The sequence below is a fragment of the Andrographis paniculata genome, unplaced genomic scaffold, assembly GCF_009805555.1.
Source record: "Andrographis paniculata isolate CXL003 unplaced genomic scaffold, ASM980555v1 Contig49END, whole genome shotgun sequence".
Taxonomy (NCBI): domain Eukaryota; kingdom Viridiplantae; phylum Streptophyta; class Magnoliopsida; order Lamiales; family Acanthaceae; genus Andrographis; species Andrographis paniculata.
The window spans coordinates 1,278,368-1,413,414 of record NW_026137583.1 but is presented as its reverse complement, the minus strand read 5'-3'; the positions used below and the strand labels follow the sequence as shown (position 1 = coordinate 1,413,414).

Here is a 135,047-nt window from a genome sequence, read left to right as displayed (position 1 = left end):
TTTATATATTTTTATTATATAAATTTACATTAAAATTTAATAAACAATAATTACCATAATAAATATATATATATACACGAAAGATTTATTATTTTATATTTTACACAATTTCAATAAAAATTTATTATTTTTTTATAATAAAAATATTTTTCTCAAATCTAAAATATAAGAAAAATATTTTTTTATAATTTTTAATAATGAATAACAAAAATTCTAAATTTTAAATGAAAATGAACAAAAATTAAACATTTAAAAAAGTAACATATCAATATCCTTAATTGGTATAAACAGTTAATGTCAAACAGTTATTTTACCAAATATTTTAATACAAACAACTAATTAAATCAGCTAGTCAAACTAGTTAATTGAATCAACTAACAGTTCAGTTAACACTAAAAGCTAATCGCTAATTGTCAAACGCACTCTAAGAATTTTTCTTATAATTTGAGGATATGTACTCCTTATTGAAGTATATGTACAATTGTTTGTATGCGAATACAATGGTAAAATTCAAAAATCTAGACTTGATATTAAAGGTGTAAGAGTAGTTAGAGCCAAGTGCAACTTATTTTTATCTAATACAACCTTGAACTTTTGTAGGTACAATTGTTTCATTTGCAGATACAACTGTCTTTGAAATTTACTACTTTTCGCGTGTTTTCGCAACTTTCCAGAAATATACTATATTTTCGCAAGAAAGTCCATCTCAAATAAAAATGTTTATTTTCAAAAACCTTTATATAATTTATCCTAAAAATAATAATAAAATAGAGGCAAATGACAACTGATGCTATTATAATAGATAAGGAGAAGGAGAATAATAAGGCTATTTTTGGATTGGCTTCTGACTTCGTTTGTATCTGTTTGCATTAGCTTCTGACTTCGTTTGTATCTGTTTGCATTGGCTTCTGTCCAAAAGTACAAACAGCTTTCGAGGAGTATTTTTTTCGAAAGCACGTTAAATGTAGCTTAAGCAAAAATATTTTTCAACTATAATAACTGTTTTATCCTTAATAATAATAATAATAATAATAATACAATAATACAATATACTCCCTCCGGTGATTGTCTTTTTGTTATGAATTGAAAAATTTCTCCTTAATTGTATGGTAGACATTAAAAGTAATAAATGAATGAAAGATAAAAATGTAAAATTTATGTTTAAAAAAAGAAATAAGACAATAGTTGTTGAAATACCGAATAGGAAAATAGGACATTAGTGTGTGGACGGAGGGAGTATTATAAAATAATTGTTTATAGATTATATTTTTTTTAAAAAAATATTATTATATTATTATTTTTAATTTATATACTATATTTGAATTAAAATTTAAAATTATAATTAAAATACTAAATTTAAATGAAAATATATAATTTTTTTAATTATGTTAAAATTATTAAATATAAGTTATAAAATTTTAAAATAAATTAAAAAATATAAATAATTTAATACTCCTATTATATTATAATTTTATTTTTAATTTATATATGTTTTTTAAATTAAAATTTTAAATATAAATAATTTTAAAGTAAAAATATATTTTTTATACTTCTTTTAAAATATTTAAATATAATTAAAAAATCATATGTATAATTTTTATAAAAAAATACAATTATATTAACCGATTTAAAAAGTAATTTTAACTTTATTTATTGTTCTTATAATAATGTTCGTTTAAACACAAAATCCAAACACAAAATGGAACCCCGCGCTTCTGCTTTTCCTACTTCTGGCTCTACTTCTGCGCTAATCCAAACGGCCCTAAGAGATAATGGAGTAATAGGCTATAAAGTATATTGCAGCAAATTTGAGAAAACTCTCTAGTCGCTGTAGAGGCGACGTGCGGCGTGGCTCGGATGAGAGCCATGATGGTGGAATGTGCGGCCTCAATACCTAGTTCGGTATGTATTTACATATTTGCGCGATTTTAAACTGTCGTTCCTGACATCGTATCAAAATGGATTGTTCATAACGTTTTTGTTGATTGTTTGGAGCAGTCTTTAGACAATATATAAAATTCCAGTTCAGATCAATAGGGTCATTGGTGAATTATTTCAGTACTTGTAACCAGTGTTTTGTCAATCAGAAATTAGGGGGAAGATTTACTAAATTGATCAAAATTAAATCTTGTCTTTTTTGCTGAATTTGATGACAACAAATTGCTCGCTAACAAGCAAGTTCCAAGTCCAACGAGTTCCTATCAAGCAAATCCTAGTCAATTGAGTTTAAGACACAGTTCGAGATTTTATTTCAATCGCTTCCTACACACATGGTGATCAAACTGCGAGTCACTTATTTTGTCAAGCTTCAGCTAGTTAATTGTAGTAGTTCTATGGCGACCTGTGTTTACCTAATGATCAAGTCATTGATTCCATCTACCATTTATGCTACCAACCCACAGGGGATCCTTCTGATGGCAGTTTCCTGGCAAACTCCTACTTGCTTCTAATTTTGATAGGTGTCTAGATTTTGTTCAGGTTCATCCAAGATATATTCTCCATTTCAATGCATATACGCTTCTTAATTTCTAGGGTATTCCTATCTTTATCCAATCTGTAAGTATATTTCTTGATATTAATCAAATCAATGAGGAATCTACTCCTATATATACGGGGATGGACAGATAGATAGAGCTTAAGTTTTTTATTTCAAGTTTTTCAGCTCCCTAAAGTTCTCATTTTGATTTCTTTTAGATCATATTGTAAGAGAACTGCATTTGTGTTTTATATTTCTTCATCTTATGCACTCTCCTGGCTTGATCTTGCTTAAAAATCGGTGTTTTACAAACGAACCAAACACATTGAAGTTGACTCTTGACTGTCACTTTGTGTGTATTGAGAGACATCGTTGTGTTATTCTTCTTGCTTATTTGTCAATTACTCATCAACTCACCGATATCTTCACTAAGGCAATGGACTCTCAAACTTTTGCTTACTTACGTGGCAAGTTGGGCATCTTGACTCTCCCTGCTCCAACTTGAGGGGGGTATTGGGTGTATCCACACATAATCCATACATAATTAGATAGATATGTGTATATATTTTATTTATTAGACAGGTATGTATATATAGTTTATGTATTGGATATATATTAACATTTGATTCTCTATGTTAAGATTGTTTTTGTTTAATGCCATATAGTGCTATCATAATATTTTTGTCTATTCTAACGGTATTTGTTTATATGTATGTTTGCAAGGAGATCATAAGCATTATTCCAAACCTCTTGTTTTCTTCAAGTACTTACATCAAGTTTTACTTTCTTATTAGTTTAGAGATATAGCTTTAAGTTGTTGGATATTGTGATTGATTAAGTGCAACTCTATCAGATTAGCTATGATATGTCCCTTTTTGAAGATTGGCACTTTCAAGTTCTTGTCTCTATTCCCCGAAAAGTGGCAAAAGTTTTAAAATTTTCCCCTATTGATAACTTCTTATGATGGAAAATATTTTATAAAACAAGAAATAGGGTGGAGAAACCAACAAGATTCAAATGAATGTACCAAATTGGAATTGAAAATTTCCCCTATATTACAAGTGAAATTTTCCCCTATATTGAAATTTTGCTTGCATATATATTTCAGTGAATGGTACAAATTGTTAATACTGCAAAAGGTATGAAGGTCTTTGAGGGTTGCAATGGAAGAGAACTGTAAAAATGGGAAAGAGCGGAAGAAAGGAACAAGAAACAACACACTGGGGAACAAAGAAAACTGAGAAAACGGATGAAGAAAGAGCAAAACAGAAATAGGAAAAGGATGACAACACAGAAAATTGGAGTTAACTGCCTGGTTTTCTTTGTATTATGTTGTTTCACCCATTATTTTCCTTATACTTCATGTGTTGTTCAATGAGCATCATGTTATCGGAGCTTGAATGGTAAATGACTACTTTACAGTTTCTTGTTAACTTCATGTGAACAACCACCAATGTGGTATAATCCTGTTATTTTTTATTTTTTATTATTTTGTACTTGTAATTTATTTAATTCTTTTTTGTATGGTGATGTAGCCATATGGTCATTAGTCCATTTAGGGTGTGTTTGTTTGGGGGTTTGGATTTTGAGTTGGGATTTGAATAGTAAAAATTTTGAATTTGAATAGTTGTATGATGTGATATAAATAGGTGTTGATGTGATGTTTTGAATGTAAAATTGATTTTTAGTATAATATAAAAAATGAAAAATAGGTGTTTGATTTGATGTTTTTGGGGGGAAAAAATTGGATGAATAGTAGAAATCTTATTAAATCCCCCAAACAAACACACCCTTAGTGTTGCACGCTGTTAATAGGTCAAGCATCTTACAGGTTAATAGTATATAATGTATAAGTAGCTGGTATGATATTTTATTATTCATCCATATATTTAGTTTCTTACTTTTTTTTTTTGTCCCTAAAAATATTACCCTTACAACAAAGACTTACACAGCTACTCATCTCAGTGCTATGCATTCGTGTTCATTTATATGCTTGTATGTGCCTGACAATGGTAACATGTTGTGCATAAGAGCATTTGTATTCTGAAGTTTGAAGTGCTTCCCATCAGAAAGCTCTTATCTTCCACGGAGTACTTCTACCTATTTTCAAGTAAGGTTTCTAATTAAATGCACTAAGAGATTATTCTGGCTATTCAACTCCTTTTCTCTTGCTTCTCTCTTTTCTCTAATTTCTGTTGCAGGTGAATGGAATTTCCATCATCATGCCCTGATACTCAGAAACACATATTTAGATGCAATTGTGGGCTTCGAATTCACTTACTGAGCAAAGATTTATATTCGCCATATAATGAGGTAAATTGATAATCTGTCTTCCCAGTCATGTATGCATTTTATGTGAATATTTTTCTTATTTGGGTGCAGAAAAGTCTCAACTGTACTAATATTTTTTGTTCGAACAATATATATCTTTTAAGTTGACCAATGTTATTAATTTGATTGGCAGAGTACGTGCAGTAACATTTTTATTACCTATGGCATCATTAATCTATTATTTTTTTTAACCCTTGTATGTATTTTATTGTTTTCCTCTCTGGATTTTGGCTTACAAATTTTATACAACTAGATTGTAGATGTTTTCTTAAATGGCCTAACTTTTTTTTGTCATAATCCACGGCTTTTTTTTTGTTGGCACATTCATTACTCTTGCTACATCCTTACAATGTTGGGTAAGCTCTCTTTTCGTTTCATTTTTCCATGGTTAATATCTTGACAGGCTGTTATGGATCAACTGCAACTGCAAGCACCGGCAACAATGGCCCCGGTACCGCTGCGTGTCTATACACGATGCGGGAAAGGGCATTTTGGTCTAATCGTTGCATTAATTATTATGTTAGAATTGCAAATTAGTACTTAATCTTATTTACAATTAGATTTATGAGTTGATATAAATAAATGGTATTTAGGGTTAGAGGGGGTTATCAAAGAATTAGTGTAAGGCGGCTACTGCTGACAAAAGAGATCAGTTCTTCTTCTATATAATAAAATTGGTTCTTATTGTTCTTGTTTCTATTACTGGCACAAGCACAAGTCGATACAGGTTTTTATTCATTGATTGCAATAGATTAACATTTTCTTATTTGAGTTAAATGTATCAGAAAAATTTACCGGTAGCGTACGAGCATGTAGTAGGGTCAATAACTTTGAACTTAATCCCAAACTGTCATAGGAGCTATACTAACATTTTTTTTCAAATGACTAAAATCGTATGTAAGTTGTATAAGATAACATTTTGAATTTTCCATCAGTCAAATGGTTAATTCTTTATGTCTTATCAGTTTCTTGAAATATTATTAGTTAATGATAATATATAAATGATTATTATGCTCAATGTGTACTTTTATATTGACTTAAATTATTTTTATTGTTTTTGATTTCATAATTAGTTCATTTCTTTTTTACAACTATCTATAAGAACGATATGAATCTAGAGTTGCTGTTATTTTAGTAAGTCAATATCAATGATGTAAACTTTGTATATGTGATAGCTGGAACCACAGATGATTTTGACAGATAGCCACAAACATTTTGAAAGTAAGTGGTCAGTTTTCAGCGGATACATCTATGCAGCTGAATTTTTTTTAAATAAATTACTTTGACAACATTTGGTGATTCAATAAAGTTGCCTGGAAGCAGAAAGTATAGAACATGCTAATCAATATGTATGAATCAAGATCTGAATTTTATCAAAGCCCATAAGCATCAAACACTGATGTCGAAATCTGGACTATGAACTAAGTTTGAGAACTACCCCTACTAATTTAGTCATCCAACAAAGACTTTGGTTTCTTGGTGATATCGCCTTCTGCATCCCTACCTAACGGCGGTTAAAGTTATTGAGAGAAATAATTATATCTGACAATATCACGTGAAAGTAACTTATTTTGTCGCATGTCTCTCGTTTTTCTTGCCAGCAGCTTTGTTGTGCGTGCATTGTTTAATCACCAAATTTAAGTCATTAGCAGAAACTCAGTAATCATTTCATGAGCTGCAATTGATATATTGAGTGATATAGGAATAACCTTTTATGGAGCTTTGATAATTAATAGACATTCACTTATGCAATATGTTTATTATTGCATTATGCATAGAGTGTACATAACTGATTTTAATGTTCAGAGAATAGATGGAATTAGACTATAAATGATGCATAAAATTTGAAATGTGTAAACGGTCGAATCAATCATGGCAGTACACGACAGTCTCTTATTCCTGTGCCTCAAGGAATCTTTCTTTTCTTTCTTTTTAAGAAACTGCATTTATTTCTTGCGGTTATACTTGAGTCAGACAGGAATTAACACGAGGTGTCGGTTGGTAATATGAGCTGTAGGGGCCCACCAAATGCCAGCCGGGTCTCATTTTCTTATATCATTATATAACATGCTATTGTGCTGCATCTTTCCTGCCACCCCATAGAACAGCCGGGATGGGAGATGAGAGTGGTGGTGCACTACATCAGCTATCACAGGTTTTTCCAGATGAAATCATTGTTGAAATTCTGGCAAGGCTACCAGTGGAGTCTCTCCTGAGATTCAAATCTGTTTCAAAGTCGTGGCTCTCTCTTATAGCTACGCCTGATTTTATGAAACAACATCACAAAACTGCAGCACACAATGGTGAGTACTCTTGCCTCCGATTGATTGGTATCTTTGAACATCCTCACAACCATTTCAGAGAGTATTCCCTCCATAGCATGTTGCATGAACCTGAAGTTGATCCATTAATTATGGATTATTCTGGGGATGATGATAATTTGCCTATGCGGATCGTGGGTTCCTGTCAAGGGATAATCTGCATTGCCTTTGGTATGGAGCATTTTGTTCTGTGGAATCCCTCAATTAAGAAATACAATTATGTGCCCTCCATAGCAGAAAGCTTGAGCGGGTATGGTTGCTATGTGAAAGATGGGTTTGGGTATGTGGAATCAACTGATGATTTTAAGATTGTGGCTATTTTCTACTGCATGTTTATTGATGGTCCGTATACAGTGCATATCTACTCTCTAAAGACTAATGAATGGAGGAACATTGAAGGTTTCAGTATTGGCACTCCATTGGACGATTCAGGTAAGTATGCCTGCGGTAAGATCCACTGGCTAGTGGATTGTGATGGTTCCTTGGATATTGTTTCCCTTGATTTAATTACCGAGAGCTATGCTAGGCTGGGGGCGCCCCCCAATGAAGCTACACAGCCGGCTGTTAGTCGAGGCTGTGATGGTACTTGTGTGACTCTGGGATTGTTTTCTGGGCTACTTTGTGTGCTGTATGATGATCACAGGTCGCGTATGGATCTCTGGGTTATGAACGAGTATGGAGTGACCAGCTCTTGGTCGAAACTATTTGTACTCCCTCATCTGGGTGCTCCTGGATATTTCCCTCACATGCTGCGCATCTGGAAATTGAACGATGGAAATATCTTCCTGTCGTATGGTACTGCCGTAGCTGTTTACAATCCCAGGATCAGAGGATGGGCTGCTCCTCAAATCAATGATGTTGGTTCTATTTATCAAGCGGATTTCTATGTTGAGAGCCTGGTTTCACCTTGCAATGATGATGATGACGACGACGACGATCCTGACGATGCAGAAATGTTTGAAGAGATGGGCCTCTAGAGAAAGGATTCATATGCTTATTTACTATAATAATTAGTATAATTGCTAGTATTCTCTGTACTAATCTGCTAGTGTTGCTCACTGCTTGTTTGTTAGACCTCTTGGTATTTCTATGCATTAAAACTATTGTACTTTGTGGTATTTCTATGCATTAAAACTATTGTACTTTGTTTTCCCTATGTATGTGAACTGTTTGTTGCGGTTATTTTGTGATGGCTATGCTACTGCGTGCTTTATATTTTTCCTTTGCAGGGATGCTTTGTTTTCTTTCTAGCTGCGGTTAAGTTCATATTCAAGAATTGTTTGTTATACACTATAAATACAACCAAACTTACACAACTTTGTGACAAAATTTTGATTAGTGTGACTTTTCCGTCGAGTCTCAGGTCACTTGCACTCACGTAATTTTAGAGTTTTATTTTAGTTTTAGAATAACAAATAATCTAACAAAATTGAGATAATAAATAACAAAAATATGGATAAAATTAAGATTTTGTACATCTATATATACTTATTTTTAAAAATTGCATTCTTTTTATTTATACTAATTTTTTTTATTATTATTATTATTTGATAAGTAATGATTATAAGAAGAATACCGTAAGATTAGAAAAAAAAAAAAAATATTGAAAAGCTCGCTTATCGTTCATGATTAGTTGTTTTTTTAATGCAACCGTGAGATTTACAATCAAATATTTGTAGTTCAACTATAATTTTATAGAACGTGACATTTCTTTGGTTCGGTTTTTTTATCTTAATTTTTTTTAAGTTTGTTATTTTTATTGGTTGATATAGTGGTGATATAATCGTATTTATATGCATTATTCAATAACCCTTATACACAATTTTATTATAGTAGATTTTGTTTTTTAATATCGTATTTTTTTTTCATATTTTAATTGCAAATATAATTTGTTATCGTCCCTCACGTTCTTATCAATAGATTGTGTTTTTGTATTTTTATAATAGTGAATTCTAATAATATTTTTTTGATTAATTTTAAAAATTTTAAATTTGATTATGCATAAATTAACCATCTTATTATATTGATTAGACTTTTATCGTTATGTATTTACTTTTAGTTTCTACTAATAAATTTTAATATTCATTTCATGATGTAACAAAAAATAATTAAAAAAAATCAAGAAGAAGCAAAAATGTTTATTGTAATTTTTTTTAAAATTTTATTATATACGTATTTTTTTGAAAAAATTGATTTGGTTTTTAGTATAATATTTTAGTAAATCTTTCAATTTTATAGATTATGTTTAAATTTTAATTTTTTAATTTGAAATAATATTTAAAAAATTCATATAAAAAATTATGATAAATTTTAATCTATAAAAATTTTATTTTTATTGTAATAATTATATTTTTATTGTATATATATTTTTTAATTATTTATTTCGTTATTCTTATATTTTTATTTTTATTGTGTATGTTATTTTTTAAATTAATGCGATTCTAGTAATATATGTTATATATATATATAAAACTATAAATATTATTTATTAAAAAATATTAAATTATAATATAATTTAATATAAAGGTTACAACTTATTATTATATTTTTCACAAAACAAACAAATACAGTATTTCTATTAAGTCTATGAATATAGATAATTTGAATTTGAAATTGAATTTGAATTACAATTAAATTAATTCAAAATTTACTTAATAAACTCCCTCGTCCGTTATAAATGTTACTATTTTCTATTTTCGTTTGTCTTAAAATAAGGTTACCAATTGTACTACGTACTTAACATAATAAATAGCCTTTTAATTTAAAATATATTACACAAATGCCATTAATTTTATATTACACCGTACTAATAGTATAGGAGTATTTTTGTCTTTTTTTACTATAATTTAATATAATACTAATATTAAAAATGTACAAAAAAATCAAATATAATCCTTCCAATGGGACGGAGGAACTATATAACTTTACAAAAATATTATTAATAAATAATGTATTTGCAAGTCAAAGTGAAATGCGGGAATAAATTAACAATTTTAAGAGAACGAACGATTCCCTTCATGTCCAAACGACATCGTATCGTATCCCCTTTCATCCTCCCATCCATCTTCTTCGCGTGCCATTATTTGCAGTCGCAGATCAATAGATTCACAACCCTGTTTCGTTCCGCCTCTGCAAAATGGAATCCCACCGAGCTTACATTCCAGCCTCTCTTCTAATCCTTTCTCTTATCTCTTTCCAATTCAAGGTATGTGTTTTCTCTCTTTCTCTGCGCTCGGGTTGATTAGTTTTTGCTTTGTTAGGATCTTTCAATAAAATATAAATTTCATTGATAAAAAAGAGATGCAATTTTGTTAATCTCAGGCGATTTATGGGGATTCTACGGTTGCTTTCGTTGACAGCCCCACGCGACAGTATTTTCGCCAGTCGTCGGCCAAGGTACTCATCTGGATCTTGGATGCTGGTTTAAGTATGCGATGATTATTAGCCATCACTTCTTGCGTTGTTATAAGGTTATCGAGGTTTTGCTTGAAAGATGGAGAGTTGTGGAGGGTGATTAAAATTCAGGGAAATCGTATTGCGATATTGGTGTAATTTATTGAAAAATAAACCTGCACAGAATATTTCAATTACCTGGATTTGTTAATGGATGCATTTTTGTTTTGGAATGGTGCCAAATTGAGTAACTTTTAGCTTGAAACAGTCGAAAAATCTTTACTATCAGTAAATTATAAGATTGATGATTGCTTTTCAGTTGTAAGGATTAGCCTTTTTAGGGTTCTCTCCGGAGAGGTTAGGGTGCCAGATTGCCAGTAATGAAAATTTCAGCACCTACTTAATCAAATGATGACCATAAATTTCGATGGTTTCTAAAAGCACAGTGCGAATTGTTGAGAGACACTCGAAGTCCTCTTTTCCTTCTGTTTGATGCCCCTTTCGATTTGTTGTTTGCTGTTGGAGTTCGTTATACAACAGCCTACCGTTTAAACTCAGAGATAGACATGTACATATTTCTATAGTATATGAAGAAAAGTTCATAATACATTCTGAAATTTTCATCAACATGAACTAGCTTGTGTAAGTGGTGGCATGAATATATGTGAATATAAGAATACACATGATTTGTAAACAATCACATGTATATATTCTAATAATTGAAAATTCATATGATCTATCTAAACAACTTACTATTACCTTGCAATAGAGATTCCTATATTGCATGAATATTTTATCCTTCTAAAAATCACGAACGATAACAGCAACAATAGAAAGCAGACCATCAATAAAACTCAGATAGAGCCAAAATCAGTAGAAATTTAACATCTCTTACGATAACATTCAACAATGTGAATCAGACCTTCAGCAAAATTCAATTAGAACACACACTTAAGTTCAAACCATATACAATGAAAAATTCATTATCATGTTCGGAAATATTCAAGAATGTGAATTAGTAATTTAGTATAAACTCTGAAAGTGGTATTGATATATATGAGTAAAAGAATATTACTATGAGTTGCAGGCTATTGTGTATATTGTAATAACTGGAATTCATGTAATCTATCAATAAAGCTTACCAGTGTTCTGCAATTTAAATTTCTTGTCTGCAATCTGCATTAGATTATCCACTTGTCAATAAAATTCTACTGGATTTAATCTTTTCCAGTGGTTTTATGTGAACGATATTTCAAACTCGAACCATGAACTGCTTAATCGTTTTTCTTCTCTGTTTATCTGCCTTCCTGTATGTAATACTATGGATTTAAGTAGATTAACTTACTGAATTACCCTCAATTTAGTCTTAACAAACACATGTATTCCATGTGTGTGAAGTTGTTGGTTAGATTTAGTTGTGCTAAGATCAGTAGATCAGAACCCTAACCCAACCAGGTTCCCTGTTTTTCCAATCTGATCAATTTTGCTCTTCTAAATGCTGGAAAGGTGCTGAAATATTGGTGTCAAATTCTTTTGAAATAAATAAATAACAGTAATACAATAATTATTATTATAATAATTGAAGTCTACTGCATTCTCTTTGGTTCAAAATATATTTACTTTATCACAAGTCTCTGTATTCTGATGGGTTATGAGATAATTGGTATATGCTTAGTTACCGGTGTTTGGTGCCATATGTTTTTGAAAATATCATCGCCGAGCATTTCTTTGTTTGGGGAAACTCAAGCGAATGAGGAATGTTATAATCCATCGTTGTGCCTTTTGTGGTTATATGGTGATTGTAGTGTTTTCATAGCACTCTTATTCTATGGCTACACTGTATATTATAGAATATATTGATCTGTCTACCTGCAACTGCAATGACTACTGATAGTAACTTCAATTATAATCACATAATTAAAAGCCCAGGTTTCCATTTTCTCCTGAAAAGACATTAGCTTTGAGCAGTACAAGTTTGATGCCAAAACAAATGCATAGAAAAAGTTCTGCATAGGACAAGGATTTCAAAGAATGGTACCTAGGGATCCTCTGTTGTAGTTAAGTAGGACACATTTCAAATATAAATACAACATGCTTCCATTGACATCTTTCTTGAGCGCACATGATACTTGCATATCTGGTTTCATTTTTGTCTTATTGATGTAGTTTGTTATAAATTTCTTGAAATCCATGGTTATTTCTGGAATTGTTTTTTATTTTTATTCGAAAATATTTTTTTTATAATATATACTAAGAAGATGTAGGAGGGACATATGCTGAAGACAGATAGAGGCTAGGGAATAAAATATTTGGGCAGACATTAGGACCTAAAGAGTGGACTAAAGTTACAAGTTACAGACAACCGGCAATTATTACCTCAGTATTTTCTACTGGCCAGCTTTAAGAAATGATTCATATGTTCTGGTGTTACATAACTATGATATCAGTTCTAATAGAAATGGGAAATGAGGTCCAAGCATACCCATTTGCTTATATTCTAGAAAAAAATTTCAGCACTATGCAGCACAATGCTCTTCTTTTTATTTTTTTTTACAAAATTATGATCTCTCGCATTTCTCAAAGTTGACCCACTTAAAATCTTATATCTTTATCTCTCTCCTAATAACTACCTAATTTATATTTATAAAATATTTTATTTTTACAAAATGGCCTACATATAAATATATTATTGAGGTGTATCACTCAACACATTTTAAATATATTTTCAATCAAATATATTACATCATATCTCAAAACTGATCCAAATATCAACTTATTCATCTCATTTAAAAAGATTTCAAAACCAAAAACTATCCAACATCCATACAAAGGGTATGCTTTTTTGGGTTTGTGCTTTGGTTCGTACGTTAAAAAGTTGTTTGATGTAACATTTTGTATGAAAAAAAAATAAGAATACATTTTTATAGGGAATTGTGAGGTTGCATGGTAAAGAAATTGAAAATTAGAAAAAACTCAAAGAGAACCATGCCAAACCCATTAGTCTTATTATTATTATAATTTAAATTTTCATTCATTTGAAACATTTTGCTGGTAAATGTGCTAAGTGTCTTATTTGTGCAGATTGATTCATTTTCTCCCAATGAAATAGGAGCTATTGCATCAGTATTGCTGGGCTTTGCACCCTCTTCTGAACTTTCTGATGCTAGCTCATCCAAGGTATTACACACCCCTCCACCCCCCCCCCCCTCTCCCCCTTTGAATCTTTTTCAGCTTTACTGTCCACGTTTACTGGCTGGCAATTTTTGTAGCTAAACAACCTGCTGATGCCTAATCCATTTGATAAACCTCGTGCATTGTTGATGCTTGAAGTTACAGGAGTTGAAGGTATGCTGCTTCAACTAAGGATCTGCATCTATAATAACTAGTGTGTTAATGGCGTCATGTACTTTTTTGTGTACAGATTCTCAACATCTTTCGGATTTGGCTCAATCACGATTTACTAGTGCTATGAGAATCAAGGTTCAAGGAAATCAAAGAGTGGAGATTCAGCTGCCAGGTTACCAACCTTGTGATTAGTAATATATTGCAAATTACCTTATTATCTGAAATACTCAATTGTCTACTATATCTTATGGATACAGATGAAGTGTCTCTGTTCTCATTGAATGGAGCATCAAGCCTTGCTGACTGTTCAGAGAAAGAAATAAGTGATTTTGTTAGTGATGATTCACTCTTAATCCATTCATCATCCAGCTTCATCTTATTCATGTCTTTTTGTTTATTTGTTTCTTTTTCTTCCCTTTGATGTATGTTTTGTTAAATTAGGCATTTTGGTTGGGTGGATCCTATGTAGAAGATGTGTCCAAACCATTGAATGGAGAGTTGGTCATTCCAACGGATGATGGTGCCTTCTTGAGACTTCATTTGTCAGAGGTTCTTATAATGATTGATTTCTGCTTTGCCATCGATTTATTTGTACTTGGAAATGAAGTGTTTCTGAGTTGTTTATTTCAAGAGTATGCTGGATAAGATTTGTTACTAAATTTGACAGGCAGCTGACAAGGAGTTTGCTACCAGTCTTGTGTCTCTGATAACTAATATAATAAGGGCCAAGGAGATGCATGCAGTCTTGGCAAAAGGTGAGAACCGTCCAGCTGAGATAATTGTTGGGAGATTCGATGGAGTCCAGGTATTGTTACACTTTTTTAGCTATAATCATTTCAAAATCCTCGTCTGTTACTCTTCTTAAACTTTATAGTTTGGCTACACATGATTGTGCAGCATTGCGTTCCCCTTCTCTAAATTTCAGCAGCTCTATTAGTCTCTTTGAATACCATTTGCACCTGTTCTTTGCAAAAGTTATGTTCAAAACTATTTATTTGTTTCAGGGAACTTTTTGGTTTATAAAAATTTCCACGTGATATGTAGCTGTAAGATAAATGAATGTGGTCTACAAATACTGAGGTTTTTAGAAATAGTTTTCATCGAGTCAATTGTGTATCTTCAGGGTATGGAAACTTCTTTGCTCTGATTTTGAGTTTGAGAAAACAGAAATTTCAGATACTGAGTTTTTTTGTTGTGCAATTATAACAGGCCTTAAAAGTTCGTTATGGAAAAGATGGTATTGCTCAAAGTGGCTTGGAAGTATTGCTTAAGTCCATCTCAAAGGCATTTGATTCCTTGCTGGAAGCATACCAAGGTTTTATATTCTTTTCTCTAATACTGATGCTCGTTTTTATGTTTGGTTCCATCTTGTATTGTTCTCTGTTGGCGTAGTTTAATGTTTCCGTGTATACACTCCACTCCACTGCGCCAATAGATCCTCCCATGTCCCGCATTTGAAGTGTGATAAATTACTTTGTATGTATTTTGCTTGAACTAGTCGAATGGTTTTCTGTCTGTTCAATTTTCCCTAGGATTGATAATTTGCAAAAGAATTGTTTTGTTTCTGTATAGTTCAATAAAATATTATCACTCTGAGTTTTTTTTTGTCTTCCCGGCCGCATTTTGTCTTAGAAATGAATATTTATAACTTTCTGCTTGGTAGGAGAAATTGTTGGAGTTATTGCCCAAGGTGGACCATCTGAATTAGAGCTGGAGAATAGGTTCCGCGTCACTATATCACCCCGATCATCGCCACGTTGGTTGCAGGAAACAACAGCCCCGATGGCTAATATAACTGAAATTGCAGAAATTGTTTTCGTGAGGAGGACATTAGCCTGGATAACAGGAATCATTCTCGTAATTGCGACTCTATTGGGGGTAACGTTTCTTTATATTGATGTCTGCTGCTTTTGCCCGAGAATCAACAACTGATTATGTCTGATGTGCTGCAGATCCACTTTCTGATGAACATGCCACTCACCAAGGACACACTTCTATATTCCAATGTCAAGCTCGACTGATCTCTTCGACCGAGACTCGTTCCGCCATTGAACTATATTCCACAGGGATGAAATGTTTTTTATTTCTGGATTGGTTTGTGTTTTCTTTGTGGAAATGCTTCTATCATATCAGATCATCATCATCGTTCAGGTTTTTGGTTGGTTAAATTTTTTATCGATTGAGTAGCTGCTGCAGTGAAATCTCGGATGGGCGGTGTAGAGGTGGTACTGCATATAATATTCATATTGATATATGTATTACCGTGTAATAAATTATCGATGGATCGATCTTAGAATCGATGTGATGATGATATTTCCTGTATTAGTAGAGGGAGTTTGGTTTGTTATACGAAGCTAGTCCTACTCATATACTCCCTTAGTCCTATCAAATGTTTATTTATTTATTTTTATATAAATAATGTGCTTATATAAGGCTAGTGGGGAGCCGGTCGAAGCAATAAATTAATTATTTTGTTAATTTTTATTTACAAAATATGGTATTAAATAGGTAAATTTGGATTAAAATCCCTGTCAATAATATACTTGCAATTCAGTCCCTATTAGAAATTAGTTAGTCTGCAGTCCTACTTTATGAATTAGGTTTGTTATAGCTCTTCAATGTATATTTTTCCCTCAATCACCGTTATGTACGTAACATGTACTCGAAATAAGTTGATCAATACTTCAAATTTTGTAATATGTACTTATATTACTTCCCGCTCTACTTCTATTGTAACCTTATATACTTCTAGTTAGGAATCGCGTACCTTTTCTTTTTGTGAATTTAAAAAAAAAAAACAATTAATTCACGATTTAATAAGTGTAAAGGCAGGAAACCTCTCATAACTCCCCTTACACCGATTTTAAACCGTTTTTCTTCAATCTCTAGGCAAACCAATGCTCTCGAACCTCCGACAATTAAGTAACAACCGATTCGGTGCAAAAATGTGAAGAAAACAGCTGATTGTTCCCATCCCCCAAGACAAGCTCGAAGAAGTAAGATCTATTGAGAAGTTTTGATTTGTTGACCTTGATATTATACCGTAGTTTGTTCGATTATTTGAGGTGTAAGTCTTGGTCCCGTGTTTGTATACATTGGTTTGGTGTTGAGAAGCCCTAGTGATCGATGTAGTTTTATTTGTTAATCGAATTTGAAATCGTTCTTATATTTGCCCAGATACACCGAGTTGAGTGTTTTATTTTGGCACCAATTTTGGATTATTTTATTTATTTAATTTGTGATTTTTGTTAATTTTGTAGATGTACATTTTGTTTAGTTACCTGAAGTTGCATATTTTAATTTTTTTTTTATTGTTCGAGTAATGTGAACTGGTGGTATTTATTTACAAACCGGGGAAAGAATACAAATAGGTTATCATCTGATTTGCAGTACCATGTTTTCATAACGAGGCGGAGAAAATGAAGAAATGTATATTGGATGAACATATTAGAGCCATCAAAATGACTCAATTCGGCCATTTTCTGGACTGCCCAAAGATAAGGTTGTAGTGGCACCGCCTGCTTGCCTTGGTTAATAACTTTAGCCCGGAGCCCACGTCATTCAACATCGGAGCGGACATTATTGAAACAACATGATATTATTTTTACCATTTGTTCCCACATGTTAGCATCACCAGATAGCTCATTCCATTACCAACATGCTTGCAGAATACATATATATATATACATGTAATATTAACGTATATAATTTTATAATAGCAATGTAGTTGTGTGGGATGTGGAAATTTGGTGTTTAGTTGTGCTATATAGGTAATGGTTGTACTTAGCAACAACAATGGGTTTTGATCAGCTATTAGAATTCCAAATGATTACCCAATAATAGAATTCAAATACCATGGAAATAACATGATATTATATTTATCATTCGTTCTTACAGAGTTGTATCATCAAATACCTCAGTACATTATTAATATACCTGCAGAATATATTTACAAACCTCTACTATTTCATTATATACTTGTGTAATAGAGTTACATACCACTTACTACAATAAAATATACCAGCAGATCCAACCGGTTATATCATATTGACGCATAAAGTAATTATATTACACCCATTGAATAACGTTACATGCTTTGTAATCACGCTATTGAAAAATATGACATAAGTTGTTGAATGTAAATGTATCATGCCCAAACCTTTCCACCAAGTATATATGCCCTGATAATTTGTGTTTTAGAAACCGACCGTTCTTTGTTTGAAACATTCAATTATTGTCGGCAATCAGGGATGAATGTATCATTATAGTATTCCCGTGAATCCCAGAAATCTACGTAATGAATAAACAATACATATTTACCGTAGATAACTGAACAAGTCATAAAGGACTTAGTTAAACTATGTTGGTTGTTACTTGTACATGCTTTATTGTCTTGCCATTGAAAAGTGTTGGCATGTGCTGTCGAATGTAAACGTACTATGCCCAAATTTTTCCATTGGGGTTGGGAGAAGAAGTACTCACACCGAGTTCGTGAATTGGCCCTTCCATAAGAGGATCAACTGAAATCAACTACATTCATGGATACTTGCTACTACACAGATAATACCTAAGCAACCATTATTTATACCTTAAATATCGGAGTTTGTATCCGGAGCACATACTAACATACCTGCATCAAATACCGATATGCCCCAGCGCAGATCTTACGTACCGATAAAGTTGGTATCACATGCTTCAATATCGGGTATATATACCCTGGTAACTTGTGCTTAGGTAACCAACCATTTTCGGTTCAAAATATTCACTTATTGTCGGTAATCGGGGATGAATTCATTGTAATAGTATTTCCATAACACTTTGAATTATATAAAGAGATAAACAACATATTTACTATAGATGACTAAACAAGTAAAAAATGACTTAATTATATTGTATGATATATGTAGAATTATACTCTAACCTTCACTTGTAGATGGCTAAACAAGTTATAAATGACTAAGTTAAATTATATTAGTTGTTAGAATACATAATTTCAGTCACAAATTGAAAATCTTTAGACTCATTACATAGTAATCTACATCGTAGCACACACAACAATATTCAAGTGAACACGCTAGTCGTAATCTACTAGTCATCAAATACCTCAGTACATCTTGTCTAAAATATTTTGACCCATGACATAATAATCCAAACTACTGCACACTTATAAACTCAATATCAATTAGCCAGAAACATTTCAAAGAAGTATAACTTGGTTGAGCTGGTAAGTACTTCAGCATGGCTCCGATGTACCCCCTATTGATTTTAATGTACCAATTATTATCAAATTATGTACCCGGGCTCTGCTTTCATATAAATAAAAAATATAACATTATGACATAGGTGCGTAATTGTGTACCTGCATACTTTAAATGAATGCCCGAAATGTATGAAACGGTAATCAACACATATTTACTATAGATTGTTAAACAAGTAATGAGTGACTAGGGTAAGTTATGTTGATTTTTACTCATATACCACTGTTCCCATGGATTGATTGATTATTTAAACCTATTACCCAGTAATACACACCGTAGCACACAAAACAATCTTTGGTCTACAAAGGTAGAGAGAGGAAGTACTCTCAACGAGTTCGCGCATTGGACCCTCCGCATGGGATTGACTAAAATAAACTACATTTGAAGATACCTGGTACTACAAATCTAATGCCTATGAAATCATTATTTATATCTCTTATATTGAGGTTTATACTCGGCTCACATGGTTACATACCAGAGTCATAAATGTAGATACCCTATATAAGATATTACGTACCTACAATAACAATCAAATATACTTCAGTTACGATTACATATGCTCTGGTAACCTATAGCGGGAGAACATGCATTTTTGCTTAAAATATTCACTAAATGACAGTAACTATGAATGAATTCAACCATGGTAGTATTTCTCGTAACACCCCAAAGTGTATAGAAAGATAAACAATACATATTTACTATTAATGGTTAAGCAAATCATAAATAATTAGTTAATATGTATGATAATATTTCAACCTTCACTTGTAAATGACTAAACAAGTCATGAGTAAGTAAATAAAATTATGTTGGTTGTTGGTATAAATGACTGATGTCATAAATTGAAATTCATTAGACTTATTACGATTAATCCATATTGTTTCATACACAACAACATTTGGTGAGGAGCATACTTGGATAGCGCATGACTCAACTAGATAGGCAAATGCTCCAAGCAGGTCTGCCATACCCCCACACTCGCATGGTGTACAAAATCCTAGTAAGTGTGTACCTTCTGTAATCTAACGTGTAACTGAACAACGTAATCTTATGGTAAGGTTTTCGAATTGTGTACCTTCATGGCTCCATTTAATGCATGTAAGGATTTAGCATATAACCTTCATAGATTCCGAAACAGATTAAGACTTAATCCTCATTTGTATGTTTCTAACGGATGTGACATGATCAACACAGTATGTTCGTATACTTTATGTCACTGCGATTATTAATTATCAAGACCACACTGATATTGTTGTGACAGTAATATGCTACCACCAGATGTGCTTCGATAGATCAACTAAATACTCCCCCAGATAATTCGTGTGTCTCTATTCATTTATTTGAAACCTGTGTCATTGAATTATCATACACAAAGGAGAACTGTCACATACCCGTTGTTCATGTTCATATACCATCAGAATATCCAAATTACAACAACAGTTCTATACAATTTGAATATTGCTATTGTATATTTACCTTCCACATTACATTTTTATCAATTATGCCAAATGTAATTACACACCAAAAAGGACGTTTTAAACAAAAACAAAAATTACACTTCAAAAGGCCTACAATACCGCAGCTTTACAATTTCTTTTGTCGTGCCCGAGACAACCACAACGTCCACATTTTCGTGACTATTTTATTTGCTGCGAGTCATAGCATCATTTCTTCGATTCACATTACAATACATCTTCTCCTTGGAAACAAAATCATGAATAACTCTGTCGAGCTACATCTCGATGTCTTCTCAACATTCTGCCAACTCATCGCCTTTCAAACCCTCTGCGCCTAACCGTGTCTCCCCACCGCTGCATAAACATTAGAAAGATAACACATACGTCTCATTATTCCGTTCCAATGTCACAACACCTGCTCCACCACATCCTCCTTGTCGCCACAACACCCGCTCATCAATGCCCTCAAACTCGCCGCCTCCTCTGACCTCAATGGCATCCTTTGAATCAATTTTTTTCCCTATCCGACAAGCCCCACCCGGCTTAAAAAAATTGACAATGCATTCAAAATGCTCGATCCTGGGCACGACGCCATACACATCTCGCAAAGTCCTCACCAAATCCAATCCTTTAATCTCCATATCCAAATATACACATGCCATGAGAGAAAAAGTAAACGTCACCCGATCGAGATGAGTTCCTGAGTCCTCCATCCTCGAAAAAAAATTGACATCCTTTTTTTCCTGCAACATTTGTTGCAAGCCTGGAGATCATAGCGTTCCGTGTTATTATATCTCGTTCAGGCAATTCGTCGAATATCTTCTCAGCAGAACAAATGCAGCCATATTTCTAGTATATATTGATCAACACATTGCCCAATTTAATATTCGATCGAATCTCCAATTTCTCAAAAAATTATGAACCCAGACACAATCCCAACAATCTGTGTCTTAGTTTTGAAAAAAAAAACTGAAAAAAAAGGTTAGGAATTGCGTTGAGTCTCATCTTATTTCAAAATTTGAGGATTGCATCCATAGCTCTTGTCTGATTTCCTGATTCTAACTCTATATCGGAAAAATCCATCACTACAACTATAAGGTTGTGCTTACTTGGACTTGGGTTCCGATGACATCGCTCAATTTTGACTTCCTGGCGGCTAGCCTCCATGGAAGAAAGAAGCGTACGTAGGATTTAAGTGGCTGCCGGTATTGATTGATACCATGGTAAACTATAAAAATATCAAGCGAGAGAAATCGAATAATCGTGTGAGGGTAATTGGGCGGAGGAAGAAGGGGATGAAGGTAAAAAAAAAAAGAAACAGGGAGTTAAAACAAATATTATATGTAAAGTATGGATTGCAGTTCAAACAAATTTATGTAGGGACTGAATCTAAAGTTCATTATGCATTTGGGAACTTTTATCCAATTATCCGTATTAAATATGTATATATATTTAAAAAGTATTTATACAATTATTAAATTGTTAAAATTGATTGTTGTTATTTAAAATAATGAATATATAAAATTTAGAAAAAAAATAGTTTAAATAATTTAATACATTAAAAAAAATTTAATTGAAAAATGAGTCTAATTGTGTCTAATAATTTATAAAGGTGGTAGTGTCCTTTTTGTGTGTTTTCATATTTTTGTTTCTATTATATTTTTTCATGTCAGTTTATTTTTTAGGCAAAACGGTCTAAAAAAGAACGAGTTTTGAGTTGCGGTACAAATGCCCGAAGTGCAAATGTGGTGTTCTAGCTGCCATATGTGTGGTTGGTCTATTAAAAGAGACCGAAGGTAGATTATTCTGCAACTGTCGGATGGGGGTTTGTGATTTTTTCCGTTGGCTAGAACCTCTCAACAGAAGCCACGAGGACCGCGATATGCACGTGGAGACTGAGGTTGATTCGTCCATGTGTTTAGTTGATGAAGTAAAGGAGATTAAAATGGTGAATGATCAGATCGTTTGCGAGTTGAAGGCGGTGTGACGCACTTTGAAAAAAATCATGACTGTTTTGGTTGTTTTCATAACAATTGTGTTGTTAAAAATAGCACTTTAGACGGTCCAGTGTTGCTCGTCAGGGTGTGTTTTTCAGAGGTCTAGTGTCGCTTATGTGGTCCTTGTAGTTTAGAAGGCGTAGTATTGGTCGTTCGTAGTACGGTGCTTTTAGGTAGTTTGTGCCTAGGATTCGTGTCACCTAATAGTCTTTTAGCAAGAGTAATGTTGATTGAGTCATAATTGAATGACAAATTTTCGGGTTGATGTAGATGATTCGTGTTTCTTTTGTAGTAGTAACCTCGACATCTGTTTTATTGTCAATCACTGTCTTAAATTCCTCAGAACACAAAAAATGGCACACCCTTTGCCATACACAGTAATTCTTGATCCCTCAATTTCATCACACACACAAATATCCCATATATATCAACAAACTTATTGCTGTTGATGATGATCATCTCATCTCATCTCTTCTTCTGCAAGTAATATTTACATATTTACATATCTACACTCACCCGACATAAGATTATTTGTTCCATGAGATTATCCATAGCATCATTTATCAAATAAGATGATGGTAATAAAAAGGATTGAACAATAAGATTATTCATCTATCAAACAATTCATCTATCTACTTCAATTAAGCTTATGCTTGATGCAAATAATTAGAGATGATCATGTTCAAGAATCAAAGGGATTATCTACTCTGTTCCTCAGATGATCATAAATTTAGCACACAGATAGATAGTAGTAGCTAGCCGACAGGAGCATGCTTTCCAAATAAAATCGAGCCCCACACAATGCTGAATTTCGGTTACAAACTCTTCTTAATACAATATTAATACCTCACTACCGTAATGTACAAAAACACATCAACCAATTCGCTAACACAAAAGCGACATAGGCAGTGGAATCCTAGCAGATGTAATACGAAAATTAAAGCTTAAAAATCCCAAGTCCAATACACAATTATGAATCACCACCCCGACGAGTGCGCGGTGTTTTTGAGAATCGAACAGATTTCAAGAGAGATGCGATGGACGCCCGCACGGATGATGTTGCTGGTCGTTTGCCTTTGTCGCCGGTATTTGTTCCTCCCTATTTGTGAATATGCAAAAAAATAAATTATTAGGCATGGTTGAGGTGTGACGAGAAAAATTGGAGTGGCACGAATTTGTACCTGTTGTGGCTATGAAGCAGTCCCTGCAGTGTCTTGGTCATTCCTCGAATCTCTATTCGACGTCGCATTCACCTATGATGAATCATCAACAGAGAGTTAATATCAGTACGTAGGCTAAAGTCAATGATATTCGTATGTCGTGAGTTAATATAGTACCTCACAAAGGTTTGGATCATCCTGAGTGTCACGGCAATCCGGCCCTGCTGCACTTGACTTCTGCGTAGTCACCTGCAATATATAACATGAATTACGACCCCATATTTATACGACTACTCCAAAGGTAATATGATCTAGGGACTACTACCTTCGGAAGAAATGGAATATTTTGGCATTGTCTTTTGTTATGCCTTTGTTGCAAACACTTTGAGCATGTGGTCGTCAACCCTTTCCGAGAGGCTTTCTCTGGGTTCTTCTCGTCATTTCCATCACGCTTCCTCATTTTCTTTGGTCTTCCCGTACGAATCTTTATTTTCGGGGGATCAACCGGTCCAAGGTGGCTTTCCTCATATTCATGCATGCCGGGGACGGGATTGATATGGTGACTGTAAACCCGTTCATACGTCTCCCTCCGGAAGCAGATGTCCACAAAATCGTCAACGTTAAGACGGTGGTGATCGATGGCTGCAATGGCGTGGCAGCATGGGTACCCACAAACTTGAAACATCCCACACGTGCAAGTCCTATGTCGAAGCTGAACCACATGATTTTGTTGGTAATGAAGTACCTCGAAGTTTTCTCCGCCCCCCTATGACGCAAAACAATTCCTGGACTCTACCTGTTGTTTGTCGATCTTCTTCACAATGTTGGGGCAGATGGCTCCAGTGAATTTTTCAATCCCCACACGCTTCGTCTGTATTCGAACCATAAGGTTGCGCCTTATCCACTCCCATATATCAACAATTGGGAGATCTATCGCTTCCATTATATATCGGTTGAAGGACTCGCACATGTTGTTTACAAGCACGTCACTTTTGGTCCTCGGCGAGAAGTAGGCGCGGCACCAATGGTGGGGGGAACTTCGCTCAACCACGCGTATGCCTCTTCTCCAATCCCGTGCACCGCATCGTACTTTCAGATATCTTTCATTATTTTCTCGTGCTCCTTTACACTATACGTCGAAGCGGCATACCATAAATACTTCTTTAGTGCAAGCCCTTTGAATCAAGCTTTGAAATTGTTGTACATGTGTCGGACGCAGAACATGTGCTCTGCACGCGGCGCCCGAACAGATATGGCCTCGACCAACCCCTTCTATCTGTCTGATATAAATCCTCACTCCCCGTTCCTACATTCGCCCAAATCGCGCAACAGACGCTCTAGAAATCAGTCCCATGTCTCGAATTTCTCAATCTCGACAAACGCAAACGCGAGAGGATATATATTTTTTGTTTGGGTCAGGGCATACTGCCGTGAGCAGCTGCCCTTTGTAAATTCCCTTTAGGAAGCAGCCATCCAGCCCTATAATCGTACGACAACCATCCAGAAACCATCTCTCAACCCCGACAGACAGTAATACATTTTGCGCAAAACAGGTGGATTACTGTCGCGATTTACATCCAATATAAGACTGCTGCCCTCGTTGTACTTATAGACCGTCGCACTGTAGTCATACAACCGGCGATATTGCTCCTTCGTGTCCCCTCGAATCATTTGCATTGCGTACTTTTTTGCCCGATAGACCTTATGCATACTAGCATCAACACGAACTTCCCGGCGAATCCTTTTCTTGAGGGCGGGGAGTGTAATATCAGGGTTATCGCTTACGATACTCTTGATTCGTCTTCCCAGGTATTTGTAATCCGTTTGCGTATTTCGTGTTTATTGCACACAATTGTGAGTCCCTACATAATGTACATGCAAACACAAAAAAATGTAATGTACAACTGCACCAATAAAAATTGTCCGAACAAAAATGCGCAAACAAGTGTTAGTACCTTTTAACGCCTTGATCTGAAATGTAGGCCCATTCATTACACATGATGCGTGGATCCTCCAAGCGCATCCCTTTTTGCAAACCGCGGTCACTTTTGTCCTTTCATTCTTCACGAAAAATATGTCCCATCCTTTGCGCACCGACCAATCCCTCAATGCATTCTTGTACTTCTCGTGGCTTTCAAACTTTAAGCCTACTTTTAAATCAACACAACCTAAATCACGATCCTCGTCCCATTCATGATAAACAGGGGCCGAGGTTTGATCTGTCCGAGGCGGCGTTCTTAGACATCCCTCGTTGTCGCTATCTGCATCCCTGAACCAGCCCTCGGACGATCGAGGTGCTGCCGTGAACCCACCCTCCTGCTCCTCCTCGTCCTCGTCATCCTCTCTATGAAGACCTTCAAATCCCTCGAAATCACGATCACTTTCGGGAAATTCATCATCCTCCCCATGCAATCGGTGTATCTCTTCATCAAGTCCCTCAAACCCAGATCCATCTCCATCATCGTCATCATCTTCTTCGCCGGATGTGATGCAATCCCAACATTCGCTATCGTCTCTAGCTGGTGCAGTGAACTCTCCCTCCAAGTCATCATCCCTGTCCGTTTGATCCTCCATGGCCATGTCATAACTGTCCTCACGGTTGAACCTCCCATCGTGCTCACTATCTCCTCGGTCGAATCCCCCATCATATGAATCATCCATAGCAGCCCGTTCATCGAAATGATAACCCGCACTATGTTGTTCCCATTCATCTCTACTTGGTGTAAAGCTGAAAGTATATTCCGCACCGTGCTGTTTGGCCTTTCCCGCACCCGCAATATCTTCGTTGTAATCTATCCACACCGGTTCATCCACACCAAGATGCCCTAGACCGTCCCCCTGGTACGAATCTTCATCGTTGTCGTCGTAATTCCACGTTGGCGGTCCACTACCGCGAACATCATCACCCTCCTCGTCCATTCCTTCACCCCCCTCATCATCGTACTCTTCTCCTTCGGACTCCTCTCCTTCGACATTCTCATCACTCTGTTCATCCATTTCATCCCTATCGTCAAACCCACCATAATATCGCCCTTCCCCACCATCCATTTCCGAGGACTCAAAGTCCGAGTCCAAATCTAACTCATCCACAGTTTCAGATACTCGTTTACCCTTCGCATTGTATTATTCGTCGTTCGGATCAAACCCCCCGGTCATATTTCTGCCAGTCTATGCGGCAGAGCACTCTCCACCCACGCAACCACCCTGGTTCTCATCCACAGACTCGTCATCCTCTGAAGATGGCAGCTCAATAACCACACTACCCCGGGGAATCGGAAAATAACTTGAACTGTTATCTCCATGCCAACCAATGAGGGGCACCTCTTTTTCCAATCCTACTTCGCGCCACTCTCTATCGCATGTCGCGATGGGCAATCCAACATCTTCTACATAAACGTGTATGTGCTTCTCCCCATAATGCTCACGAAACATTTCCAAGACATCCTCGTCGGTCTTTATTAGGAAAATAAATTTGGTGCTGAATCCGCAGCGGACGCCTTTAGAAGTGTGATACATGCAAACTGCAAGACTCTTTCCACTAGCACGTCCGTACATATTCAGGAGGGTCCCATAATAAATCCTGTCCTTGTCGATCTTTTTAAACAATACTTTTATACCGCCTACGTAAGGATGACCTAGGCTTTCCACTTGAAAATATCCACCAACCCACATGTAAATATCAATGTAGGAGTCTTCATCCATTGCTTCGAAACAACAAAATCCTGCAAGTGGGATAACCAAAATCGCAATTCAATCACCGTCCGACTGACAGACATAAATAAACTATACAAAAAAAAGCAAAGATGATCCACCCCCAGACAAAAAAACAAAAGTTTGATTAAAAAAACTAATAAATTCAGAACTTTACGCAGGCAGGTAATGGGTTTTTAGGGATCACCATCGAACATAAATAAAAATGTACAAGTTGAAACCCAAAATCCACTTCTATGACAAATCGAAGAACTTCTCAACCCGAAATTGCCATAGTCCATGAAAGCAAAGGAAAAATGAAGAAATGGCCTAACCCGTGAAAAAAAAAAAACCAACAAGAACGAGGTAGAAGATAACCCGTGAAATGCCCTAAATCGCGATAACAAGTTGAATATCCGTGATATCGCTGAAGAGGAAAGAATGGCAGACCGGTTCCTGGCAGAAATCGCGACCGTGACCGCTGGGGGAGACAGCCGCCGTGGAATGGTGGTCGGAACCTGGAGTTTCGTCTCTGTAAATGGAGCGGCGGCGATTTCGTGGGGGATGGTGGGGATAGATGTCGGTGGGGAGGGGACGAGTGGTAGGAGAGAAGTGAGAGAAAGTTAAGTGAGATATTTAATTGAGGGGTATAACGGTCCATTACATATAAAAATTTAACATCGTTAGGTTAAATTAATCAATGGGGAGAGTGTGCAACGTTTCTCAAAACACAGGGGAGAACCACGCAGTTTTTAAAGTATAGAGAAAAATGGCATCGAGTTTCCAAACCAAAGATATAGGCAATTTTGCCTATTTTTTATTTTAATAGAGTAATTTTGCTAAAAATACTTGCTTATTTTTTATTTTAATCGAGTAATTTTATTAAAAACTCATGTCATATTCCTATATAAAATTTTATTTGCTTTGTTGTAAAGTCAATTATTAGCATGTTACTACTACTACTACTATTATTATTATTATTATTATTATTATTATTATAACTAAAATTTAGAATTTAACTATATTTTATTAAATTATTAATACCGCTAATTTTATTTTTTATTTAATTGTAAATTTAGAAGTTGAGCTTGAATTTTGAATAATAAAAAGTAAACTAAATATTTAATATGATATAAATAAGTGCTTATGTTATTTCTGAATTTTAAATATAATCCCTATAAAAAAAAATTTTTAATTTGATATTTTAGTAAAAAACTTAGATACTAGTGAGATTTCATTTTACAACAATATCGGACCATATTGCATATGGTATCAATTTTTTTCGTATGTTAAAAAAAATATATTTAAACCATACTGAAGAATTTTGATTTTCGTAATATATTGAAAATGTCAAATTGTATATCGAAATTTGGTATTTTCAGTAATTTTTGTTACCGTATGTGCTATTTCAGTAATTCGATATTTTTTTCATCCATAAATTCGGTATGCTAAGTTATTGGTACAATACGGTAAAATACTTGCTACGGTATACAATATGCCATATAAATTTTGATATGTAATATCGAATTATCCCTACCAACAATCAAATTCGAAAAATTTGATGTATTGATTATATTAGAAATTCTATTATTACGGATGTTAATTGTATTTAAATTATTTTTTTTTATCTAATTGCATAAATTTTTTAACTAAAATCATTTCAATAAATAAAATATTCAATATTAAAAAATTTAAAAAATATATTTTAACTTTTATTTTAATATTTTATCAAATAAAAAATATTTAAAATAATATTTTATTACAAATATGCCATTAAGTAATCAAATAATATAGTAGAACCTCTATCAATATTCGATGTAAGACATGACGTTAAATTATTTTGTCGTTTTTGAAGAAGTGATTTGATTGACATGCAAGACATGGAAACGAAGGTGAAGGCTACAAGGGAGAATATTAACCAATTTTCCATAAAGGATTCTTTTCTTTTCTTTTTTGGATAACACTCATGAATGATGTTTTTAATTTGGATAAAAGAGGTTTGCTTTATAGGTTACAAGTTGACCTCTCCTGCAATCAAGCAACTTGAAGGAAGAAAGAAAAACAAAGAGAGACTTACAATTATTACTTGTTGCAACGGGGATGGTTCGAAGAAATTCTTTTATGGATTATTGAAAAATATGCAAAGTCATGTTCTTAAAAAATATCAACATGAGCCACATCAATTCTCATTATCGTGCCAACAAGAGAGCATGAATGAGTAGTGTGCTTTTTCGTTGGTTTAATCACAAAATGAATGGTAGAAGAATCTTGTTGATGGCTGACAATTGTTCAAGCCATCCAAAAAATATTAAAGGGTTATGAAATGTTGAATTGTTTTTTTTTTTTTTTTTTTGCCACCTAACATGGAATCAAAGATTCAACAATGTGATGTAGAAATAATTAGAACTTTCAAGATGCACTATCGTAGAAGGTTTTACAAAAGTCTACTAGAATATAATGTGTTGGGGTTACCTAATCATGAAAAGATTAATATTTTAAATGTCATCAATTTTGCAGTCTCCGCTTGAATAATCAATGTTTATCACATGTCAATAGCAAATTGCTTTCGACATTATCCGTTCAAACGAAAAAATCTCAAGCGACTTAAGTGAGATAAACTTTGAAAAAAAAACCTACGTGAGCTTGAGAATATGGTCAGAATGTTGGTTATCGTAATGAAATGGATATCAACAAATTGGTGGACTATCCGAGTGAAAATGATGAACGTTCACCAATTCAAAATTTAGAGGAAATTGTTGTTGATATTATTGGAGATCCTACTAATGATGAAGTTGGCGATGATTCAATACCGATGACATTAGAGAAAAGATGCTTTAAGCTTGACAACAACTTTTCACAATTTTTTGTTGCAGCTATAGAAGTTTGATTGTAACTATATAATCCAATTTTTTTTTTTTAAAAATGGGTGTCCAAAAGAAACATTACTAATTTCGCAGGAGGAAGAAGTATTAGTTAGTGAAGTTTTTACGAAACATTTTTGTAAGACGCATATCTGCTTCATATTATAAATATGTTATATTGTGTATAATATATGTCTACAATGAGTTGAAATTATATGCTTTTTTTTGTTTGTTAAAATTATGTTAAGTTTTTATTTACTATTATTTGCTAAATTTATATATAATCTATTTATAGTAAAAATTATGTGTTTATAATATTATTATTCTTACTTTAAAACATAATAATATTTTTTTTTATATTCTTTTACTTATTATTTTCTATCAACATTTTAATAGGTTTTTAATTATATATACATACCCTGATTTATTATATATATATTTTATCAATTTCACTTTGATTTAAATAATAGTATTAGTTTTTCACACTCAAATAAAACTTCATAACTCCAAATCAACTTTAATTTATTTAATAAATATATTTTAATGAATTTTTGTTGTAATTAAAATTTGTAATCATTATTTAATAATTTTTTTTATAATTAAAAATTGTAAAAACCATATATATATAAAACATTTAAATTTTACTTTTCCGTTCCTAAAATAATAGTCATTTTTTTTTCCATTTTCGTAACAGTTTTATTTTCATAAATGAATATATTATAATAAAATTTACATTATCTTTTCATTATTATTATACAAATTTTCACTTCATTTTATACAATTATACTTACAATGACAAAAGAGTTTTTTACTAATATTTTTTATTAACTATCGATATAACATCATATATATTAAATTTTGTGTCGAACTCCAATAAGACTATTCTTTTAGGACGGAGGGAGTATTATTTTTACCAATTATACAAAATTTCAGTAATATTTAAATGAATTGATATTAAAAAAAATATTCAATACGTATAAGTGTTTGAAAATAACTTTAATTTTCAAACAACTTAACTTTCTTAGAAGTTTTTAATTATTTGACGGGTTAAAGAACTAATTTAAATGTTTGGTAAATTAAAATTTTGAAATAATTTTTTAGACTAAAACACTTATTGTTGATAGATTTTTTACGTTTATTTTTTTTATTTCATTTTTTACCTTTAATAATAAATATTCATTTCACACATATTAATTAATATAATTATTATTACAGTATTTATTAATTATTTTATTATATTTTTTTCTATGACTTAAAAATTTGGTATTATAAACTTACAGTAATTGAAATTATTATATTTTTATATAAAAATTATTTTATTTGTAAAATTTTTAAGTGTGTTAAAATAAAGGTATTATTATTTATTTATATATTTACTAAAGATGAATATATTAAAATAAGTTTGTTTAAAATTATAAATTTAATAAAAAAAATAAAATTAACAAGTATTGTCGCTGAAATTCGTCGATGACGGCCCAATAAAATTAAGCGAGTAGAAATCGACAATGAATCGAGTTCCCTATCCTACTAAAAAAAATATCCAGGCTAAATCTTGCGCACAAATAAATTGATATAAAAATTTGTAGGAATTGAGATGCTGAATTGAAAGGAAGAAAACAGGAATGTTTATGGAAACAACGAAATTGGATAAATAATCTAGGCAAAAATTTAGGAACAAGAGATTTTAAATAGAAAGAGCAATAAAAATCCAAAAATATGAATGAAAGTTGCTGATGTGTTTGTTCATGTGGTAAGGAAAGCAAAAGTAAAGGAATGAAATAAAATAACAGTGCATAAATATATAGAAGGAAAGTAAAGAATAACAAGAAAAAGGAAATATTATGGAATTTTGGGATGGTCCAAGACATCTGAATGGTGTTCTCCTTCTTCTAGTTATATATTTATATTTTCTGTTCTCAAAGTCTCTAAATTCTTCACTCAATTATAATATTTATCCACTCTCTCCACTTTCTCAAGCTTCCATTATTTTAGGAACAAATCTCTCCCACTTTTTCCATTATTTCTCTTATTCAATTTGAATTTTTTCCATTCGAGGTGGGGTCTTGAGCCGGATGAGCTGCCTTGTCCATGGCGGACCTCCGGGCTAGGTTTCTTTGTGGGCCGGATGAGCTTATCCTCCGGGTTGGGCCGCCGATTTTCATCGGACGTGAAGATTAGGGAGTAACAAATACCTCCCACAAAAATATTTGGGCAAGAAGTTTGCGGAATTTTGAAGCCCAATATTTTTGTATGAGGTTTTGGCGGTACCTTGTCCGAGATTCATATGGCCTCATCCGGCAGCAATAGGGAGGTGGTCCAGGTCATCTTAGGATCAAATTTGTTGGGGAGTGCGGCGGTTGGGATTAAAACTTCTCGATTTTCTTGGTAAAAATCCAATCGCCTCGACCTTGAAGTCATTTCATACTGTAGGGCTAGTTCCAAGTCTTGGACATTGGCTATGATGTCGAGATTAGCCTTTCAAATTCCATCTTTGAGAGACCTAATCATAGGTTCATCCTCTGTATCTGAAGCTTTTGGATCTTCCGGAGGAGGCTGTTCTTCCGGGACAACTTTGTTATCCAAAATAACTCGTTTTGGCCTCCACTCTTGTCGGATTTGGCGCGGACATCGCAAACCACTCTGTCTGACATATTTTTATTATGATTCGTCCGTGTATGACCTGCTCGGAGCTCACTTCCTTGCTGCCCCATCTTCTTTTGACGGGAACTAGTTGTCTGGTACCGATGTTGTTTCCTCCGTCTTTGCGCTCCCGTCTTCTTCTTCCTCCGATCGCATGTTTGACGCTCATTCCTTGGAGGCTGCTCGTAATGCCACGTCGGATGAAAGGTTATCATCACTCGGTCCACCGAGGCTAACTTCCATGTCTTTCAATTTTTCTGAAAATGGATTTCCTCAAATGTGTCGCTATGGTTCCTCCGGTTTCCATCAACCTTTGCTACTGATGCACGAGGTTTCATTGGGCGTACTCCGACGGTATTGATCGGCGCATGAGACGGCTAGATGATCATAAGGGTTCGATCAGATCCTTCATTGACATCAAAATTGTCTTCCTTCATGTGCGGTGAATGATCTTTGCCACTGACTTCCCGGAGGAGCTGTTCCGCTTTGACCACCTTTGTGAAAAGCTATCGGAAATTGTTATACTCATGAAGGGCCACTTTTTCACGAAGTTGACTTGTCATATTGTCGACCACCATGTCGACGACTTGGTTTTCGGGTATCTGCACTTGAGATTGACCTTCTTCCATGCAAAATCTTTTCAAAAAAATTTCTACCGGCTCATCATGCTTTTGCCGTAGGTTAGTTAGGTCCGATATCGTCATCTCCGAAAATGGGATGTAAAACCGCTCTTGGAATGATCTTTATAGGTCTTCCCATGTATGAAATGAATTAGGATGAAAAGATGCATACCATGTGAAGGCCGGTCCGGTGAGGGATAACAAAAATAGTTGGAGTTTGTACTACTTGTTTCCTCCGAAGTCCCCTCTGCACTATGCCATGATCTGATCGACATGCTTAATCGTTAAGCATGAGTCCTCCCCCGAAGAAAACATAAACTCCAGGGTCTGAGCATTTTGGGGGAGAAGATGGTTGACGGTGATCTGATTTGAGAATGGCCGTTGGTAGTATGGCCTTTCGGGCAGCCGATAAGGTCGCCGTATATTCTTTGGATTGCCTCTTCGATCGCCTGCGGATCGATAATCGGCTGCGGCGGTGAGGTATTTCTGCGCGTCCTCCGGGCTGCAAGGGGCTGTTGCTGGTCTGCCTGGACCTGGGGCTGTTCTATCCGGATCTGGGGTCATTCTGTCCGGATTTGACAGAGTTGACCCTCTCGGAGCCGGAAGATCTTTCCAGGCCCTTTTCGACGCTAATGATTCTTCCAAAGGTAGCGGGAGTGGCGGATCTATATCCCTTATTGCCTCGGAAGCGTTGTCATCGTGGTCTGCTTTCCAAGTAATTTCCAGAGCTTGATGCACTTCCGGAGGTGGTAGAGCTGTCCTCGGGTAATGTCCGTAGCTTGAAGTGTTTCCGGAGGTGGCAAGGCTGTCATCCGGACAACATTTGAAGATGGAAGTGCTGCCGGAGGTGGCGGGACTGTCCTCCGGGAAGTGTCTAGAGCTGAAAGTGCTTCCGGAGGTGGTAGGGCTGTCATCCGGACATCGTCTGGAGTTGGAAGTGCTGCCGAAGGTGGTGGGACTGTCCTCCGGGTAGTGTCTAGAGCTGGAAGTGCCACCGGATGTACCTCCCAAGTTGTTTGTGGTGCCGTTGGCACTGGATGTATTTTCAAAGGTGCCTCCCGAGTCATCCGTGGAGCTAGTGGTGCTTTCGAAGGAGTTGGAGCTGCCCCCCAAGTCATTTGTAGCGCCACCGGAGCCAAAAAGTTTCCGAATGGTATTGAAACCCCATGATTTGGACATCCGTAATCCTAGAGCTGCCTGGGTGCCTCAGGAAATGGTATGCTCCTTATCCCCCATACGGAGGCGGCACTGATAGAGTCAGTACATTTGATCCCCACGCCACTGCGGCAGCCGAAAGGGCTGATCCGCAGGGTCCCGAAAGAGGTGGGGCTGCCCTCTAGGGTTTACTCGGAGGTGATGCGGATGCCCCCAAGTGATCCTTAGAGTTGATGGGGTGATCGGAGGTGTTGAAGCCGTGGTCGGCCATGCCCCCCAAGGATCAGTTTCTCTTCCTCCAACAAGAATGTTTCCTCGACCATTCACCTCCGCGGGTGATGTCGGCGCGCTTACACCACCGAACAAAAGATTGTTGTGCCATTAAGACATTGGTGGTGTGTACCCACTGCCTCCCGGATGAGACAGTGGTTGTGGAGGTCCGTACCCCTACTGTGTGGTTGGTCCGGCTGGGAAAGCTTCCTGGTATATTGTCTGCCCTCAAGTGGAGGCGGTACGGCCGGAGCTGATCTACTTGAGCCCTAAGCTACTGCTACAACCGACGGAGCTGATCCCATAGACTCGGAGGAGCAAAAGCTGCCCCAAGGCAGGTTCGGAGGTGGGGCGGATGCCACCCAACTCATTCTCTAGGCCGGAGGAGCGGCCGGAGGTGTTGAGGCTATGGTCATCCATGGCCCCCAAGAGTTAGTAGTTCCTCCTCCGGCAGAGGCATTTCCTTGACCGTTCGACTCCACGGGTGATGTGGACGCGCTCTTGCCACCGAATAAATGATTGTTTTTCCGTTGAGAGACCGGAGGTGCGTACCCGCTGTTCCCTGGATGTTCTTGATATGGCGGCGGCCTTACAGTGGCCTGTCTCGAGGACCGCCACGGTTCTTCAACCACTGTCTCATCCGGGGGATTATTGTTTTTGTTTCTTTTGCTCAATATGGTTACGTTACCATATTAGAGCATCATTGGGGAATCTTTGGATGTGCCCCCCTGTGATGCCTTCGCTGGATGAGCATTTTTATCATCTTCGGAGCTGGTCAATGGTGCTTTGCCCTTGCGCAGATTTTCCTCTCTCACCCACGTAATTTTGTTTCGGATTATGGGCTTGAAAATGTCGGAAAAATACCGAGAGAACGTCAATGCGGAGTTACAGAGGGCAGATCGGATTTTCCCACGAATATGATCATGCATCACGTTCGTAGGGATCGTAATCATCCTGTCCACGCCTCTCAGAGCTGCAGAGAACTTTTCAGAGATGCAATGGGCTGAAGTTTCACCGGAGATTTCCTCTTTTTTTGACATTGTAACTTTCTCCAGCAATGGTAATTTGCGACTCCTCAGTTGCATAAAAATGCGAGACTCGACGGAGTCTCACTGGGCGTGCCAATTTGTTGTCGTTGAAATTCGTCAATGACGGCCTAACGGATTTAGGCCAATTAAAATCGACAATGTTCTCCGACCTACTCAAGAAAGTATCCGAGCTAAGTCTCGCGTGAAAATGAATCGATCTAAAATTTACATGAATTAATTTGTTGGACCGAAGAAGGAAAGAATGTAAGAATTAAAATAACTTGAATGATTCATTAGATAAAAGGAAATTGACATGAATTTAGTAACAAGAATTCAAAATAAGACACTAACAATAAAATTATGCAGGAAAAGGAAAAAAAAATGAATTTAATTGCTGGCTGGAGTTGATCGGATGTGATAAAGAAAACAAAACTAAAGGAATAAAATAAAATAACAATGCATAAAAATATAGAAGGAAAGTAAGGAACAACAAGAAAAAGGAAATATTATCCAATTTTGAGATTGGTGCGGAAAGTTTAAATGGTGATTCTGCTTCTCCTATTTATATATTTATGCTTCTTGCTCTCAAAGTCTCTAACTTCTCTACTCAATCATTTTATTTATCTACTTTCTCCACTTTCTCAAGCTTCCACTATTTTAAGAACAAACCTCCCCCACTTTTCCCATTATTTCTTTTATCTAATTTGAAAATTTTTCTCATCCAAGGTGGGGTCTTTTGGGCCGGATGGACTGCCTTGTCCATGGTGGACCTCCGGGCTGGATTTCCTTGTAGGCTGAATGAGCTTTCGGGTTGGACTGCCGCTTTTCATTGGACGTGAAAATTAGGGATTAACAACTAACTTTAAAAATATATATACGAATAATTTTTTCTTTTATATCTTACACTATTTCCAAAGAAAAAAATGATCATATATTTTTATAAAAATATATTCATATTATATAAAAATATCTAAAAAACAACAAAAATAAATATTTTTATTAAAAATTCATAAATTTCAATAACTAATAATAATAATTCTAAAAATTTTATATACCGAAAGAATGCAGATAACTATTATAAAAATAAAATATAAAATAGTCTTAACTGTCATTTAACGTATAAACAACTAATATCAAATAACTATTTTTGTAATTATATATATGATAAATAATTATATTTTATATAAAAATAATAAAAACATTTATTAATTTGAGATACAGTATTTGAGACAAGGATGAACCTTTTGGTTAGAGACACAGTATTTGAGATAGCGTATATTAGTAAGTTATGATATATATGATTACTAGAATAGTTATTTGATATTAATTCTTTATAATGAGTAATGTTATTGATATTTTTTTTATATTTGTGGGATTATATCTCATAAAATATATATAATATGGATATTATTTTGTAAATAATAAAATTTATATAATAAAAATAAATAAAAACAAAAGCGCTAACTATATTACTTTAAAGTACTATATAACATATACGAAAAGAACTGTAATTAGTACTTTAGGGCACAAAGTATAATCTCATAAAGTAATATATAATAAAAAAGGAAATATATGAAAGAAACAAATACGCTGACTATATTTCCTTAAAACACTATATAAAAAATACGAAAAGTATTGTAATATGAACTATGGAGCACCAAATATAATCTTACGAAGTACTATATAGTAAAAAGTAAAAGACAGTCGAAAAACAAAAGAACTAAATATATTCCCCTAAATCACTATGTAATATATAAAAAATTATTTGTTTATTAACGAGAAATAAAAATAAATTTTTTTAAGTGAATCTTACCTTATGAAATTAAAAATATAATTAAATTAATTTATATTTATTAAGTATATTTAAAAGTAATAAATTTCCTGGATCACCTTTTATAGGACCGAAAACAGTAATTTATACAACTAAAAAATATATAATAAATAATAACAATCCAGGCCGTTGCTTTCCCTACTTCCTTTTCCCCACTCCTTTGCCTTTTATTATTATATTTTAAGTTGTAGGGTCCACACAAAACTTTTAGAAAAAAATAAAAGAAATTAAAAGCTACATGTGGCGAAACAAAATCCACAGTAAATATGTAATATATTAGATTAGATAGATTGGATTAGATAGATAAGTCCTATCCATGTATTCTCTCCTATAAAATGAATGAACACCATTTTAGTGGACGAGGGAGCATTATTTATTTATTTATATCTTTATAATTAATAAACAATTGATATAATTAAGAAACAATAAATATAAAGATTGCATAAATTATTAGAAAATGCCACAATACGTAAAATGTTGATAAAATATATTATCTCCTTTAAGTTTATAGTATTAGATAAATATAACAATTTAAAAACTAAATTGTCTTTACTAGAGTGATGGTATAATAAATAAGTGTAAAAAAAATTTTACTAGAGTGATGGTATAATAAATAAGTGTAAAAAAAATATTAATAGTTAGTGATATGGTCCACATATATTTTTTTTAAAAAAATGCAAACATTTGAATTGAACGGCTCAAAATAAAAATATATAAATATTATAATTGAATGGAGAGGTATAATATATAATAATAATATAATAAAATATTGTTTATATATATACCCGAAAAGACAATTATATAAATATATTGTATAACTAAAGTATGTATAAATATACTTCATTCGTCTCATAAAGTATACATATTTTTATTTTGAATTTTCCAATTGTAAAGTAACCATTTAAAAAATATCATATTTTTTTTCTACAAAAACCTCTACTTTACTATCACACCACTAGTTTACACACACAAAAAAAAAAATAAGGATAAAATTATTTTTATATTACGTCTAACTATCAACTACAATTAAAGTACTATTATTTTTTAAATTTCGTACCAAAAATAAATATACCTTTCAAAATGGACGTAGGGACTATGTTTTATGAGAGTCGAAAGTCAAATGATAGAAGTGTAAATGTGTTTATATACAAAGAGAAAGAGTGATAGGCAGAAAATGAAAGAACAAAACTTTGGGAGTAAAAGTGATCCATTTTCATTTAAGACACAAAGTGTATATTTATAGTCAACTAATAACAAAGTGATTTGTCATAATTTATAATTAGATGATATCAAAATGTTATGACACATAATATTTTAATATTACATGACACCTACATCATTTTATGATATATCACAATATTCATTGGTGTGATTTAATTATAATGTATATGTTCCGTTAAAATTTTATTATGAAAAAATTTCTGTGGGACAAAAATCCTAATGAAAGAAAAAAATGTATATCATTCAAGCTTTCAAAATTGTTTTCCTCTGATGTGGACTTCACTTCTAATTTGGTAGCCGAAGCATCCCGAGATTCTTCATCAACTTCTTGAACGTTGCGGTCGATAAAATCTTGGTCAATAAATGTGCTAAATTCCCATATGATCAAATATGTTGCACATTTATTTCAAAATTTTTATGAAGATCACGTGTAAAGAAATTTTTTAGTGAAATACGTTTCGTCTTATCTCCTTTAATATATATCACTTTCAGTTGAACTATATAAGCTATATTATTTTCGTATAAAATAGTAGGAGGATTATTATTTTTATATTTCAAGTCACAACTTTGTAAAATATGGTAAATCATTTATCTCGGCCAAACACATTCTCGATTAGCCTCATAAATTGCTATTATTTCAGTATGATTTAAAGATGTGGCGATTAATATTTACTTAGTGGATCTTCAGGATACCACATTACCGCCACAAGTAAATATATAGCATGCTTGATACTTGGCTTTATGTAGATTAGAAAAGATACTCAGCATATGCACATTCAATCAATTCATGTCGAAACTCCTTTGTATGAAATAAACCAAGATCAATAGTTCATTGGAGATAACAAAAAATATATTTAATATCTTTTCAACATTGTTGCGTTGACATTGCGCTAAATCTTGTTAATAAATTTATAGGAAATGTAATATCTGGTCTTGCATTCTTACCTAGATACATTAGTTGCCAAATAACATTTAAGTATAGTACTTCAAGACCAAGTATTTTTTCATTATTCTTTTTTTGCTCTAAAAGGATCTTTAATATGATTAAGAGTTATAACGACCATTGAAGTATTTAATGAATGTGCTTTATCAATTTTAAACCATTTTAATACCTTACGGAGTTTCCAATATTTAATTTGTAAACCAAGACAAAATTTCATTTTTTCGAAATCTTTTATTTCAAATTAATTTTTCAAGTATCCAATGACTTCTTGGAGCTCTTCATAAATTCCAATTAAGTTCAGATCGTCCACATAAATAACTATGATAAAAAAATTTCTCTCATTCTTCTTTATAAAAATACACGGGGAAACAAAATCATTAGTATATCATTCTTTCATCCATGATTCACTAACACTATTATACCACATGGGATCAGATTGCTTGAGCTCATACAAAGAATTTTGTAATTTAATAGAATAATATTCTTTTGGCTTTTATTTATGTTTCAAACATACTAAATCCTTCAGTGATTCTCGTATAGATATCCATATCTAATGATCTATATAAATAAGCAGTTACTATGTCCATCAGATGCATATACAATTTTTTATGAACTGTCAATCTAACAAGATATTGAAATATTATTCCATCTATTACTGGAGAATAAGTTTCATTAATATTAATTCCAAATCTTTGTGAAAACCTTGGGCCAAAAATCTTGCTTTCTATTTGGCAATCTCGTTGTTTTAATTTCGTTTTTAAACAAATTTAGATTTATAACCACCGGGGTTAACACCTTTAGGTGTTTGAACAATGGGTCCAAAAATATTTTGTTTTTTCTAGTGAATTTGATTTAGATTGGATCACATCTTTTTATTTTGACAAATCTATAATTTTCCGAAATTTATCAACTGATCTAGGTTCTGAATTCTCGCCATTTTTCATTAGATTAAGTGCTACATTAAATGCAAAAGCATTATCCACTATTATTTTCTTTCGGTTTCAATGCTTTTCAGTAGTAACATAATTTACTGATTTTTCAATAACTTCATTCTCTTCAGTAAAAACTTTATCCGGATCAACTTCTACATAAATTTGATCCATATTACTACTTGTTTCACAAGGATTTTGATTAACATTCAATTCGTCAACTTTCTCATTTGTTTCTCTTTTCTTTAAAGGATTTTTATTGTTTGAACCCATAGCTCTGCCACGTTCTGGCATGCATTTGATTCATTAGTACTTTGTATTTTTCTTTCAGGGATAACAAGTTTAGCAGGTACATTTTCTGCAACTATATATGAACTAATGACTCTACCGATGTCACAAAATGCATCCGGTAGTTGATTTGCAATTCGTTGCAAATGCACAATTCCTTGTACTTTTACTTCATTTTGATTTGTGCAAGGATAAAAAAAAGTAAATGGTATGTTCCAACTAGCTTCCTTTTCAGTTATCAGTTTCTCTCCCAAATGTCGAAAAATGTGACTCATCAAAATAATAATCAACAAAATGAGTAATAAACAAGTCACTAGTTAACGGTTCAAGATATTTAATAATAGGTGGTGATTCGTACCCGACATGTAACCTCAATCTCCATTGGGGCCCATTTTTATGTATTGAGGCGGTGCTACTCCCACATAAACTGCGCACCAAAAAATTTGTAAATATAAAATATCAGGCTTTTAATTATACACTAATTGTATCGAATGGTAGATATGATAGTTTATCAGTCTAAGTTTTATTAATTTTGCTGCATGTAAAATTGTATGTGATGACTCCAAATATGAGCATATTCTCCGCTTAACGAAACTGTGTATTTTTTGAATTTATGTGTAAAAAATTTCACAATATCTGATTTATGGCATACTTTATTAATCTATCTCGTTTGGCATTATCCAAAATCGGTTTGTTCAGATTATTAACAATTCTTGCCCTTTTAAGCAGTGATTCGGGTTCAGAAAAGCTAAGGCATGAAAAGCAAGCGACAACCGCATCCGCTCCACCAACGAAGACATCATCGCTCATGCCAGCGACCCAGACACCCACCACAGCGAAGCGACAACAACCATTTGCAAATAACGCCTAAGTGTTCAACCCGCAACGGTACAACCATTTCACTACCAGCCAGCTTTGATGACTCCGCTCAGCTGCGCTGATGCCCTCCAACCATCTGGGCGAGCGAGAAAGATCTGTGCCCTTACAAGTCGAAGCAAGTGAAGCGAGCACCCTGGGAGTTACAGCCAGCAACTGCTCGAACAATATAATTGCCACCAACTGCTTAACTGCCCAGCGGTTGGAACCACTTCTTAAGTGCTTGCAACCGCTACTCCCATTAGCTATAAATAGGGCTAGATAACCATTTGTAGATATACTTCGAAAGGAGTATACAAGCACTCTTTGTACACGCATTCTTAGTTGTCTTCCTGCCTCAAAAAACCTACAACCCTGTAAGGGAGTTCTCAGAATGAATGGCCAGGGGGGTTGAGATCTCTCTTCTCCCTTGGCCACACTTTACTGCTTACATAGTTTTAGTTTACCGCTTTAGTTATAGCTTTTGTAGAACTAGAATTTTACTGCTTTGGTAGTAAGTAATGATATATCATCTGTTTTTCATTATCACATCTTTCCTATCTTCGCATTTATATAAACTGCAGTTGTAAATAACTCTAAGTCGCTGAGAAAGAACGCAGAAAAATTGATTATCCAAGCCTTGTCTTTTTGTCACAAACAAATTCAGGGTAGTTCAATGTAGTTAAGTACGCGGGAGCTTTGTCGACCTGCTTAAATACTGGTGTTAATTCAATTTTGATTAAAAAAAGGTAACAGAAGGGTAAAGCCACTAATGAGACAGAAATTGGGATAATTAATGGGGTATAAATGGTGGTCTATTAGGTCACAGAGATTCCTAGTGACAGTAGGGTTTCTTTCTTATAATATTCCGATTCTGGGCGTCATTGAAGTCTTGTTGTAACTCCCTTAAGGTCAAGTACCAGCGATCAAAGTTCCTTATAATCTGGTTTATATAATTACATTGTTCACTCTCTCACCGCTTTGTATTATACATATATGTTCCGATTAAGCACCAGCACCACTCGCTCATTTCATCCAGGAAAAATTTAGCCATTAAGGAACGCACAGTTCAGATACAGCGCCTCTCCATCACCCTTTTCCGCTCAAAATATATAGATATATTGTGCCGCTTTCTTCATGTCTTTCTCGCTCACCCATCATTGGCACCAGTCCTGCTCACCACCGCTCACCTTTACCGTTTTCCTTAGTTTTCCAGCTTCCTGTAGTTTTAGATCCAGGCTCGCCTTGAGCGGGCCTCTTTACTACTTTTTTGCCACTTTCACGATATCAATACTTGATTAAATTTGTGACTTAAAATCCCTGTATTCGACCTGGAAACTCACAAGTTAAAGAGTATAAACAATTATGATAAACGATTCAGAGTCTACAATCACAAACTTTTGCTATATCTGATCCCTCACAATAACCATTACATCTAAGTTTTCGACTAAAATTCCCTGTATTTGAATATATATCAAAAGCGTGTTGTCAGTATGTCCCAAAAAAAAATATAGGAAGTTTAAATTTCATCAACATTGGTTTAGTAATTATCTATAATCTTTTTATAAATGATTCAACTAGACCATTTTGAGTATGTACATAAGATACAAGATGCTGAATATTAATCTCAATAGACATGCAGTAATCATCATATGTCTTGGATGAATATTCAATAGCATTATCAAGATAAATTTTCTTTATCGGGTGATTAAAAAGTTGTGCTAGTAATTTAATTATTTGAGCAAACAATTCTTCAAATGCCAAATTGCAAGTGGATAGTAAACATATATGCAACCATTGAGTATTAGCATTGATAAGTACTATAAAATAACAAAATGGTCTGCATGGTGGATCTACAAGTCCACATATATCACTATGAATGTGTTTAAAAACTACTGGGGATTCACTTCGCACTTTTGCTGGTGATAGTTTAGTTATTAACTTTCCTTGTGAGCAAACAATATATTTCAACTCACTTTTATTCAATATCTTTTGATTTTTCAAAATATGACTATGGATATTTTTGATAATTCGTCTCATCATTATATTATCGGGATGCCAAAACCGATTGTGCTAAATTATAAAATTTGTAGACTTTTATTCTACTAGATATGTCTCAATCGAATTCAACTTTGTGTATATAATCCTGAAGACAATAAGAACAATTATTCTAGTATCATTTTTTTTTATCATTAATAAATTTTATAATCAACAAAAATTCATTATTTGCATCATTTGATGCCTCAATATGATATCCAATTCTACGTATATCATTAACACTTAGCAAATTTATTTGAGATTTTCTATAATATAGTGCATTTGGAATGTCAGGTTTTATTCCTTTTGGGAGAAATATTATGACTCTTTCAGAGCCTTTAATCAATTTTGCGCTACCACCTATGGTATTACCATGGACTTTTCTCAATTTCAGGTTGGTGAAATATTTTTTTATATTTTAAGATGGTGCGTGTTGATACACTATTGATAACTCCAATTAATAGCATCTTTTTCGCTTGCCAACACTGTGTATTACTTGATTTTTTATGTGAAAACCATCACTATATCTGATTTATGACATACTTTATTGAATTATTTCGTTGGGTATGATCCAGAGCATATCTGTTGAGATTATTAACATTTTTTGCCTATTTAAGCGATGTTTTTGGTCCAGAAAAGCTAAGTGTTGTAAGTCAAACGACGACGCTTTGGCTCGGCAAGTGACGCTTTTTCTGCTCGAGCTAGCACCAGCGACCAGACATCCACCGTAGCGAAGCGAGAGTGAACCACTTTAGAAATTTACTAAGTGTTCATCTCTCAGCGGTCCAACCGTTCCGATACTAGTAAGTGACAACAACATAAATTAAGCTGTGTTTGATGCCCTCAGTATCTAGGCAAGCGAGGAAGATCTGCGCCCTTACACTCTGAAGCGAGCGAAGCGGCACTCGGGGACTTATAGCTAGTGCATTGCCTCAACAAATTAACTGCCGTCAACCACCTGATTTCCCAAGCAGTTTCAACTTCCGCTCAACTGCTCTGTAACTGACGATTCTTTAGATCTATAAATAGAGCTAGATTCATTTTGTAACATATGCATACATACTTTCAAGTGTTCAATTCTGCAGATTTTTAGTGTTTTTCGAGAGCTCTAACCCTATAAAGGATTTCTCTAGTTAGGAATGGCTAGGAGAGTTGAGATTTTCTCCTCATCTGACCACTCACCTTAGTGCTTTCTAAAATAGTTTACCACTTTGTTTTAACTTTGATTTACTTCTTTCATAATGTAGAATTTTACTCTTTTATATAGTACGTAATGAAATATCAAGATTTCTCCATTATTACTTCTATTCAAGAGTCATATTTGTGTCAAAATGTTAAGATTAGAATTCGATTTTTCCGTGGAAGAATAGAGAAGAATTGACTACTTCAGCCTAGTTTTGCGTCGTATTCATTAACAGATTCTAGGTAGTTCAACGTAGCTAACTACGCGGGAGACTTGTCGACTTGCTTAGTTATTGTTCTTAATTCGATCCTGATTAAAGAGAGGTAATAGAAGGGTAAAGTCATTAATGAGACAGATATTAGAATAATTAACTAGGCATAGGCGTGAATCTATTGGGCCACAAAATTTCTTGTGACAGTAAACTTTCTTGCGTATAGTGTTATGATTCTGAGCGTCATTGAAGTCTTGTTGTAAATCCCCAAAGGTCAAGTATCAACAAAGTTATTTTATGTCTTAACAGTTTTACGCAATTACATTTTCTTCTTCTGTCTTTACGTATTATAAATATATGTTTCGCTTACTCACCTTCCCCATTCGCTCACTTCATCCATGAGAACCTAGCCATCTATTAACATACATCGCCAAACACAGCATCATCTGAACACCCTCACCGCTCGCCTATTATCATGCATACATATAACTATAATCCGCTCCCCTTCATCAGCTCGCCTCCATTCACCACCGCTCTCGCTGCATCCATCGCTCGCCCACTGCCTTCACGAATGCACTCAATCGCTCGCTCCTCTTACTACTTTTTGTTGCGTGTCACATGTACTGTAATTCTTGATTTAAATTTTGCGACATGAAATTTTTGTGTTCGACCTGGAAACTCACCAGTAAAAGAGTATAAATAATTGTGATATTTCGATTTAGGGTCTACAACTTCATTTTCTCTATGTATATTTGAAGATGTCCAATAATACACATTACATTCAAGAAACTCATAAGAAATTCCCTGTTTTACCTTTTAAATCATAAATTGCATGTATCAACTATAAATGAGATATAAATTATCTTCGGAGTTATTAATTATGAACTATTTATCATAGATACTTATTTTTCTTTGGGAGAAATAGAAATAAAAATATAATTAGATTGAACAAAATACAAAGCTAGAGTACAAAATATTAGGGGGAAAAATAATAATGTACAATGGGATACAGAAATATATACATGCTATCGTATTACACCGTCGGAAGTTTTCTAAATATGAAACTTTAGGGTTCTCAAAATATGTATCTTCAGGGTACATAAAAACACATATCTGAATATCTGTTAATAGTAAAATTATAACCACTATTTGCATTATTTTCAGATAACTTTATATACTGAATATCGACATCTTTAGGTGTCTTTTCATTACAATAGCTAGTGGGGAAATTCAAATATTATATGTTAGTTGTAATTGTATTAAAAAGTAATTAAATAAATAACTTTGAAATTCTTTTGCAAGTTTCCACAACTCTTTGATATACTTATTTTTCTTTGGAAGAAATAAAAGTAAATATATTAATAGATTGAATAAAATATAAAGCTGAAGTACAAAATATTAAACCATCCGAGGTTTTCAAAATATAAACTTTTAGGGTTTTCAAAATATGTACCTTCAGGGTACATAAAAACACATAAAAATATGTGTTAATAGTAAAACTATTACCACTACTATCATTATTTTCAAATAAATTTATTTACTGAACATTGGCATCTATAGGTGCCCTTTTCTTTACAATAGGTAGTGGGAAATTCGAACATTTATATATTAGTTGTAATTATATTAAAAAATAATTTAATAAGTACCTTAAAATTCTTTAGCAGAGCTTCCGCAACTCTTTGATATTCTCTTATTGTATTCTGGCAGAATTTTGAAATGAAAATTTCACAATTTTCGCAACCTATTTGAGTAACTCAAATACTGTGTTACAACATAAAAATATATTCAAATAATATTAAATTATTATTTTAATTTTTCCTACAAAATTAAATTAAATCAAAGGATAATTTCATAAAAATTTCTTTGATCAAATCAATTTCTAATTAATTCCTCTTTACTATTTTTTTTTTTCCCATTGAACCCTCATCTTGAATTACCTCTTTCTTTCAACTTTTATTATTAATAAAAAGACTTAAATATTCATATCACCTTAAAATATCATATGGCTTTAGAATCCAAAATTTAAAAAAACATAAAAAAAAAAATGATCCACCGTTCTTACCGAGCATAATTGCGCACGTTCCATAGCCGTTTTGCACTTGATTTTTGTTAGAAATTTGTTGTTTGGCTTTTTTTCATCAACCAGATATTTTCTACACTTAAAATTGTAGATTATTAATAAGTGTTATATTATTATTTATTTGTTGTTTCTAAGATTTTTTAGGATCAATGTGTTTTAATACATTGTTGATATTTAAATTATAATATAGCAATATATAAAAAGAATGGAGATAATAAGATCTTTGTAATGCCAATAAAATAATAAAGAATGTTTGTAATCTAAAGATATTATTTTCCACGCCAAAAAATACTTGGTTTCCATTGAAAATATGTATTTTTTTTTTACCAAAGATGAATTATTCTTACAGAAATTTTTTTTTGTTTCCGTGAGAAAAAGTGAATTTTGAAAAACGTTGTACCTAAATAGGAATGATGTTACACTTTGCCCTTTCTAGGTTGGTACTTATACTAGAATAAATTTGCACTTCGAGATCAAAGTCGATATTTTGGATTTTTTTTCATCGTATTTGGATGCAACTGTACATATACTTCAACAAGGAGTACATATCTCACAAATTACAAGGAAAATTCCAAACAATACAACGTCATTTTTCATGCCAAGTGTAAATGTAAATGTTCTAATTGTACATATAAATGTAGGGGTGGCCATTGGATCGGATAGTTTGACTTTATACTACCCGAACCCGACCTGATTTTTTCATCTGGTACCCAAAACATGAATATTTTATTTATTTTCTAAAAAATCACCAACCCGATAAAATCGAACCCAATAGGGTTGGGTCAAACCCGAACTACCGACCTGAACGCCAACCCCTATATAAATATATATGTAAGTGTTATTTATAAATATTAGTAAAGTGTAAATATAAATATATATACAAATGAATATCTATTTGTAAAATTGTTTATGAGTATTATATATGTTAATGTATATGTAAATATATATATGTATATATGTTGTAATTGTTTCAAAAAAATGATAAGTAGAACGTTGTAGCTACAATACAAAATATTTGTACCTACGCAATTTTAAAATTGTACCTCATAGAAATCTTGTTTCCCTTGACTCTTCCTAATCTTATACTTGTACTAGAAAAAAAAAAATTTGTACTTTGAGATCAAAGTTGATCAAAGTCTATATTTATATATTTTGTCACCATATTCGGATGCAATTGTATATATATTTCAACAAAGGGCACATATCCCTTAAATTACAAGAAAATTTTACGACAATATAATATCCTTTTTCATAACAAGTTTAAATGTAAAAATTACAATTGTATATATGAACGTGTATATAATTGTTGTTTATAATTTTTAGTCAAGTGTAAATGTAAATGTATATGTAAATGAATATGTAGTTGTAAAATTTATTTAAAAGTATTGTATATGCAATTATATATTAACGTATACGTAAATATATATGTTGTAGCGCCTCGAAAAAATAGTATGCGGAAGGTTGTGCTTATGATAGAAGACATTTGTACCTGCATAAACTCAAAATTGAACCTTCATAGAAATTAGGTTCCACTTGTCCCCTCCTAATCCTGGACGTGTACTAGAAAAAACTATACTTCGAGATCAAATTCTATATTTTTGTATTTTTTCACCGTATTCGGATGCAACCGTAGATATATTTCAACAAGGAGCACTATCCCACAAATTAAAGAAAAATCCTTGATAATACGTCTTTTTTCATACAAAGTGTAAATGTATATGTAATGTAAAAATTGTTATTGTATGTATGTAAGTGTTGTTTATAAATTTTAGTGAAGTGTAAATATAAATAAATGTAAATAAATATCTATTTGTAAAAGTTGTTTATAAGTATTGTATATAGAATTCGATATATTTGTATACGTAAATGTAGATATTTGTTGTAACCGTCTCAAAAAAATAGTACGCGAAAGGTTGTGCCTATAATAGTTGAAAATTGTACCTACATAAACTTAAAGTTGTATCTACATAGGAATCAACTGCACTTTAATTTTCCCTTTCCAGGCCTATACCTGTATTAGAATAAACTTGTATTTTGATATCAAAGTCGATAATTTTGGGTTTTGCCACCATATTCGGATGCAGCCGTACGTATATTTCAATAAAGAGAACATATCTCCAAAATTATAAGAAAATTTTCCAATAATACAACATCTTTTTTCATCCCAAATGCACCTTCACAATCCAAAAACCCACTTCATCGCCACATTTCATGTGGAACATGAGAAAAAACTATTTTCAACATGTACCATTGGTTGAGCATGATAAGACAGTGTAACTACCTCAGAAAAAGGTACACAAAAGGTTATATCTACAATAGAAGACAGTTGTACCTACACAAACTCAAAGTTGTGCATGCATACTAATTACGTTACACTTGGCTCTTCCTAATCTAATACATTTACTAGAAGAAATGTGTATTTCGATATCAAAGTTGATATCTTTTTATTTTCCCACCATATTCAGATGCAACGTACATATACTTTAAGAAGGAGCACATATCCCACAAATTACTTGTATTAGAAGAAATTTGTACTTTCAGATCAAAAAAGTTATTATCTTGAAAAATACTTTTTTTGGCAAAACACAACATGTTTATGCCAAAACAGGTATTTTTTTTGGCTAAATATCGAGTTTTTAGCGGAAAACACAACATTTTACTGAAAACAACAAGTTTCAAGACTACATATTTGTGACTTTTTAGCTGGTAATCATAATTTTTAGTGAATTTGGTGACAAATTTTTCAGTTATTCAAGGTATCTTTTGTTGCACTGCTGAACCAAATTGAAACACAACTGAAGACAAAAAAAAAAGTAGGTTTAACCTTTAATCAACGAGAGTAAAGTATTTACAAGATATACAATGATGAACACTACAGTGCAAATGCACACAACTTGGCTCTACTAACAAGATTTAACCGCACTCAAAATATATTTTTCAATGATTGAGTGTAGTGGCGGGGCGGGTGGGAAGGAGGCGAACAATGACGGTCCAGCAGAGACAACGGCGGTTGCAACTAAGAGAGTTGAGTGCAATCGCGGGTTCGGTCGAAAAGGAACGCGAGTATTAAGAAAATTATGGTTGAAGACAAAATAGAAGCGGGTTGTTTGATTTTTAAAATGGTTTGGTAATATTGTATATTATTATTTTGTAGGGGGTAAAAATAGTATTTTGGAGTTAAAAGTAATACTGCCTCTGTTATCTAAAATTACGTCAATTTGATCGAGCACTGGTTTTAAAAAAAATGTGGGTAAAGAAAAAAAAAATCTTTTATAGTAAAGAAAAAGTTATATTTTTTTTTACTAAAAAGATACACAAGAATATTTTTGGATGACAACAAAAAAAAGAAAATAGACATAAATTTGGATGACAGAAGGATTACAAAAATATTTATAGGAAATTTTAGAGTAAGAAAAAAAAAGATGGGAAAGTGTTATGAAAATTTTGGAGAATTTATAAATTTATCCACAATTAACCATTAAATGAATCTAAGAAATATAGATATTTTTCAAAAAAAATTCTAATCAACTAATTATTTTATAGTTTAATTTATCTACAAACCGTAATTAAGTAAAAAGCAATCTAACATGTTTCAACCTTGACAGGATCTGTAGTCCATCACTCATCACCCATAAAAAAAAAAAAAGGCTAACTCCGAAAAAAAAAATCCGATCAAAGAAGAGAAATGCTAACAATATAGGTATATATCGTATTTTTTAATAATATATATGAAAATCATTCCATCTAAAGAAATAGGATTTGTTTATATGGATTTTGTTTGAAAAATATTGATTTAAATTTTGTATAAAATAATGTAAAATATTTTGTGAAAGAAATTTTTTTTTTCCAAAAAACACATAGTCCAAACAATAAAATTTAAAAACTTTAGAATAAAAAAATACGAACAACTTTTATTTCCACCAAACAAAATAATTCAAGAAATCGAACTAAATAGATGAATCAAACAACAACAACAAAATGTACTATCATAAAAAGAACTAATTATTAATAAAAATAATAGTCCATAACTATACAAATTTAATTAATTATTATATTTACAATAAATTAATAAAAAATTATTTCTGAAAAGAATCATACTCGGTATTTTAAAACTATTCATTAAATAAAAGTATCATATTTTGAGTAAAATAGTAAAAAAAAAAAAAAAAAAAATTGTGTTATAATATTATTATAGAAATAGTATTATTAATTATATCTAACGCTAAGCACTATTTTGTATATACGGTGTATACATATAATATTATGTATATAAATATATGTTGTGTGTACATATAAAGTAATATATATATATATTATAGATATGATATATATGTACTAATGTAACTAATATATAGAGAGAAGGAGAATAAGAGAGCCAAGAGAGTTGGGATGATTTTATTGTAATTAAGAATGTTGTAGTGTATTGCATATGCCCATATGTATAGGCAATGAGTTACAAAGGAATGTGTAGCCATAATGCATCCACAAATGGCAGACGTATATAACATGTATATAACATGTGTACATTACGTTACATTATATTTCTAATACACCGCCTTCGATGCATCTATATAAAGGATGTGTCTCGTTATAGAAAAAAAAAAAAAAAAAAAAAAAAAAAAAACCTAAAGAAAAGTTTCTAGTGAAGGAAAAATGGTACACTATTCTTATATTGATTTTCTCCCCCTAATATGGACTTTACTTGAGATGTTTAAGTCGACACATTCCAATTTTTTTCACCAATTTGTTGAATGTTGTTGTCGGTAGAGCCTTGGTTAATAAATTTGCAAAATTATCAGATGATTGAATTTGTTGCACAACGATTTCACCATTCTTTTGCAGGTCATGGGTAAAAAAAAATTTTGGTAAAATATATTTTATTATATCTCATTTGAAATATCCACCCTTTAATTGAGTATATAACTGTTAGGATTTCTTTGTCAAATATTAACCCACAATTTTTTTTAATATGGTGGGTCATTAACCTCAACCAAACATATTCTCGATTGGTTTCATGAATAGCCAATACTTCGGCATGATTTGATGATGTAGTCTTTATTGTCTGTTTTGTGGATTTTCAAGAGAGCGCAATATCACTGCATGTAAATATGTAGATAGTTTGTGATTTTGCTTTATGCAGGTTAGACAAATACCCAACATCATAATAGCCTAATAACTCATGTCGAGAATTATTTGGATAAAATAGGCCAAGGTAATTTGTTTCTTGGAGATAGCACAAAACATATTTAACCTCATTCCAATGTCGTTTAGTAGGAGATGAACTAAATATGACCAATAAATTTACTGCAAATACAATATTTGACATTGTGCTATTTGCGAGAGGCACATGAGTGCACCTATTGCACTAAGATGTGATACTTTAGGACCAAGTATCTCTTCATCATCTTCTTTTGGTCTAAATGGATCAATTGACCTAACGATCATTGAGGTGCTCAATGAATGTGTTTTATCTGAATAAAATCTCTTTAATACCTTCTGGTTATAAATAGTTTGGTGGATGAAAATTTTATTATTCACATATTCAATTTGTATACCAAGACAAAACATTGTCTTTCCAAAATCTCTGATCTCAAAATCTTTTTTCAAATATTTCATAGCTGATTGGACCTCATCAGAAGTTCATATGATATCAAGATCATCAAAATATACTGCAATGATCACGAATTTTGACCCATTTTTCTTTGACATATTGGGTCGTTATTGTAATCTTCCTTGGTTAAACATTAGTGAGGCGGTTATACTACATATGCCCAGATTGTTTGAGTCCATACAAAAGTTTTTGTACTTTGAAGGAATAACATTATTTGAGATTTGATTTGCATGCTTCAGGCATATCATATCCTCATGGAATTTCATATAAATATCACTTTACAGTGAGCCATATAGATAAGTAGTGACTACGTCCATAAGACGTATATCAAGTTTTTCATGCACAACCAGACTTACGAGGTATCTAAATGTGATACCATCCATAACTGGAGAACATATTTTAACATAGTCAATCCCAGGTCTTTGTGAGAATCCTTGGGCCACAAATCTCGTTTTGTATCGGACAATTTTATTGTCCTTATTTCCTTTTCTCACAAATACTCATTTGTACCCAACTGACTTAACACATTATAGTGTTTGAATTCTGGGTCCAAAGACTTTTGTTTTGGTCAATGGGTCTAATTCAGAGTAGACTACATTTTTCCATTTCGGCCGAATGTTTTTTTTTTTCCAATATTCATCAACTGATAGCTAATGCAAAAGCATTATCAATGATTATTTCCCTTCGGTTCCAACTTTTCTTTGTAGCAATAAAGTTAATTGAATTCTCAATAACTTCATTTTCTTCTGAAGTATGCGCTTCAGGAGCATCTTCTCAAGGATTTGTTCCTTGTTACTACAAATTATTTGATGAATTGAATCATTAATCAATACCATTTTCTTTTATATATTTTTATCCTTAAAACCCACGGGTCTGTCATACTTCAGGTGCGCAGAAGATTCATTGGCACTTTTAATTTGTTCTTCTGGGATATTTATTTTCGCTGGTGCATTTGTTGCAGGAATATATGAGCTGGTGACTATGTTGTAGTCATTAAATGCATATGGTAATTGATTTGCAATTTTTTGAAAGTGTACAATAATTTATACTTCTAATTCACATTGTCTTGAATGAGGATCCAGGAAATTCCTAGGCATTTTCTAAGAAATTTCTTTTTTTTCAGTTGATTCGGTTCTTCCCCTAATGTCGGATAATTTGTTTCATCAAAATGACAGTCTGTAAATCGCGCAATAAACAAATCACCTATAATTGGTTATAGGTATTTCATTATCGACAGTGATCCGTATCCAACATAATTTCTCAAACGATGTTGGGGGCCCATTTTTAACATTGAGGTGGTGCAATCGGTACGTAAACCATGCATAAAAAAAATCCTCATATGAGAAATATTGGGCTTTTTTCACTAATTGTGTTGTGGAGTATTTATGATAATTTGTCAGTCTAATTTGCACAAGTACTACTGCATGTAATATTGCTTTTCCCCAAACAAAAACGAAGAGTTTGGATTTCATCAATCATGGTCTAGAAATTAATTGCAAGCTTTTGATAAAATATTCTACCAGAAAATTTTGGGTGTGAACATAAGGAACATGATGTTCAACAGTTATCCCTAAAGTCAAGAAATAATCATCAAATGCTTGTGAAGAATATTTACTAAGACGAATTTCTCTATTGGATAATAAGAAAAATATGTTCGCAATTTAATTATTTGTGCAAGTAACCTCGCAAACGCTAAATATTGCGTAGATAGAAAGCATATGTGAGATCATCTTATCGATACATCAATAAGCACCATGAAATATTTAAATAGCCCACGTGGTGGATCTACATGTCCACATATCACCTTGGTTTTTTTATAGAATTTATGGGGATTCAATCCCAACTTTGGTTGGTGACGACATGATTACTAATTTACCTTGTAAGCGTATAGCACACACAATTCATTTGAATTCAGTATCTTTCGATCTTTCATTAAATGGCTAATTGAATTATTTATTTTTTGCCTCATAATGGTTTTTCAGGATGCTCAAGATGATCGTGCCAAATCAAAAATTGATTTAATTGTATAGACTTCAGGTTTACTGCAGGTATTTCAGTGACACTTATTTTGGCATATTACAAGCTAGAAGACAATAAGGGCATTTTTGAAATTGCACACTTATTTCCATTGATGAATTTTGTAATCACCAAATATTTTATTTTTTGCCTTATCCATTGTTTCAATGTGATATCTGTTTCTACGAATATCAATGAAACTCAATAAATTTCTTTGATTTTTGCTTGAGAATAGTGCATTTTGTATTTCAAGTCTCATTCCTTTACGAAAACAAATAAAGGTTCTTCCGGAGCCTTCAATTTCTGCACTGCTACTTATTGTACTTACTTTTTCTTTTTCCAGATTCAAGTGGGAGACATATTTTTTTTTTATATTTCAATATAGTGTGCATAGTCGCACTATTAATGAGAAATATTGTCCCCTATATTATTTGCTTTATGATTAATGACATCCATATTTTTTCGTAAACTTTTCCATTCTATAAATTAGTGTTCATTTAATCAAGATTATTCATCAAACACATATTTCACCTATCAAAACAATATTTTTTCTTCAGTATGAGTGACTTTATATTGTTAAATGATGAAAAAGTGAACAAAATTTTCATAGATTCCATTCAAAATAATGGAGTTGAAATCTTCATATGGATGTGAAATAATGCTTATCTGAAATAGTTACTCAACCCTTCCATATGCATCCATTGAGGCTTTATTCCAAGTTCTTAAGTACTTAACCGTGATTGTGAAAGTTCCAATTGTAATTTGTATAATTATTATTTTTCAAATAATCTTGTAAATAATGAATAAATGTTTGGTCGATGATTTCGAGTGTCTCAGAGTTTGTTTCTTCGTATTGTTAATGCGGTTAAAGATGATGATCTTTATTTTCAACATTAAAGAGATGGTCTTTGTAGACTTAGATTTTCAACCTTACAAAAGATAATGGTTGTATTTCAGGTGTTAGCATATGGTGTAGATGCATATTCAACTGATGAGTATATCAAAATTGGTAAATCAACGATAATTAAAAATATTAAGAGTTTTTTTGGTCGTTGAAATTTTCCAACTAAATATGTTTGACTTCTTAATGCTAATGATATTGTAAGGTTTCTTCATATTGAATAAACTTATTGGTTTTCTAGGTATGTTGAACAATTTAGATTGCATGCATTGAAAATGAAAAATCTGTCTTACGGCTTTCATAGGTCAATATGCAGGTCCTAGTGGATCACCAATTATTATTCTTGAAGTTGTGGTTGATGATGACCTTTGGATATGACATTCATATTTTGGTATGTCACACGCTAATAATGACATTAATGCTTTAAAATCGTCAAACGTGTTTTCAAATCCATAGAGTTTTAACAGCGATCGGATATATAGAGGTGTTGTATTCTGTAACAGTTCTAAAAATTTTCAAACATAGATAAGACTTTTGAAAAATTAATTCTACCTCCGTCCGACAAAAATAGCCCCATTGGAGCCGATGCAAAAATTAATAAAAATAAATATATTATTGAAAATAAGAAAAGTAAAAAGATAGTTGATAGTATTTTTAAAAATTTAATTAGTTTAATTAAAGAAAATGAAAAGAGAGAATATAATAAAGGTGGTGAAAATTATGGTAAAGTATTGAATGTCGAGTAATAATTTTAATGAGATAAATTTAACGAATGGACAAAAAAATAAAAATGAGTAAATTTGACGGACGAAATAAGTATATTTTAAATACTCAAATCTCTCATTTAATGCATTCTACAAATTGATTAGATCTTTTACCGTTAAATATTCAGACTGTAAAGCAATGTCTGAATAATGACAGATGAAAATTAAAATCATATCTTGATCTTGGATTATAGCCGTATTTTCAAAGGCAATTTTATGAGTAAGACCTATAAAAACAAAATGCATTTTTGCATCAAAAAATTAGGTCAAATAATTATTGAGCCGAATTGGGCCGAGCTTGTCATATTTGAGTTCGGCTCGTTAAGGATTCGAGCTCGGCTCGTGTTTGCTCGTTAAGAAATACAAGCTGGACTTTTTGTTTGAGCTCAACTTGTTTAGCAATTTATTCGTTCGTGTTCGGCTCAGTTTGACTCGTTCAGAGGATTTTTTGTTTTATTTATTTAATTTTAAAAAATAAATTAAATTAATACTCCCTCCGTCATACATAATTTATCCATATTTTTTGTTTTCGTTTGTCCCACATAATTTGTCCATTCCTCTTTTGAAAATATAATTATACACTTTAATGATATTTTAAATTTTATAATTTATAATTTTCTTAATATTAATTAAAGTATTTAGTTATTTTAATCTTAATCTACCTATATTTTTACTATACAATAATTATTTTTATTTATACAATTCTTAATTACTTACTAATTATATTTAACTAAATTCTTGTATTTACAGTAATAAACCCAAATTATCTAAGACAGATGGAGTAATAATTATGATTTTTATTAATAATTTTAAATATAATATTTATAAAGATATATATTAAATATATAAATATTAATTTAATCTTTTTAATTAATACTGTCGAACGTTCGCGAACAAGCTCGAGCTTGTTCGTGAACATAACAAGCCAAAATTTATGTTCATGTTTGATTTGTTTAGTCTAATGAACAAACTTTTAACGAGTCGAACCGAGCTAAGTTCGCAAATTATTTATTTGTTTTACAGCTCTATTGCCGGTGGATCTCAAAAGTTGAATAAAATTTTACAAGATTTTTCGTACTATATAAAATATAAAATATATATAATATATGAAAATAATATTATTAAAATAAAATAGACAAAAGTTTTGGTGCTGATAACATATTATATAAAGGCAAAATTGACTATAACTCCCTTGTGATTGCGAAACTCAGCGTAAATCTCTCATTTATTTTAAAAATTATTTGATGCCCTCTTATACTTTTAAAAATGTTGCATGAAACCCCTTTGTGGTTTCGAAACTCAACATAAATCCTCACTTTATTTTAAAAATTGTATGACAACCCCTTATACTTTTAAAAATATTGCATTAAACCCCCCACAATGCAAAAAATATAGATAAGAATTTATCTTCTCATCACACAAGGAAGGTTTCATAGTTGTGGAGTTTCATGCAACGTTTTTTAAAATATAAGGGGAACGTCATGCATTTTTTAAAGTACATGAAAATTTTACCCTGAATTTTGAAATCACAGAGGAGTTATGAACAATTTTACCTTATATAAATGATAACTTATACTCTCTTCATCCTAACTCAATTTATTATTTTTTACCATTTTCGCATATACTACTTCAAAGTACAATTTTTTTTATTATAATAAAAGTGACAATACACAAATATCAAAATATTTATAATTTTTACAAATGTATCTTTTTTTTTTCTTTGTACTTGTAAGAAGAAAGATATCAAAACCATCTTACACACTTTTATTAATTAATAAAATACTACTTCATCCATCCAAATTCAAAGTACTCTTTTTACAATGTTTGTATATTCCACTTAAAAGTATTTATTTCCCATTTTAAGTAAAATAATCATAAATTAATACCAAAATACTTTTAATTTTTACCTAAATTACAAATATATCATTATAGATATAATTAGTTTATACATAAAGTCAAATGTCAAAAAATGTCAAAACCTCTTACATTTTCAGTAACCAATAAAATACTATTATTTTTAATCTAATACAAAACTCTAAAATAGTACTTTGGAGTGAGACGGAAATAGTATTATTGTTTAATTCACTGCAGAAAAACAAATGGATACTTTCCATTGAGATGTGAACATATAATACTCAGTACAAATCCATGTACATATGTATACGTTATGTGTGCCGTGCGTGAAATATTATAACTAATATATATGAAGGCGTACGGTTATACACTTGAAATATCCAGAACAACCATGTTATTGTAAAGTACAAGTGCCCCCGTATTAATTGATTTTATAGTACTGAAGACATATGGTTGTACACTTGAAATGTCCAAAACCTCAATGTTATTGTAAGTATGAAAGTGCCCCTGTATTATATATATATATATACTCCCTTCGTCCCGTAGAAAGGTTACCGTTTATTTTTTGTACGTAAATTTTTTAATATTAGTATTATACTTATTTGTTTGTAGTGAAAAAGACAAAAATACCCCTATTAGTATTGTGTAATATAAAAGTAATGACATTTGTATAATATAGTGTAAATTGAAAGGGTATTTATTATGGTAGGTAGGTAGTAAAATTACTAAATTAGGAAATGTTAACCTTGATTTGGGACGGACAGAAACGGAAAATGACAATCTTTCAATATGACAGAGGGAATATATATTTTGTGCAATCCTCTGTTATAACCATTATCTTACTTCAGTTGGTTGTACCCAATCTTAAGTTGTATTCTTTGATGGAATGTCTTTGTTGTCAACCTCTATTCACCCTTGCGCCGATTTTTGCCATGGCTTTGCTGAAGTTTATGGGGTTCCTTTGTTCAGAAGTTAAAGTTATTAATGGAATACTTGTTATGTGTTGTGTTTTTGGTTTATCGGCTTTACAATCTTCACCATTGTGTGTTGTTTTGCTTTGTTTTTAATGTATTTGAGAGTTCTCTGTGGATGTTTTGGAGAGTTTAGTTGTCGCATCTCCTACAAGGTATGTACGTTTGCCTCCGTGCTTCGTTTTTAACCATTTGAAAGGGAAAAAAATTAGTTGTCCTATAAACCAGAGTCGGAAAAAAGTTTGACTTATAAGTAACTATTTGTTTTGTTAGCCTCACACCTATCTATTTGAACAACGAACTAGATACAACTACTGAAAATATAGGCAAACAGTTCATAACACCTCTATGCCGTTGGATCTCGGCCAACTAAGTCTGCTTCGTTAAAACCTACCTACTTCGGCCATAAATAGATGTATCAGTCAAAGTGGTCTTTTTGAAAATTACAATCAGCCAAATTTTAGTATTATAAATGGATATATAAGAATAAATAGGTATAGTATATGATGCATATGTAAGTGTATTAAATGTGAAAGTTGAATTAGGGGTGACAATTCGGACCGGCCCGCTTTTTTCGTGTCGGGCTAGCACGATTCGGTTTTGAATTTAGGGCAAGAAAGACACAAAATTCAAAATATGCTTGAAAAGTCAAGTCCGAACATGGTCCGGTTTAAACCGGGCTAGCCCGATTATACATTTTTTTAATATATTAAAATTTAATAAAATTATACAATATAAACAAAATTTGAACTTGCAATATAAATTATGAAAAGTAAATACTTACTCATAAATTTCATTCATTCTAAATATTAATCTTTTTGTTGCTATATTTATATGATTATTTAATTTTTAATATATTTTATTTTAATATCTTAGGCCTGCGGTTATAGTCCGATCTTGATAGGCTCAGGCCCGACACAATTCATCCGTTGTGCCGAGCTGGCCCAGCTCGGAATTTTTCGAGCTTAATTTTTTAAGCCAAACAAAATTTTTCTCGTATTAAGTTTGGATCGAATTTTCGAATTGAGAAAGTAAAAGATGTAAGGGGGCGTTTGATACAGATAATGGAATTGTAGAGAAATAAGAGTAGAGAATGGAATTGAAGGGAAACGAAATTGAGTAGAGAATGAGAATTAATTTTCTTGTTTGGTAAAACAGAGAATTCAATTGAAAAATATAAAAAAAAAATGCAGCTATATAAATGATCAAACAAGAATAAATGAATAACCGGATAAAAAAGAGTTTTAACGAATGAGAATTAATGAAAAATATTTTTGGTGACTTTTTTTTTAAAAAAAAATTATAAATTATATACGATTGTGGACAAAAAATTGTGATATTTTTAATAAACACAAAATTTGTACAAATTATATTTGATATGAATTTAAAGTGGGTCCTATTATCTAAATGGGTCATTTGATTCTCCTTCCGGGTTAATTTATTTTCCTACTTGGTTTTCTATGGCTTCTTTGATCCGAAGAGGTTTGGTCTTCGGTTTGACTTTGATGGCTTTTGGAGAGTTTTGGTCTCCGTGCGGGCGATTTGATCGTCGGCTTTGGATTTGATGTATTTTTTAGACGATCCGAGGCTTTGATCTTTAATTTGGCTTTGCCGCCTTTTGGAGGGCTTTGGTCTCCGTGTTGGCGATTTGATCGTCGACTTTGGATTTGTTGTCTTCTTTAGACGATCCGCAGCATTTATTTTTGGCTTGCCTTTTCCGCCTTTTGGAGAGCTTCGGTCTCCGTGTGGGCGATTTGATCATCGGCTTTGGATTTGATGTCTTCTTTGGACGATCCGTGGCTTTGATCTTTAGTTTGGCTTTGCCGCCTTTTGGAAAGCTTTGGTCTCCGTGTGGGCGATTCGATCGTCGGCCTTGGATTTGATGTCTTCTTTGGACGATCCGCGGCTTTGATCTTTGGCTTGCCTTTTGGAGAGCTTTGGTCTCCGTGCGGGCGATTTGATCATCTGCTTTGGATTTGGTGTCTTCTTTGGACGATCCGCGGCTTCGATCTTTTGAAGGGGTAGATTTGGTGCTCCATAACGCTTTTGGCGGCGTGTCCCTTTGACTTTTGGATCGAAGAGGGCCGAGTTGTTGCTTTGGTGAAAAACGCGATGAACACCTCGAATCTTTGAGATGAACTTTGAAGACCTTCCCATTGGCTTCAACGAATTTCTCAACGGCTTTGAGAGCTTTGATCCTTCCTCCGGCTTGGACATACGACGAAGAACGTTAACTTCATCGATTCGTCAACCAATATTGGATCATTGTTCAAATCGGTGACTTTTCGACGAAGAACACTTCGAAGGACACGAAGAACAATGAAGAACATTGCAGAGAGTCTAGAGAGATTTGCCCTTGCACGAGTCTTCAAATGAACTTCGGTGTGTCAAATGAACTGGCCATGACTCCTATTTATAGAGGATGGGTGGCTTCGGCTTCCTTTTTTAATGGTGCCACGATGCTTATTTTGATTGGCCAATAAGAAGATTTTATAATATTTCATTTTCCATCGGATGCTATCTTCCATTCTTGACGAATTTGATTGTGCACTTTCTTTTCTCGCCAAGATCATTATATCATTGCCCTTTTTCAGATGATATTAATTTATATACTTCCTTTATTGACAAAATTAATTTATTTTGCTGCCAAATTTATTATGGCTCTATTTATGCACGTAATATTTGTACGATATCTTCCATTTTAAGCAAATTTTTGCATTAATGATTGATATTTATTGTACAAAAATTAACATATGTGCATAATTAAATACCATATATTTATTTTATTGGAATTTTATTTTCTTCCAAAATACATGATATTTAATTGATTTTAGACATATATTTTTAGTGTCTACAACAATGTTTTTTAAAATTATATTTTAGTACAATTTCTTAAAAGATCGTAAAAATTAAATATTTTAACAATAAATTAAACTTCATTTTTGTAGAGAAATGAAAATAGAAAAATAAAAATGATTTATTTCTCAAATTCTATTTATCTGACTCAAACAAACAAGAGAAATGATACAATTTTCATTTCTCTGGCCTCATTTCTCTTTTCTCTCTCTGTGCCAAATAAAATCTTAGTGATTCTTACGGCATACACTGAAAATACAAATGTTAGTTGATTCAATTAGTTGGTTTGACTAGCTGATTCAATTAACGGTTTGTATTAAATTGTTTGGTAAAACAACGGTATGATATTAGTTGTTTATACATAAAAAAGACTATTAAGGATATTGATATATTATTTTTTTAAATATTTAATTTTATTCATTTTAATTTGAAATTTATTAGAATTTTTGTTATTAATTATTGAAAATTATAAAGATATTATAAAATATTTATTTTTATTGTTATTATTTAGATCTGAGAAAATTAATTTTACTAAAAAATAATAATTTTTTATTGAAATTATGTAAAATATAAAATAATAAATCTTTCGTATATATAGTTTTATTATGTTAATTATTATTTTAATATATATAAATAAATTAATAACCTTTGTTTTTTTTATTTGATTTAGTTTTAAAAATTTATTTATTTTACAAATAAAATAATTTATATATAATAATTAATAATATTAATTATTTTAAATTTAAAAAATAAAAATATAATTTAATATATTAAATATATTATAAATAATTAATAAATACTGCTATAAAAATATATTTATATGTATAAAATAAATAAATTAAGTTTTAAGGGTAAATAAGGAATAACCAAAATTAAAATGAAAAAACTATTTCAAAATGTTGGGTAGACGAGCTTTAGAAATGAGCTTTTTAGGTTAAAAAACTCTTTAAAAAGCTAATTTACCAAACACCTTAGTTTTTTTGACCGGTCAAATTCAATAAGCTAAAAGCTCTTCAAAAAGTTGTTTCTCAAACACGCTCTTAGAGTGTATTTGGCAATTAGCTGATAGCTGTTAGCTGATTCAATTAGCTAGTTTGACTAGCTGATTTGATTAGCTGATTGTATTAAAATGTTTGGTAAAACAACTATTTGATATTCGCTGTTTATACGTAAAATGACAATTGAGGACATTTCTATTTTATTTTTGTTTCTAATATATTCAATTATGTTCTTTTGAGTTTAGAATGTTTAAAATTTTTTGTTATTACTTATTGAAAACGGTAAAAGTGTTATAAAAGTATTTATTTTTATTACAGTTAGATTTAAAAATAATATATTTTTATTAAGATATATAAAATAATAAATTTTTCGCGTATATATTTATTATGTTAGTTATCGATTAGTTCATTATATTTATAATTTTCAATTAATTTAATTTATTTTTAGTATAAAATTTATATAATGTAATTTTAATAAAAAAATAAATTATTAATATTTATATTTTATATTTTATGTTGATTTTAATACATTTATATATTTTACAATTAAAATAATTTTTATATAAAAATTAATTATTTTAAATTTATAAAAATAAAATTATAATATAATAAAATATTCTAATATAATTAATAAATAATCAAAATATATTTATTTGTGTAAAATACATAATAAATTTTTAAGGGCATATAAGGAATAATTTTATTTTTTTTTACAGAAAAAGCTATTTCAAAACGTTGGGTATGTTAGCTTTTCAGAAATTAACTTTTTAGGTCCAAAAAGCTATTCTAAAAAACTAATTTATCAAACACCTAAATTAGCTTTTTGACCGGTCAAACAACTAAAAGTTGTTCAATAAGCTAAACGCTCTTAAAAAAGCTATTTGCCAAACACCCCTTAGTCTTTTTGTCCAAATATAATGACATAATTAGTCTGAACATAAAGAATATTAAAAATTTTAAAAGTTGAATTAATATTATTTAAAAATATTATTTTTATTAATGTATTATTTTTTAAATATTTTATATGAAAACTAATATATTTTTAATAGTACATATTTTTGGCATGTTCAACACTTCAAAATAATTATTTAAAAAATGTCCAATTTTTATTTTCTAAATGTTTTTACTTTATTATCAAATCATTTGCTCTGTTATCTCAATACCAAATTTCAATTGCAATTCTAAAAGAAATTTAATAAAAAATACTACATAAAATATTTTATGCAAAAGTCAAAAAATTATTTGACACAATTTTTATATGTCACACATCAAAATATCAAAAATCATTTTATTCACTTGTCACTTGTCACACGTAGTTAGCAAGTGTGTCTTATCGAACCTAGTTTTGAATGTATTAGAGCACCCACAGAAGATCTCATTTTTCACCTCCACATCAGTGCCACCAGGTAAACAATTTTTGTTTAAAAAAAATTAAAAATTTTCTGTGCATCTCAGAGATCAAAGATGCCCAGTACATTATTTCCTTTTTCTTTTTAAATTTTTTATATTTATTATACTTTCTCCGTCTGCTATAAAGAGAATAACATTTGTTTTTTACACATAAATTTTTAATATTTGTATTATATTGAGTTGCAGTAAAAAAGACGAAAATATTTTATTAGTATTATATAATATAAAAGTGGTTGCATTTGTGTAATATATTTAAGTTGAAAAATATTTATTATGTTAGTGGTACAATTACTAAATTAAGAAATAATATATATATATATTAATATATGTTTTTAAAAATGGAACTGTTATGGGACTGAGGGAATATTATATATTTTATATTTATGTATTATATAAGATTTTATTTTCTACATGATATATATATTAATATATGTTTTTAAAAATTTTAAGTTCATAAATAAATAATTTTGATATAAATATAAATATAAAAGTATTTTTCTGTTGAGTATGAGGAGAAAGGGTATGAAGTGAAGAAAAGAGAATATAAAATTATATTGAAGAGATATTTGATGAATATTTTTGTTGCAAGTAGTCTTAGGTTCGACCATCCGGTCTGTAATTTCGGATAGGTAATTTCGGGTAGCGGCATGTTTCATTTTATTCAAAACCTGCTTAAATGAATTTTTACAAAATAATAATAATAATATTAAAATTATTTTTATACTATTTTTAATTATTTATTATTATTATTTATAAAATTTTGGGCCAAAAACAATATATAGTGACAAACCACTTCAAAGTGCAGTCCCCTTTCCACTAATGACGTTAAGAATAAAGTAATCTATTAAACAAAGAGATGATCGTTACAAATTCAATTGACAGCCAAAAAGCGTAAACGTGAAAGAACAATAACTCGACTTCCCAGTCCCACCTCCAAGGAAATAAATAGACAAAGAAATTGAAAAGCTCTGAGCCTCAGAAATAAAAATAATTTTAAAAGATAAAAAAAAAAAAAAGAAATGATCGGCAACGAGCATCGCTCAAAATTGCGCCAATGTTATGTGTGGGCTATTCAGTCCCCAATAAATACAAATGAACTTTCCATTGATGACGTTCCTCCACGTATCTTCACTTCCGCCCTTCCTTGCCTTGTCTTCACTACTGTACTCCAAGTTCATCTGCACATTCGTGATTCACGCACTCGCCAAAGCACCAGAAGCCGCCAAGCAGAGCGCAACAATTGTTTTCTCTCCTGTTTAATTCCAATTCTAGCTTTGTGCTTTGTACAATTGATACAGCCTCGAAGATTTAAGTGGTACTCTTGAATTTTTCGTTGAAAAGGTTCCGCCATGGACGCAGCTGCGCAGCTCGTCTACTGCGGAATCGACCCACTCCGTCGCCGTTCGCCGTTTGCTGGAGCCAATTCCAATAGCAGGTTAAGAAATCGGCTGTTCACTCCGAGAATTAAGCGAGATGGCGTCGTGAAGGCAGTTGCCACGGAGCCTCGGCCATCGGATACTAAGCCGCCTAGTGCCGTTAATGGATCTACGAAAACAGCGTCGTCCAAGCAGGTCAACGGTGCATCGACTGTAAGCTGACGGATTTCCTTTTCCACGTACTTGTTGTAAATGTTTTTGTTAATGCAATCAATTTTCATTAATAATGGAGATAGGATGACAGTGTGCTTCGTCCTCCTGGTTTTTCTTTTTTGTTGTCTTTATTGTCTAACTGTTCTATAAACTCTGGTAAGTTAGCCGCAAAGAGAGAAAATAGCATAATGCACTTCAATTTTGCAACACAATATATTTAACGTGTAAAACAGAGTTTGTAACTGAAACAAGTAAGTGATGAAAAACCCAGGTAGGAGTTACTGGTTAATAACAGGTGAGATGTGTGAATAACATTAATTTGTACGGATGCATGTATTTAATCCTTTTAGCTATTCAATTTACCTTTTCTGTGATGTGTATTGGTATGGTGTCCTGAAATGATAACTTACTTTGTGCATGACCTTGAAATGGCAGAGAATGCAAGATGTCTCACAGGAGATCAAAAGGGTGCGGGCTCAGATGGAAGAGAATGAGCAGTTGGCTGTTCTTATGAGAGGGCTTCGTGGTCAGAATTTGAAGGACTCATTGTTTGCTGATGATAATGTCAAGCTCCGCTTAGTAGAGGTTAGGCAGTTGAATCTGATTTTGGTTGCTTCGGACTCATTTTGTATATTTTTTTTAATACTTGCTTAGTGTGTGCTTGTTTTTATTTGCTATACTTTATTAAGAAGTCAATTCTCCCTCTAGATATGTTGTGCATAGCATTCCAGCTGGGCAGATGTCGTGAATGATAATTTTTGACTTCTCAATTAGAGTGAGTAATTTCATGTCCTATAGAGTATAGAATTCACTTACTATAGTTAGGTGCTATAATATCTGGGTTATGTACTTATACATTGTATCTTAAGCTAGAGTACATATCTTGATACTTAATCATTATGTGTAGTTGCATCATCCAACAAATAATTTATTTTTTATTTTTATATTTTTTGGTGTGGATTATTTTTCCTAATGTTACCTATTTTTAGAGTTTTAGATGCTTCTTAAGAAATTATATATCTTCAAACTTATTAGTTTCATATTAGAATTATATTATGAATAGCTAATTCCCTAATGCAGATTATACGAGATAGTTATTTGTTTTGCTTTACTACTTATATGGATACGTTGCTGTCATACATAAATTGAAAAATACCAGTATGCCAGAAGGTATATTGAAAAGCCATTAGAAATGTATTTTTAAAAAATGAAATAGAATGATACAATGGGCTTGCAAAATCTTCAACATGTAATATTGTATAAGTCAATGTCTCAGACATGTAACGAAGAATAATCATTTGTCGTATTGAATTCATGACGTTATCTTCTAATTGGTTGACACAATTCTGTTTTATCTTTTATTTTAGCTAATATAGTGCAGTGTTAATAATTTTTGCTGAGTAGTTCCATCAAACTGATCATATGAAGGGATTATTTTAGGCAGATCATGTTCACAAGGAACATTCTCACTTTAAAATCTCTCCTTATATATACTATATAGAACTTGATATTGTTGTTAACTGGTAAGTCTTGGACAAAGTCAGATGCATAAATATAATAGATCAAAATTAAGTCTGTGCTTCTGTTACAAAATAAAATAACACAGTGTTGGCAACATTTTCCTGATACATTTATCTGTTAAAGCTAATGTGCTGTGACATATAATAATCTAATGTACTATGTTAAAGCATTGCCATCAATTTTCAGATAGTCATATTTGTTGAAGTTAATATGTTGTGATAAACACAGATCTTCCAGCCGGTAGGCTGTAAGGACAAAATTCTATGATAAGACACTTATATATAGTTGATTTTATGAAACTTTAGGTAGATGAGAGCAGTGAGTTTTTGCCATTGGTGTATGATCCAGACAGCATTGCTACTTATTGGGGGAAAAGGCCACGTGCTGTTGCCACTCGTATTGTTCAACTGTTATCTGTTGCTGGAGGTTTTCTCTCTCATCTTGCCATGGATCTAATAAATAATAAAATACAAGAGGTAAGTGTTTTATTATTTTTTTCCATATGCTTTAGTTTTCTAACAGATTTATAAATGTGTTTAAACTTATCAATGTTTTAGATCCCTTGTAGGTTCTCCTATTTTATGTTGTAAATATGTTATTAAAGGAGATTGGTGGCTAATTACTGTTGGTTGGCATTTGTTTGAGCTATTTCATTTTAAGTTTCTTCTTCTTCTTCTTCTTTTCTTTTTTCACAATGAGTTTCTTTCAACCTGAAGGTGGTAAATAGATAAGTTCTGAAATTAGCTAAGACATAACAAAGAAAATGTTTTCATAGAAGGTTTAGACTACTGACTTTACAGTATATGCTATATGTTACAGTATTATTACTTTATTAGGGATTTCTATTCCCAAGCTTGGTAGATGCATATGAAAACTTTATTGGAAACCCCCTGCTTGATCTACCCAAATGAAATGTAAATCGATTGTTATGTAGGAAATTTTCATGTGAGAGGCCAATGCACTACGGTAATTGGAAAAAAAAAAACAAAAAAAAGGAAAACAGAACAGTCCAATTTAGCTGCATTTACTTATGAAAAATATACCTTTGGTTTTCATTTCACCAAAGTAAAAGGTAGTTGGGATCCTTCTAGGTTCTCCATATTAATAGTGATAAGGGGCGCTATGTGGAGTTTAGGGTGGCCTAAAAATCCGATGCATATATAGGCAAATAATATGTAGATAAAAAATAAAGAAAATCTGTAGGCCACCAATGAGAATTGCCCATCCTCTGTCAAATTTACATCTGTTGGCACCTGGTTCTGTGGCTGTTTATTGGATTTGGCTTTCTACGGAGGAGCCAAAAAGACCCTTTTCATAGTAAGATAATTGCATGTCATGTACAATTTACCTAGATGGCTGTGAAATCTTTGCTTGATATTATAAAAAATGAGAAAACCATGACTATCCTGTAACACATTAGATAAACTCGATGGCAGATTATGCAGTATGCACAATATCAGAGGTCTCAGCAATGCAAAATATGTATATGTGATTTTCCTTGTTTTAGTTTTGTTGAAAATTCTGTCTTGGCTATATATTTCACCTCCTTAGTCCTAGGAAACAAAACTCAACATGATGAAAATTTTTCTTCATGTGAGTTTTGTAAACCTTTGCATTTTCTATCTGACACTACTTCATGAAATACATCCACAAAATATTTTGGCTAATACTTTTGATCACTATTTGTTTCATTCTAATCATATTTGTGTTATTTGTTTTTGTACAGAATGAAGTTGCTCGAGCTATAGAATTGAGAGAGATAGTTACCTCTTTGGGTCCGGCATACATAAAACTTGGGCAAGCATTAAGCATCCGACCTGATATACTCTCTCCTGCTGCCATGGTTGAATTACAGAAGCTTTGTGATAAGGTGAGATTATATTTCAGTAACGCGCTGATTTATATAATCCTAACAACAGCCTTCCCCTTTCAGGCCTAAATCTAGAATGGGGAGAAACTGAAATTGATGATATATTAACTCTCAATTATATTCTTAATAATTATCAAGTATTCTTGCAAATTTAAGTTCCAACAAGCTTTGGAAATTGTTCAGCATGATCTCCAGTTATTTGCACTTTGGCGTTTGAAAGAATTATACTCCTTCACTTAGTCTCTTGGGATGTGTGTGTGTATGGTTGATGATTTCTCTGTGGAAATAAACTAGAAGACTCTCCAAGGACTAAGATGCTTGGAACCTGTGAAGTCAAACTGTCCAAGGACCCCTAATACGAGGGTTGGAACCTGTAAAGTCAAACCAACTTGGGATCTTCAGGATAAGTTGCAATTATCATAAGTGAATTCAGAATTTATGAACCTTCTGAACTGTAGTGTAATTAACCGATTATAGGTTGCTTACATGAATGATTACACAAAAACACAAGTTAAAAGGTAGAGTTTATTGGAAAATGCTCAAAATTTTTGGCTACACAAGCTTCAAATCCAACTTCAATGCTGTTGGGATTTGAATGCAATTTAAACGCCATTTGATCACCTCAGATCCCAATCTGTGATAGATGAAGATCAGAATATGAATTTATTTTCTTTGTTCATGTGTGCATCATACCAAATTTGAAATGCTGTGGCCTTTCCTTCTAGTATCTTGTTCAAGTGTTGTTTCTACTTTGCAAAATCTTCCCACATTGCAGTAGTGTTCAAACAATAAGCAAGAGGTTTATTCATGTTCTCTTTAGTATTTAACTTCTTAATACATCACATCTGTAGGTTCCATCTTTTCCAGATGATGTGGCTATGGCTCTTCTTGAAGAGGAGCTGGGACAGCCGTGGTATAATGTCTACTCTGAACTTTCTCCTTCTCCTATTGCCGCTGGTAATTTAAATTGACTTTATCTTTTTCCTTTTTTCCCTTTCTTTTTTATCATATGAAAATTGCAGCAAATTGCTGCTTTTGTAACTGCTTCAAAAATGGTGCTTCCTATTCTTAGTTTGACTCAGACCTTAAAGGTTCTATGCTTCTGCATTTGACAATGAATGACAGCATCCCTTGGCCAAGTCTACAAGGGTCGCCTAAAGGAAAATGGGGATTTGGTTGCTGTCAAGGTACAGAGACCTTTTGTTTTGGAGACAGTGACTGTTGACTTGTTTATCATAAGGAAGTTTGGAATGATTCTTCGTAAATTTCCTCAGGTATTGGTAGTGCTTAATCTGTTTTTGTATGGATTGTGAATAAACCATACTTAACTCATTCAGGTGAGTCTCAATCTCTTTTAGATCTCCGTTGATGTCGTTGGATTGGTTGATGAATGGGCTGCTCGCTTTTTTGAGGAGCTTGATTATGTTAATGAGGGGGAAAATGGAACCTTATTTGCTGAAATGATGAAGAAGGACCTTCCCCAGGTAATTTTTGTAATATTTATTTCAATATAATATATATAGAAAGTAAAGCAAAAGATGTTTCAGTAAAAAGAAAAATGTTGCAGTGATGCGTTGTTCCTAAGGATATCATCGCACTATAATTTGCATTACAGGTGGTTGTACCTAAGACATATAATAAATACACTGCAAGGAAGGTACTTACAACACAATGGATAGAAGGAGAAAAGCTTTCACAAAGTACTGAAAGTGATGTTGGAGAATTGGTAAATGTCGGAGTCATATGCTACCTTAAGCAGGTATTATTCTTGTCGCTAGTTCATAAGCATTTGAATTTACGTGTTGCCTTTCAATGCCTTCTTAACTATCATAAATTGGATTGGAGATATGCTATAGCTACATAGGACTATTTTGGTCTTCGAGATTTATACATTTTTGAGATACTGTAGCACTTTTTCTCTGGTTGGTTTCCTTCGTAAAACTTTCATGTATTTTTGGTTCAGTATAGTCTGCTAGTGCATCCAGAATCTTGAATAATATAACTAATGATGTAATTTGTAATTGGGTGCCTTGAAACTATCTTGTAGGAAGCGAAACATTTTCGTAACAGTTAATCATCGATGTTTATGCATTTTTGGAAGTCCCTGCCTAAGGTTTTAGTTTAACAAAATGTGCGTTGGTGTGGTTGTGTGTATGCATGTGAAACTAATGATGGCGGGCACTATAAATTTCTCCACATGGAACTTCCCTTCACAAGTTTATTGGGATAAGGAAAGTAGTTTCAGAATCACATAATCCTTGTTGTTTGATCTGAGGATGCGGAAGTAATGCTGCTGGTTTTATCTGGCACATTGAAAATATCTATTTGAGGGGGCTTCTTCCTATGCCTATGATGGAACTATAAAGTTGAACATTCCTCATCTATGTGAAAGTTTTTCCTAAATATGTTGACATAAAAATAATATTTTGCCTGATTATGTATGCTTTAGGTTGTATTCTTTTGTGGGTGTTACCTCATGTTTCTACTGTTCAGATTCTTTTTTCCCTCTAAAAATATCTCATCAGACAATTATTTATTTTTTTTTTTATATTATACTATATATTTATTTTACATTCAAAACATCACATCGACCTCTATTTATATCACATCAAATAATTATTCAAATTCAACTTTTTACTATTCAAAAATCTAAACCCAAAAACTAAAACCCACAAACAAACACACCCTTAGTATACAAATTTTTGTATCTTCTCACTCATTTTAGTTTGTGCCTGTAGTTGCTTGACACAGGTTTCTTTCATGCTGATCCACACCCTGGGAATTTAATCCGGACACCAGAGGGGAAGCTGGCTATACTGGACTTTGGTAAGTCACTTATGAGTATATGTACTGGTTGACATCCCATGCAGCCCAAATCACCTTTTAAGAGCTATAGCTATCACCCCTACCATCCTCACGATATTAGATGCTTCTTATTCCTACATGGCCATATTTTGGTTAATTTTCATGTTTGTACGTGTTTGAAGTCTCATGGTTGTTTTCATATTATTTGACTCTGGAAAAAATGCAGGCTTGGTCACAAAACTTACGGATGATCAGAAATATGGCATGATTGAAGCTATTGCACATCTTATACATCGTGACTATGCTGCTATTGTAAAAGATTTTGTCAAACTTGGTTTTATTCCGGAAGGAGTAAATCTAGAACCCATTTTACCTGTGCTGGCTAAGGTTTTCGATCAGGCACTTGAAGGTGGAGGTGCAAAGAATATCAACTTTCAGGAGCTGGCCTCAGATTTAGCACAAATAACATTTGATTATCCATTCAGAATACCACCTTATTTTGCACTTATAATCAGAGCAATAGGAGTGCTGGAGGGCATCGCTTTGGTTGGAAACCCTGACTTTGCCATTGTGGATGAAGCTTATCCATACATCGCACAGGTACATAAAATTCAAATAGCCATATGGGGCCATTTTTTTAGGTCACTCCCACCATTGACTTGGATAAAGTGAATTAGTTACATCTTTGCAAGCTTAGTAAAGGCTTGAAAGTTCTCCCTTTAGTAAAATACCCAGCCTTGTCATTGTAGCCTGTACCCTTAACATGAAGTGAATTAAATTAAAATGAGTGAAAATAATTCTCAAGTAAGTGCAGAAAAGTACTGAAGGCATGTTTTTCCTGTATTTTTCTGTTGTCAGAGGCTACTCACTGATGAATCACCACGCCTACGATCTGCTTTACGCTACACAATATACGGAAAGTCAGGTGTCTTTGATGCAGAAAGATTTATTGATGTCATGCAAGCTTTTGAGAATTTCATAGATGCAGCAAAGAGTGGAGGTGGGGAAAATCTAAATGGAAGAATGGCAGAGCTTGGCATTCTACAAAATCAATCAAATAATTTACTACCTAGTTTTATTGGAAGTGCTTCTCAAACACAACCAATCCAAACTAGAGCAGCCCTGGGGTTTTTGCTATCGGATAAAGGGAACTTTTTTCGAGAATTTCTTTTAGATGAGGTATTCACTGGTATTACTATGATACTATCTTGTCTAACTGTGTTTTTTAGTAAATGTTTTTATGATAGACAATTGGTGAATACTAAGGTTGGTTTCATTGAAGTCCTTGTGCCAATAATATCATCCAAGCATCATTGTGATAAGATATCAGGATGCCTGGAGACTAGAAGAAGTTAGATTATGCTTTGGATATATACCATCTAGGTCATTAATTGATGGTGAATTATCTGTGAATTTAGCTAGTAAATATAATGATCAAAGCATCTGTGGATAGGATCATCTTCGTAATATATTGTTCTCCAGCTTCTGAATTCATGGAAATCTTTGTCGCAGACATTTTTTTCCTGTTTCCTATTGATAATTGATTATTCATTTTAATAAAGTCAATGTCATATTGAATGTCTGTAATCCAATTATATGGTGATAGTGTACCTGTCCACCCTAATGTTATTTTGATTTGCACTTATGAACAGGTAGTGAAAGGCATTGATGCTATCACTAGGGAACAACTAGTGCAGATAATAGCATTTTTTGGAATCGGAAATATATCCCCAGTTTTCAGCATGGTTCCAAGTCTGGGACCTATCAAGACATCTGCACTTCTTCCTACAATTACCGAGGAAGATAAAGTCATATTGAGCAATGTTCAGAAAATCATTGAATTCTTATCGTCCGGGGCTGTGGCTTCATCAAATCAAGTAAGTGTTGTTTTTCTCCAATCAGTGTGAGAAGATAAGAACATATGAATATACACAAGCTAGCAATATGCTAAATCAGAACAGCTTTTATGCATATGAACTTACACTGTGTCTGTAGACTATTTGATTGTGCTCATGGTGACATCAAATAAATGTTAGATTTTTGGTTCATTAGTGCCTTTGTAAAGCAACATAAGAAATGTCACATGAATACTGTCAAACAGTAGATTCCTAATCATGCTATTAATTTTACTATTTCAACAATAACAATTGTGTTAGTAAGAGGCTAGCCTGCATGCACTAATAAAGGAAAAACAAAGTTCTGCTTTAGCTGTCTTTTAGAGACACTTTATCAGATATTAAGTACATAGTGACTTTTGGAGGGCATGATAAGAATTGGTTGAGCCTTCTTCAAATGGTATTTCTGGTGTCCACCAGCAGCAATGCTGCAGGTATAAGTGAAATAGAAAAAAAGCTATTCCGAAGTATTTCTAAGAAATGGTATGCTGTCGGCATGAAATAGTGTGGAATTAGAGCTGTTTGGAACAACACATGAATGTTGATGTTGCAATGTGTTTGCCCTGCATACACGGACAGCATTTTGAGCATTCATTTTGTCCTTGATTCACTGCATCGAACTTGCTGTGATTTAATTACTTGGTAGTTGTCATGTGTTTATGTTTAGTGAAGTAAGAAGGTTGTTTGGTTTGGTTCCACTGGCACAGGGTGTAAATGTTCCACAAGTGATTCAAGAGCTGCTTCCAGTGTTGCCAGGACTATCTGCCAAAGTGCTTCCGGAGGTGCTTAGCAGGTTATCATCAAGAATACTGGCTCGCATAGTCCGAGATGCAATGTCGTGAGTAACCAGGGAATGCAGGTAGACTGGCTTTCTTCTAAGAAAGGAAATGGTCATTTTTCATGTGGAATTAGGTTCGGTTGGGAGTTACCCGGAGTGCACTCAATGAGTAGCGGCTGCAGATTCCCACGTCTGTCATAAAAAGAAAAAAGGAAGAGGAAAAGAAAAGGATAAGTAACAGGTAACAACTCATGTCAATATAATATATGATACAATGTCTTGACATCCATGAAGCATAAACTTTGTATATGGTAACTAAAATATATACAATTGTCTTGGTACAAGAAGTGCTAGTATAACTTTTCAACAACTATACATAAAGCTGATATCAATTCTATGGGTAAGATATATTCATGAGCTTGCAATGTACAGCAAGTACAGCTGGCATCTTATCATATTGGTTGAGATCAAAATGTTTCTATCAATATGCACAACACATGCATGCACTTTCCTTCCACAATGAGTTACCCTGCCCTCCATAGAACGAACAATTTGTTTCATCCCTAGCAATGTTGAATCAAGCAACTTGGAGCATATTGGGTGCTGGCAAGCATAATGCTTGGAACTAGACTACTTTATTTACCGTAACATTCGAGAGAGATGGAGAAAATATAACAATTGTATTTCTGTTAGTCTGAACTACAATAATAGAATGAAAACTGAACAACGAAGAATATAACTGTCTGTTTGTATTTATATTCTCTCAGACGGTTGGCATATATGTATCATCTTCACATTACTTTGTGAACTTCAAATTACCTTGTGATCCAAACGTGGCATTGCAAAGTTTAGCTTGAAGATTTTTTTTAATGCATATCATCTTAGTGAAGATGTAACTCAATGTGCTTTGTTTGTTTGTGAAGAATAGGATTCCGGACATGTAGAACTGACCTGTTATCACATAGCAGAGGGATTGGTAGTAAGACGGTAACCTTCAAGGCCGGTAAAATGTATGGAATCCATAGGAGTTCACATGCGGTACTTTGGTGGACGAGAGAGTAATTGTGTATATATAATTTTTTACCTTTCAAGAATATATTAAGTTTGTATCAAGAAATAGAGTACCTTGTAACTGATTTCCGATTGTCCGGACTCCGGACATGTCCCCAATTGACATCACAAAATGCCTCAACTTGCATAAAAGAATAAACTATGGTTAGTGATACCTTTTGAGTATATGAGCAAATCTAGAGCTATTATTTTATCAGAAAAAAAAAAAAAAAGAAAAAAAAAGAAAAACAAAACTAACATATGAACTGAAGAAGTTCAAAAAGAGCACCTTACCAACAAGTCTCTTATAATGTTGCATCCCAACTACGGTTGAAAGTCTCAAACCAACTGTTAAAGGGGTAGATGTGGCTTAGCATAAACATTTTCGTATCTTCAAGAATATCATCTATATATTTGGACTAAGATAAAATAATTCCATTACGAACTTGCTTAATTTCAATTCCAAGAAAGAAGTTGGCATCACCTAGATCCTTTATGGAAAAGCTGCATGTATGAAGTTTTTTACTTGTTGAATGAACTTCGGACACTAAGTTTGTGAGCAATATTTCATTAACATAGACAGTAAGCACAAGAAATTGAGAATCTTCATATTTAATAAACAAGCAATGATTATGAGAGGAGTGACTAAACCAAACTAGAGGACCTTTTCCTTCAATATTTGTTATCATACTCTAGGGGCTTGCTTGAGCCCATAGAGTAAACACACGATGATCGAAGAGTTTTGGAAGATTTTAAAATATCTTTTAAGATACAAAAATGATATATGTATAAAATAAAAATAGTGATGTGCATATTCATGTAGTAACTCCAAAAATTTTATCAAAAATAAAAAATCTCTTTAACTGGTGAGTGGTCCGGGTCGAACTCAAGGAATATATGAATATCCTATATTTAATTATAAAAAGTGCAATGAGTTAATGCAATCGAAATGAGCTAAAAAGACAAATTGCGGAATTTAAATCTAACTAAAAAATAATAAGATATATGTATCTCGAAGAGGATGGAACAGGGTGTTTGTGTGTGCCTTTTGCATTCCTCAATGATTAGACTTCCATTGATGAAATGAGCAAGATGACGATGGTGTACTAGCGGATAATATATGTATAATTTCGGATGAATGAGCGTGATTGCATTTGCTCACTTAAGCCCGATTCTTGACTTGGTTGGTACTTGCCCTTAGGGGATTTACAACGAGACTTCAACGACATCCGGCGAAGAACATTATTTGCTAGAAAAAATGCTATCATTAGACATTTCTATAATCCGATAGACAAACACGAGATATTTATAGGGATGAAAGCTTCTAGAAGGTTACAATCCTCCATACATAACTATTTTTAAAAATAGCTACTAATAAATACTTATAACTTACTAAAAACTACATATCTTCTAGAAGATTCTAGAATAAAAATACACAAAATAGCCAAAAATTGGCTAAGTAAAAGTGCAGAAATTTAATTAGATAGCATAGCTGGGAGAATGCAGTGCAGATTTAATGCAGGCAGGATGGAGTAGGAGTTGAGAGAGTCTGCGGATTTAATGCAGTTGCCGCTCACTAGAGTAAATGCTCGCTGACTAGCGGGAATAAATGCGCCGTTGACCAGCGAGAGTTAATGCGCCGCTTCGCTGAGACTGAGACAAAATTAATGGCCGCCGTTGAATTTCGAGCAGCTGCCGCTTCGCTAAATTTGATGGAGGGACTTCTGTACTCGCATGTGTCTGTGCAGCCGTTGAAATTCTGCGCTCATAAATACAGCCGCCGCTGATGGAAGGATTCCGCACAGCTGCCGCTCGTTTTCCGTACTCGCTTGCATTATGTGTAGAGTTATTTCAGTCGCCGCTTCACTTACCTTCATGCAAGGATTTCCACTTCGGTCACAGATTTCGTGTAGCAGTTTTCCGCCCGGCCGTCGCTAGCGTTGACTTTCTACGTTTACTGTTAACTTTTGTTGAATTTCGTATGGGCGGCTGTTTTTCATTTCTGAAGCCATTTTTTCACTTTTTTAGACTCCAGAGTAATTTTTCAGCATTATTTTACTTGCATAAATAATAAACAAATATTTATTTAAATAAATAATACTTATTAAACAAAAATAATTTAGTCAAATTTAAATACTAAAATAACACATAAATAATGCCTAATAATATAATTCAAGAAACACATCAATTAATTTAATTTATATACCAAAATAATTATAAATATGAAATAAATACAATTGTTGAAATAAATTAAAGATGATGTGATGACTAAAAGCTTTAAATATACCACCGTAAATTACATAGTACAATAAATTAAGATACAATGCGGCCAGTAGACATTGCTACGGATAATAATTTAGCTTCGACATTTTTGTGTCGACTATTTATTTATTTATTTTTTGTTTCCAAGTCGAATGTAAAGATATCGGCATCCTCCTCACACTATTCGTTCGTCAATCGTATTTTTAAGGAAACTTAATTCATCATGTTCGCTAACAAGCGCAACTAAATAAACGAAAGTTCTAAAAATTAGACTATGTATGAAACAAATGAAACGAAGGGGATATCAACCAACTCTAACAAAATTCGATTTATACTTATACTAAAGAATTTCAATTATTAAATAGATTCAAATTCAAACTCAAATTAAGCACAACGAAAATCGATTGACTCGAAAAAATAACACATTTTACGGCTAACTTTATTTTAAATAAATAATTATATATTATAAATATAATAATTTAACATCCCATGAATTAGACAACAACAAATTACACAAAATAAATTAATCAACATAAATTAAAATAAATATAAATAATTTAAGCCAAAATAAATTAACCTCACATAAATTAACTAGCACACATTATTTATCGTGGCTTATAATAAATAATCAATTAAATAGTGATTCAATTTTTGAATCCGCCTAAACCTGTATGTGAAGGTATGTGAAGGTACTAACCACGTGTAATATACTAAACACACATGATTAACTAATAATTAATTAAGCAAGCACACAAGCTGATTATCTAAACTAAACAAATAACATGAACTAATCTACAGATTAATCTATCTGAGCAGGTTTAAACCATTGATAGTAGGCCACTCAAACTAAGTAATGAAATTGAGCCAACATAGACTTCCACAATAAGAACCTAGACTAATGCTAATGATACTAACAGGAATAAGCGAGCAGAATATCTACATCATAAATTTAACAGGAGGGGTGGGGGGTGGGGGGGGGGGGGGGTGATGATTTGCTAAAACTAGCCAAAATTAGAATTAACATCATCTAAGTAACAAGCATCAGCCTAGTACAATAAATAAATAAATAAATAAGCCAACAAAAACCTACAATGGATCTAAAACTAAAGACTAAACACATGGCTAACACTAAAAAAAAAAAAAAAAAAAAATAGTATATTTGTAACGGAATTCCGTTCCTAAAGTTCACATAGCTAACGTAATTTCATCCCTAATTTCGTCTCTAGTATCATTAGTAATGGAAAAAGTGAATTTAAGAACGAAAAAATGTTGTTACAAAATTGATATTTTTTTTAGTGTAAAACATGATAACATTCCAGCTTTTAATTTAACAATTACACCACAATAGATTAAATTAATAATACTAATTACGGATTCGACTAATAGCTACATTAAAACATATCAACTAGTACAAACTAAGTAAGGAGCAATAGTATTAAACTAATCTAATGAAAGGAGAGGGTTATATGAATGCAGTCGAACATATGCATTAATCAAATTCAAGCTATCAACAGGCCATGCATATTTACACAACTAGAACTACACTTAACATACAAAGATAGCTAATCTAAACTAGTCTTAACTAATCAATAACATATAGCAGCTATACTAATTTACAGCCAGACTAATAACAACAAACTAACCAAAAACAACCTACTCTATCTATTCTACATTACTCGCTACATTAATCAACACTAGATTACAACTAACTTCGAAAGCTAATATGATAGACAAAAGAAATTACTATACTAAACTAAACATACATAAACTAAGCTAATTATCTAATTCTGACATTACTAATCTAATCATTATCGTAATGCACTAGATTATGCCCAAACTAATCGCACATATTCTACTTCCAACAAGTTAACATTCAATAATTAAAAAATAGCAGAATTCATCATAGATGTAATCAATCAAAACATGACGCTATGAAACTCCCTTTTCGACATTGTTGTTAGGCATGTGGAATATGCACTACCATGGAACACCCTTCTGATGCCTGTCCCACAATGACTCAAGGAGTGGATGTCAATGTTGCGGGATTCGCCCCTTAGAGCATACAACTCCTTCTCAAACACCTATAATCCAGGATGGAGGGACCACCCCAATTTGAAGTATGGAAATCAACAAGCACACGTCGGAGGCCCTTCACAAGGATTCCGCCCACCCAATCCCAATCAACAACCTCCTCAAGAGGTTCCAGATAACTCTTTACAGGATATGATGAAACTATGGCATCTAACGTTTTACAATTTCAACAAGAAACTCGAAATAGCATCAAGAGCTTGGAAGAACAAGTGAGTCAAATAGCGAATGAGATGCGCGAGATGAAATCAAGGGAGAAAGGTAAATTGTCTGCACAACCTGACGCTAATCCGAAGTGAGCTCGATGGTTTTACGAAGCGGAAAAGAATTAGAAGGACCTAAAATTGAAATTTCAAAGGACAAGGATGACGAGGAGACCGAAAGAGAGATAGAGAAAATTGCTCATGAAAAACCAAACAAGGTAACTTCTCAAACACTTACTTACCCTAAGACTAAAGCCGCACCATTTCCTTGTAGGTTAGAGAACCGAGGAAGAGTGATAAAAACAAGGAGATGATGAAGATGTTTAGAAAAGTGGAATTGAGCGTACCTTTTCTGGATGCTATCAAACAAGTTCCGAAGTATGCCAAATTCTTGAAGGAACTTTGCACGAATAAAAAGAGATTGCGAGGAGATGAGTGCATTATTGCTGACGAGAGCGTATCTGCTGTTTTACAATGTAAACTCCCTCCTAAATGTGGTGATCCATGTATGTTCTCGGTCCCCCGTAAGATAGGTAAGTTAGAGATTAAGCTAGCAATGTTAGATTTAGGAGCCGTAATTTATGTGATGCCTAAGTCTATCTATAAATCTCTAAATGTTGGGCCATTGAAAGAAACTAGGATTATTATACAACTAGCCGATATGACTAATGCTTACTCTGAATGAATGATTGAAGATGTCCTAGTGCAAGTTAATGAATTAATTTTTCTAGTGGATTTTTATGTGCTTGACATGCGTGATGATAAATCTCCAAACCCTTAACTGATATTGCTTGGTAGACCATTTATGTGCACTGCGCAAACTAAAATAGATGTGAAGTAGGGTATACTTTCTATGGAGTTTGATGGTGAGAAAATACAAATTTAATATTTCCGATGCTATGAAATACCCTGGAGAATCTAGCGCTTTGTATAGCTTGGATGTTTTTTATGAGAACGTGCAGGAAATTTTATATGTAAGTTGAAGAGACCCTTTGGAGATTGTTCTAGCATACCATCTTGATGTGCAATTTAGTGCAGAAAAATTGATGAATTCATAGCTAAGAGAAGCAATGCACGCATTGCAGTCTTCGGAATTCAAGACGACCAGGTTAGAACAAGCAACGTTGTCTTTAACTGAATCTAAACAAAAATTGTTGCCCTCTGTTTTGCAGGCTCCGGATCTAGAGATGAAGCCACTCCCTGATAAGCTAAAATATGTTTTCTTAGGAGAGAAAGAAACCTTGTCTGTTATCATATCAGCTTCCCTTTCTCAAATCCAAGAGGAGCGATTGATTCGGATGTTGAGAAAGCACAAAGAAACTATTGGTTGGACCATAGCTGACATAAAAGGCACCAGCCCCTTCCTTTGCACACATCGTATTGTGTTGGGGAATAATGCAAAAGCAGTAAGGCAACCTCAAAGGCGATTGAATCATGTTATGATGGAAGTGGTGAAGAAGGAGATTTTGAAACTATTGTATGCCGAGATTATTTATGCTATCGCAGATAGTCCATGGGTAAGTCCGATTCATGTGGTGCCTAAGAAAGCAGGAGTTACGGTTGAGGCTGACGATGATGGTAAGTTAATTCCAGTTTGGAAACAAACTGGATGGCGCCAGTGTATCGACTACCGTAGGTTGAACGCCTTCATGAAAAAAGACCACTTTCCCTTACCTTTTATTGATCAAATGATTGAGCGATTGGCAGGAAAATCTCACTACTGTTTTCTAGATGGATTTTCAGGGTACTTCCAGATTGCCATAGCATTGGAGGATCAAGAGAAGACGACATTTACATGCCCCTATGACACTTTTGTATATAGGCGGATGCCATTTGGACTATGTAATGCTCCAACGACTTTTCAACGGTGCATGATAAGTATTTTCTCAGAATATGTCGGTAAGATCATTGAAGTATTCATTGATGATTTTAGTGTGTATGGTGATAATTTTGATGCATGTTTAGATAACTTGGCCTTAGTCTTGCAAAGTTGCATTGAAACGAGATTGGTTCTTAATTGGGAAAAATGTTAGTTTATGGTTGAAGATGGAATTTTTCTAGGTCACTTGGTTTCTTTAAGAGGAATAGAGGTTGACAAGGCTAAGATAGACACTTTTACTACCTTACCCTACCCCACTTCGGTGAGGGAATTGCGCTCTTTTCTTGGTCATACAGGTTTTTATCGATGATTCATCAAGGATTTCTCTAAGGTGGCGAGCCCATTGTTCTTGATTTTACAAAAGGATATCTTATTTGAGTTTGATGAGAGCTGCAAGCAAGCTTTTGATCGAATCAAGAAGCTCCTTACCACACAACCGATCATTCAACCTCCGAATTGGACACTTCCATTCGAGTTGATGTGTGACGCCAGTGACACAGCCGTAGGGGAAGTTCTTAGACAGCGAGATGGCAAGATTCCTTATGCAATCTACTATGCATCGAACGCGCTTAATGGAGCCCAATTGAACTATTCAACAACTAAAAAAGAACTCATTGCTCTGTTTTTTGCATTAGAAAAATTCAAATCTTATTTATTGGGCACTAAAGTAATTGTTTTCTCTGATCATGCAGCACTAAAGTTTTTAATGGAGAAAAATGAGAGCAAACCAAGACTCATTCAATGGGTGCTGCTGTTACAAGAGTTTGACTTTGAAATACACGATAAAAAGGGCTCCGAAAATTGTATAGCCGATCATCTGAGCCGATTATCAAATACTCAAGGAGATCTGCACTTGAAGGATTATTTTCCCGATGAACAGTTACTTGCAGCAGTCTCCTCGATTCCCTAGTACGCTAATTTGGTTAATTATTTGGTTACTAATCAATTTCCTACATGATGGTCAAAGGCAAAAAGAGATAAACTCAAAAGCGATGCCAAATACTACTTTTGGGATGACCCTTACCTATGGAGAAGATGTGCCGACCAAATCATCCGAATGTGTGTCAATGAAGGTGAATATAATTTTATTTTAAAGTATTGTCACTCCTTGGAATGTGGAGGTCATTTTGGACCGCAACGAATTGCACGTAAGGTATTGGATAATGGATTTGATTGGCCAACTTTGTTTAAGGATGCACATAACTTTTGAAAATCTTGTGATAGATGTCAACGAGTAGGAAATATATCTTCTAAAAATCAAATGCCTCAAGCGCCTATGTTGTTTGTTGAGATCTTTGACGTGTGGAGCATTGATTTTATGGGTCCATTTCCTATTTCATATGGATTTTTATATATTATATTGGCAGTCGATTATGTCTCGAAATGGGTAGAAGCAAAAGCTACCTGAACTAACGATTCTAAAGTGGTTGCAGAGTTTCTCAAATCATCCATCTTTTCTCGATTTGGAATGCCAAGAGCCATCGTCAGTGATTGAGGCATGCACTTTTTCAACAAAACTATTTCTTCTTTGTTTCACAGATATGGGGTTTTGCATAAAGTGTCGACGTCGTATCATCCTCAAAAGAATGGCTAAGCTAAGGTCTCGAATAGGGAAATCAAAGGAATTTTGGAAAAGACGGTGAGACCGGACCGAAAAGATTGGAGTTTGCATTTAAAAGATGCTCTGCGGGCATATCGCACGGCATACAAGACACCGATTGGTATGTCTCCTTTTCCATTGGTTTTTGGTAAGCCATGCCACCTCCCAGTTGAAATCGAGCATCGATCGTATTGGGCAATTAAGATGTGCAATATGAATCTCAATGATGCGGGAGCCTATAGAAAGTTGCAATTACAAGAGTTGGAGGAAATTCGTAATGAGGCATACGAGAGTGTTGCGATTTACAAGGAAAAAAATAAGGCCCTACATAATCAACACATCATGCGAAAAGAATTTTCGATTGGACAGAAAGTCCTACTATATCAATCACGCTTGAAGCTTTTTCCAGGTAAGCTTCATTCTCGATGGATGGGTCTGTTTTTTGTGACTAATATATATGGCGCAGTGGAGATTCAAAGTTTAGCCACAAATTAAAAATTCGTAGTGGATGGACATCGAATCAAGCCTTATTATGAAAAATTTTTGAATGAGGAGGTGGAATGCATTACCCTTCTCAACTTGGATGATTGAATGGTGTCACTCGACTACGTTTAGCCAAAGACGTTAAAGAAATGCGCTTCTTGGAAGGCAACCCTAGTTTTCTAGCTTTATTTCTTTTATTTTCTTTAGTTTTTGTTTTTATTTTTTAAAACATCACCTATTTGAGTTGGATTCTTTATTTTTTGTAGGGAACTTCTTGGAGAATTTTGAAAAAAAAAACAGTCGTCTTTCTTCTTCTTCCTCACTAAGCTATCAATTTTGGTGTTGGCTAAAAGATACGCACAATCAGCTTGAAGAAGTTTGGAATCCAAAGCAAAAACATACAGTCGCACCAATCTTACGGACTCCAGGGAAGTTCCTCTCTTATTTTACTTTTTTTTTTTTACATTGAGGACAATGTTTGCTTTAGGTGTGGGGAGAGAGTAATGCAATTTTTTTGGGTGAATTTTTCATTTTGTGCGACTTTTTATGCCTGATTTTCTATCCTTTCGCATGTTTTTGAGATTTTTTTGAAGTGAGTCAAATGTGGTTTGTGTGATAGGTTAGTCTGACATGATTGATGACATTGGATTCGAAATATGTTGAGTCAGGTTGACATTTGAACCCTGTGAGAATTGGAGTATATATTCCAAAAAGCTTATGTTAGAAAATAAACTATATATTATAAAGCTTTTGGAAATTCTTTCTCGTGTGATTTGTAGTGCTCAATTAGATGACCTAGAACTTGAGTGATTATGCATGTTGAACTTGCAACAATCGAGTCTTGCATTTTGAAAATGATAAGGGCATTAGGTAACCCCATTAAGCCTTTCTTTATTACCTAGCACAATAATATTCCCCTAGTTAGCCCATTTGAGTCTTTTAGCCTATTTTTTCTTCTATGATAAACCGTCTTTTAGTCTCATACCCTTCTTTTGCTTAAGCCTTCTCCGATTTGAACCCTATGTTAGAAAGAATTACTTTAAGTTCATGTTGTGATGCACTTTATTTCTTCGGCACTGGTTAGAGACGACATTTGGGTACGAATAAGTTATAGTATGAAGGAATAATTATGGGTAGTGAAAGTATATATATATATATATAAAGACAAAAACAAAAAATAAATAAAGCAAAAATAAATAAAAATAAATAAATAATAAAATGATCATCTTGATGAAGTATTTTCGTTTAATTTCATTATTAAAGTTTGGGTAGTGAATAGAGTAAGGCTTTCATTGTTTATGTCGATTTGTTCTTCATGTGCTAGCATCGTGTTCTTAATGTATTCTTTTTTGACATACTTAACCGTTGTTATCCTTTTCCTACCCCTAACCATAAGCCTCGCTACAACTCTTATTGAAAGTTTCTTTGATTCTTTATGTTAGATTCAAATACTTTAAACAAGGGAGATTTGATTTTTACTCAAGCCTATAGGATAATCTTTTGTTGCATTACCTGAGTGTTGAGCCAATTATACACTTCATTCGTTCAAAGAGCATGTGCGAATACACTTTATCTTGTGAGGTTAACTTGGCTTGATGTGTTGGATTTTGGATTGAATTGGTTGTGTTGAATTTTCTTGTCATATTGAGTCGCCTGCGATTTCTTTTGGCCTGTTTCGAATTTATGCTTGAGGGCAAGCATGATCTAGGTGTGGGGAGATTCGATAGCCATAAATCGCATGCGTTAAATACTTATATTATTTGCGATATTTAGTTGATATTGATTATATTCTACCTGATTTGACATATATTATTTATTTATAATTTGCAGGAGAAAAATAATAAAATTGATATAATTAGTGGGAAAAAAGAACAAAAAGGTCCAAGGCCCAATTGTTACAAAATTAGTGCAAATATAAAGGAAAGAAAAAAAAGGGGGAGACACCACTTTATGCCACTTTCCGAGGAGAACACCGTGCAAAAGAGTCCCAAAGAGAAACCGTGTAAGGGCAAGAAGGAGAAAAATTCTGCCAAGAAGATTTCAAGTTTTATCCCTACCAACATCATTATGTTTCTCTTTGCTTCCATTTTCTTTGTTATTCCTCCTATGATTTGCGAATAGTTTACCTTTCTAGTATAGGAGTGGAAAACAACTTTGTATGGATTTCGGATTGAATTGGTTGTGTTGGATTTTCTTGTCATATTGAGTCGCCTGCGATTACTTTTGGCATGTTTCGAATTCATGCTTGAGGGCAAACATGATCTAGGTGTTGGGAGATTTGATAGCCATAAATCGCATGCGTTAAATATTTATATTATTTGCGATATTTAGTTCATTTTAATTAGATTCTACCTGATTTGACATATATTATTTATTTATAATTTGCAGGAGAAAAATAATAAAATTGATATAATTAGTGGGAAAAAAGAACAAAAAGGTCCAATGCCCAATTGTTACAAAATTATGGAAAATATAAAGGAAAGAAAGAAGGATGAGACACCACTTTATGCCACCGAGGAGAACACCGTGCAGAAAAGTCCCTGAGAGAAACCTTACAATTCACAAACTAAAAACTAATGAGTTCAAGCTCACCGACGAATTCCAATTTAAATTATACCCAAATTCAAAATAATTTAATTCCAATGACAATTACAGTTCTAAAATAAACATAGGGTGTGTTTGTTTGGAGGTTTGGATTTTGAGTTGAGATTTGAATAGTAAAAGTTTTTAAATTTGAATAATTGTATGATGTGATATAGAAGGTGTTGATGTGATGTTTTGAATGTAAAAAATAAAAAATAGATGTTTAATTTGATTTTTTTTTTTTTTTGGAAAAAATCGGAGAATAGTGTATTTAAAATCCAATCTCCAAACAAACACACCCATAATTAATAATCCGAAGTTAAAGGAGGAAAAATCTAATCCGAAGCCGCCCTCCAAATTTTCACAGTATTACTAATATGTTCATAGTTAAAGAAATTCGATAAAAATAGCAAAAGAAAGTTGAGTGGAGTAATACAACCTTTCCTTCCTTCGATGTTTACCATCTCTATATACAAGATGAATGATGGTGGGTTTGGAAGCAATCAGAATTGGGGAAGTGATGCGGGTGATTCTATCGTCTGCAGTTTCTTCGACAGGGCTGGACAAATTTTTGAGAAAAAAATAAAGGCTAATTTGATGATGAAAGAAGGTAATCGGAGGTAGTTTTTCACTAACAGCAACTGGAAGAACATTTGAAAATGGCTAGGACTACATTTGGCGGATCAATTAAGAAAAAAAAAAAAAAAAAAAAAAATTGGACGCCCACTCGGAAGAAGAAAGAGAAGAGAAAAAAAATGGGAAAGAAAAAAGGAAAATAAATATATAAATCAATTTCCTAAAATTCTGAAAGTTTTCTCCAAGTGCTTCCTTCAGATCCATTTAGAGGGGCCGCGGTTTTAATTTTTTCTGCGTCACAACCGTAGCCACTTGTTTGAATAGACCGGCGGATTCACTTGCACACCGCTCAGCTCAAATATGGGCTAAAGAAGATCAAGTCGCGGCTTCGCTTGCTGATGCCGCTCATTTCGGAGGGCTTCTTCGCTTCGCTAGCGCACAGAGATAAATGCTATCAAAAGACTTCACTGCTCGGTTAAGAGAGATTGACGCCGCTGGTGCAGACCGAATCGGGTGTCGCTTGCAGGAGGGGCTGGACGGCTTCCGTTGGCTGAAGACACCGCTCATTTTCCGTCGCCGCTCAAGAGGGCGCTGAGACAATTCAAACCACTGGTTCGAGCAGACCGGCCGGTTCGCTTGCGGATGAACTTCTCCGCTTCGATCTCCATCGCTGCAGCGGCGGCTAGGCTTCAATGATGAGCGGGATCACCGCTTGCGAGCGGTCATAACCATGGTTCGCCGGATCGTACGAGTCCGGTCCGACTCGGCCGATCGGGAGAAAAATCCGATATTTGTCATAGGATTTTCAAATACACACAAATCTTATCCAAAACTCATTCTTATTCATTCCTTTACCTATTTTCTTTTTCTCTCGGTCGCTGGCTTCTCCTCGTTGTTCCTGGCGGTGACGAAAAATAATTGCTCGGCTTCTGCTCTTTGTTCCTGTTGGTGGACAAGGTAAGTTTTGGGTATCTATAGTGTTGGGAATGTGGGTTTTAGCAATCATCTATGTGGTAGAGGGATTTGAGAAAAAAATTCGCCTGTGAAGAAAAATTGTTGGTATTGTGTAGAAAAAAAGTTAGCTTGGACGGGTATTGGATTTTATGGGAGGAAGAATAGTAGATTCCCCGTGAAAGAAAGACGCTTGGTAAATATATATATTATTATTTTAATTAATTTAAATTTTTTTAAATACTGTTTAAAATTAATTTTGTTCTATAATTTTTGAATTGAAATTAATGTTGTATTATTTTGATTGATTTATTTATTTAATTGATAAGTTTAATTATTTTGGATTGTATTTATTTTTATTTAATCTATATAAAGTAAGTTTTATTAAAATTAACTTTTTTTTATATATAAATTTAATAAATATATATTCTAAGTCTAAGTTTTACGAATTAGTTATTTAAGTTAAATCTTTGTATAAATTTGATTTATTAATAAAATAATATTTATAATTTGCCCAATTAACTAATAAGTTACTACTTATAAATATTTTAATAATTTTATTATTCAATTGCAGAGTTTGTGTAAAATGGCACCGCAAAAAGATATTGGTGGGATCATGCTACTCCTATAAACAACGATAGAAAGCATACAAAATGCAATTATTGTGGAAAAATTGTTCACGGTGGGATTATTAGGATGAAACAACATATAGCACATGTTACAGGTCAAGTTGAAGTGTGTACGAGAGCTCCAAAAGAAGTAAGAGAGTTACTAAAACAACACTTGATCCAAGGAAAAGGTATGCGAGCAGCAAATAAAAAAAAATTAGAAGTATTGCACAATTATATTCGTTTGGAAAATGATTCTGATGAGGAAGAAGATGAAATTTTTGAAATAAACGAAGATGAAGTAGATGCTTTTGAAAGAAAACAATTAAAAATAGCAATGGTTGAAAACAGAAATATGGAATTTATAGAGCAGCAGCGTAGACATTCTGTATCCGGAGATTTACCGAGTTTGAATTTAAAAGAAGATATATTTATTGAATTTTATAAAAAAATACATTTAATATTAGTATATTTATTTTGAAATAAAAATTATATATAATCATATATATTTTTTTATCTTTGTAGGAGGAAGCAGTTCGAATACAAAAGGAGCTAAAAGAACTTTTTTCGAAAGCTCTACGAGAAAGACCGTGGGGAAATTTGGTCGTCCCTTCACGGATCCGCCCAAGAACTATCGAAATACATTAGTGATGTTCTGAAATCCGCCATTCGGAACGAGTTTGCGCTGCTTCTGGAGGAAGAAACTCGAAAAAGTAAGGTCCGGAAGGTCGATTCGAGTGAGCCAGAGATTTGGCCTCCCGCGGGCCTTACAACCAGCTTCGCAGCAGATCCGAAATCCCAGGCACTTAAGTATGACCATATTACTCTGTTCGGTACGGATACCGGATCTGGAGGACCTCCGATCACCATCCAGAAGGTCGGAGAATCTCGAACGTCGTCCGGGCAGGCTTCCTTTGGGCCGCCTTCAACCGACGGATTTGTGACGACCTTCGGGCCAGTCCCATCAGTACCATATAAGCAAAATAATCCGTTAATTTCTGGAAATACTTTCAGCACCCTAGTCACCACTCCAGGCCTTCGAAAAAACCCAATGGCCGGACAAGAGACTTTCAATGCATGGGGGGGGCAGGGCTGACAGCGATACCAGCACTTTCCTTGGTCCCAAAGCCTTCTGGAATGACTTGGGAACCAGGAGGATCAGTCCTAACACCATCCCAATACACTGGGGGGCAGGGAGCTGCTGGAGAAGGTCGATTTGCTGCTGGTTCCGGGTTGGAACAAACCTACGAATATTCTGCCCAACCAGCCCCTGAAAATACACCATTGCAACAGGTTCCGATCTTTAGAGAACCTACGGAAGGCCCTCGAGCTCGTTTCTCACAACGGGGACCTACTCAACAAGCCTTCCCGCAGCCAGCGTTACACAATCCGCCGTCCATTCAGGCAGCTTCCGAACAGCCTGGGGGGCAGGCAGAGATGGTGCCGCTGCCACATCCTATCATATATCCACGGTAATCGAAAATGCAATTCATAGGATATATGACGATCGGAAAAGCAAGGATTCGATCAAGCAGTTCTTGAAAAAATTAAGGAGCGCATAAATTAGATGCCAAGTTCGTGTACCAGAGGACCAGGTGGTGAATGTGGTAATAAATAACATGGCGCACCAACTGCGTGACAGCCTGGCTCTTCAGGAATGTCACGACTTTCGGCAGCCGATGTCCAAAGCTGTGAAGGCCGAGCAGCCATTCAAAGAAGCTCAAATGGCCCGAAATCAAAAGTTTCGGAGTGGTTATCATTGCGTGTTTGCCCAAGAAGGGGTTTCCGAGGTCGACGAGGAGCAAGATGAGACCTTCTTGGCTGAAATTTCGTAGGGGAAGGCATATACATGCCCGACTCTTTAGCCGTCTCGACGGAATGAGGTGAATCTGAAAGTATCTTACTCATTCGACATCGCGAAGACGGAACAGATTTTTGACTACTTGCTGAAAGATAACCAGCTCCGCCTTAAAGAAGGTCACAAAATGCCGATCGAAGAGGAGCTGAATGGAAAATTATTTTGTATGTGGCATGGAATATATGACCATCAGATCAGGAACTGCATTTCTTTCCGAAATACAGTCCAGAAAGCCATCAAAGAAGGCCGCCTCAAGCTGGCCAAAAAATTTGACATGAAAATAGACACGGAGCCGTTCGCCACGCCGATAAACGTTGTCGAAATACGTCCAGCCAGGTCCAAAAAGACAAATTCGGGGTTTGGAGCAGATGGTAGGAGAACAGCCCCTAAAAAACCAGTGTTAGAAAGGCTTGGAAGGTCGATCAAACCTCCGAGAAGAAGTTCGGTGTGGGACAAACTTTCCTCCACGAATACGATCACGGAAGTAAGCTTTGAAAAGGGAGGCGAGTTTTGGCGAGTAACGTCCGTAGATCAGGTGGTAATCACACCCCATCAAACCTGCCATCCATGGAAGGCTCCAGACGACGAGAGCTAGACAAGGAATCGGAAGGAGCAGGTGATGCGACCTCCTACTAGGACTCAAAAAAGGAGGATGCAGCGACAACGCTTGGCCGCTCGCCTTTCCCGAGAGAATCAGGTTGGGGGGCAGCAGGCTGATGACCACGAAGGTCAGGCCAGAGGGCAGCAGGCCCAGGGCTCAAAAGGAGCTATCGCTGGAAGGCCGAAGCTTGGTCGGAAGGACCTTCGTCACCAGCTTCAGGCCCGAAAGGAATGGAGACCAAAAAGAGTTCTTGCAAGGGTTGAACACCCTAATGAACCTTACTTTACTGTGACACTCGGGAAAGACCAGATTTCGGAAGGTGAGCCGATGATCGATGCCCTTGATTGCGATGAAGCGGCGGAGGCTAGCTTGGACATTATTGCCTCCGACCAGGACCTCGAACGAGCTTCGTACTGTGAAGAAGATCTCAAGGTCAATATAATAGGGATGCTACCTCGGGAATTCGAAGCCCCTCAAGTTCAACACGATTATCTTCAGATGGATGTGATGTTGGAAGGAGCTGGTTTACTATATTGGGTAGAGCAAGATTCCAACATTCCGAAAGAGAGTCCAGAACCAGTAATTTTTCAGAAGTTGGCGGACGAAAATACGCGCCACTTGAAACCCTTATTCCTCATGGTGCATCTTGATGGGTGGACGATCAGCAAGGTTCTGATAGATAGGGAGCTTCCGTCAAACTGATGACTCTATCCACTTTGGGAAAAATTAAGAAAAAACAGAAATGATTTCGTCTGGACAACCATGCGAACGACCGACTTCATCGGAAATGCGTATACGACAGCAGATGTGTTGGTGGAGAAAGTGACGGTTGAAACAACGACGAACCAAATGGCTTATTTCATCAATGAGGGAAAGCTAACCTATTCAGCCATTATCGGGAGGGATTGGATCCACACTACCCAGTGCGTCCCTTCAACATTGCACCAAAAAATTATGTTTTGGAACGGAGACCAAGTCAAGACGGTAGAGGCCAAGGCTGATCCAGCTATGGAGGTGCATTTCGCAGAGGCTGTTTATTTTTCCCTCGATGTATACCCGCTGTCCATCATGCCGAAGGATGCTGGAATGGGGAAAAATGGCAATCTAACCATGAAGGGGTTCGAAATAAAATTCGAGGCCGACGCACGGCCTAATAACTCGGGTATTTATCATGTCTGACATCCTAATTTTACATGATTTGGAGATGAGAGCAGACAGGTCCGACTGTACATTTATATGGGCTAGAAATCATGCCGCTCAACCTCTTGACGTGCAGATAGGGATATCCTCTCAGCCGCCTAATTACGATCAAGACGAAGAGGATGTTCATTCGCCAATTCGAAGAGCTGCTCCACCTTTCGAAGCGCATGACCCATTAGAGGATATTAACTTGGGGGATGAGGCAACCCCTCGGGCGACACGGGTCAGCGCCTTGCTGAATGTCGAGAGAAAATAACGAATGATTGCTTTGATCTGAAAATTCAAAGATTGCTTCGCATGGGATTACCATGAGATGCCGGGGTTATCAAGGAACATAGTTGAGCATCGATAAACAGCCCCTTAGGCGTTTCAACCCGGAAGTATTGTCGAAAGTGAAAGAGGAGGTCGAAAAACTCCTTAAAGCTAACTTTATTGAAACATGCAGGTACCCGGAGTGGATTTCCAACATTGTTCAAGTAATGAAGAAAAAAAAAGATCCAGCTTTCTGTTGCCCCGGAGAAATCGGAATCTTCAAATTGATAATAATGCCCGTCGGCCTAAAAAATACCAAAGTGACCTACCAAAGGGCGATGAACGCAATTTCTCACGACCTGATCAGTGCTTGCATGGAGATATACATAGACGACGTGGTCATGAAGTCCTGAGCCTTCGATCACCACATACTGGACCTTCGGAAGACCTTTACGCGGATGAGACTGCATGACCTCAAGATGAACCTGACGAAGTGCGCTTTCGGAGTATAAACAGGGAATTTCTTTGGTTTTTGGTCCATCAAAGAGGGGTAGAAGTTGAAAAAAGAATGAGGCCAAGGCTGTGCAGGACCTTGGGCCCCCTCGCAACATCAACGAGTTGTAAAACTTGATGGGGAAGGTCAATTAATTGAGAAGATTCATCGCCAACGTAGCTAGGAGAATGAGGGCCTTCTCAGTGCCGTTGTGTAGGAATAAAGACGTGTTCAAGTGGAGAACAACCCAACAAGAAGCCCTGGATCAGATTAAGCAGGCGTTAGCATCTTCTCTGGTGTTAATGCCGCCAATCAGTAGAAGAGAGCTGAAGCTGTACATAGCCACGATAGGCGATACGACGGGCTGCCTCCTTGCCCAGGACGATGATGAAGTAATATGCAAAGTCGACCTTCTTCGCTATTTATTAAACAGGCCAGTCCTCTGAGGCTGTTTAGTTAATGAGTGCTTAAATTAGCATTGTTCGCATTAATGGGAAACCGAGGCGACGAACAAAATTTTGATTTTCATTATCAAGAAAGCGCTGGAGGACAACCCGAAAGGCTGGAATGATACTTTGGAAGAGGCTTTATAGACATAGCGGAATGTCAAATCCTCCGTAATCGGAAGCACTCATTATAGGCTACCTACAACCATGACTTTGTGCTTCTGTTGGAGATTACAGTGTCTTCTTTCCGGATCTTGAAGATGAACCAGCTGTCCATGGGATAGCAGGATCAAACCCTACTCTAAGAGCTTGATATTTTGCCCGAAAAGAGACTGCAGTCACTTGAATGCACTCGACATTAAAAGAAGAAGACCATATCGACCTTCCAGAAGTGTGTGAGGTCCCAAACTTTTCGGGAAGGTGACATGGTCTAGAAGGCCGTCATCCCGGAAGGCCCCAAAGATGCGAAGTTGGGGAGATGGTCTCCCACATGGGAAGGACCATTTATAGTATCGGCTAAGTTATCCAATGTCGTGTATAGGTTGATGGAACCCAAAGGGGAGGAGTTGACGACGTTTATTAATGGAAAACATCTTAAAGATTTTATCCTTCTCTTTGGGAGTTGGAAAGAAGACACGATCAGGCTATAGTTAATGATGACCTTCCAGGAAAAAAAAAAAAAAAAAAAGTGGTCGGACAGGCTGAGGAAGCATGGAAATATTCAGGTATTTGACAAAATCATCAGGACCACGAGTTTAGTCTTGTCCAAATGATTTTGTGGGGGGTATTTGTACACATTCAAAATTAATTGGACGGGCTCAACACAAGTGCAGCCCAAATCCTCGAAGTTCGCAGCCCAACTGAAGGTCCAGATCAGCGAGTGGGCCTACGGACCTGACTAGCCCAAGGACCCAGCCGGCCTGGTGTATTTGAAGCAGTCAACGGATAAAATGAAGGTGGTTGGAATTGTTGAGAATAATTATGCATAATATCTTATCCAAACATGATTCAAAATAAACAAATAAATAGAGGATATCAGAACATAAAAGGACGGCCATTCATTATCAATCTTCTTTTTTTTTCTATTCCAATTTCTTTTTTCAGCTTTGTTCTTGTTTTTATTAGTCTTAATTTTTCTTTTTTTTTTTTTCTATTCCAATTTCTTTTTTCAGCTTTGTTCTTATTTTTATTAGTCTTAATTTTTCTTTTTTTTTTTCTATTCCAATTTCTTTTTTCAGCTTTGTTCTTGTTTTTATTAGTCTTGATTTTACCTTCCTTTAACTGTAATTATTTGGATATCGCGATATACCCCGGGATCCTTTCTTGAAGAGGTCGGGAACCCTTCGAACAAATCAATTATGACAGACTTTTTCGATTAAGCTGTCGGTGTTGATTTTTTGACGACTCGGTTGTTTTTACCATATATATATATATTTAAATCAAATTTGTTCGAGAAATCAAAATTTTCATTTAATTGTGTTGGATTTAGAGGGTTTGACAATATCAAAATCTCTCTCTAATTTTAACTAGTAGTATTAATTTAATACCGATTCCTACTATGTATGCAGATATGTATTGAAATGTGCTAATTAATATTCCTCCCAACCGGTCCATATTTGAAACCCCCCAAGAATAAGATGACCTGTGGATGGGCCATGCCTATACATACATAGATATAGATATAGACATATATACGTACAGTTGCTGTCCTCTTCGTTTCACTTTCTACATCTCTGTTTCTCTCTCTTCGCCCAGAGAAAGAAATCAAACAAAATCAAAGGAGATCACCCAGAATCAAGGGCGACTTAGATTGGACATGAAACTGCATCGAATTTAGTTTATTTCTGGCTTTGCCTTTTTCCCCATATTCTTTTCCGAAACCCTGATTTCTCCGATACTGTTGAAGCCCGATCTGATTTGCTTCCGGCGGTTTGATTCGGGTGGAGGGATTTTTATCTCTCAAGCAAAAATTCGAGTTTTGCGCTGCCACTTGAATTGAGGTAACGTGTTTTTTTCTCCAGTTTACGAAATTTCTTATTTGATACTGCTTAGGGCATATGAATGACGATTTAAGCTTGTTCGTTTGGAAGTACTGCAGTCTTTTTGGGGCCTTACTAATGTAATTCTCCGTCAATGTTGTTTTGCTTTAAGTTGTTTTGGGACTTTTAGGCACTTAATTTATTAATTATAGACCTTCAAATCTTCGAGAAATATTAAGATGGGATCTTTGTCAACATCAAATTACAACCGGAGACAGAGACGGTTATGCATATGCTTGAATTCGATTAAGGTTTATGGTGTCAAACTATAGGAAATCTGCGTATGTTTAGAACAATTATTTGTTGGGTTAGCAAAAACGTAGGACAACCATTTCTAGGAGAACAGTTAAAGTGGAACCTCTAGATATAGACACCTGAAACTAACTTGAATTTAGGTATTTCAAAAGGGTGTATATTTGCAATTAGGATACATCTCTATAAATGAGTAGTTTCATTTATATTTTTTGTGCTTTTGAAAAAATTATGATTTAAGTGAAGACTTTATGTGCTATCTGAGAGAATGCAGTTTTCTTGATTGGTGGGTTTGCTTTCTAATGCCTTTCTTTGTCTTGAGTAAAAGTTATTCCTTCCTTTATTCTGTCATGCTTTTCACTTAAACATTTTGTGCAACTTTCTTACATCCAGTTATAAAGTCTGATTTACCCTGATTCGAGGTGCTGCCAGTTCTTAGTAATCTGCTTTTATTGTTGGTTCATCCTGTTTGTGCTCTCTTGCCGCTGCATTCTGTGTAATCGATCTCTTTTGTAAGTTTCAGTTTCAGTTTCATTATCTATTTTATTTTCTTTCAAATATTTCGCTATGTGCCTATGGTGAGAAAGAGAATTACATCGAGGGGGTATTTTTATTGCTAAAATCCCTGAGGGGCCCCAGCCTGGCCTGGAGATCACCATTCCTATGTCTAAGAAAGAGTGTTGTAATGTTTGATTATTGGAATGAAGTACTGCTACTTGCATTTCCTTGTGACGTAGAGGAGTTCTGGTTCTCACATTTATTTGTTGTGGTTTCACTGCATATTTGATATTTATTTCTGAAGCACTCTTGCTCTATTGAATATGCGTTCATATTTTAGTTTGTTTTCCTTTCATTCAGTGGTCTTGAAGGAGGTTTCTCAGTTTGCATTCATTGGCTAGCAGAATTTTGGATGATTAAATAAGCTTTTCTATTGTACATAGCACAACTTCCTATCAACTATCTACTCCTGAGGCATGTCGGCTGTTGATGTATCAAAATATGAACATAGTCCTGTCCATAAGGCCATAATATTGAAGGACTATACTGGCCTCAGGAGAATCATATCTGGCCTTCCTCGACTTTGTGATCCATCTGAGATCCATTCAGAATCAGTATCACTTGATGAAGAGGCTAAGGCTGATGCAATATCTGCTGCAATTGATCGTCGAGATGTTCCTAACCGAGATACTCCCCTTCATTTGGCTGTTAAATTTGGTGATGAGACAGCGGCAGAGATGCTCATGCTCGCCGGAGCAGATTGGAGCTTGCAGAATGAACAGGGTTGGAGTGCATTACAGGAAGCAATATGTAGTAGGGAAGAAGGAATTGCGAAGATTATAGTTAGGCATTATCAACCTGTTGCTTGGGCTAAATGGTGCAGAAGACTGCCTCGGTTAATTGGGACAATGAGAAGGATGAGAGATTTTTATATGGAGATAACTTTTCATTTTGAGAGCTCAGTCATCCCTTTCATTTCAAGAATTGCACCATCCGACACTTACAAAATCTGGAAGAGAGGTTCTAATTTGAGGGCAGATATGACTTTGGCTGGTTTTGATGGTTTTAGAATACAACGTTCAGACCAGAGCATACTGTTCCTTGGCGATGGATCTGAGGATGGTCAAGTTCCCCCAGGATCCCTTTGCATGATTTCACACAAGGATAAGGAGATAATGAATGCATTAGATGGTGCGGGTGCACCAGCATCGGAGGCAGAAGTTCAGCAAGAAGTTACTGCAATGTCTCAGACCAATATATTCAGGCCTGGCATTGATGTAACTCAGGCAGTTCTTTTACCTCAAACTACATGGAGAAGACAGGAGAAGACAGAAATGGTGGGTCCTTGGAAGGCTAAAGTTTATGATATGCATAATGTGGTCGTCAGCATTAAATCAAGGAGAGTCCCTGGGGCTATGACGGATGATGAACTCTTTAATTCTTGCAATGAAAATGAAACGGACAATGAGCTTGAAAATATTCTGACTGAGGAAGAGCGGAAGCAACTTGAGGTTGCTCTTAAAATGGATTCATCAGATGCAAGCAATGAAAATGATGATGTCGGTATTACACATCGTCATAGTTGTTATGACCAAAGGGATGTGCCCATTGAGAGTGTAAACGGTTGTAGGAATGGAGGACTTAAGCAGGAAAAGAAAGGATGGTTCAATAGTTGGAGGAGACGGGAAAGTAAACCAGAAAATGATAAAAAGATTGCTCCTCCTAGAAGTTCATTGTGTGTGGATGAAAAAGTAAGCGATCTGCTTCAGGACGCCTCCAGTAGTCCGAATAATAAACCAGGACGGCACTCCGTGGAGGTGGTTGGGAAACAGGATGGGCATTGGAGAGGAAGAGATGCTAAAGCTTCTTCATCATCAAATGCTGAGAGTGGAAATAGGCGGAAAGATGGAAATAGGGAAAAGGAGAACGAGTATAAGAAAGGGCTGAGGCCTATCCTTTGGCTTTCGCCAGATTTTCCTTTACGAACTGAAGAACTCCTTCCATTGCTTGACATTTTAGCAAATAAAGTTAAAGCTGTGCGTCGATTAAGGGAGCTATTTACTACAAAGTTACCCAAAGGAACCTTCCCTGTCAAGGTGTTCTTCTATTACTGGTGCTTTACTTAATAGATTCCATGCTTTTTATTGGACTCTTATCTTGAAATTTTTGTGTTGCCATTATTCACTTTCATAGAATCATTTTGCAATACCATATTTAAAATCTGTAATCAATCAGCATGATGAGAAGAATCAGATAAAATATTGTGGTTTATTGCAACCATTTCACTTATTCAAAGCGTTAAAGTCTTTAGATTACATTTTTCTAATTGAACTTCACAGGATCCCTATGATAACTTGTGGCAAACGTTTGATGTATAATTTTCATCTGTATTTCAATAAATGCTGATGGTCTTTTTTCTGTTAACGTGTACGGGTAGCTCAATCTCTTTTCTTCTTGTTATATTTGGTACATTGTTGTCATCACAACTTTCTATTCACTGTGCTTATGTATTAGTATCAGAGACTTTGACATTTGCAAGTACAGGAAGAAAAGTCTTGATTGCACGTAGAATTAATTTGCCTAGAGGACTCTGCTTAAAATGTTATGAAGCCTTTGGGTTGCATGAAATATAATGATTGTTAAAATTTCTTTTTTGATGTGTTTTACCTGTCTCAACTTTTATCTAGATTCCATCTTTGTTGTTGTGTAGAAGTTGTAATCTATGGAATATAGCTGTCATGAGCTGATGTGTGATATGTCCACTGTTATCATCATGAGCTGAAGTGTGAATGAACTTTATTGTCTGCCAGCCATACATCATGGGCCCATATTGAAACAATATTGATCCTATGGCCTGCTTATGAAGAAAAGATGAGCGGAAATGATTGTGTTGATATTTTGAAGCATAATTTCCAAAGTCCAGTTTACCTAGCATCAAATAATATAATCCTAGTTTTACGAATCGGCTATTCAGTTCTTGGGTGGTAGCAGAATGTATTAGCTAGCTTTTCACACACTAGTAGTCTTGACATAAATTTCTTATTATCCTTTACAATACGATGGCTTATGTAATTCTGTTTCTTTTTTCTCCTGATATGCTTGATTCCCTGGAATGCTTTCTACAACTAATAAGGGTGCCTTTCAGGTTGCTATTCCAGTGGTTCCCACTATTCGAGTGATTGTTACATTTACAAAATTTGAAGAGCTTCAGCCACTGGACGAGTTCTCCACGCCCCCCTCAAGTCCATCTGCTGTGGACAAAGAGAGCACTGTTATGATGCAGTCGTCAAGTTCATCTTGGTTCCAGTGGATAAAAGCCCCCTATCAACGCCAGAGTTCAGCTGCAGCTTCCTCCAGCAGCAGGATTGATAATATTCAAGATCCATTTGCAATTCCTTCTGATTATTCATGGATTACTGCTGAAGCTAAGAAAAAGAAAATGCAGGAAAAGAGCAAATCTAAGAAATTGAAGAACCCAAAGTAAGTATTGGGAAAATATGCGCATGTGTATTGTTGTTCTCTACTTCATATGAATTAGTGAGCGAGCTAGCGAGCTGCTGTCAACTTCCAAAGACTAGCAGCGGAAGCAGCAGCAGCAGTTTATTTGAGATAAGAACATTATTGAGAGAGGGAGGGGGTAAAAATAGTTTGAAAAAAATTCTATGCTGGTATATCAATCAATCAATCATTGTGGGGGGTTCATAGAACAATGGATTGGTAAAATGTTATATTTTTGTAACCATTGCAAGTTTGACCTGTGTTTTACATGGAATGACTATGACTTGATTCTAAGTTGCTTGTCTGTTGGTGGTGGTGTTTTTGGCTTTCTTTAACTCCTAGCTGTATCTGGTCTTGTATCTAAGTATGAATGTGTATATTCGTTAAACTAGTGTTAGTGTGGTCGAGTCAGAGTGTCGTACGTATCTGTTGAAATGGTATATTGCAATTCAACAAGGCCAGCAGCTGTTTCTTGTGTATAGTATAGTATAGTATAGTATAGTATAGTTGACTATTGAATGAATACGTCGTGTATGATGTGGTGCTTTTGGTTTCTGTTTTCGATTTGGTCTCGGTGCACCATAACCTTAGCCTTGCTGGTTGAGTTGGGTTGGGTTGGCTTGGCTTGGCAGCCCAATACGCTGTTTGTAATTGTACAAGTATTGGTTGGATAAAGGTAAGTTGTATTCTGTTAACGCTAAGTCTAAGAGCATGGATGGGATGGGATGGGGGACTTCTATGGGCAACCATGGTCATATCATAAAAAGCATCTAAATTAAAGCATGTCCAAAGTGACCAAGTAAAATTACAAGTACATAGTGGCTTTAAATTGAAAAAAAATAAAAATTGCTCTTGTATAAAATATACTATTTTATTTGTTAAAAATGTACAAGAGAGAATCGACTTTTATATTCCTATTTTTTCATTCCAAGACTTTTTGGCCAAAATGCCTTCCCCTGCTATTTGTAGAATGTCATAAATGTTTATCACACACGCAAAGATCATCTCCAATCTATAACTTTATTTTTGCAGTTTTTTCTTCATTTCTGCAGAATTTAAAAATATTCTCTTTATATTTTATTTTACATAATTTTTAAAATTACAAATAAAATTTAATATTTTATTATTTTTATACATTTAAGTTATAATAATATTTTTAATCAATTAATTATAAATTTTAATAATTATTAAATAAATAAATAAATAATTTACTATAAATATTAATTACAAAATTATAATAAAAAATAATAAAATTAAAAGTAACAAATAAAATTAAATAAAATATATAAAATATAAGCTTAAAACAAAATAAAAAAAGAATAAAATAAATAAAATATAAAAATATAAACAAAATAAAAAAAATAATATAATTTTTTATTTTGTTGATGATATTTAAAAAATTAAAAATTAAATAAATATAAAAAAAATAGATAACAACATAAATAAATAGATAATATTAAAACAAAATAGATAACTATATAAATAAATAGATAACTTTATAAAATAAATAAAAAATTATATTAAAAAAAAAAAGAAAATTCCAGCGGGTGAATTCTGCAAAACTATAGGGTGGGTTGAAATAGTTTTTTTCTTCCCACCCTGCAAAAATAGATCTTTTGTTTGGTGCTTATATTATTTTATTTGTTAAAAACATAAATGTTTGTTTAGGTTACCTTTGAGGAGTTTTGGCTTTTACTTCATAAAAAAACAGTTTGTAATAATTTTCAGTTAAAATTATTATTTTATATTTAATGATAATCATATATATATATCTATATTTGAATTCAGTTTTAGACCACCAGAATGAAAAGCTTGAATTTCTAGCATTTTTGAATATTTTTTAAAAAAATTTGATTGGTTAAAATATTTAATTGACTATACTGTTTAATTTATAAGAATTTTATTTTAATATTAATTATAAATAAAAAAACTCTCTCCCAAACCTTAATTTATTCTCACAACCGCCGCCGTCCATCCCAAAACTCTCTTTCTTTTCCGTCTTTTATCTCCAGATTTTGCCATCCGGTCGCAGCTAAACCGTACTCCAAAGTCTCAGCACTGCCCCCATTCAAAACACTACTAAGATTTATTTACATTTTATCTCTTTGTTCTTTTTTTATATTTATTTTTTATTCTCTCCAACATATATTTGCAGATCCGCAGGCGCTCCACCGCCATCGATCCATATCTCGCTGCATGCCACTCCACTTATCACGGTTTTGAAGCTCTATCGCTGTTGCTTGATGGAATTACGGGTAAATTTTTTTTTGTTTTTTTGTTTTTTAATCTTAATCTATTTTCACACATATAAAATAATTGAGTTTGTACGAATTTTTTTTGCTGTTCTCATTCTTTGTTTTTAAGATTTGTTTTTTGTTATTCTCTTTATTTCTTTCTTTTTTAATGTAGATCTACTTCCACACATGTAAAAAAAAGTGAGTTTATACAATATTTATTTGTTCTTCTCATTCTTTGTTTTTCTTTATTTATTTCTTTGAGCCTTTGTCTGGCAGTGCTAAAATGTGCCATTGTCCTTTTTGACCTGAATCTGTGATGTCCAATCCCGTTGTGTTGTGCAGAACCGTAGATGAATGGTGCCTCATTGTTCAATTGTGGATGTACGGGAGAAAGGTATTCTTTTTTTTTTAAATATAAAATTATAATTACAATGTAATTAAAATAGATTGAGTATCAATTTTATGTATATAGCTGTTAGAAAAAAATTAATACCTAAATTATAATATTAACTTATATATTTTTTATATAATTAAATATGTTTATGTTATATAATTTGATTCTAATAATTATATTATCTATTTTGTTATAAATATTTTAATATAGATACAAAAGAGTAAGTAAATTAAATTATGTATTAATTAAACAATATAAATATAAATAAAAATAATGATAAGTTGTTAAAGAAGTTAAAGATTTTTCTATAATTATTATTTTTTCTGAAAAGTTGAACACTTTATTTTTATTTTTAAAAATACAAGTTTCATATTGAAGATGTAGAGTTTTTTCTTTTTTTTTTTTATTAATAATTACTTATTAAAAAGTTCTAATAATTAATTTTAATTCTAATTCATTATAAAGTTGAGAAACTCTAATTCATTTTTATAATAATTTGATTCTAATAATTATATTGTCTATTTTGTTATAAATATTTTAATATAGATACAAAAAAGTAAAAAAAAACTAAATTATGTATTAATTAAACAATACATTATAAATATAAATAAGAATAATGATAAATTGTTAAAGAAGATATATGTTTTTCTATAATCATTACTGAACACTTTATTTTTATTTTTAAAATACAAGTCTCATGTTGAAGATGCAGAGGTTTTTTTTTAATATAATAATTACTTATTGAAAAGTTATAATAATTATTTTTTATAATTTTTTAAATACTAGGGGTTGCAGAGATTTTCTTTGCATTTAATATTATTTAAACATCTCATTTTAACTTTTCACTTTCATTTTTGTTTTCGTATTTCTGCCTTTATCTTCTATGCTTCTGCATTATCTTCTTTCTACTAAAAAATTTCTAATTCTTACGATACTTTTCTACATCTCACCATGTCATACAATTCTTACATAACATCAGACACTTCTCTTATTCTCTTATCTAAAATCATCCTCTACACAGTGTTCCTACATTATTTCACCTTTCAAAGGTTTACATTTATAATTATATTAGTGTTTTGATTATTAGACTATTTAGACAATAATCATAGTATTTAATTTTGTTCTTATGAAGTATTTCTTTGCATTCAATATTATTTAAACATCTCATTTTAATTTTTCACTTTCATTTATGTTTTCATGCTTCTGTCTTTATCTTCTCTTCTTCTGCATTCTCTTATTTTTACTAAAAAAAACTATAATTCTCACATACTTTTCTTTCATACTTGAACGACACTACATCTCACCATGTCATACAGTTCTTAACATAACATCAGACACTTCTTTTCTTCTCTTATTTAAAGATTATCCTCTGCACAGGGTTCTTGCACAATCAATTGTTAATATTTTTGAATATTTTTTTAGTTGGTTTACTTTATATTTTATTTTGACATTTTATGTTTAATATTTTTATTTTCTCAGGTAGCACTTGACTATCACGTAGAGGCGTGAACATAATTTCACCTTTCAAGGTTTACATTTATGATTATATTAGTGTTCGATTATTGGATTATTTGGACAATAATCACAGTCCTTAATTTTGTTCATATGAAGTATTTATGATTACTTAATTTTTGCAGGTTGTAGTGACATTTGAGATTTGAAGAATACTGTTTAAGCCGAACATTATTTTTGTACCGAACATTTTTTGTTATTATTTTTTATTTTAATATTTTTACGATTTTGCAATTATTTATATTTATATATTCTCTTGATCAGTGGATGAATAAGTGCAATCGGCATTAATCATAAATGCACGATGTTTGAAAATAGTTTTTTTTTTTTTTTTTTTTCCTTTCGTAAAATATATTTATGGTTTTACATTTGTTATTGGCATCATCATCTTCTGATGTTGGCAATATTTGTGCTTTTGAAAGTGGTGGGTATGCTATTATAAAATTAGTTGATTTTTTTTTTTTTTAATGAATAATGTCACTTACAAATATGAGATATATATATTTTTGGTACCCACTTATGCACAATAATATAATATAGTCAAATAGTCTTATTTTTATTGCTTTTGCCTAATATATTTATACATTTTTTTTAGTTCACCGAACTAAAAAGATAAATAAATAAATGTTAATATATATTTATTTTATTCATATGAAAATTATGACAAAATTTATTTTTGTGATTATTTTTTATTAAAATTTATTCAACGTATACTATTTGTATAAGATATTTCTTAACATATATGTACTATTAAAAATAAATATTAAGTCTTATTCTATATTTGATTTTAAAATAAATATCAACTGTATAAATTGACCTGAATTTATGTTTATTCATTAACATTCATTAAAACAAAATTTTATTAATTAAATCAAACACTAAAATGTAAGAGAATGTGAGTGGATAAATATTATAAATTATTACTCTCTTCATTTTATTAATCTAATATTACTTTGATTATTTTAAATAAATTAATTTTTCCTAATATAATTTAGAAAATTCATAATATCAATTTATTTTGTTTTTAATCAAAATATATTTTTATTCATCTTTACAAACTTTTTATTTTTATTTTTAATAGATAGATAATGATCAAGTTTTAAAAAAACTTGCTCGATTAAGATGCCGGAGGCATATGTGAATGAAGCAGTACAATAAGGGAAGAAATCCCGAGCTAAGGGCAGTTATTCAACACATCGAATTGGAATTTCGTTCAACTTGTACTGCTTATAATATTACGAATGAAACTCCGTTCTGCCCTGATCTACCACCAACCAGAAGGGCACAAAGAATGACCCGTGGTTTAAATTGGCAACCACAAAATCATAGGCAAAATGGTACATACTATATTCGAAATTAACATTGTTTATTTTTTATTTATTTTTATTGATATAATAAGAATATATTGTTTAAATTAGTTACATATATTATGCATATTTATAGGTAATTCGGTGAACTTTTGTGACGTCAATGATGGTGAATCAAATGATATGCATGTGATTAATCTCGAAGACGAAGCTATTTAATTTAAGTTATATGTTTTATTTAGATATGATTTTATTTACTAATTATAATCATTACTTTTAAGATGAAGAGATAATATCATCTTCTATTGAAGTGCATCATCAAGAAGAAAATGCAAATGACGTGATAGCAAATACAAATCAAGGTAATAATATATTACATGTATTTATTATTTTAGATGCAATTATATAGTTTATTGAACTTACAATTTACAGTTCATTTTATTGGGAGAAGATTAAATACGATTTATATTTTTTTATTTTATTTACATTATTGCTTTAAAAATATTTTTTAATTGATATAAGAATATATTGTTCAAATTAGTCACATATATTATTATTTTTATAGGTGATTCAACTAACTTTCGTGAAGTTAATGATAGTGAATCAAATGATATACATATGATTGATCATGATCATGAACGTATTTAATTTAAATTATATATTCAATTTACATATAATTTTTATTTTATTAATTATAATTATTATTTTTTAAGATGAAGAAGTAATCCCGTCGTCTATTGAAGAGCATCGAGAAGAAGAAAATGCAAATGACATGATAGTAAATATAAATCAAGGTAGTACTATATTAAATTTATTTACTGTCTGTATTCAAATACATTTAATTAAAAATTTTATTTACGAATTGATAAATTATTAAGTTTATTAAGAGTAGTTTAAATTTGGGTATTTCAATATTATATTAATTTATATCCAATCTTTTAGATATGCAACTATTCGGTCAGCTTATGTCTAATTTATACACTTAAAATAAATAATTTATATGACAATATATATTGTGTAATTTTTTTCATACATTTTATATATTTATAGGCATGAATTTTCATGGCATCGGTAATGAAGGATTAGATACTGTGCACATGAATAGCCATTGAGATAGAGGTACTATAAAAAAAAAAAAAAATTGTTAAATATTTTAACAACATAAAAGTCATATTTTACTATGATTATAGTATGTTTTATTAATTTTTTACATTTTATATATTTATAGGCATGAATTTTCATGGCATCGGTAATGAAGGATCATATACTGTGCATATGAATAGCCATGGAGATAGAGGTATTATAAAAAAAAATGTTAAATGTTTTAACAACATATAACTCATATTTTACTATGATTATAGTATATTTTACTAATTTTTTACGATATACATTATGCATCAATTATACTTAATAATTAGTATGTGTACTATTGTTCTTAGATTGAGTGATTGTACCAGTTTCTACTGAATACAATCGATAGGAAAATGCAAATTCAGCCATCGTGAATAGTATTATCGAACAAGATAATAATATATCTAATTTATTTATTATTTACAATGAATTTATATTTTTATTTAAATAAGTATCCATAATACTTATCATTAATATATAAACTTACTTGAATCTTGTGCTATGCACGGTAAAATTATATTAACTTTATTGTAATATAATTATATATATATCTTAGTTTGTAATTTTTTTTTTGCATTTCTTTTTGTGGTTGGAGGAAAAAGTCGTTCGTAGTTTGAAACAAAGTCCTAAGTTTGGTTTGTGTTGCCAAAGTGGAAAGGTGAATTTGCCTTTGCTGCCAAATCCTCCTGAGTATCTAGATGGCTTATTAAAAGATCGTAGTTTTATGGAAAATATCAGATCATTCAATTCGATCTTTAGTTTCACATCAATGGGTGGAAAAATTGATAGATCAGTTCAGGATGGGAGAGGACCATTCTGTTATAGAATTTCTGGAGAAAATTTTCACCTAATTGGATCATTGATTCCCTCTGGAGGAGAGCATAATAAATTTGTCCAACTGTACATTTGTGACACTGAGAACGAAGTGCGCAATCGACTATCTGTCTTAGGAAGAGATAGGTGTACTCCCGAAATTTCTTCTATAGTTGAGGGATTAAAACTTATGTTGGATGATGTGAACCCTTACGTTCAAATTTTCCGTTCAGCGAGGGATGCATTGCAACATGATAGTGGAGTTGATTTACATGTACGGATTCTGAATAGTAGAAGTAATCGACAGTACACAATGCCTTCTACGAATGAGATTGCCGCGCTGATTATTGGTCAAGATAGAAATACTGTACAAAGTCGCGACATCATTGTCTGCAAAACACATGGATATCTAAAGCGAATTAGTGAGGCTCATCCTTCCTATATTCCATTACAATACCCATTACTTTTTCCATATGGGAGTGACGGGTGGAGAATTGGGATTCCTTACAATGTGGAGTTACAACATAGAAGAATAAAAAATGTTTAAATGCGAGAATTTTGGGCATTTCGCTTCCAACACAGGTCAACAGAAAGCACAACTCATTTACGATGAAGAGGTTTGTTTCAACAACTTGCAGTGGATTGTTATGCAGCAATTGAACAACAACGTTTGAATTACATAAAGACCCATCAGGTTGAGTTGCGGGCGGATTTATATCAAGGTCTCGCTGATGCCATAGTTGAGGGGGATATCGATGCTAGTGCGGTGGGAATGAGGATTATTCTACCATCTTCATTTACTGGAGGTCCACGAAATATGTTGAAACATTATCATGATGCATTGGCAATATGTAGAGCGATTGGACCTCCAAATTTTTTCATTACGTTCACATGCAATCCAACGTGGCTAGAAATTTCCAGAGAATTATCAAAACTTCCAAATCAACGTACTGAAGATCGTCCTGATCTACTGGCAAGAGTATTCAGGATGAAACATAAAGAAATGTTGAAGCTCTTGACTGATAAAATATTCTTTGGCCAAGCAATTGGAGGTATACTATAATGTAACTTATTATTTTGAAAATAATTTCAATATCTACAATATAACTACTTATTCATATTTATCTACGATAGATGTTCATGTTATTGAGTTTCAAAAACAAGGATTGCCTCACTCGCATATTACGTTGTCTCTTCAAGAGGGATTTAAACCAATCACTCCCGAAGAAATTGATATGTACATTTGTGCCGAAATTCCTGATAAGAATGTTGATCCACTTGCCTATAATATTGTTACAAGACAAATGGTTCATGGACCATGTGGAGTATATAACCCCAACGTTCCGTGTATGGTCGATGGAAAGTGTAGTAAACACTATCCAAAGAAGTTTTACTCACATACTACGATAGATGAAAATGGATTTGTTTCGTATAGACGTAGATGTGATTCTTCAAAGACATTTTTTGTAAATGGTATCGAATTGGACAATCATTGGATTGTTCCATACAATCGAGACCTGCTTGTGTTGTTCAATGCTCACATCAACGTAGAGAAGTGCGCATCTCCAAAATTAATGAAGTACATGTACAAATACATGTGTAAGGGGACAGATCGGGCAATTATTTCTCTTCAAAATAATGTTGAAGATTCAACGAACAATGATCAGAGACGCAACATAATTGATGAAATCAAACAATACTTAGAATGTCGTTATGTATCGGCCATTGAAGCTTGTTGGAGAATTTATGAGTTTGAACTTCAAAAGCATTCTCCAACTGTGGAGCGCTTGCAATATCACTTTCCGAATCAACAATATGTAGTGTTTCATGAAAGAGATAGTTTGGTCAGTGTTGTCGATCGTGTTGGTGTGCAACATACGATGTTGACTAAGTGGTTTGAAGCCAACAGAAGTAGCGTTGCTGCGCGAAGCCTAACTTATGTGAATTTTACTGCTGCATGGGTTTGGAAAAGACGTACAAAAGAATGGGTTATAAGATAACGGGGTAGGAGTATTGGGAGACTTCCATATGCACATCCAAGTTCATGAGAGAAATATTATTTGTGGATGTTGCTTTCCATTGTTTGTGGAGCTCAATCTTTTGAAGATCTTCGAACATTTAATGGAATTGTTTATTCCACCTTTAAGAAAGCATGTGTTGCACGTGGTTTATTGGATGATGACAATGGATGGCATGAAGCATTGTCTGAAGCTGCAAGTTGGGCTTCTTCTTCGAAATTGTGAAATATGTTTGTGACAATGCTTATGTTTTCTGAGCTAACCAACCTTGTTAACTTATGGGAACAACAATGGAGGTCAATGGTTGACGATTTGCTCTACAATTTAAGAAGAGCTCAAGGAATGACATTTGTATAAGTGATATGGATCTCAAGGATTGGTGTCTTCGAGAAATTGAATTGATACTTAGCAAAAATGGTAGGAGTCTTTCAGATTTTCCCCCGATGCCATAACCATCCGGTAGATCATTTACCTATCTATCAAATAGATTGATACGAGAAGAGCTCGATTACATTGCAGGTAATGAGGAGCATTCATTTCATTCATTGCATGCAGGATTGAATATTGATCAACTCCATGCTTACAATAAAATTATTGAAGCTTACGAGGGTAAAAATGGAGGGCTTTTCTTCGTCAATGGGAGTGGGGGAACGGGAAAGACATATTTGTAGAAGACCATCATTGCTAAATTTCGATCACATTCATTGTTCCGGTACCTCCAACATTTGCAAGACCCGATGCTCCATCTCCGGTGTTTCAAGTTGAATGTGAACGTGCGGTCAATAAATGCAGTCAAATAATTTTTGAGCATTGTCTTCCCCTGGCAGCAACAAAGCTGCAATTCCTGATGATGCAACTGATAACACAATTTTTCTCTGTGATTGAAATTTAGCAATGATGGTCTTCCACAAATATGTCTTTCCCGTTCCCCCACTCCCATTGACGAAGAAAAGCCCTCCATGTTTACCCTCGTAAGCTTCAATAATTTCATTGTAAGCATAGAGTTGATCAATATTCAATCCTGCATGCAATGAATGAAATGAATGCATGCAATGAATGTTGTTCTTATAAGTTAACAGGGTTGGTTAGCTCAGAAAACATAAGCATTGTCGCAAACATATTTCGCAATTTCGAAGAAGAAGCCCAACTTGCAGCTTCAGACAATGCTTCATGCCATCCATTGTCATCATCCAATAAACCACGTGCAACACATGCTTGCTTAAAGGTGGAATATACAATTCCATTAAATGTTCGAAGATCTTCAAAAGATTGAGCTCCACAAACAATGTAAAGCAACATCCACAAATAATATTTCTCTCATGAACTTGGATGTGCATATGGAAGTCTCCCAATACTCCTACCCCGTTATCTTATAACCCATTCTTTTGTACGTCTTTTCCAAACCCATGCAGCAGTAAAATTCACATAAGTTAGGCTTCGCGCAGCACACTACTTCTGTTGGCTTCAAACCACTTAGTCAACATCGTATGTTGCACACCAACACGATCGACAACACTGAACAAACTATCTCTTTCATGAAACACTACATATTGTTGATTCGGCAAGTGATATTGCAAGCGCTCCACAGCTGGAGAATGCTTTGGAAGTTCAAACTCATAAATTCTCCAACAAGCTTCAATGGCCGATACATAACGACAATCTATGGTTACATAACGACAAGCTTCAACATTTCTTTGAAGATAAATAATTGCCCGATCTGTCCCCTTACACATGTATTTTTACATGTACTTTCGGAGATGCGCACTTCTCTACGTTGATGTGAGCATTGAACAACACAAGCAGGTCTCGATTGTATGGAACAATCCAACGATTGTCCAATTCGATACCATTTACAAAAAATGTCTTTGAAGGATCACATCTACGTCTATACGAAACAAATCCATTTTCATCTATAGTATGTGAGTAAAACTTCTTGGGATAGTGTTTACTACACTTTCCATCGACCATACACGGAGCGTTGGGGTTATATACTCCACATGGTCCATGAATCATTTGTCTTGTAACAATATTATAGGCAAATGGATCAATATTCTTATCAGGAATTTCGGCACAAATGTACCTATCAATTTTTTCGGGAGTGATTGGTTTAAATCCCTCTTGAAGAGACAACGTAATATGCGAGTGAGGCAATCCTCGTTTTTGAAACTCAATAACATGAACATCTATCGTAGATAAATATGAATAAGTAGTTATATTGTAGATATTGAAATCATTTTCAAAATAATAAGTTACATTATAGTATACCTGCAATTGCTTGGCCAAAGAACATTTTATCAGTCAAGAGCTTCAACATTTCTTTATGTTTCATCCTGAATACTCTTGCCAGTAGATCAAGACGATCTTCAGTATGTTGATTTGGAAGTTTTGATAATTCTCTGGAAATTTCTAGCCACTTTGGATTGCATGTGAACGTAATGAAAAAATTTGGAGGTCCAATTGCTCTACATATTGCCAATGCATCATGATAATGTTTCAACATATTTCGTAGACCTCCAGTAAATGAAGATGGTAGAATAATCCTCATTCCCACCGCACTAGCATCGATATCCCCCTCAACTACGGCATTAGCGAGACCTTGATATAAATCCGCGCGCAACTCAGCCTGATGGGTCTTTATGTAATTCAAACGTTGTTGTTCAATTACTGCATAACAATCCACTGCAAGTTGTTGAAACAAACGCCCTCATTGTAAATGAGTTGTGCTTTCTGTTGATCTGTGTTGGAAGCGAAATGCCCAAAATTCTTGCATTTAAACATTTTTTATTCTTCTATGTTGTAACTCCACATTGTAAGGAATCCCAATTCTCCACCCGTCACTCCCATATGGAAAAAAGTAATGGGTATTGTAATGGAATATAGGAAGGATGAGTCTCACTAATTCGCTTTAGATATCCATGTGTTTTGCAGACAATGATGTCGCGACTTTGTACAGTATTTCTATCTTGACCAATAATCAGCGCGGCAATCTCATTCGTAGAAGGCATTGTGTACTGTCAATTACTTCTACTATTCAGTATCCGTACATGTAAATCAACTCCACTATCATGTTGCAATGCATCCCTCGCTGAACGGAAAATTTGAACGTAAGGGTTCACATCATCCAACATAAGTTTTAATCCCTCAACTATAGAAGAAATTTCGGGAGTACACCTATCTCTTCCTAAGACAGATAGTCGATTGCGCACTTCGTTCTCAGTGTCACAAATGTACAGCTGGACAAATTTATTATGCTCTCCTCTAGAGGGAATCAATGATCCAATTAGGTGAAAATTTTTTCCAGAAATTCTATAACAGAATGGTCCTCTCCCACCCTGAACTAATCTATCAATTTTTCCACCAATTGATGTGAAACTAAAGATCGAATTGAATGATCTGATATTTTCCATATAAGCCATCTAGATACCCAGGAGGATTTTGTAGCAAAGGCAAATACACATTTCCACTTTGGCAACACAAACCAAAATTAGGACTTTGTTTCGAACTACGAACGACTTTTTCCTCCAACCACATAAAAGCGCCACAAAACTGACAAATAATATTTCTTTCACTTAAAATTGACGTTGTTGTAGCACGGGCTGGCAATATTCGAGGTATAACTGAAAGAATAGTAATATTGAAGATTAAATTGTATAATAGTTTGAGACACAACTGAAAAGTAAAAAATAAATATCAGGCTTAGTGAAAGTATCAAATGTCAAACAAATTCGGGTACACAATTTCAAACATGAAGATGGGGTAGATATATAATTTTAAATATATATTTGACTATATTTTACTATTATTTAAGAATAAGAAATGCAAAAAAAAAAAATTACAAACTAAGATATATATATAATTATATTACAATAAAGTTAATATAATTTTACCGTGCATAGCACAAGATTCAAGTAAGTTTATATATTAATGATAAGTATTATGGATTACTTATTTAAATTAAAATATAAATTCATTGTAAATAATAAATAAATTTGATATATTATTATCTTGTTCGATAATACTATTCACGATTGCCGAATTTGCATTTTCCTATCGATGGTATTCAGTAGAAAGTGGTACAATCACTCCATCTAAGAACAATAGTTTACATACTAATTATTAAGTATAATTGATGCATAATGTATATTGTAAAAAATTAGTAAAATATACTATAATCATAGTAAAATATGAGTTATATGTTGTTAAAACATTTAACATTTTTTTTTATAATACCTCTATCTCCATGGCTATTCATATGCACAGTATATGATCCTTCATTACCGATGCCATAAAAATTCATGCCTATAAATATATAAAATGTAAAAAATTACTAAAACATACTATAATCATAGTAAAAATATGAGTTTTATGTTGTTAAAATATTTAACAATTTTTTTTTTAATTTTTATGGTACATCTATCTCCATGGCTATTCATGTGCACAATATCTAATCTTTCATTATCGATGTCATGAAAATTCATGCCTGTAAACATATTAAATGTATGAAAAAAATTACACAATATATATTGTCATATAAGTTATTTATTTTAAGTATATAAATTAGACATAAGCTGACCGAAGTTGCATATCTAAAAGGTTGGATGTGAATTAATATAATATTGAAATACCCAAATTTAAATTACTCTTAATAAACTTAATAATTTATCGATTCGTAAATAAAATTTTTAATTAAATGTATTTGAATACATACACTAAATAAATTTAATATAGTACTACCTTGATTTATATTTACTATCATGCCATTTGCATCTTCTTCTTCAAGATGCTCTTCAATAGACGATAGGATTACTACTTCATCTTAAAAAACAATAATCATAATTAATAAAATAAAAATTATATGTAAATTGAATATATAATTTAAATTAAATACATTCATGATCATAATCAATCATATGCATATCATTTGATTCACTATCATTAACTTCAAGATAGTTGAATCACCTGTAAAAATAATAATATATGTGACTAATTTGAACAATATATTCTTATATCAATTAAAATATATTTTTAAAGCAATAATGTAAATAAAATAAAAAATGTAAATCATATTTAATCTTCTCCCAATAAAATGAACTGCAAATTGTAAGTTCAATAAATTATATAATTGCATATTAAAAGTAATGACTATAATTAGTAAATAAAATCATATCTAAATAAAACATATAACTTAGATTAAATACCTTCGTCTTCGAGATTATTCACATGCATATCATTTGATTCACCATCATTGCCGTCACAAAAGTTCACCGAATTACCTATAAATGTACATAATATATGTAACTAATTTAAACAATATATTCTTATTATATCAATAAAAATAAATAAAAAATAAACAATGTTAATTTCGAATATAGTATGCACCATTTTGTCTATGATTTTGTGGTTGCCAATTTAAACCATGGGTCATTCTTTGTTCCCTTCTGGTTGGTGGTAGATTAGGATAGAACGGAGTTTCATTCGTAATATTATAAACAGTACAAATTGAACGAAATTCCAATTTGATGTGTTGAATAACTGTCTTTCGCTCGGGATTTCTTCCCTTATTGTACTGCTTCATTCGCATATGCCTCCGGCATCTTAATCGAGCAAATTTTTTTAAAACTTGATCATTATCCATCTATTAAAAATAAAAATAAAAAGTTCGTAAAGATAAATAAAAATATATTTTGATTAAAAACAAAATAAATTGACATTATGAATTTTCTAAATTATATTAGGAAAAATTAATTTATTTAAAATAATCAAAGTAATATTAAATTAATAAAATGAAGAGAGTAATAATTTATAATATTTATCCCCTCACATTCTCGTACATTTTAATGTTTGATTTAATTAATAAAATTTCATTTTAATGAATGTTAATGAATAAACATAAATTCAGTTTAATTTATACGGTTGTTATTTATTTTAAAATCAAATATAGAATAAGACTGAATATTTATTTTTAATAGTACATATATGTTAAGAAATATCTTATACAAATAGTATACAGTGGAATAAATTTTAATAAAAAACAATCACAAAAATAAATTTTGTCATAATTTTCATATAAAGATTATATTATTGTATAATCGAAGTTAAAATTAATTTATTTAAATAATACCATGGAAAAAATGATAGTAATTTAACAAATAGACTAATAATCAAACAAAGAATTTTATGAAATATATTATGTTATATGTCTTTTGTAGTTAAATTCTATAATTACATTTAAATATTGTATTTACAAATATTATATTACAACTTTTAACAAAGACTATTTGCATAAGTGGATAAAAAATAAATAAATATGTCTCATCTTTGTAAGAATAGATTTCATTAAAAACACTTAGCTAATTTTATGAAATATATTCTGTTTTTGGACAAAATAAATTGATATTAGTAAATTATACTTTGAAAAAAGTGGTAATAATTTAACAAATAAACTAATAATTAATTTTTTAAACAAATTCTCCTTATAGAATTATATAGACTTTTTTATATTTGTCTTTTGTACTAATTCTATAATTATATTTAAATATATTATTCGCAAATATTTTATCACAACTTTCAACAACAAAGATTTTTAAGCATAAGTGGGTACCAAAAATATATATATCTCATATTTGTAAGTGACATATTATTCATTAAAAAAAAATTAACTAATTTTATAATAACATACCCACCACTTTCAAAAGCACAAATATTGCCAACATCAGAAGATGATGATGCCAATAACAAATGTAAAACCATAAATATATTTTACGAAATGAAATAAAACTATTTTCAAACATCATTCATTTATGATTAATGCCGATTGCACTGATTCATCCACTGATCAAGAGAATATGTAAATATAAATAATTGCAAAGTCGTAAAAATATTAAAATAAAAAATAATAACAAAAAACCTTCGGTACAAAAACAATATGGCATGCAAATAAAAACTCTGCAACTCCATGTATTTAAAAAATTATAAAAAATAATTATTATAATTTTTCAGTAAGTAATTATTATATAAAAAAACCTCTGCATCTTCAACATGAAACTTGTATTTTTTTAAAATAAAAATGAAGTGTTCAACTTTTCAGAAAAAAGTATAATTATAGAAAAATCTATATCTTCTTTAACAATTTATCATTATTTTTATTTATATTTATAATGTATTGTTTAATTAATACATAATTTAATTTATTTACTCTTTTGTATCTATATTAAAATATTTATAATAAAATAGATAATATAATTATTAGAATCAAATTATTATAAAAATGAATTAGAGTTTCTCAACTTTAAAATGAATTAGAATTAGAATTAATTATTATAAATTTTTAGAAAGTAATTATTATTAAAAAAGAAAAAACTCTGCATCTTCAATATGAAACTTGTATTTTTAAAAATAAAAATAAAATGTTCAACTTTTCAAAAAAAATAATAATTATAGAAAAATCTATAACTTCTTTAACAACTTATCGTTATTTTTATTTTTATTTATATTGTATTGTTTAATTAATACATAATTTAATTTACTTACTCTTTTGTATCTATATTAAAAAATTTATAACAAAATAGATAATATAATTATTAGAATCAAATTATATAACATAAACATATTTAATTATATAAAAAATATATAAGTTAATATTATAATTTAAGTATTAATTTTTTTTTTCTAACAGCTAAATACAGAAAATTGATACTCAATCTATTTTAATTACATTGTAATTATAATTTTATATTTAAAAAAAAAAAAAGAATACCTTTCTCCCGTACATCAACAATTGAATAATGGGACACCATTCATCTGCAGTTCTGCACAACACAACAGGATTGGACATCACAGTTTTAGGTCAAAAAGGACAATGACACATTTTAGCACGGCCAGAGAGAGGCTCAAGGAAATAAATATAGAAAAACAAAGAATGAGAAGAACAAACAAATATTGTATAAACTCACTTTTTTTTTTTACATGTGTGGAAGTAGATCTACATTAAAAAAGAAAGAAATAAAGAGAATAACAAAAAAACAAATCTTAAAAACAAAGAATGAGAACAACAAAAAAAATTCGTACAAACTCAATTTTTTTATATGTGTGAAAATAGATTAAGATTAAAAAAGAAAAAAACAAAAAATTCTTTTACCCGTAATTCCATCAAGCAACGGCGATAGAGCTTCAAAATCGTGAGGGGTGGAGTGGCATGCAGCGAGATATGGATCGATGGCGGTGGAGCGCCTGCGGATCTGCAAATATATGTTGGAGAGAATCAAAAATGAATTTTAAAAAAAAAACAAAGAGATAAAATGTAAATAAATCTTACCAGTGTTTTGAATGGGAGCGGTGCAGGATGAGACTTTGGAGTACGGTGTAGCTGCGGCTGATGGCAAAATCTGGAGATAAAAGACGGAAAAGAATGAGAGTTTTGGGAGGGACGGCGGTTGTGAGAACAAATTAAGATTTGGGAGAGAGTTTTTTAAATAAGGGTTTGGGAGAGAGTTTTTTTTATTTATAATTAATATTAAAATAAAAGTCTTATAAATTAAACAGAATAGCCAATTAAATATTTTAACCAATCAATTTTTTTTAAAAAAAATTCAAAAATGCTAGAAATTCAAGCTTTTCATTTTGGTGGATCCTACACTGAGTTCAAATATAGATATATATATATATATATGATATGATATATGATTACTAAATATAATTTATAAAATTTTAAAATAAATTATAATATACAAATATATTATATTGTATTCAGTCTGTTCCAAAAGAGTCGTCTTATTTCCTTATTTAGTAACCGTGTCCTCACTTTATAACAAAATTATTCATGTTTTTCCAAATTACTCCGAATTATTATTCTAACCTATTTTTTAAAATTATTCAAAAAGCATTCTAGTATTTTACATTTTACTTTATATCCATTTTTAATTAAATACTATTTTTCTTTACTTCTCCCGCCAACTCCCAATAAGACATCTGAGGGAGTAATTTTATTTTTAATTCATATATTATTTTTAAATTAAAATTTTAAAATATAAATAACCAAATTTTAAAAATATTTTTTATACTTTAATTTAAAATCTTTATATATAATTAATAAAATTTAAAGTAAATTATAAAAGTTTTATAGAAAAATACTACTCCCTCTGTCCTAGAACAATACTTTTATTTTCATTTTTTAACTAACTCTCCACCTTTTTTATAAAATTATCTTAGTTTGGAGGATTGGATTAGATTTACACTATTCATCCAATTTTTTTTCTCCCAAAAACATCAAATCAAACACCTATTTTTCATTTTTTATATTATACTAAAAATCAATTTTACATTCAAAACATCACATCAACACCTATTTATATCACATCATACAACTATTCAAATTCAAAATTTTTACTATTCAAATCCCAACTCAAAATCCAATACCCCAAACAAACACAGTATTTTGGCCTTTTCGAAATACTTTTATATTGATTATCAATATAATACTATTATTTATTAATTCCTGTGTCAATCTCAAATATTCTTATTATTTGGGACGGAGGGAGTATTATATTAATCGCATGTCCATTTAAATAATTTATTAAAATATAAAATCGAACTGCTTTTACTTTTGATCTCTACTTATTTTCTAAGCCAATCCAAACGAACTCTTATTCATTTTCTTTTATTTTTTTAATTTGTTTTTAAATGTAATTTGTCTGTGCAGATAGTACATTGGATACCAAATAAATTTTGAAACTTTTAGTTTCTATGGATTTTGCTTTAACTACATCATAATCGAGCAGAACCAATAGTGTTTATTGGTCGGGTTGTGCACGCTACAAAAATTTGAAATTTAACTAAACAAAATTTTTGTTGCAAAAAATAATGAATTTATAGCAAAAATATTTTTGTGATAAAACTCATTTCATGGCCTATATCCCGTTAGTAAAGTCTTACAAATGTGATTTTCGTAACAAAACATAAGTTTTTTTTTGCAATTTAGAAAAAAAAAATATAACTGCGAAAATATATATTTTCGTAGCTACAACTTTTTGTTATAAAATTAAAATTCATAACAAAAGTATTTCAGCAATAAAATATGTATAAATTTTTTAGCCAAAGGATTTTACCTATGAAAAGTAATTTTGTAGCTAAAATTTATTTGCTATTATAGTATAATTTTCTAGCAAAAAAGAATTTTAGCGATGAAATTAATTTTGTAGTATATAATTTATTTTTTGTGATGAAATTAATATTTATTATTATTAGACACGTTTTAACTACAAAAATATTTTGTAATTAAAAATATTGTAACTAATTAAATATTTATTTTTAGTGGCAATAATAATAAATTGTGTTTTACTTGAGAGTTAGGGAGTTAATACAGAGAGAAGCAACCTCTTTCTCCATTCCATCTTGGCATTTTATAATGCTACGAAATGGTCAGGGAAGGAACAAAGAATATCATTATATGAAAAAAAATATATATATATATATAGTTTTCTTTTTAATCTATTAAAGAGATTCAAAGTATGAATGATTCATAGCCTAGCAACAGTAGAATCGAGCAGAGATGACCTGCTCTGTTCGTCATGTGCACTTGCAGTAAAGAGTGTGTTTTACTTCTATTAAGACAAGAAGATCTACAAAATAATAATTTTTTAGAACTATATATGTTATTAAGGTTAGGATCTTCATTCTTCTTGAAGATCGTATTGTGTAGTACCTGTTTTTAAATTCGATCTTTCTTAATTTTCATTAGAATGATTTTGATTTTTCATTTTTTTGTAGGGGCTTCTTTAAACTGGTATATATATATTTTTTTAGTTACATATATATATATATATGTGTGTGTGTGTTCTTTTTACATAGTCATATTATACCTTTTTCTTTCATTATGCTTTTTAGAAAATACATTTCTAGCCTATATCAATGATGAAAATAGAGTGGACAATGTGAGTGATATAGTTGAGATATAACAGACAAGTAGCTCAACTTGGTGCACTGATAGTAGTCCGAACCTAGCTTCACAATATTATGCATTTCATAGTCTGTTTAAGATGAATTTTAGTCATCGTTACTCTCCTATGCTGTACTGACCCTAACGAAATGATCCTATGTTTTACCCGTACGTATGATATTTTGTATCACTTGAAATATCGCCTCAAGTTCCATATCATGAGACCTCTAGCTAGGTATCACATGCCAACACAACATCCTTCAATGCTAACCGACTATCGTTTCAAACCTTGTTGTAAGATCCATTGAAACAAATCAACGTGCAAATAAGAATTGAACTACTAATGAGGATATAGAGATGAGATCACAATGTAGTAAATGTCACAACCATACAAGTTCAGATGCAATCACACTATCGGAGCAGGTTTGGAGCCCAATAGATTTTGTAAGTTAAATTTCAATTTTCTTTTAGTGCATTGTTTTAGTGATTATGTTGATTTCAATATGTTTAATGCTAATCATTTTGCAGGAAAAATATTTTCATACAACACATTAAAAGACTCAAATTGACTTTCAAGTGTAAGATATGTTAGCATATTTTTAAAGATCAACTGAAGTTTGAAGTGGATGAAAATTGTTAACGGAAAGAAAAACAAAACAAGTGAGAGATAAAATAAATATGATAAAGAAGTTATCAGACAACCAACTATTTTTAGACATCCATCAAAGTTCACTTTCCGTTCACCCCTGTTGATTCAAGCACATGGGTAGTATGTATAGATATTGATTCTTTAGTTAGAGACTCAATCACTCAGAGCTAGGAGGCCTTACTGTAATTGATTTGAAGCATCCCATCGGAGTTTTAAAAAATCAAGTAAGTAACAAACCAAATATTCAAATGCAACATAAGATAAAGAGGCACGAAGAGTCTTAGGCCTCTATAGCTTAAACTATTAGTATTGTTTTGATGATGATTGATTATGCTAATAATGAAAGATAGTCAAGAAATGAGGTGATTTGTGTCGGAAAGAGCAAGAAATGAGGTGATTTCAAATATTACAATTATAGAAATACTTTTGTTATTGATTCTTATTAGGCTAACACCTATTTATTGTTACGTCCCAAAAGATTTAGCAAAGATTAGCAGAAAAATTAAATTTCTAAGCCAAGAGCTTAGTATATTGTTGAAAAGTTTATAGTTGTGATAACAAAATTAGAAGAGTTGGACTGGAACATGCACAACAGAAAGACCAAGTGAAACACTACTGTCGACTTGGAAAATCAATTTCTTGCCTAAAAATTATAGCTGGGAAGATTGGTGGGTTCCCAGGTGATTCAATGTGAATCCCGGTGGTATGCAATAAATTTATAAAAAAGATAATACAATTTGATCAAAGAAAAAATGACACAAATGAATCACAATTTACTCAAGATCAAATTACATTATTTCTACTAAACTAAGAGAAAAAAAAATACAAAAAAATTAAAGGATAAATTTGTGGATAACTTTGGTCGTATGCTCATTTCATTCTGTATCAATTAGTTTCTCATTAAATGGAACATTCATTCACTTGTAACAGTTGCATTCTACCTCCATTTATTTTAGTAACCTCCACCTCCTTTCAGCAACCATCAAAAGTAATATATTGGGCCAGGTTCATTTCTTTAGACTAGTATTATTTTGGCTGCCATGGATTGGTCTTGAGCTGAAGAATATTGATCACTTAATCCAAAATGTTGGGTTGATTTGGATGTCTAGGCCTAACACTAACAAAGTTGTATCAAATCGGCTCATATCCCTCTCACTCAATCGCCCGGAAGTATTCAAACTTGGCCTACTTTTAGTGATATAATTTTGTGTGACAATATAATGGCCCCTAAATTTAACAAAATATTGAATATTTAACACGTGAAATAAATTTTATAAAATATACATATCTGGCTTGGCGATAAAAAAATCCCATATGCCAAGAACGTCTCACTACAGATGTTGGTGATGAAATTCAATGCCAACTTAAAACAAGAGACTAGACTCGGTCTCATCAATTTCTTACTTTCCAACTTGATAAATGGGAGCAACTCTAAGTTAAACCTCATGTGTGATTGTTTGTGCGGTCGACATTCTATTTTTATCCGCAATAGATGTTCAACCAATACTATAACCAACCCACATCTTTTCTAAGCGAAATAGTAACAATATCGACAAATCAAGCCTTTCTACTACAAGCGACCAGGATCGGAAAGTTGGGTGTTGATCTTGCTTGCTTTAAAATTTCCTGCAGTGCCGACTTTTACTTTCATTAATGGATCTTGTGCATCAATATCGACGCTTTTCTTTGTACCGGTAGGAACAGTTCAAGTCCACTGACATCTCCTTGCTCTAATGCCATCATTGTATAATCATTTGGTCTATCTGCAGCTCAAACCGTGGGCTTATTTCACAGCCAGTTGAGGTTAGAATGCACTCCACATCTAGCTCATCATTGTTGGATTAAAAATTTCAATTTTGGGTTAAATGTAAATTAAGCCTATGATCTATTAAATTTATTGAGCATATTTACTAAGTGCGAGTCTTCTATGTGCAAAAATCTGGTAATAATTGACTAATTAGACCAATTAATAATAAGAGATATATATATTAGGGTTGTGATCTCACGTCTAGGCACAACATCCGTTACTTTTCATATCTCATCATCGTGATACTAAAGACAGGAACCCTAGCGGTTTTCTTGCGTCATAGACTTGAAGAAAACAAAACCCTCAATCAATTTGTAAATTCGAATCCGATAGCGCTACTGAAATCAGGTCAGATTTATTAGCTTTATTATTTTTATCTCAATTATTCAACGCGACATATCCTGGACTTAGGGTGTAATTCCCTATAAGTTCCAACAAGTATCAGAGCGGTTACGTGTTAAATTAATGAGATGTTTATTAGATCAATTTTGTTTTATTTTATTTTAATCAGAATTGATCCCATGCAACGAATGGAATGTGTATCACTGTATGTATACAGATATTGATCAATTAATGACCCTAGACTGTTTTCTGACAGATATTTGGGTATTCTAATTAGATTATCCAATTGAATAATCAAACTTAATTGATGGATTTAACTAAAATGAGTTGCCTGCTTTATTTGCACCGATTTGTTACCATGAACCTTGTTTTTCTTGTCACTCCAATCAATTCAATTAATCTTTCAATATTCAGTTAATCAATGTTTAATTAAAGCAAGACTTGCATATGCCTCGATCTGTATGCCTACATACATGTTTGTATGTGTGTGTGAATATATGTGCAAGAAATAAACATATGCAAATATTTGGAATCAGATATTGATCTCGATATCTTGATCATTCATTTGTTTATTTATTTATTAGGTATTTGGTACTATTAATTGATATAAGATATAATTGTATCATGAATCATGAAATATTACATTTATTCTAGTTTGCTATTTCACCTAAAGCCATAATGATGCGTTACATATTTATTGGATTATTCATTAAATTATTAAATGAATGTAATCAGAATTAAGTTGTTACATATAGAACTGCTTTACCCTATTTGACATTCTGATTTCATGATTTCAACCGTGTGAAGTTGATTGATTTCAACTGCATTTGATTCTGTACGGGTATTTATTATTATTATTTGCAAACTAGAAAATTATTTGCAAAGGTGCAGAACATATCTATTTGTTTAGTGCTGATTATTTTATAAATAATCAGAATTATGAATTTATTCTGATATGTTTTATTATGCAATTAATTTTGTGAACTATTATTGACGATATGCATTTGTTCAAATTCAACTATAATTATTTATTGTATCAAATTTATAGACTGTTTGGGTGACATATTTTTTGTCTGTCTGTGTAATTTCGCTGAATTTAGTACTTTATTGGAATACTAAATCATATCAATGAGTCCAAAAATTAATTGTTATAAAATATGATATAAATACGGAGGTTAATTTAATTAACTATAAATAATATAATATATTTTATGAATTGGTTAGGCTGTCAAAGCAGCCTCTGCGGTATAGATAAGTGTATTCTATATATTAGAAGGTTGTGTGACTTATAAGGTTGCTGATTGATCCAAAGACAAGTCAGCGATTAAGTAGTTACATGCATGTTTAGTAACATTGAATGTGGCGATGATAATTTAGTTATTTGTATGTGAATAATAGATTTGTCCAAAGATGGAGTATTGTTTGATACACTACTTTATTGTCAACATTCGATTGTCAAAACAACTTCATCACTAACGAGTCAGTTATTTGTCCAAAGACAATTGCTGATGTTGCTCGATAACTTGTAATATGATTTCTAATTTAGTTTATAAATTCACATACGGAAGATTAAATTGCTTATAGACATGATTCTGATTCTAATATGACTTAAAAAAGTTATAAATTCATTAATAATGCTTGTTGCGTTTTGACGGTGAAAATCAATTATTTGGAATTACCAAAGTAACCTCTTTTATATGAGATTTTTACTTGATAACGTAAGTGTTTATATGTGTATTTTAATACATGTAATTATTCTTCGGCCCAAAGGCAGTTGGTAATTAACAAAATGAAATAGACATCTACGATAATATGTATAAGACAATTATATGGATTTATATGTGAATAGTGAATCAGTCCAAAAAGAGGTTTACTATTTGACATTACTTATTGTCCGTGTATAATTATTGCAACAAGATGACTGTTAAAAATAAATGTTATTGATCCAAAAATTGATCATTGATGTTGCACTTAGTGTCTTGGGATGAGAATGTATTATTCTTGAATTTTATTATGCTTCATAAATGCTTATGTGTATATTTATTTGGTCCCAACACTTTCTGGGAACAACTTTAGGCACAAAAAAGAATCAATATTGATTTATTTAGGCTACATAAATCTTGACTTGACATTAAAAATAGACCAACCCACTCATAAGGAAAAAATACTGCATATGAAAAGCAGTTGTTTAGAAAGTGGAATAGGTCCAACGTCTAAGTTTGATGATCATTAAGAAAAGCACTTCATAAATTTTTCGTAAGATATCCGATGATATCACTACTGTCAATTAATTCTTTTTCAAAATTAAGAAACGCTTTACCAAAGAAGATAATGCGAAATTGAGTACTCTTCTCAAAAGTGTCATTACCATACGGTATAATAACAAAGGTAACATAAGGGAGTACATCCTAAACATGTCTAATATTGTTGCTAAATTAAGGGCACTTAAGTTAGACTTTTTGGATGACATGTTAGTCCTATTGGTCTTGCTCTCACTTCCATATTCAGCTCATCAGGCTCGTCTTGAGGACAAGACTTGGTTCTTTTATAAAAAGGCTGGACATGAGAAGAAGAATTGTGCTAATTATTACAAATGACACGTGATGAAAGACACTTTTTTTACTTTGGTTTGTACTGAAATTGTTCATAGACACACCTGGTGGTGGATTTTGGTGTAATAACTCACATCAGTGTGTTTATGAAAAATTATTTATATTGCCGAAAATCAATTGATGTTGAAAGATACATCTATACAGGTGACGACAAAAAAATTAAAGTTGAAGTCATTAACAAATTTGGATTTGGATGAGACATTTTCTAGTACCATCTTTAGTCTCTTCCAAAATTCAAAATTAGTTGAAAGTAGTACCTTATTTAATAATACTAATAATAATAATAATAATAATAATAATAATAATAATAATAATCATTATTTATTTAATAGTGTGGCTTCATATCATAAATTAAATGAACATAATCATACAACTTCCATGATTGTGGATCCGCTTAATTGCTAAAGGGTTTTCACATAAGTTCTATATTGAACATGTTGCTTGTATGAGAGTGGAACATATATGATACTTCGGTTTAGTGAGAGCTAATTATTAATGTTCAAATACAATTAAAGTTACTTTATTTTATACTGCAGTTTTTAGTATGCATTGTTTAGTATTCAGTTATTCTGAATTAAAGTTAATGTGGATCAGTTGGAAATAGGCGTGTTAAGATCACATTACATGAAATTTTATGTTGTGCATCCGCACTTGATCAAATCTTAGGTTATATTAGTGTTGTGACCACTGATCGGTCTCACTGTAATAAATATAGTGATGACCACTTTGATCCGCATTAATGCGATTTACAGATAAGATTGGTAAAATACATTAAAGCAAGTGAGAGATTGTTTGATTAAAAATTCAATTATGTGTTAAATGTAATTATTCTGACTATCAGTCATATTAAACTTATATTAAGTGATCTGTTAAATTTATTTGACTTAAAATGGATTTAGTAAGTGCAGACCTCGTATGTGCAGAAATCTGGTAACTTATTAATTGTGTGATGAGACCAAATAATAATAAGAGATATATATTAGGGTTGTGATCCGAGATCTAGGTGCAACATCCATTCGTTTTAATATCTCATTTTGAGAGTAATGATAGAAACCCTAGGGTGTGTTTGTTTGTGGATTTTAGGTTTTGAGTTTGAATGTTTTAATAGTAAAAAGTTGAATTTGAATAGTTGTTTGATGTGATATAAACATGTGATGTTTTGAATGTAAAATAAATTTGTAATATTATATATAAAAAAAGTAATTGTTTGATGTGATACTTTTGGAGGGAAAAAAGAATTTGAATAGTAAAAACTTGTTTTAAAAACCACAAAAGAAAACAACTCTAGTGGTTTTCTTAGGAGGGGGTTGCGTCGTAGGTTTGAAGAACACAAAATCCTCCATCAATTTGTATATCCGAATCTGACAGTGCTAATGGAATCAGGTCAGATTTATTAGATTCATTTTTTATCTCAATAATTCCCCATGAGTTCCAACAATCATGACATGAAATAACGACTTCTTGTTTGACGGCTTTCTTATCGGTTTTAAATTTATCTTTCATTCATTTATCGTCTCCGCAAATTGCAACTTCTCCTAAAATTTTTTAGAGCCTCGTCATGTTGAGCTGAAAGTTTAGAATTGAATGGTATCCACTTTTGAATTGTTGTTTGGGTCGTTGATGACCGAGCACTAATCGGAATCCATTTTTAACTTATTCGTTTTGGTGATTGCCTTCACACAAGAACAACTCATGTTTTGGACTTTTGGAGATCAATTAGAGCTTCTTTCTGTTCATGGAAACTAGCGAACTCATAAGATGCTTTCATTGCATCCCGTTTGTGCTCACTGCAGCCCGTTTATTCGATATTTGGGCCAACTTTTAGGTTGATTATCTATTTTTTTTAGTAGGTGCACACCTTGAATTTTCTTTGCCAGCCTTTTTCTCTGGTTGCATTTCTTTTGCGTTTGTGTTAAATGCTTCGGTCCTTGCATTGTAATGCTTTACGATTTAACATCCAATCCTTCAGTGGTGGCACAATTGACAATTTTTTCATTGTATAAGAGTGAATTAATATTTACCCAACTGATAATGATAATATCATAGGCGCTGCCATTATTCTTAGTATCAATTTTCACAACCATTTTCAGTGGGCGCTAATGATCCTTCAGTGTTGGCCTACTCGTCAGCAATATGACATTCATAACGGCCGCAAAAAAATCACATCTATCTTAATATCCTCTTCTTCTGTTTCAACAAGATCCTTATCATCAATGGTGATAAAAAGCTGATTGGCCAGCCTGAATCGATTGGTGGTCTGCCTTTCCTTTATCATTTGTTTGGCTCAGACCACCCGAATGACAAGCTGCTGAAAATCGCCAAACTCCTACAAGGCTAGCTTTTTCATGAGAGTCGAGGATTTGTATATTGCAACAATTTTTCATATGCCGAAAACAACGTAAATCAGAACAGAGTGGGGCTGGTATTTGTTAGATATTTACTTGATTTTTAAGAGTGAATTGTTGCACGTATCCAGATGAGAAAAGGAGAAAGCTGGATGCAAAGGGAGAAAATGTATTTTGGGTGTGAGTAAAGTATCAAAAGCATATAGGTTATATAGTCCACTGTCCAAGAAAATCATTAGTAGTCAGGATATTCTTTTTTATGAAAAATCAACTTGGGACGGGACTGAACAGAGCATGCAACGACAAGATGCTCTCACTGATTTTACAGAAGTCTAAATTAGGCCATCTATCTAAGAGAGATCCTCACCAGGTGATAGTAAGTGCAGTCAACAAGTTCTGGTGAGTCTCGTCAATCTGAAGTTATCACAGAACAAGCCCGTTCAAGAAGGCGACCAATTCAGATGATTGACTTTGTAAGTGGAGATGAACTTCTAGATGATGATCAGTTTGCTCATGTTGCTATGGTTGCAGAATGTAATCCGATCTCATTTCAAGAAGCTGTCAAAGAACCGAAATGGCGACATGCCATGAATGAGGGGGGATTCAATCGAGCAAGAAAAACAATACATGAGAGCTGTCAGAACTTCCAAAGGGGTAGAAAGCGATAGGTGTGAAGTGGATTTACGAGACAAAGTATAAGAAGAATCGGCAGATTGATAAATACAAAGCCCGCCTAGTCGCTAAAAGATATAAACAACAGTTCGGTGTTGACTACAAAGAAATATTTGCACCCGTTGCCATATTAGATACTATCAGATTAGTCTTATCTCTTGCTGCCTTAAATTCATGAAAAGTTTCTATATGGAGAACTACTTGAAGATGTTTATGTTGATCAAACCCCAGGTTATGTACAACAAGGAAGTGAAGGGAAAGTGTACACGTTAAAGAAAGCTTTATATGGGCTAAAGCAAGCCCCAAGGGCTTGGACAGCCGAGTTGAAGCCTATTTTATGAAACAAGGGTTTGATAAATGTCCATATGAGCATATTTTATTCACAAGGTATGTAGAAAAGACTAGTTCTTGATAGTGTGTGTATATGTGGATGATCTTATCTAGACCGGAAATGATGTAGAGATGATGCCAACATTCAAGAAAAGCATGACAGACTTGGAGTTGATGCACTACTTCCTTGGAATTGAAGTTTTCCAGGTACCTTCAGGCATCTTCATTTCACAAATGAAATACGTTCTGGAAATTCTCAAGGTGTTTGGAATGGTGAATAGTAACTCAATGTCTACTCCAACAAAGAAGGGGAATGCAATATTGTCTAAGAAAATTGTTGGAACTTTGATGTACATCACTTCAACAAGGCCTGATATCATGCCAAGATATATGGTTGAGAAGATTTTGGAACAATTTTATTCTCTACCTGGATCAACGATTCAACAATCAAACTTTCCAAAAATCCTGTCTTTCATAGTAGAAGCAAACATATATATTATATATATATATATATGTTCAGTTTCATTTCTTTCAGAAATTGGTAAATGATAGTGCTGTTGAGTTGGTTTTCTGAAAGAGTGAGTGAAGATCAAGTAGCTGATATCTTAACTAAGCCGCTGAAGAAAGATGCTTTTGAAAAGCTCAGAAGAAGGCTGGGAATCTATATAAAATGATAGTGCGAAACCATGGTTAATGAAAATATAAATAAGCAGAGTGAAGATCATCAAAAGCCATAAACCTTTCAAGAGAAATGCAAGCTTACAACAAAACAAACATGGCGGCAAATTGCAATCTAACTTTGTACATCCATAGAAACCGGATTGGCTCTCCGAATCTGATCCAAATACGAATCAGTAACGGCGACGCTGCTCTCTTTCATCACAATCGGCGAAGAAATCAGCTTAATCATCGCACAAAGCACAGTATCTGTGAAATCATCGTCTTTCAGAGAATTCTTGAACCACTCGCCCAGGCTATAAATTCGCAGAGTAAATATAATATAACCGGAATCGCTTTTCTGGTAGAGGTAGTAGAAACAGTTCCTCTTCCCTATTTCATGTCCTTTCCCATCGTACACAGACTGCTCTAATCCATCGCTCCTCCAATGTATTTTGCCATTGCCACATTCGCGTAAGCATGGATCTGCCCAAACCCCATTATCCTCGGCTACAAAATAAACTTCCTTACTATAGGGAATGGTGTCAAAGATAATCCATGGATTGCCGAATAATTCGAAAATAGGAAGAATAAACTGCAACTTGGGGGGCAAAATGATGTTATCTCTAAGCTTCAAGTTAGCAAGATAGAGTACGATTTCTTGCTCGGATAGTCGAAAATCAAGGGTGTACGCTGCGTCATGGATCACCGCAACACAATCTGACGAACTACTAGTTGCGACGACTCGCGACCGTATAATTTGATCAAGGTAATTGTCGACGTTGAAGCGGCGATTCGGTTTTGATGGAATATCTTCGACGTGTCCGGGGATGACGGGCTCTTTGGCGACGACGCAGAACGCGTAGTGGCGCCATTCGTAGTCGACGTGGGCGAGTAATTTGTGGGCGAGGGTGTATTCTCTTAGGCTGTATTGGTAGCTGCAGCTGCTGGAATCGGGTTCCGATGAGTAGTAGTAGAAGCACATTCTGGTGCCGATTTCTTCACCTTTATTGTCGAGTACGTTCGTGGTTTTTGCATGTTGTTGCCATCTGCCCGTGCCGCATCGGCGACTCGATTTCTGGGGGAGTTTCTTGGTGCTGGCTAAGCAGTAAATCTCCGAACTGTCGGCGTCGTCGGCGTGGCGGCGGAAGATGTCCGGCGGGTCATGGTCGCTGTGGATGTTGAGAATTGGGAATTCGCGTTTGAGCCACGCGGGCAGTGAGACTTTTGTTTTGCGCAGCTCCTTGAAAAGACAGAGGATGATTTCTTGTTCGGATAATTGGGGTTTCGCCATTGCTGAAAGTGGATGGGAATCAGTGAAGAACAGAGATCAGTTGTTCTTGGGCTCAATTCTTGGAAGAAGATGACGATGTGATTTTTGGGAGGATGAGAGTTTAGGGGTCCGGCTAGAATGACCTCTGGATAATGGTTAATAAATTAATTATAATAATTATAATTTTTTTTATTACTTTTTTTCTTTTAAAGTGATATTGTTATTATTTTTAAAATAAAAACTGATATATATTATTAAGGGTGTGTATATGCTGCCCAAGTTTGGGCAGAAATACGATCTGTCTATTAACCCCTTCTAAAATATATGTATAAATATTTTAAATATTATATATTAGTAAAATATATATAATATGGATATTATTTTTTAGAAATTAAAATTTTATAGTAGTATCATATATCATATATATATATATAACATAACACACTTTAATTGGTGCACTCTCATTATTTTAAATTTTTTTTTTAATTTTTAAATATTTTTATTTTCGGATAAATATGAAATTTTATTTTATTTTTAAAATAATTTTACTTTTTCTTTTTAATTATTTATAAATTATATTTCTAAACAAAATAGCTAAACATAGGGATATAATTAAAGATTTTACTTATGTTCTCAGGAATAATAACAAACTCATCAAATAATATCTCATAAATCTTTTTAAATCATAATTAATCAAATCAATTTACCAATTACATTTATTATGTAATTATTTAATTCTATAAATATATATATGTTGTGCATATGTATATCTATGTGTATAATTATTCTAACATCTTTTTCGAATATTTATGTCATTAAAATTCAATCATTATATGTATAATTACATATACATATATTTCATTAATATTCGATATAATTTTCAATTTCGCGGTCTTATTGCATTGTCTTCAACCTCAAGCATTACGCAAATTTAGAAGGAGAAATTCGAGGGAAGATTCAACATCATTAATTTGTAATACTACAAAAGGTTAAAAGAATAAGAAGGTATGCGAGTACAAAATAATTTTGTCAAATTTATGGAAAATCGTAAAAATTATGATTTTTTATTTTTTATTTTTGAATTCATGTACTTTTGAAACTAAATAAATATGTTTTTCTTATTTATTTATTTTGTATGTACATGAATTCTGTGCAAGCGGAACAAAAAATTGCTCAATTAAGACGGAGAAAACAACTTCACTTGAAGGGTAGACCAAATCAGAACTTGAATTTGATAATTAATAATATTGATGCAGATTATAAAAAAATTTGTCATGCTTATGGACTTTCGAGTCAACAGTCTATTTATCCTATCCAACTACACGTCGAGAAGAAGATATACTCGAAGAAATAGAAGTAGACAAATAAATTGTACTTATGTTTCAAACATTATATAAATATTTTATTATATATATTTTACATAATTTTATTTTTATTGAGTAGGGAATGAAAATTCTTATTATTGTTGTTGTTGTAGTTGTTGTAACAGAAGTCCTAATTAACGTCCTCCTCCATTTTTTATTCTCTTCACCCTCCACCTTTCACTTTTTATTCCCTTCACCCTCCACTGTCATCCCCACAAAATCCATTCTTTTTATTTAGTTTTTATTTTATTTTGTATTTGTTTATTATTATTTTAATCATAATATATATTTTTGTAATAGTGCGGTCATTTTTCTTTTTTTTTTTCCTTCCAACACATCTAGTTGAAATACCTGATGAATTTTTATTTTATTTATTTTTCTCTATTATTATTTTAATTATAATATATTTATCAAATTATAATAAAAAAATATACTAATTTTATATTCGGAAAATAATCAGAAATTTTCAAGAAATGTTCGTAATTCGTTGTGTTTTCAAATGGTGGGATTATTGATTCAATATATGTAGTTCGACCCGAAATTTACAGAATGTGACAAAATTTTTAGGTTTGTTTTCTTGATCGTTATTTTCCTTAAAATATGGTTTCGTTGGTTGATTTAATGATGATTGAGCATAGCATATATATTCTTAAAAACTCTTTTTTTTTATTTTTTTTATTTTTTTAATCTTGAAAGGGTTTTCATGTAAAAATTTATTTATTTTTTCGTATTTTATTTATGTATATAATTTGTTATTGTTTAGAGTGAAAAATTTTCCATATGAAAAAATATTATTATCTCTTTTATATAATACTCCCTCCGTCCCACGTATCGTATCTGCTACACTGTAGATACGGTATTTTTAGGGTGTGTTTGTTTGGGGATTGGATTTTCAATCTACTATTCATCTCATTGTTTTTCCCAAAAATATCAAATCAAACACTTATTTTTTTATTTTTTATATTATATTAAAAATCAATTTTACATTCAAAACATCACATCAACACTTATTTATATCATATCATATAACTATTCAAATTCAAAATTTTTACTATTTAAATTCCAATTCAAAATCCAAACTTCCAAACAAACACACCCTTAGTATGTTGTTTGAACATTGTTTTCAATTGAAGGCTAACAACCATATTACAACAAATTTCTTTCAAATTTATTTTGATTTTTAATTTTAAAGTGATTATGAATAATTATTTTTTATCTCTAGCTTGAGTTTAAATTGGAGTATATATTTATAAAATTTTGATTCGCTTACTTAATATTCTTTATTTGATTTAATTACCGTAATTTTTTATATAAATTAATTTTTGTTATCTTAATACAAAGTTTTATTATCAAAATAAAATTTATTATTTAAAATATAAAATTAAATTAATATCACAATTTCTATAATTTTAAAGTGATTATGAATAATTATTTTTTATTTCTATTATGCTTGAGTTTAAATTGGAGTATATATTTATAAAATTTTGATTCGCTTACTTAATATTCTTTATTTGATTTAGTTACCGTATTTTTTATATAAATTAATTTTTGTTATCTTAATACAAAGTTTTATTATCAAAATAATATTTATTATTTAAAATATAAAATTAAATTAATATCACAATTTCTATACTTACCCGTGCATAGCACGGATAATAGGCTAGTAATATAAATAAATAAAAAAATTATTTATTTATTTATAATTAAAATAAACTAATTTTATAGAAAATAAGAGTTTTCAATATAGGTAAAAAGATTTGTTTTTTTGAAATGAAAAATATATTTTGAATGGAAAGTAGAAAAAAATATATATAT

The 135,047-nt window shown here is 32.7% G+C and overlaps 4 protein-coding genes and 2 long non-coding RNA genes across 11 annotated transcripts; all 6 read left to right on the top strand.

Annotated features, from left to right (window-relative positions):
- The first annotated feature begins 1,707 nt into the window (after window positions 1–1,707).
- On the top strand, window positions 1,708–8,276 carry LOC127252796 (F-box/kelch-repeat protein At3g23880-like). Of its 3 annotated transcripts, none has more exons than XM_051277114.1 (2): window positions 1,708–1,902; window positions 3,624–8,276. In XM_051277114.1, exon 2 carries the CDS (start codon window positions 6,921–6,923, stop codon window positions 8,103–8,105), a length of 1,185 nt encoding a protein of 394 aa, XP_051133071.1. In that variant the 5' UTR covers window positions 1,708–1,902; window positions 3,624–6,920; the 3' UTR covers window positions 8,106–8,276. The 3 variants fall into 3 exon arrangements, with proteins under 3 accessions (XP_051133071.1, XP_051133072.1, XP_051133070.1); XM_051277115.1 differs by having other exon boundaries at window positions 3,616–8,276; XM_051277113.1 differs by having other exon boundaries at window positions 3,585–8,276.
- Window positions 8,277–10,146: 1,870 nt separating this feature from the next.
- On the top strand, window positions 10,147–16,235 carry LOC127252995 (uncharacterized). The gene is made up of 11 exons (XM_051277389.1): window positions 10,147–10,333; window positions 10,450–10,524; window positions 13,603–13,698; window positions 13,791–13,866; window positions 13,943–14,038; window positions 14,124–14,197; window positions 14,308–14,415; window positions 14,534–14,671; window positions 15,076–15,181; window positions 15,530–15,744; window positions 15,819–16,235. Exons 1-11 carry the CDS (start codon window positions 10,265–10,267, stop codon window positions 15,885–15,887), a joined length of 1,122 nt encoding a protein of 373 aa, XP_051133346.1. The 5' UTR covers window positions 10,147–10,264; the 3' UTR covers window positions 15,888–16,235.
- A 49,840-nt stretch (window positions 16,236–66,075) lies between these two features.
- Window positions 66,076–76,585, top strand: LOC127252912 (uncharacterized). Of its 3 annotated transcripts, none has more exons than XR_007839166.1 (14): window positions 66,076–66,547; window positions 66,983–67,132; window positions 68,374–68,544; window positions 69,795–69,938; window positions 70,790–70,895; window positions 71,064–71,212; window positions 71,297–71,422; window positions 71,554–71,697; window positions 72,677–72,764; window positions 72,970–73,343; window positions 73,602–73,922; window positions 74,396–74,620; window positions 75,346–75,657; window positions 76,345–76,585. XR_007839166.1 is itself a non-coding variant. In XM_051277301.1 (13 exons), the coding sequence occupies exons 1-13, from the start codon at window positions 66,308–66,310 to the stop codon at window positions 75,478–75,480; spliced, it is 2,373 nt and encodes a 790-aa protein (XP_051133258.1). In that variant the 5' UTR covers window positions 66,076–66,307; the 3' UTR covers window positions 75,481–75,845. The 3 variants fall into 3 exon arrangements, 1 of the variants encoding a protein (XP_051133258.1); XR_007839165.1 differs by having other exon boundaries at window positions 76,340–76,585; XM_051277301.1 differs by lacking the exon at window positions 76,345–76,585 and having other exon boundaries at window positions 75,346–75,845.
- Window positions 76,586–88,308: 11,723 nt separating this feature from the next.
- LOC127252794 (uncharacterized) lies at window positions 88,309–95,641 on the top strand. The gene is made up of 3 exons (XR_007839146.1): window positions 88,309–89,287; window positions 89,666–89,890; window positions 90,225–95,641. It is a non-coding gene; the product is annotated as an uncharacterized LOC127252794 (long non-coding RNA).
- Window positions 95,642–96,219: 578 nt separating this feature from the next.
- LOC127252906 (uncharacterized) lies at window positions 96,220–101,424 on the top strand. Of its 2 annotated transcripts, XM_051277293.1 has the most exons (4): window positions 96,220–96,549; window positions 97,234–97,352; window positions 97,699–99,434; window positions 100,484–101,424. In XM_051277293.1, exons 3-4 carry the CDS (start codon window positions 97,815–97,817, stop codon window positions 100,820–100,822), a joined length of 1,959 nt encoding a protein of 652 aa, XP_051133250.1. In that variant the 5' UTR covers window positions 96,220–96,549; window positions 97,234–97,352; window positions 97,699–97,814; the 3' UTR covers window positions 100,823–101,424. The 2 variants fall into 2 exon arrangements, with proteins under 2 accessions (XP_051133250.1, XP_051133251.1); XM_051277294.1 differs by lacking the exon at window positions 97,234–97,352.
- Window positions 101,425–102,984: 1,560 nt separating this feature from the next.
- Window positions 102,985–104,988, top strand: LOC127253116 (uncharacterized). The gene is made up of 3 exons (XR_007839216.1): window positions 102,985–103,091; window positions 103,416–103,467; window positions 104,947–104,988. It is a non-coding gene; the product is annotated as an uncharacterized LOC127253116 (long non-coding RNA).
- Window positions 104,989–135,047: the final 30,059 nt, after the last annotated feature.

Excerpts from the sequence above, each read along its gene's own strand:
- LOC127252796 (XM_051277114.1), top strand. The coding sequence starts at position 6,921 with ATGGGAGATGAGAGTGGTGGTGCACTACATCAGCTATCACAGGTTTTT.
- LOC127252995 (XM_051277389.1), top strand. The coding sequence starts at position 10,265 with ATGGAATCCCACCGAGCTTACATTCCAGCCTCTCTTCTAATCCTTTCT. Across the intron at positions 14,198-14,307 it reads AGAAAGAAATAAGTGATTTT|GCATTTTGGTTGGGTGGATC; the intron begins GTTAGTGATGAT and ends TTGTTAAATTAG. Across the intron at positions 15,182-15,529 it reads CTTGCTGGAAGCATACCAAG|GAGAAATTGTTGGAGTTATT; the intron begins GTTTTATATTCT and ends TCTGCTTGGTAG.
- LOC127252912 (XM_051277301.1), top strand. The coding sequence starts at position 66,308 with ATGGACGCAGCTGCGCAGCTCGTCTACTGCGGAATCGACCCACTCCGT. Across the intron at positions 67,133-68,373 it reads TCAAGCTCCGCTTAGTAGAG|GTAGATGAGAGCAGTGAGTT; the intron begins GTTAGGCAGTTG and ends ATGAAACTTTAG. Across the intron at positions 72,765-72,969 it reads GCTGGCTATACTGGACTTTG|GCTTGGTCACAAAACTTACG; the intron begins GTAAGTCACTTA and ends GAAAAAATGCAG.
- LOC127252906 (XM_051277294.1), top strand. The coding sequence starts at position 97,815 with ATGTCGGCTGTTGATGTATCAAAATATGAACATAGTCCTGTCCATAAG. Across the intron at positions 99,435-100,483 it reads AAGGAACCTTCCCTGTCAAG|GTTGCTATTCCAGTGGTTCC; the intron begins GTGTTCTTCTAT and ends GGTGCCTTTCAG.